Source organism: Bubalus kerabau, chromosome 7, assembly GCF_029407905.1.
Source record: "Bubalus kerabau isolate K-KA32 ecotype Philippines breed swamp buffalo chromosome 7, PCC_UOA_SB_1v2, whole genome shotgun sequence".
Classification (NCBI taxonomy): domain Eukaryota; kingdom Metazoa; phylum Chordata; class Mammalia; order Artiodactyla; family Bovidae; genus Bubalus; species Bubalus kerabau.
The window spans coordinates 23,559,035-23,703,213 of NC_073630.1; the positions used below are offsets into that span (position 1 = coordinate 23,559,035).

General features: G+C 38.3%; 1 protein-coding gene, 1 non-coding gene and 1 pseudogene across 2 annotated transcripts; all 3 read left to right on the plus strand.

Annotated features, from left to right (window-relative positions):
* Nucleotides 1-13,635: 13,635 nt before the first annotated feature.
* LOC129657390 (B-cell scaffold protein with ankyrin repeats-like) lies at nt 13,636-68,346 on the plus strand. The gene is made up of 11 exons (XM_055587564.1): nt 13,636-13,707; nt 16,247-16,322; nt 19,706-20,008; nt 24,250-24,552; nt 40,240-40,305; nt 55,108-55,286; nt 61,802-61,865; nt 65,376-65,405; nt 66,413-66,468; nt 67,689-67,753; nt 68,018-68,346. Exons 1-10 carry the CDS (start codon nt 13,636-13,638, stop codon nt 67,746-67,748), a joined length of 1,209 nt encoding a protein of 402 aa, XP_055443539.1. The 3' UTR covers nt 67,749-67,753; nt 68,018-68,346.
* Nucleotides 61,073-61,175, plus strand: LOC129658243 (U6 spliceosomal RNA). The gene has a single exon (XR_008717336.1). It is a non-coding gene; the product is annotated as a U6 spliceosomal RNA (small nuclear RNA).
* Nucleotides 68,347-126,301: 57,955 nt separating the features above from the next.
* On the plus strand, nt 126,302-131,554 carry LOC129657391 (ubiquitin-like-conjugating enzyme ATG10; annotated as a pseudogene).
* The last annotated feature ends 12,625 nt before the right edge of the window (nt 131,555-144,179 follow it).

A 144,179-nucleotide genomic window follows, 5' to 3' on the forward strand; every position in this document is an offset into this window, starting at 1 on the left:
TCTCTCAGTAACTTGGTTTTTTCCTCAATGAAAAAGGAGATAATAATAGTACCATACATAATAAATTGAACAGTTTTAAGAACACACGATGACATATGAAAAGCACATAATACAGTGCCTACCACATAAGATAGACCCCAAAATGTTAGCCTTTGTTATTACTGCTGTTACCTTTGCAATCTTGTGTGAATGACAATACAAATACGTGTTTTATTATGTATATGTTTATATACATACACATAAAGTGACTTTTAAAGGTTAAGTGACTGGTTCAAGGTTATACATCATTAACTTGTAGAGCTTCAGTACATGATTTTGACCTCAGGTTCAGTGCCTTTCTGGGCAAACCTGAATACAGCATTCAAAGAAATTTCAGGGAAAATATTCAGACTTCTCTCAGATTGAACCTGAGGGTGTAACACTACTGACGAGGGCCGTGCTCTTGCTTTTACTATCTACGGTGGACAGGTCACTGGACCCTTCTAGTTACTCCTCATATTTGCTATCTAATCCTTAAAGTTGAAAAGAGCACACTCAGTTGACCACTTATGCACATGTGTATGTGTTGTCCTGGCTATACATTATTGTGTAACAATCTACCCCAAAACCTAGTGGATTAGGATCATAATAAAGATTGATTTTGCTCATAAATCTGAAATTTGGGCAAGGCTCAGTAGGAGAACTTTGCTCCAAAAAGTTTGCTCATCTTTGCTCCAATAATTTCCGTTGGAATAGCTCAAAAGAGGACTGGAGAATACATGTTGAAAAATGGCTCAGTCCCATGGCTGGCAATTGGCGTTCTGAACTGAGAGCTCCACTGGGCTGGGCAGTGAGGTCTGTTCCTCTCCATATGGGTAAGGATCCCCATGTTTCACAGACTGCTTCACTGAGTTCAAGAGTGCGCATCCTGAGAGAAAGTCAGGCAAGAGCTGTGTCATTCTCATGGCTGACTTCAGAAGTCATACAGAGGATCTTCTGGCTACTCCTTACTCAAGGAGATCACAGAGGTCCACCCCCTTTTAAGAACAGAGAACACATGTACTTATGGTGATGGAGTGACAGGTCCAGCAAGGGCATGCATGTGGGATGGGAAATATATACGCACATTAATGTCTATGCTTCATACTCAAATAAGTATATATTGCATAGCTATATGTGTACAAATATGTGTGACCTATTTGAGCTATGTAAAATAAACAATCTCACTCTGATAGTATGTCCCTTTTTAAAAATAGTTGCTCAGTCGTGTCTGACTCTTTGTGACCCCATGGACTATAGCCTGCCAGGCTCCTCTGTCCATGGGATTTTCCAGGCAAGAATACTGGAGTGGCTTGCCATTTTCTTCTCCAGGGGATCTTCCTGACCCAGGGATAGAACCCAGATCTCCTGCATTGCAAGCAGATTACTGTTTGAGCTACAGGAAGACCTTTTTAAACATAATTATATGTTTACTAATTTATAGGGCTTCCCAAATTGCTCTAGTAATAAAGAATCTGTCTGCCAGTGCATGAGATGCAAGACATGTGGATTCGATCCCTGGGTTGGAAAGATCCCCTGGAGTAAGAAATGGCAACCCACTCCCATATTCTTGCCTGGAAAATCCCATGGACAGAGGAGCCTGGTGGGCTGTAGTCCATGGGGCACAAAGAGTCAGACACAACTGAGAGACTGAACAAACACACACAGGCAAACTAACACCTCAGAACAAACCCTCCTCCCCAACTACCCCAGTCTACACTAATTTATACGTAAAACACGGTGCAGGTTCTTATAAACAACATTTGTCTGTCCTCCACTAGAATGAAGTTCCACAGAGGCAGGAACTTTATAATATTTTATTTACTGCTATATTCTCATTATTCTGAACACTGCCTGGCCTGGCACATAGTAGGCACTCAGTTTGTTGAATGGATGAACACATGAATGGATCCTGCCTCCAGTGTGCAGGGCCATAAATTCGCCAGCATAGATAGTGGTTCTCAGGCTGGCCACTGAGGCACATCTGTTTAAAGAAAGGTTGGTGTTGGTCTCTTCCAGAGATAACACACTTGGCAAAGGACAAAGAAAGAACATTACTGAAGCTTCTGACACCTGCATTTGCAACCCCATGGAAAATATAACTCTGTAATCACTTTTTCTCTGCATTTCATTTCTCTTTCATAGACCAGCCATTGCCAGAAGCTTCAGCAGAGGGATTTTTTTGGATGGCAGCTGTGAAGTATTAAGAAAAAGGCAGTGACAGATATAAGGGTTTTATTTGCCTTCCACAAGATGCAATGTGTGAAGTCTCATAAAGTCATGGTTAATAAGTTGCCTGTGTTTGCCTGGAGGTGTTTTCAGTAGCTCATAATAGTATTTATTTCTGAAAGTATATCTTTTGGCACATTAAGGGTCAAGTAAAAATAAGGTGAAAAGACCTTCTTTGGCTTTTGAAAAATTAAAGCCCTCAAAGCATAGAAAGCAATAGAAGATTATTAATGTGCCTTTTGTCAGGTATGAGATACGTTATGATGAATTCCTTGTGACAAGTATCTCCCAGCTTTGGTTGTAAACACTACATCGGCTGCTAATTGTGATCTCCAGCTGGACCCTTGACACTCTGAGGTGCTTCCTCGATAGGCATTGTGGTTGTGATGAAACACTAATAGTTAGAGTTAGGGAACAAAGATTAAATTCATGAATTACATTATGTTTCTCTGGTACAGCATTTTTCTAAATCTTAAATTTTGATTTAAAGTGCCAAAAAGCACAAAATGCTAAAAATAGGATAGTCAACACTATCAGAGAATGTCAAATGCCTCTTTACTCAAGATCTCTACAGATGTCATTAAGATTTTTTTTTTGTTTAGCACTGCAGCGTAGCAGTAATTTATGAATTCTCTTATTCTTTTCTGTTAATATCAACATCAGTGTTATATAACCATGTGATATACAACCTAGACATTAATAAAATAAATGCATATGGAAAGAAAATACTACTTGTTAACCAGTATTAGAACATGATCTTTCAGACCATTTTCAAGAAGTGGTTATGGATTTGAATTATCACTTCCAAAAAAATCTGTGAACTGGTAAAGAAATGAGAATATCCTTTCAAGTTATCTTTGTAAACGTTATTCTCCAATGTAGTTCTAGTGGACATGGTGTGGGAGAACCGCTAAGGATGATGGAAAGATTTGGTGGGCAGCGTTAGATTTGGAAAATTAACACCTTTGGTTGAAACATCAGTAAAGGATTTCACTACTAACATCAGCAACATTATCATCAGCATGATGTGTGTTTTTGTTAGGTGCTCAGTCGTGTCCAACTCTTTGCAGCCCTATGGACTGTAGCCAACCAGGTCTCCTATATTACAGGCAGATTCTTTACCGTCTGAGCCACTGGGGAAGCCCCATCTATCTTGTGTATATTAATACATTTACTCATCACAATAATCCTCTGAGGCAGATAATGTTAGTAACCCAATTTACAAATGAGCGTATTGAGGGAGAGAAAAATTAAGTGTTTGACCAGTGTCACAGGGCTACAAGAAGATGTAGTCAAGATTTGAACCTAGCTGTTGTTTCCTGTGTCCATGCTCTTAACTACGTTGCTCTGCTGCTTCAGGAAAGCACAGCACTGCCTCTAAAGAAAATATAAAGTTCTAATTCAGCAGGTGATCTGATAATGGAAGTTTGGAATGCCATCAGGGATTGGGGTACAGGAACTGAACTGCAATTTGAGACTTGGCATGTGCATAGTAGTAATAGTATTTAATCTATGACAGGAAATAGCTCATCTAACCCTTAAAACAACCCAAAGTAGTAGGTACTTGATTTATAGATAAAAACTAGTTCTGAGAAAGATTCAATAACTTGTTCATAGTCAATAGTCAGGAGCCACTGTGAATTTAGGCTATCTCATTCTAAATCTGTGCTTGTATTCACTGTCCTCGTGGGTCTCCATGCTGAAAGCAGAGTAGAATCCTCAGCAGAGCCTTTCATGAATACTACAGCCTGGGTCCCATTTCTGATTATTCTAATTAGTTGGTCTTGGATGGGGCCAAGAAATAGGGAGTTTATGAAAGCTCCCCCTGGGAATTTAATGTGCATCGAGAGCCAAGATCACTACACTATTTGATATTGTTCCTCATCTTAGTTATCTTTCGTCTCAACCTCCTAAAATGCAATAATCTAGGTTTTCCTTTCCAGGATGGGGTAAGGTATGAAAAGAACACTTCCGTGGTTAAAAATCTCCAGTGCTTTCTTATATAGGTTTTACTGTATGAGACATGGACATTAGATGTGAAATGGAGTTCTTTACCCAGCCACATATAACAAGGTGTCTGAGTAGGATGTCATAATTTTAAATTCATTTTTTTCCTGATTTTCCTGACAGGTAATCTTCCCAGAACATATGATCTATTTAAATTGCCTTCTGAACTGTATTTTTATCTTTAGTACACCTGGCCCACACATCCTCTGATTCACAAAAGGATAATATAGGGGTCACCTGAAATCATGCTGCTTTACATTTGGTTAAAGAAAGTGTCTCACCAAACTAGAGTTTAGATAACAGTAGAGATTTGTTAACTCATTATATGAAAGCCTGTCATTCTGTGGTTTTATTTATTTCTTTTTAAAAGTCAAAGGAAAAGAAAAAGCATTGAGCTAATAGGCAAGTCTGAAAAGAATAAGAATGAAGAAATACAACCCCTAAAATATAAAACCTTACATCTGTTTATCATGTGTTAACTATTTGATGAAGTGGAAATGCATGTCTGGGCAGCTTATGTGACTGGATAAAAGTAATTAAAGAAACAAGCACAAATCCAACATCTCTGTTTTAGCAAATGACCTGTCTGTATAGGCTTTGCACTGGAAGGGTTGATAATAACGCTTACCGAGGCGGTCAAACAGAAGTTGGTACTGTGTTGCAGAGATAAACCAGTGTCCAGTGGCTAAGTGCTTTGGCTTATCTGTGAAATGTGGCTAAAGACTCAGGAAGTAAGAAAGAAAGCATGGATATAAAATCTGCTGTGGTAATGGGGCCAGGAAAGCAAGGTAATATGAAACCACAATTTTAAGTAAATTATAATCTTCCTATCACAAAATGTACTATCATAAAACAAATATAACTATAATGTGTGGAATTTTACTTTCATTTATCTTTTTATTACATCTATCAAAAGGCAGGTTAAGTCTACCTGATAAAAATGTTTCTCCACTGGAAAGAGTTACACTTTCTTGAAAATTCAATTGCTGGTAAATAAACAGTAAAATACAGACTTTTCTATCTTTAGGAATATATCAGAGTTATGTTTTAATGATTTTGAAGTCATAGAGGTCATCTTTCATCCTAAACTGTATAATAGAATTTAATTGATTACTAAGTTTTTTTTTTATTAACTCCATAATTTTCTCCTATTCACATTCTCTAGAAAATAAACTATTAGTCAAAGATAGAGCCTCTGAATTTCAGCTTCATTTTTACCACCAACATAAATTTTTAAACTTCACTATCATTTATAGAACTTTGATCTGCAGTCAGACATGATTTTTTCATTGAGTAAAGAGTTTCATTTCCAAAAATATATTATTTTCACTCCATCTCTTTTAATGTCATATTTACCTGGTACAAATAGTTTTAATAAAAAGCAACATATTCATAATATAAAGAACACTTGACAAGGATCCACAGGATATAAACCCCCCAGTTCCTGGGTTATCCTGGATTTGACTCTCTGCTTTATACACTGTACGCTGTGGACAAGCCACCATCTCTTCATCTGTCTTCACTTAAGTCTCCTTGTGCCTGACTTGCAGTGTTGATATGAAGATGGTGATATATGTGAAACTGCTTTGAAAATCATTAATTACTTTGTAAATGTAGACACTGTAATCAAAACCTTCCTAAATCATGACATCTGCATCTCATTCTTTGGCAGCAAGATAGAGGGAAGCGCTTCTAGTCATGTATCACGTGTCTCTCAGAGTTGTGGATGAAACCCTAATTAGAAGAAACTGGCTTCATCTAGTGCCCTTGAACAACCATTTAAAAACTTCTCTGCCTCTCTTATCCCATTTGTGATAACTGTATACATTCCCCGAGGTGGATTTAGAAGGAATAAGAGCCACACACTCTTTTGTTCTGTGCTACCAAGGAGACATACACCATTAAGTTATCAAACGATATCACCATGCAACCCATATGTTCTTACTTCTAACATTTTCATCTTACAACAGTTTTTTTTTTCTTCTGAAAGATTGGGCCTAAAGCAAGATTCTCTGATTAAAACATATCTCCATTCATCTCATTTTTTATTTCTCAGAACACAAGAAATGTTTATTAGATATTTTCACTGCATTTGTATCCAAGCCAAATGTGAAAACATAGCTGTCTCCTGCTTCTCAAAGGCAGGAGAGAAAATGAAAAGGGAAGCCTGGAAGTATCTTTGCTGGATTGCACGTGTTTTCTCCCCACCTCTATCCCTGACCCCACTGTCCCCATTAGCACTCTTCTAGCGGCATCTAAGGGCTTCCCAGGTGGTGCAGTGGTAAAAGAATCCGCCTGCCAATGCAGGAGATGCAAGAGAGGCAAATTGATTCTGGGGTTGGAAAGATCTCTTGGAGTAGGAAATGGCAACCTGTTCCAATATTCTTGCCTGGAAAATTCCATGGACAGAGAAGCCTGGCAGGCTACAGTCAGTGGACAACTCAGCATACACACACATATTGGCATCTATACAGCCGTGATATGGTTTAATGATGTCTGTGTGTGCTTTCAAAGGCCATTATTGCTGTTTTGACCGTCTCTTCCGTGGGGACTGAGAGCGGGCCTTCAGACAATAGCCAAGACAGTACTCAGCATATGCTTTACAGGCCAACTGGCCAGACAGCCTGGCTCGCCACTACCTGGCCTGAGGGCCAGAAATACTGAGGAGACAGAACTGGGCAACTAGGGATTCTGTACACCCTGTAAACAGAAATTTGTTGCTCTTACCTGCTAGTCAGGCAGGATGATCCAGTGTTTCCCAAACACAACCTGTGCTTTCCCAAGCCCACATTTAATTATGTTACTTTGCTCATGATGCCCAGCCCCCAGTTTTAAATATTTTAATCATCTTTCAAAGGTGTCTCCAATGCCAGCCACAGCCCTGAAATTTGTGCATTTCTTCCAAAATTTTGTCAGCTATCTGTCCTATGATGGGGCTTCCCTACTGGCTCAAAGAATCCATCTGCAATGCAGAGGACACAAGTCCAACCGCTGGATCAGGAAGAGCACCCGGAGTAGGAAATGGCAACTCACTCCAGTATTTTTGCCTGGAAAATCCCATGGACAGAGGAGCCTGGTTCACAGTCCATGAGATCACAAAAGAGTTGGACACGACTTAACAACTGAGCATGCATGCATCTGTTCTGTGAATCTCTATGATTCTTGATTCATTGCCATCTTAGGTGATGACACATTCTTTCTTGTAGACACTTATTTATTATTTTCCTATTGTTTGAGCCCTCTAATAAGAGGCATTAGCTGTTACTGAACCCCACTGTAAGTTTTTTTTGAGTCATTAAGTGAGGATTACAACAGTAAACCTATCTCATAAAATCGTTTTGAGGCTAAAATAAATTAACATAATACAGAACTTAGACGAGTGTCTGTGTGTGTATGTGTATGTGCTTAGTCACTCAGTCATGTCTGACTCTTTGTGACCCTTTTGGACTGTAGCCCACCAGACCAGTGCTAATACATTGTAAATATTATATGTTATTATTTTTAATAATAATGCCATTGTACCTATCATATGTATTATGAATATGTATGTGGATATTTTCTGTGTTTTTTTTTAAACTTAACTTATCCTTCATTATGCTCCCAGCCTAGCCTACTTTCTAATATTTAGTAAGTTCTGAATAAATGTTTTTAAATAAGTAAATAAAAAAATACAGCCCCATTGCCATTGCTGCAATTCTCTAGGGATAGAATTTTGCCTAAACTGAATTGACATTGCTTTAGTTTGATGAATTTGTAAGCTATTCAGTGGTTTAGTGAGGAATATATCTTATAAAACTTCCAAATGTCCTCAAATACAGGGTATATATAATATGTAATTTTTTATTCATTCACTTAGCTCAGCTGTTAATTTTTTATTCATTCGCTTAGTTCAGCTGTTCATAAATGCAAATCTCAGTTAAAGTACCTCAATCCTTATCTTACTATTTTAATTACATGATCCATAACAATGTAAAGTGATTCAAATATCTAAACAGAATATTTATAGTTAGAAAGCTAGTTGCCCTAGGGATTCAACCATTATATTAATATTTGTATGTGCTAACCCACTGTTGGTTTCTATAGAGTTTTATCCTGAACAGTTTCAGGAGCTCTTGCAGACAAAATTAATAACATTAAATCCACTATCTATTTGCATATGAATTTCTTTTAAATTTTTAACAGACTTGATTTGTAGACAAGTTTTAGATTTACAGCAAAACTGAGAGCAAGATACAGAAATTTCTCATATATCCCTGCTCCTACACAGACATACTCACCCCCATTATCAACATCACTCACCAGATTTGTCTTTTTTTTTTTTCAACCAAGGATGAATCTAATTTGATAACATTGTAACCACCCAGAGTCCATAGTTCACCTTATTATTCACTCTCGGGGTCATGCATTCTGTGTGTGTTTAGGCAAAAGTATAATAACCTATATCCAAGATTTTCATTGCCAAGTATTATTCACTGCCCTAAAAATCTGTGTTCTGAGCGTCCAGTTCAAAATGGTGGGGTAGGAGGATGTACCCTCATCTCCTCCTGCAAGAGCACCAAAATCACAGCTAGTTGTTAAGCAACCATCAACTGGAGAACAGTGGAACCCACTTTAAAAAGATACCCTATGTCCAAAGACAAAGAAGCCACAATAAGATGGTAGGAGGGGCACAAACATGATAAAATCAAATCCCATACCCGCCGGATGAGCAACCCGCAAACTGGAGAGCAATAATATCAAAATTTTCCCACTGCTGTGAAGGTTCTGGGCCCCATGTCAGGCTTATCAGTCTGGGGATCCAGCAAAGGGATTGGGAATCTCAGGGAATCTAACTATCTCATTGTTGTTTTAATTTGCATTTCCATAATACCATATGGGAAAGATGGGGATCAATTTTTCATATGCCTGTTTGCCACATGTGTATCTTCTTTGCTGTGGTGTCTGATAAGATCTTTGGCCCATTTCTTAATCAGTTTATTTTCTTGTTTAATTTTAAAGGTTCTTCATATACTTTGTTAACAGACCTTTATCAGAAGTATCTTTTGCAGATATTCTGTCTTAGGCTATGGCTTGTCTCCTGTTTGTCTTGAGTTTGTCTTTTACAAAGCAGAAGTTTTTATTTTTGATAATGTTCAGGTTATCAACTATTTCTTTCATGGATCTTGCTTTGGTGTTGTATCTAAAAAGACATCACCATAAACAAAATCATCTAAGTTTTTCCCATTATTGTCTGTGAGTCTTGTAATTTTGCTTTTAGGTCTGTGATCTATTTTGGGTTAACTTTTGTGAAGGGTATAAGGTCTGTGTCTAGACTGATGTTTCACATGTGGATGTCCACTTATTTCAACACCATTGGTTGAAGAGACCCTCTTGGTTCCATTGTATTGCCTTTGTTGTTCTGTCTAAGCTAAATTGACCATATGTATAGAGGAATTTCTTTTTAATTTAAGGAGCTATTTTAAACTTTATATATTCTATTGTGAAACCCTTCTTCAGGCAAATGCCATGGCCTGCTATTTGGAAATGAATAACTGTCTACATTAAGAACCAGAAAAATCTTTCTTAGAAGATATGTAAAGCTGAAGATAAATTTCATTAAACTAATTTATCTAAACTTCATGTAAGATTACACACTCATGAAGTTACTTCTAGATGAAAATGGATATCAGACACACCCTGATTTCCATTAGACTAGCCCTGGTTTCCTTTAGGCTATGAATATGAAGATTAGGAATTATTTCCACAAGCAACTGAAATCTGCCAAACAAATCCCTTGAAGCGTGAAAATGCTAAGCTACTGCCTTACAAGATGTTTGCACTTCTTAGTGGCAGAATGAAGTGGGATGAAGCTCTTTTTACAGTAATTTTAGAATAGAAACAGCAGCAGCTTTAGTGTTTTGGTTGGGGCCCCCACAAAATAAAATTTATTTCACTATTACAAGTTAAAAGCTTTCAGATTTCTGGACTAAAGAATATGATGTTTTTTTCCCAAAGTGAACTTACTAGTTTTATTGATTCTCTTCTATTTTGATTTTACATGCCAGAGTAGGGGAAATATGTTTCTTTAACATATAACAATGTTGTTTTTCCTACCACAAAAGTTTTCCATTTTATTTTTACCTTAAATGCACTGCATATTACTTTCAATAGGTTTGTTCTATTATTAAATTGTCAAATCTAGTAAAACTTTTGGTTGTTTTTGGTACATAAAAATATATATTCTTCTGTTTCTTAAATAGATCTATATTTAGGTAAGATCTAAGTATCTATCCTGCCAATGTACTTACTCATCAAAATTAAGTGGGAATGGTAAAGGTCTGATAACTTATTGGAATGGAAGCTAGTAAATTGAGATGGGGTGAAAATGACTTTTAATAAGCAAAATTATTTATTGAGGATACATATGTGTCTCACAGGTTTCTGTGATTAAGAGATACTGCTCTGCTACTAAATGATATTGATGGGGTTGCTAGTTCCATTCCACAATTTAAATGTAAAACTGTAAAATGGGAATACTTAAGAGTATTATGGTGTGTTGTCACATCAAAAAAATATAAATCTCTATATTTATAATTAGTAATAACAGCTTTGTCTCTAGTGACTTTTCCCCAAAAGAAAAGCCTCTTCTGAATTTTACCTGCCTTCAAACCGAAGGTTTGAGGCTAGAAATTTTATTTGCTCTTCTACCGTGTCTTCATTAATTTACGATTCATCTTTTCTGACTGTTGATCCTTCATATTTTAAATTCTCTGATCAATAGAATTGACTCTTCTAATTCTGTATGTCAAAGCTAAAAATTATTCCAGCCTTATTAACACCTCCGGGGAACAGATTCGCAACAGTATAAGTTTTAAGAACCTTTCTATTTAATTTGTTCAAAGAACACTTATTTTCTGATAATATAAACTTAGAGGTCTTTTGTCTCGTTTGTCAAATAATGCTTATTATCTAACAACTGAAGAGTATAATCTTTGGGGGAAATTGCTGGGTCTCTAAGTGGTGTTTTATGTTTGCTTCTGGCTTAGATTTCAGAAACCACTTGGTTTTCTGTTTTTAGATAAATGACATGTGCAACACTGTGATGATAACAATGCTAACCTTTTTTTACTCAGCTTGGATTTTTCCATTTGGTTCTCTTTGACCCTCACTCAAATTATCAAAAGCTCAGAAAAAAAGAAAAAAAAAAAAAAGATGGCTGTTAGCAATAGTCAACATAAATGTAAACCTGGCTACCTCTTCACTGACTCCAATCTGTCAACTTGGAAACATGTAAATGTATCCATTATTTAGCTTCTATTTAGTTTTACTCCAAATTAAAGCATGTTTTTAAAACATTTGATATAATTGGAGTACTCAAAACACCATAATGATTTATATTTCTGACATACTGGTATTTTGTGTTTCCTTTACAGAAGTTTACATTTTTTAAACTTAGGATTTTGAAACTAAAACTGATTTCAAGGTTTTATAATTGTCAGTAGCAAAGCTTTACATTTATGTCTGGTATATGCTTTTGTTCTTATTATAGGAATAGAAAAAAGACCTGCAGTAATGCACTCTTTCAGTAACATCTTTAACTCATTGTTTGAAAAACAAGTCTTAAGGAGTGTTGTCCTGTAACCCTTACTCACATCATAGATCCCAAAAGGAAACTCTATATATATAATGCCCTCCATTCTTCACTCCCATATTACTCCCCAAGATTCAATCCAGGATGAAATCACACAGTTCCATTGTAGTTCCTCTACTCAGGGTCACCAATGATCTTGATTTAAAATGTTTAGAAACTGTTTTCAGAATTTTCCTTTGTTACCCTTGGTGAAGCAAGGATTACTTGAAATTCTCTGTCTTTGGCCATTCAAGCTGCTCTAACAAAAATATCATAAGCTGGGTGGCTTATAAACAACAAACACATATTTCTCAAAGTTCAAGAGGCTGGGAAGTCCAAAATCATGGTGCCATCAGATCTTGTATCTGGCGAGGGCCCTCCTCCTGGTTCATGGATAGCTATCTTCTCACTGTGTCCTCATATGATGGAAGGGATAAGGAATCTTTGTGAGGTCTCTTTTATCAGGGCACTAATCCCATTCATCAGAGCCCCACCCTCATGATCTTATTACTTTCCAAAAACCTCCACCCCCAATACAATCACTTTGAGGGTTAGGATTTTGACATATGAATTTTGAAGGGACATAAATATTTAATCTAAAGTATAGTCTCTCCTGATTTTTCTTCCTCCCTCCAGATTTTTCCCTTTGCTTCTGTGAATAGTTATTCTAGTATCCTTTGCTGAATCCTAGAATCTAGACCCCAGAAAAATTTGGAGCAAATTACATGTCTAGGAATCATCATGATAGAGATATAAATTAAAGACACTGCAATGGATAAAATCTCCCAGACAGGATACATTCTGTAAGAATAGAAGAGGGACAAATGTAGAAACCAGGAAAAGCCAGTTTATAAAGAGGGCTGGGCAGTGCAGACCTTAGATTACATTTAATATTTTTTATTGAAGTATAGCTGATTTACAATGTTGTGCCAATCTCTGCTGTAAAGTCACTCAGTTATGCATAAATATACATTTTTTAATATTCTTTCCCATTATGGTTTTCACAGGATATTGAATATAGTTCCTTGTGCTATACAGTTGGACCTTGTTTATCCATCCTATATATAGTAGCTTGAATCTGCTAACCCCATACTCCCAGTCCTTCTCTCAGCCACCCTCCTCCCCCTTAGCAACCACAAGTCTGTTCTCTATGCATAGACCACATTTAAAAACAAACTTGGTTGGATAATATCCAAATTATTACAGTTTTATTATGACACATAGTTTCAGCATTGTATCAGTGTATGAACAAGAGAATAAACTAGTTGTTCAGCTTCCTTTCAGACTTTGGATTCCATAGTTGTAAATGACAATAACATTTTTACTTTTACAGCTACAACCTTAAGCAAGGAATGGATTTTAGTTGTATCATTCACATTTTAGTGAAAGATGGCTGAATTCAAACCATGCGTGAAGCGAAAGTCAAAGTGTTAGTAGCTCAGTTGTGTCTGACTCTTTGTGACCCCATGGACTGTAGCTCCCCAGGCTCCTCTGTCCATAGAGTTCTCCAGGCAAGAATACTGGAGTGGGTAGCCATTCCCTTCTCTAGGAGATCTTCGCAACCCAGGGATCAAATCCAGGTTTCCTGCATTGAAGGTGGATTCCTTACCTTCTGAGAAACCAAGGAAGCCCTGGTTCAGTAAAGGTGCTGGTACCTCACAAATGCAATCACAACTGTGATGGATTAGAAACAAGTATTATCATATAGGGCTGGAATGTAGCTAAAAGGGTCAGGTGGGCAAGCTTGAAATTTACAACTGTAGTTAGAACCGATGGATCTGAGACCAGAAGCTGCCAGCCCTGTGTGTCACCCCTTAGGGATACTGGCTGGAGTTGGCCTCAAGGTGTGAGGAAAGACTTCAAAATCCACTCTGTCCTCTGCACCACATAACAGTATCAAAGTGCTTAGACGTCTGAATGCCATCATACTTTTGAGCCATCCTTGATTTTACCGGTTATTAATATGTCATTAGATATAACACATTTTCCCAAAGTAAATATGATTGTAAGTGTAAAGAATTCTAGAAAGACACAATTTTTTTTCAGTGTAAATAAGTCTAGAGATCCTTTCATTCCTGAGAAAACAATTGCTTTCTATATAGCCTGATTATACAAAATACCAGTTTTACATAATAATTATGAAAGCGCTCAATCAAATTTGGCTATTTTTTGTATTTGGAAGCCATTTCCTTCAAGACATTTTTAGGCTTTTGTGTTTGTTTATATAAGTGCCATAAAGCTTAAGTTATAATGTAAAAATTATTCCATTAGGTTTTAACCTCAGTGTACACACATACACACACACACACACACACACACACCCCTACACAGTTGCCCACAGTCTCTTTATTAAGAGACTGATTTTGAGCTTGTGGTGTCTAGGTTTGTGAATAGGATAAAGGAAATTTTCACATAATTCCTGAAATCTTTGAAAAGCATTCCTGTTACTCAACTAGTAAAAACTCCCTTGGTGTAATTTTAATATTATAGATTTTTAAAAATATATTCTTGATCTACTTTGTGAAATATAGAGGTCAGGCTAACTGAAAACAAAAAATGGCCATATCAACAATGCTTTTAATACTGAGTATACAGACATCAACCAACTTGTCAATCTCTGTAGTAAAGTTACATGACTTTTCAGATTAGCATTTAATTGAGTCCACAAAGGAGAAAATATGATTTAAATAGAAAAGAATGTGAAACACATGTTACATGTATATGAAAAACAGAGTCACTTTTCTGTACACCAGGAACTAACTCAACATTGCAAATCAACTAATACTTCAATAAAAAAAGAAAATGAGCTTCTGCATCAAGCTCACTATAAAAACGTTAAAGAGATTTTTTAGTTTCAAGATTTCAATGGAAATCAAAGACTGTGCTGCTTCTGGCTTCCCCAGTGGCTCAGTGGTAAAGAATCTGCCTGAAATACAGGAGACTTGCAGAGCTGCTGGTTCCATCCCTGAGTTGGGAAGATCCCTGGAGTAGGAAATGGCAGCCCACTCTAGTATTTTTGTCTGGGAAATCCCATGTACAGAGGAACCTGGCAGGCTACAGTCCATGGGGTTGGCAAGAGTCGGACGCGACTGACTAAACAACAACAACAACAAATAAAATAAATTCCATTGAGCTCTCATTGGCCAAAGTGGGTAACAAATCAAATTGATGAAGTCATGATGCAAGTCAAATACCCTTGCACACCAAGTCTGTTATAAATTTAATAATGCTTTAATGTGAACACTTCTAAATTTTAAAAGGACATACCAAGTGTAGAACAATGGCCTAATCATTTCCATCAGTTTTATTAAGTAAAAAAGCATAAATTGTTTGAATAATCACTTGGAGTTCTTGGTAACAAAATGTCATCTATGCTAATGCAACCAAGCTCCATCTCTTTCTCAACATACTTTTGTCCAAATAAAACTGTCATTGGAATTACTTAGTTTTCTCTACAACCACCAATGTGTTCCAGTAATTTAGACTCCATGCCTCCTTCAGAGATTATAAGCAAAGGCTAGCAATTCCAGCTTTCCAGGTGGCTCAGTGGTAAAAGAATCTGCCTGCTAACACAGGAGATGCAGGAGACATGGGTTCGATCCCTGGGGCAGTAGGATCCCCTGGAGAAAGATATGGCAACTCACTGTATTCTTGCCTAGAAAATCCCACAGATAGAGGACCCTGGTGGGCTACAGTCCATAGGGCTACAAAGATTTGGACACAACTGAACAACTGAGCACAGCAATTCCAGAGAAAATAAAGCAGGTTCCTATGCTTTCTCAGCAATTCCCACTTCTAATTGTAGTGGAACTGATTTACAAAAGAGGAGCATAAATTCCTTTACTCAGTTTCCTTTTTCTTTTTAAAGAAACTTCTTTAAAATTTCTCTGTCTTTCACTGTATTTTAATCCTTGATGTAATTATTTTTTTTTATTTTATTTTATTTTTAAACTTTACATAATTGTAATTAATTATTTTTTGAACTGGTAAAAGATACAGAAATGTTCAAAGGAAGCAATGTTTATGGTTTCTAAGTGAAATAGTTCAATTCAGTTTTATTCAGGAGTTATCTTTTGTAAAAATTTCATAGTTATTGCTGTGGATCTTAAAAGTATTGCAAGAAGTTCCATTTAAAATATATTTATTGTTTATTATGAATGTTATATTGTTCTAGTTACACTTCTTTAATACTATGTTTCATTGAAAAAATTATAGATAGCCAAAATATAGTAGCTAAGATATATAATATAATCAAAGTATTTAAATTAGAATTTAAAAACTAATTCTTATTTTTGCATGTATCAGTTCTCCATTTGGTATATTAAAAATACAGGTTTATTAATATTAATGCATGTTATTGAAAGTTACACTCCTTTATTTCAGATCCAAGAAGTTAGAGATAATGAGCAAGAAAATCACTATGAAGAGGGTATTACTTCATTTTCTACATGTTCTCCTCGTAAGTGCTCCTCTATGTTACATATATACATAACACTTAAATTAAGGTATTTGTAACTGGTAAAGTCAAACTGAAGAGAGTGTGGAAAAACACAAAGATCATTGGAAGACATTTAATTAATGGTATGACTTTGAGCATATTATCTGGTAGAAATATTACTACATTATCTTGCTAATTTAAATAGTTCTAACAAGTTCAGTGTTTAATAATCAAACCAGCAGTTTTTCCTACCCAAAGAAACTACACTAGTCAGTTTGATATAAATGTTCTGTGATAACTGTATTTTTTCGATTTTTTTTAAACAAAGTCACATAATTTTCAGACCTTAGTTTTCTCAGATAAGAAATGAGTTTGCACTAGTTCTCTCTAAGATCCCCGCTAGCTGTAATAGAATGTAATTCTATATATAACAACTGAAGACGATCAGAATCTTCCTCCATGTCTATAATTCTACCCATCATGCCTGACTCCATTGGTTGACAACAGCTTGCTCACTGGGCTAGTCTGATGGGCATCTCCCACTCAACATTTCTAAATCTGAAAGCCCCCAATCATGCCCAAGTCCACTCTACCTGCTGATATTGCCATGTTAGAAAATGAAGACTTCTTCCTTGTTCAATTCAGTCCCAAAACTTGGAGTCACCCTTTTTTACTTTCTCTCCTATCCCACTTCCAATGTGTCAGATAGTACTGTGAACTCTGCCTTCACAATGCAGCCAGTATTTCCTTACCCTATCACTGTTATTTATCCACACTGTCCACTCTGGCATCAGCTCTCCCCTGGATTGTTGCAATAACACAGTGGCTCTTAATGGAGCACTATTTTCTACTCTCAACAGAGAATTCACGTCAGTGAATGGAGATTTTGTTGTGGTCATGAGTTGAGAAGGGAGTTTTGCTAAAAATTCTGCTAAATATTCTGCAATACACAGGACATGCCCCAGGAAACACAGGATTATCTTCTCAAAAATGCCAGTAGTACTCTGTTAAGAAACAGAGTGTTTGAAACCACTGCCTTCCCATTTGCCCCTAATATTCTGTACTTCATGAAGGAACTATTCACACTTCTGTTCCAAATTCCCCTGTTCTTACCTCAAGTCGTTTGCACTTTGAACAGTTCACAGTTGATGCTCCACAAAACTGCCTACCAGTTTTTCAACTGATGGGATGACTTGCAAATCAAATAATATTAAATGCAATTCCTTAACTAGCATACTTTGGCAAAATCAGTAAACTCTTCAAATACTAGGGCAGGACACAAAGTCATGCTAAATGATAATGTAATCAATTGATGCACTAAATTTTAAAGTTATACACTTTATTATCATTTTAATGATTTATTATCATTTTAGTGGTAATGAAAGTGATGTAAAGGCCATCATTGATAGTGACCATATATTTATTATGACATTTATTCTCAGAAGTACTACCTATAATAAGAAGACATTATTTCAGCTATTGGTACAGAACAACCTCAATTCTACAGACTGTTGGGACCTGAAACTGTCACCGATATGAAATTCTGTGCGATTGGACTCAGGCCTCTGACTCTTTCCTTAGAGAAGAGGTGAAACATAGAACGCCCTAAGTCAGCAAATTTCCATTGGTATCATTTCTGTGAAGTTTCCTAAAACCCACTGACCCACCACGTATGACTCTCTAGGGCTGTATTCCAAGTTTGGGCATATTTGACAAGGACTAAGGAGACCCTGTTGCTTAGACAGTGTTACATAATAGAATACATAAACTGAGCATGTTGACATAAAGGTAGCTGTAAGGAATTGCCTATAGCATGAATGTAATTCTAAGTTGATGATCGATTTGCCCAGACAGGAACAGTGAAGTCCTTTTGCTAGCCTGAGCAATGATTTCTTTTCAGCCACTCCATCATTTACTCCATCAGCATATCTAGAAACTCCTTTATTTCAGGCTGTGTTTGGGGTTAGAGGCAGAAAGATGAATGAGGTCTGTGCAGAGATCTGTGCAAGAACGAAACACCGTCTGCTCTGCCCCAGCTGATAGTTAAAGAATCTTGGTTGCAGTTCTAATACTGGCAGCTAGACCTTTCTTCTTTCCCACAAGAAAAATGAGAGAAATTAAAAATAAAATTCATGTAGAAATATGTAGTACCATCATGGACATGATTTTCCCACATGATTAATTTTTTTCTCCTGTTGCTAAAAAATGTCTACAGTGTAACTCTTCATATAAAAAAAATTCCTCTTTGTCTGTACTCTTCCATTTGTCTTCTTCAGCTGTGTTTTAGTTTAACAAAACTTTGAAACAACAGTTATTTGCTTTTCTATTGCACTCATGACAGCAATTCGCCTTTTCCCTCCAGTATAGTTTCCAAAGTTCATTTCAAATTTTTGTGAATACTTTATTTAGAGCAGAATTTCTATAAAGAAAATATAAATCACAAGTTTAAAGATTTAAAGTTATTGCATTATATATTATTCTATTTTCTTCCTGAGTGGCTAGAGGGCATTTACCGTGTACAGTGTAAACACAAATAATGGAATCATGATTCTTAGAGTAGAGGAAATTTTCCTGAATCATTTGGTTAAATTTTAAGATAGAATAGATTTTTTTGGTGAGAGAACTGAGCCTTAGCAATATTTACCTACTCAGCTCAGTGCTCTGTGATGACCTAGAAGGATGGGATAAGGGGGTGGGAAGGAGGCTCAAGAGTGAGGGGATATGTGTATATTTATAGCTTATTCAGAAACCAGCAGAATGTACAGCAGAAACTAGCACAACATTGTAAAGCATTATCCTCTAATTAAAATTTTTTAAAAAATTTTTTAAAGTAGAAAAAATATTTACCTATTGTTGGTAATTTAGATGCCTTCCCAATGGAAAAATATCAACACTTTATCAAATAGTATTTTTAAGAATTCAGATGTCATCTGGTGATAAATGTTAAATAATAACTAATTAAGAACTACAGACTCATTTGATCACAGTATTTATAAGCAAGATAAGATTTTTGTTCTTTGTCTTTACCTTTTCCATCACTTACTTATTAGTTATTATTGTTGTCTACTAAAAATATGGTATGCAGTCATATACTGAATCTGCTCAAACAATAACTTTAGAGAATTGGAATATTATTATATATGTAATATCAGAATATTACATATTATTATTGTGTATGAGAGTGTCATAAACTGAAGTAGCAGGATGTAATGGAGCTCTCTCGGTAAATATTTTAAAAGCTCTACAATGGCTATTCACCAAAACTACGCGTTTGTTAGCTTTCTCCTGTATCAGTTCATAAAAGTTTAATTAACATTACCACCACTTCTGTACCAAGTTACAAAACATTAACTGCATCCAGATGGAGTGTTTAAATGAAATCCTACAATCTTTATCATAAACAGCCGTACAGAGCCCAGATCTCCACCATAAAAGCTGGCCTTACAGGCAGAGGTCAGAAGAAGCCAAAGTGAATGAAACGGCAGAGGAAGAAGAAGAGCATGAATCAGGCGTGGAGGCAGAGCACAGCCCTCCAGAGGTGGACAGTGAGAGTGAGAACCAGTACGATGACTTGTATGTGTTCATTCCCGGAGACAACCCTGAAAATAATTCCCAAGAGCCCCTCGTGTGCCCCAGACCACCTCTCCCTCCACCACGACCTGTAACTACTGCCTTCCAAGTGGAAAAACCTCACTTCCCAGTACAAGGTAAGTTTAAGTTTAAAACAACTTTGAAACTTTGACACGCTTACATAGCATACAGTACAGCAGTGGTGAAGCTGTACAAAGATCACCATTTAAAGCCAAGAGGAACTTTCCTCCTGTTCTTTAATAACGAAACCTGAGAAATCAGCAAAGAGGTACCTGCCGCTAACTCCCTTCCTCCTTAGTCCTTCTCTCTCTACCTTTCCTTACCCCTCACTCCTCTTCTCTCTCCCTTTCTCTTTTTGCTTCCAGGAAAGAAGTCTCATTACAAAGCTTTCTGTAAGTAAAGCAAGAAAATTTGGAAGGAGTCTGTCACTCTTCACATAAAACGAACCTCAAGCATCATGTGGAAAAGTAAATGACAACTTTGGGTTTTAAAAATACTCTTAGTTTTCTGGCAAAAGAGAAAGGCTAATGTGTTACAGATTTGAAAATGAGCTTGGGCACAGTTACTCAGTCAGGAGCTGCAGGGGAAGCAAGTGGTAAAGGGTTTATCACACCGTGCATTGAGACCAAAGTCTAAAAGCACTCTGTCTCGCTAAAGTGGAAGAACAGTCAAATGACTGTGATAGCATTGTTCCCAGATGCAGGAATGAAGCTGTGTAGCAGCAGAGGTGGGAGTGGGAGTCGGGGTGAAGGGCAGGAAGCATCCCCGGGAGCTTCCACGGTAGGCTTATCTTCCTGGAATGTTCCACAGCCTGGCAGACTTTTCTGCTCACTCCTACAGTCACTAATTACCACCCACTTTACTGATCACTCTTTCATGTTTACTTTCCAAATTCATAAAATATTCTTACAAAGAAAATTTAATAAGGATGAAAGAAGCATCTATTATTAAAGCCCCGTTTGTCACTGTACTTGAGTTGTCAAGTCCTAGAAGGCTGTAAAGTCTTAAAGACTATTTTTAAAAAGTGAATTTTGCAACCATGAAATTCAGCATTTGTGTTCTTGAAGGCATTATCCCTATAAAGGTTCAAGTTGGTCAACATAAACCCTTACTAAGATTATGCACTTTATAAGAGATGGAAAGTACTTCTTAATGAAAAGTGCGGGAAACCTAGTGGGTACTTTCTCGATTCATTCACTCATTCAACAACACATATTGATTGCCTACTATGTGCTGAGCTCTTATAGACTGCTGAGATAGATCAAGGATGTAGGTATATCAATATTGGGAGTGGGGGGAGAGATGTAAATTAGTATCTGCTTGCTTGTGTGCATGCTCATTCACTCAGTCATGTCTGACTCTTTGCGACCCCACTGAATATAGCCCTGACAACAAAGTTTTGGTGTATTTTTCTCACTTTTATAGATGTGAATAATTTTATGTAGTTATTAAAATCAGTTATTAAGAAAACAAGGATGTCTTATATCAGGTTAAAGCTATTAAAGGAGTTAATTTTTAGCTACTTTTCAAAGGGAGCTAAATAGTTTAAATAAAATTTTAAATCCTGTTTTTTCTAATGTGAATTTCCATATATGGTATGTTGGTTAGGAGGTTAAAAATTATTCCACAGAGAGTAATTTTGACCAGATATCTAGGACCACAAGTATAATGTTGGCCTATATATCTTCTGAAAAGTACTAAATATAAAAAGCAACATCATACAAAAACTCACTCCTGTTATTTAAAAACCATATTATTACATTTTCAATGCAGTGTTACTTTTAATTACAGTAGGAAATGGGTACCCTTTCCAGTATTCATGCCTGGGAAATCCCATGGAGAGAGGAGCCTGGCAGGCTACATACAGTCCATGGGTTTGCAGAGTCGGACACAACAGAGTGACTGAGCACAATTTTAATATCATATTTTTTCATGGGGGTAATATTGGAAGTGAATTAAAAGTAAAATGCCAGTATTTTTTCTTAAAATTTTTTGATTGAGGTCTTTGAAAGTAAGACTAGAAGCTCCCACTTATTTTTCGCTGGAGACTGTATATGTTCTTTGACTTTAGCTAGTGATAGCTTCAGGAATTGTTCTGTACAAGTTTTTTCCTGCCTTCAAGTCACTGATAAAGAGATGCCACCTCATGAATGCTCTAAGCATCAAATTTCTTATGATGGATTCATGAACATATTCATTGGAGAAAACAGTCTCATAGAACACTTTTCAGTTTATAACTGACATCCTGTCTCTTTGGATCTTCACAAAAAACTTTCAAGGCAACTGTCATTATGATCCCCCTTTGATTTGGGCTTCCCTGGTAGCTCAGCTGGTAAAGAATCCACCTGCAATGCAGGAGACCCTGGCTTGATTCCTGGGTTGGGAAGATCTGCTGGAGGAGGGATAGTCTACCCACTCCAGTATTCTTGGGCTTCCCTGCTGGCTCAGCTGGTAAAAAATCTAACCGCAATGCGGGAGACCTGGTTTCAATCCCTGGGTTAGGAAGATCCCCCAAAGAAGGAAATATCTAACTGCTCCAGTATTCTGTCCTGGAGATTTCCATGCACTGTATAGTCCATAGGGTTGCAAAGAGTTGGACACAACTGAGTGATCACTTTGATTTAGATCCAAGACCCTAGAGCTTGTAATTAGAATGTGTCAAATTCTTCCATGGACAGGTTTCCTGGGCTTTTAGGATTCTTATCTTTGTTTTACATTCTTTCCCAATTATTTCAAAAATTGGATTATAGGAGTGATATATTTTAATCATTATTTACTAGTGTACAATCTGAATTGAGAAAACTCAGATCCAACTCCAACATGAAAAGTATAATCTAATACACTGGGAAATGAAAAGTGAAATGTTTTCTTTCTAGTGCAAGCCCAACTTTAGAAAGAGTTGAGAAATGAGGTAGGTGGAGAAACAAAGAGAGTTAACAGCTCTGGAAATCAGTTCATAAAAGTAAGATAGTTGACACATTCTGCTAAAAATGAAACACTGTACACGTGTTTCCCACACACTTAATCCGGTTTCACCTAGGATGCTGTCAGGGAAACAGAAGTCATGAAGTCAGAATCTCAAAACCATATTATTCACAAGAGAAAAGGAAAGTCTTGGACATTTTAAAGTTAATGCCAGGCATGTTAGCATTCATACTTCTTGGGTTAAACTAACTGAAATAAGCTAAGACTAGACAGGGAGGTGGTCTCGGGCTCTCCTTTGGTCTCTCCTCATAAGTGTACCCAAAACAGTTGCTGAATCTTCTTATAATAATACCTTTTTATTCTTCTTTTAACCATTTGTCTTTCTCCCTACCTCCTAAGTTTTCCCACTAAAATATCCATTATGTAAGCTAAAAATTTTTGATCAGATTCTTACTAAACAGAAAGGAGACTAGTTCTTCCTTAGTTCATGAGCATGAATCTCAGAACAACACAGATAATTAACTATTTTTCAGTCAATAACTGAAATAATTTCCATTTTTATTGTTTTTGTTAACACTTTAACACTTGTCAAAAGGACACATTTAAAAGATTTTTCTCATCGTCTGGCAGAGAGAGCCATCGAGATTCTCTTCAACTTATTAATTGATCACAGTATATAGTATCTTTGTCTTCCAAATTAACTGCTGCTAGAATATTTTAATATGATCTTATAAAAATATGTAAATATTTTGCTGAATATGAAAACCATAAAAGATTACTGAATAAAGACTATTTATTAACCATAAAAGATTAATTCTTGGAAAATTAATCTTCAAGCCATTAATTTTCTATGCCATCTTTTATATCATGAACCCTACTTTCAATATCCTTTATCAAGGAATGAAGTTCATGTTGGGCTATAGAAATCAAGAGAGCCGGATTGAGACTTAGTATAAGAAGCTAAACAATGGTACTTTTGGCTATTCTCCTCTGTCATTTTCAGAGAAATCGATTTTAGACAAAATACCTGGTTCAATCCCTATAAAAGGTAAAATGACTTCAAATTAAAAAAAAAAAATTTGAGAACACTAGGCTTGAAAAACACAAGCTTTCAAAGTATTTGATATTTGAGGCTTAGTTTTATGATTTGATTTCCTGATGTTAAATCATTCATAATCTATGCGGAAAGTAGTTATATGCCTATTTGTATGTTTTCAAAGAATGCCATGTCTTTAACAAACTTATTCTAAGAAGTTAACAATTACAGACTGAAGGAGACTATGTTAGTAGATTACATGATTCACTTTTCTCTTTTTGGAATTTATAGAGTAATATACAAATTATGTGGGGGGCGGAAATTCAAGCAACTGACAAATGTACACCAATAATATTGTATAAAATATAAATAATCATCATTCAAATATTTTATAAGCAGGGAAATTGTTGGAAGGCCAAATGGAGAGAAGTCAAAGTTGGTGTGATTTCAGTGCAAGATATGAAACAGGAAGTGATTCTGAAGAAGAAAAGAAAGAAGATGAAAAGGATCAGGAAGAGGAGGAAGACCCATACACTTTTGCTGAGATTGATGACAGTGAATATGACACAATACTGGCCAATAGGAGTATAAAGAAAAAAATTGGAAGTCGTTCATTCATTATGAACAGACCTCCTGCCCCCACACCACGACCCACAAATATCCCTCCAAAAGAGGAAACGACGCCTTACATAGAGCAAGGTAATTTGTTTTGTTATTGATGTTACTGTTTGTTTGTGTATGTGTTTTTGGAGGATGTCCTGTCTTTTGGTAGGATCTAAAGCCTCAAAGATTAAAAGTATGTTTTAGAGTCATAGTTAAGTTGTGTTGGCCCATTTTTAATTTAAACACACAATGGATAAAGAAAATAAGGACAATGTGTGGGGTTCTGGTTGGTAATTGTTCATTAAGAAGGATAGTTTTGACTATGAAACCATAGTGTGTGCAAAGAAATACTGTTTGGGGCTTCTTCCATAATTCTATAAGAGCAAGCTCAATTCCCATGAATAACATGCAACACAAGAAAAATGTAGGTACTTTACTTTTTGCCCGTCTTCCATTCACAATAACTTAAACAATCTAAACAGTTTTGAATACTAGAATCTTAGATATGCAACGCCAGATTCTTTGATAATTGTACTTCACCCCCAATGATCAAGATTCACTTCATCCATGATAGAATTTTTGCTCCATTTTAGATTTCAATTCTTTGTCATTCTCAGTTACATCTAAATATAAAAAACATAAAAAAAATCCTTAGAGCTTTCTTATATCTATAACCCCAGTAGAATGTGTTGACTTTGCTATTATTTCTAACATTCTTGTGTACTCTGGTTTGGTGCATTCCATGAGTCACTGGTGTCTAAGACATGACTTTTACTCATCAGTGTATCACAGACACATGCACTTAACCCCACTTTTGGGGTTAGATACCACCCTACTGCTGCTGCTGTTGCTAAGTCACTTCAGTCGTGTCTGACTCTGTGCAACCCCATAGACGGCAGCGCACCAGGCTCCCCTGTCCCTGGGATTCTCCAGGCAAGAACACTGGAGTGGGTTGCCATTTCCTTCTCCAATGCATGAAAGTGAAAAGTGAAAGTGAAGTCACTCAGTCGTGTCTGACCCTCAGTGACCCCATGGACTGCAGCCTACCAGGTTCCTCCGTCCATGGGATTTTCCAGGCAAGAGTACTGGAGTGGGGTGCCAGTGCCTTCTCCGAGATACCACCCTAGGGACTGAAAATGTGAAGTAAACCATTGTTTCCATCTTTGAGGTGTTCTAAGCAACAGCTATCCAAATAAATATATAGTACAATTTGACCTTTTATTAGAGATTTTTGAATAAAATATTTGGGATTAATCAAAATGTTTGGGTGACAACTAAAGATGAGAAGCAATCTATTATACATTCAAATAATCTAAACGAAGTACACAAGCAGAACATTTAAATACATACCACAGATTCACTCAAAAAGAACACAGTTATTCATCTGTGATAAATATGTGCAAAAAAAGCCATTCTATTGTGTAAACAGTATGTATTGAGAGATTTGTATAAGAAAATTGAGCAAGTTTTTCCACTAGAGTTTTACACCTACTTAACAGTGATATGCTGATAATGTTCAAGACACTATTAAAAAAATAGAAACCAATAACAAATTAATAAAGATTTCAGCTAAAATAAAATGTCAGCTGAAACAATTATTAGATTATTAAGGCAAGGGATAAGTTGTAATTAGAATTTTTCACATTGTCTAACATAGTGGCTCTAGGATATTACATACAGGCCTTCATATCAGCAGATTCCACATCTAAGGATTCAACCAACTGCACCTCAAAAATATTCAATAAGAGGAAATTCCAGAAAGTAGCACAAAGCAAAGCTTGAGTTTGCCTCCAGGGCAACAGCTTACATAGCATTTATATTGTATTTTCAGCTAATTATATAGCATTTACATTGTATTAGGTATTATAAGTAATCTAGAGGTGATTTGCAGTAGACAACAAAATGTACATAGGTTATAGACAAATACTGTACCACTTTATAAAAGAGACTTGAAAGTTAGTCTCTCAGTCATGTCCAACTGTTTCCAACCCTATGGACTGTTGCAACAGGCTCTTCTGTCCCTGGAATTCTCCAAGCAAGGATACTAGAGAGGGTAGCCATTCCCTTCTCCAGGGGACCTTCCCAAGCCAGGGATTCTGCATTGTAGAAAGACTCTACCATCTGAGCCACTATGCTATGCTATGCTAAGTCACTTCAGTCGTGTCCGACTCTGTGCGACCCCATAGACGGCAGCCCACCAGGCTCCCCCGTCCCTGGGATTCTCCAGGCAAGAACACTGGAGTGGGTTGCCATTTCCTTCTCCAATGCATGAAAGGGAAAAGTGAAAGTGAAGTTGCTCAGTCGTGTCCGACTCTTAGCGACCCCATGGACGGCAACCTAACAGGCTCCTCCATCCATGGGATTTTCCAAGCAAGAGTACTGGAGTGGGGTGCCATTGCCTTCTCCATCTGAGCCACTAGGGAAGCCCAAAGAGACTTGAGCATCTGCAGATTTTGGTATGGAAGAAGGAGGTCATGGAACTAATTCCCTGTAGAACCCAAGGGACAACTGTACTAGCTCTTTGACAAAGTTGTTAAATCCCAATAAATATTTTTTTAAAGAGAGAAGATAGACATATAATTTAATGAAAAATTCGGTTATATTCTAGAAATTTTTCAACAGGTACATCATCTTCTGCATCTCAATCTTTAGGGAGTTCTCAGGACCACAAAGACCATTGTGTTTCTCTACTTTTTGCTCTTTATCTTCTCACCCTTCTGTCAACTGTCATAGTCTTGTTTTCCATGAATTCATTCTTGTGTTCTATTTTTTCTGTATCATTCATTTCTCTTTGTTTACTGGTAGTGGGGGCAATGGAGTTTAATTTCTTTGTCATGGCTTTTGTCTCATTTTGCTTTGATTCTAATTTATAAATTTCTGTGATATTTATTTCTCTTTAGTTCTCATATCATCTGTATTATCTTTCCTTGTTGCTTGTCTGTTTGGTCTGGAACTCTTGATACCTCCATCAGATAGGTGGCTCTTCTTCACTATGCTTTCATGTTGAAGAATGAAACACCAAAACCTAAATGGAAACTTGCCCTGCTCACTTGTGGACTGCACTGCAGGGCAGTGGGTAACCAGCCTTTTCATTGATTTATCCCAAAGTGTAAGGTTTGGTAGATCTATTCTCCTGCTGTTTTTCAATATATCTAGAAGAAATTCCAACTAATTGTAACCTAATTTATATACCCAGTTGCCAGCACTCTGTGATCAGAGTCTGGGAAGAAGACTGGGAAATTTCACCACTCAGAATGCACTATTTAACTTGTTCTCCCTGTGTTCAGTCCAGTGCCTGAAACTCCTTTCACCCACTGTGCCTTGTGTGCCATGGTCCTTCTGTTCACTTTCTCCAAGAACAAACTGTTCATCGTAGATGATTGCCTTATTTCATTGGAGAATGAATTAGAAGCAATGCCTGCTTTAGACTGCCAACCAAGCTCCATGTTCTATAAGAGCATTGGGATGGTTCTCCTTCTCATTCATAGGTTTATTAATTATATGAAGTTTTATTAAGAACCACATGATAAATTCTTTCTGTTAATAATTCAGATCCCCTTATATAACCATGGTACAATTCGTCTTTTATACAGACACACAGGAACTTTAAAGAATCTTAAAAATCTTGAGTTTCTAAGAAATTTAAAGGCTATTTATCTCACCTACTCATCCCAAGTCCAACACCTATCAATATTTACAGGAAATCTTTCATTCAATACACAATCAAATTTGTTCTCACAGCATTTGTGTTATATGCAGACAGGGATCACTGTTATGTGATTTATTTTGTTTTTGTTTTGTGCTTAAGCAATGGCAACCCACTCCAGTACTCTTGCCTGGGAAATCCCATGGATGGAGGAGACTGGTAGGCTGCAGTCCATGGGGTTGCGAAGAGTCAGACACGACTGAGCAACTTCACTTTCACTTTTCACTTTCCTGCACTGGAGAAGGAAATGTCAACCCACTCCAGCATGCTTGCCTGGAGAATCCCTGGGACGGGAGGCTAGTGGGCTGCCGTCTATGAGGTCGCACAGAGTCAGACACGACTGACGTGACTTAGCAGCAGCATGATTATTTTGCCTATATTTCAAACCAGTAGCAAAAACTGAACTATAAATGAGGTCATCAAAGTCCCTTTCCATTATTTCTTCCATTTCTCTTTTACTGGGATATCCTTGCTGGCTTCTTTCTTTTATGCTATTGATTGTTGATTATATTGTTCTCACATTAGGAAAACATTACCTCAACAGCCAGTTCTTTTTTGATGTTCTTTGCATTTCATGGGATAAATGTCTTTCATCACGGCTTCCTTTTTTCTTTCCTAGCTCAGGCAACTCTATTAAATAGAATATCCACCATTTCCCAGAAAGCCATCCATTCAATTTGAAGAATATTAGTTTGCTCTAGTTCTTGCCAGAGCACAGAAGCAATAGCAGAATGTTGGCACATCCAGGGTATGTTAAAGTAGCCAAAAGAGAAGGGTGTGGAGTGGAGGATGGAAGAAGAATGCAGATACCCAACTTACTGTTTCAAAAACTCAAGAAAGTAATAGCAAAGTGACTAGGCAAATAAACCAGAGAGATACAGGAAAATCATGTTGGCTTTTGTGGGATAATAGAGTGTGTGTGTGTGTGTGTGTGTGTGTGTCTGTGTGTCTGTGTGTCTGTGTGTTTAGTTGCTTAGTCATGTCTGACTCTTTGCCCAGGAATTGAACTCACATCCCCTGCATCTCCTGCATTGCAGGCAGATTCTTTACCACTGAGCCACTGGGGAAGCCCCATCCAAGTGATTAGAAGCTTGACATTTTCACTCTCTAGAGAAGGGAGAAGGACTGAAAGTGCATTAAAGATCAGTCATGACTGTGTGGGGAAGCCTCCATTAAGTGCTGATATTATGGGTTTTCAGGAGCTTCCAGGTTGACAAACACATAGAAAGGGTGGCATGCCCCCAGATGCTATGGGGACAGACTCTCTTGTGCCAGAGACTTCCAGACTTTGCCCTATGTATCTCTTTATCTGGTGTTCATCTGTATCCTTTATCATATTCTTCAGTAAACTGGGAAATAAGTGTTTCCCTGAGTTCTGTGAGCTACTCCAGCATTTTAATAGAACACGAGGGAGGTTGTAAGAATCTCCAATCTGTAACCAAATCAGACAGAAGTTGAAGGAAACCTTGGCACTGGCACCTGCAGTAGAATGGAAGTAGGCTTATGGGCCTGAGCTCTTAATCTGTTGATCTGACACAATGTCCAGGTAGATACTCTCAGAATTGAATTAGAATGATGGAAATTGTGGTATATTCATACGGTGTTGTAGGACTTGGTTGGGGGGAAAGCCCACACATTTGGTGACCTAAAGTGTCTGAAATGAAGGGTGAGAGTGGTGTGAGATGGAGGAGACACACAGAAAAGAAAAGCCCAGGAGGAAAGGTTTTCCCAATACTGCTTTGAAGGTAGGATTCAGATTCAGCTGAAATTACCTAAGCAAAAAACTTCATATATTTGAGATTCAAATTCCTCATTGTAAGTTGGGAACAGAAATACTATGTACCTTAAGGATTGTTTGGACTTCCCAGGTGTCTCAAGTGGTAAAGAAGCCACCTGCCAATGCAGAGATGCAAGAGACATGGGTTCGATCTGTGGATCAGGAAGATCCCCAGGAGGACGGCTTGGAAACCTACTCTAGTAATTTTGCCTGGAGAATCCCATGGACAGAGGAGCCTGACAGACTGGGGTCACAAGGAGTCAGACACAACTTAAGTGACGGAGCACACAAGAAATAAATGACAAAAGGGACAAGAACCACATCAATGTGGGTAGAACAGGACACTTCACTAGCACTACAGAGGATGATCAGAAGAATATATCAATCTACTAATTTCTAAATTTCCCATTTTAAACTAAGTATTCTAAGTACTCCTAGTTTGAAGAGGGGAGCCCATACATAATGGGACAAACTTCTAGAATATTCACTTACAACTAAGCATTCTAACTTCTTTCATGCAGCATAACATATCAGACAGAAAATCTATTTCCACCATCATCACTATCCCCTGTCCACAGAAATGTAGCTTATTAATACAAAATTGAATCCATGGCTCGTTTTATCAAGAGATATGTTCCTGGGTTTTTAAAATTCTATTCTTATTATAGTAAACCTAATTTTATGTTAACAGCCAAAAAAGAATAACTCATTTTTCTTAATGAAAAGTTTTTGAAGTCTGCCTACTTCTAAATACCATATTCTCTCCATCTTTTGCTCCCTATAACATTGAAAAGGATCAGATTCATTAAGCTTCGAGAATATAGAGGAATTGACAAGGATTTACAATCCTGAGTGACAGAATTCTTGATTTAAGACTAATCAAGGAAACAAAGTGAGAACTTTTCATAGTATAGATAGATTGGTAATAAAACTATATCCATAAATCATGCATAGAGATGGCTGCCTATTATGGGAAATTTTTCAACGTCAATGAGCAATTTCCCATTTTCCCCTCACACAATTAATAAAACCAAGATCATTCTTCAGAGTCCATGTTGCTGATTTGGGGTAGAATATAATTTCCCTTTCAATTCTCAATTGCTACTGAGTTGCCCTTGGCATTTTACAGTGCAACAAAGTTGTATATGACCTTTTTGAGAGCTACTCAGCTACTGGGACCCTAAAATGTCAAGTACAACTCAGTTGCTCAGAAATTTTCCACTTGCAATTCACTTATACTTGAAATTGATCACGTCCAATGCAATTGAAATGCAAGCAGAGAAGAAGGAAAAAAAACAAGCCTTGTAGAATCACTTAGGAAAATTAATCTATATCATTGTAAATGTGACAGAATGGAATGGCTTCTATCTCATTGTTGTTATTCAGTCACTAAGTTATGTCCTGCTGTTTGAACCCCATGGACTGCAGCACACCAGGCTTCCCTATCCTTCACTAACTCGGAGCTTGCTCAAACTCCTGTCCATTGAGTCCGTGATGCCATCCAACCATCTCATCCTCTGCCACCCTCTTCTCCTCCTGCCCTCAATTCTTCCTGGCATGAGAGTATTTTCCAGTGAGTTGGTTCTTTGAATCAGGTGGCCAAAGTATCAGGAGCTTTGATACTTTGATACAAATCAGGAGCTTCAGCTTTAGCATTATTATCTATCCTCATTAGTGAAGAGATATGGGCACATCTATTAAAGTAAGCCTTAGATCAAGTGCCTTGCATTCTATTCTCTGGCCCAGTGACTTTGTCCAAAGCATTATCTTCAGGACTTAGTATATCACAGGTGTTCTCAAGATAGAAGGACATGTGTATCATCTATTTGTAAGATATGGATAGGGTACTGGTGCAGCTCTGCAAAGGAACAGTTCAAGTTGTGCTTACACTGGGAATTCTGGTCTTTACCCCTTAAAGTACAATACTCTTGTGTGCCTGATGAATCACTTTAGTCATGTCTGACTCTTTGCGCCCCTATGGACTATAGCCTGACAGGCTCCTCTGTCCATGGGATTCTCCAGGCAAGAATACTGGAGTGGGTTGCCATGCCCTCCCCCAGGTGATCTTCCCAACCCAGGGATCAAATCTGTGTCTCTTTACACTAGAAGCTCTGTTAAATTTGTATTTTAATAAGAAGCCTGGTTGACCTAGAGTAGTAGTTCTTAACTGGTGGTGATTTGACTTCCAGGAGACATTTGGACACATTTGGCAATATTTAGAGACATTTTTTATTGTCATGGCTAAGACATAGATGTTACTAGCATATATGCCAGGCCACAAAATGTGTCTCAACAAATTTAAGAGGATAGGAATTATATCGAACGTTTTTTCCAACCACAATGGTATGAAAATAGAAATCACTTACAGGGGAGAAATGGGAAAAACACAAACATATGGAGACTAAGCAACATAGTACTAAAAAAACGACAGGTTAATGAAGAAATCAAAGAGGAAGTCAGAAAATAAAATGCAATGAAAATAAAAACGCAACTGTCCAAAATCTATGGGACGCAGCAAATGCAGTTCTAAGAGGGAAGTTTATAGCAATACAGATCCACCATAAGAAACAAGAAAATCTCAAATAACCCTGTCCTTTTGAAATTTTCAATCTCCATTTTTGTAGTTTGAATCTTATTGGCAGAACTAGTATTTAATGTTTATTCAGAGTGAGAGTGACCCGGTCCTACTGGTTACTTATTAGTGTAGTGAAGTCGCTCAGGCGTGTCCGACTCTTTGAGACCCCATGGACTGTAGCCCACCAGGCTCCTTGGCCCATGGGATTTTCCAGGCATGAATACTGGAGTGGATTGCCATTTCCTTCTCCAGGGGATCTTCCCGACCCAGGGATCGAATCCAGGTCTCTTGCTTTGTAGGTAGACGCTTTACCATCTGAGCTACCAGGGAAGCCCTAGTTACTTATTAGGACAGCAATATTTCCTGATAGAAAGCAAAAAAACAAAACAAAAAAGAAGCCAGAGAACTGAAAGGTAAACTCATCACAGCTTCTAGAGGATAGCGGTAACTTCCTAACAACCCAAACCACTTCTCTTTGCTTTTCATTTTTTTCTTTTGGCCTTGCAACTTGTGGGATCTTAGTTCCTCAACCAGGGATAGAATCAATGTCCCTAACCACTGGACCATGAGGGAAGTCCCCAAACCACTTCCCTTTGAAACAAAAGAAAAATTACTAGGGAACATCACTAATGTCTACACTAATATCCTTTTTTATTGAATACAGATGTTCAAAAAGTAAAGTCAAACAGTAAGTCCACATGAAATCCTATGGGAAGAAATTAGTTCATATATATATATATAATTATATATATATATATATATATATATATATATATATATATATTAGTCCTAGTTCAGTGCTCTGTAAGCAGTAGGTATTCAACAAATGTTGCCTGCCTGGTTCAAGAGGAAGACAGGCCTGCCTGCCCAGTAGTGGAGTGAGACTTCGCTAAACACTCATTATAATGGACTCAAGCTCTAATGACACAGAATTCCATAAACCAACTGCTGTCATTCTCTGAATGTCCCAACTTCTTTAATAAGAAACATTTCAAGAACAGAAATGTTCTTATTTGCATCAAAAAGGATAAATATGCAAATCAAAGCAGTTTGTATTCTACTTAAATAAAAATTAAGTTCCACAGAAGTAGAAAAGGTAATTTATAGTGAGATTTCCTGGTTTGGGAGAAGATTTTTATGGGAACACATCTGTCAGACTTAAAAGTTTCCATTACAAACTGGAAAGAAAATTAATGTTTTCTCCTTAAGAAACCAAAGCATTCATTGATATTTCCACTGAATTAGAATTTCTGTACTATTTTCCTTCATGCAGATATGTACTTTCCAACTTCCCATCACCACCACTCTCCCAAGTATGCTGTAACCACCTCTGTGACTTCACGTGTGCTGGCTGACCATTTGTAGATCCTCACCATCCTCCTCTCCCCCCAGAATCCCACAACTCCTGGCTCTATGTCTGCCAGTCAGTAAACTGCTTTCAGATGAAAGGCCTTCATATCACATGGCTGATGTGACTATTTCTGTTTGTGACCATGCCACCCCTCACACACCTATTCAAATGTGGTGACCTGTGTTCAATAAATTTGTTGAAATTGGCAACCCACAACTATTGCCAACAGAATGAAATGGTGCTTTTAAGCTGACTGGAGTGCTCAGTCTATCTTGATGCATTTGCAAAGAGGCTGCATCTCTTCCCTGAGCTTCGATTTGATTAGTGAGCATGACTACTTAGAGGGTTAGAACGTTCTGTTCTCTACCTTTGCTGGCTAGACAGGAGCTGTTTGCATTGCTTGTCTTTACCTCACTCTGCCTTTTTGTCATTAGCATGCTCAGGGTATAGACTGGGGAACAAGGCAGGCAGTGTAGGGCTGTGGAGGTTGCATTATGGCCCCTGCCCTTCCTGCCTGTTTCTCATCTCTGTCCTCTCATCAGTAGACACTAATGACACATTTGACTCTTGCTTAAAATAAGACACCAAAAATGGAGGACAGAATGAAAGCTGACCGTGTCTTGTTTACCTTTGCATCCTTAGGACCTAGCACAGCACTTAGCTACATGGTTACCAATCTAATGAAGTTGGCTGAGTGATTAATAAATGCTACTATACTAAGGACCGGAAGCAAAATACCGATCTGTATATTTCATTTTATATCAAATCCCTGGTTTCAGGAACTATCAACAGTGATAGGTATACAGCTCCAAACAACATTTCATTTCACACTTCTAATGGGCATGAAACATCAAGGGCTTTGTGGTTTATAATTCATTTCTTTATGAATGCACTTGGCTATTGCACAGACTTTCCATTACCTTAGCCACTTATAAAATAATTCCAAATAAGCTTTATCAGATTTTCAAAGAAGGGCAGCCCTGGAAGAATCTGTTTGCTTGAAATAGACCACTAATGAGGTTGACATGAAGAATGTTCTTGCAGAAGCAACCTGCAAAGACAAATAGTGCAAGTGAATTCGTTATATTTCACCTTCTCCTCCTCCTCTGCTCTTCTGATAGTTCTGCTTTGCTTAACATTTTGAATATTTAATACTATGCAAATTTTTCCCATTCAGTATCATTTCTATTCTAGAGAAAATTTTATAGAAGTCATTCTACCAACATTTAAAATAAATGGGTTGGTATTGGGGGCATTTGCATTGTTTGAGATTATTTTGAGCCTCAAAAATTGTTTTTCTTCCTTTATGGACTTTTTTAATGTTTAAAGGTAGTGAAAGGTACTAATAATGCATTCATTATTCTTTCTCCTTAAATTCCAATTTTAGGTAGGAAGAGAAAAACAAGGTTTCACTCGGTCAGAGAATCATCAAAATTGACGTTATGTCATAATTGCCTTGACAGCATCATTTGAACGTTGATGCAATAAAATACTGTCAAGAATAATATTCTCCAAGATCTCAAACACATGGGAACAGGACCACCTCCATATATTACAAAAAATTAACATTAGTCTGTGACTTAACTTTCTATTGTTTCTGTTCGTCTAAACCTCCACTAAAAAGAATTGCTCCCTCAAAACCATGCATTTTATTTAAATGCATGTGCATTTAAGAATTTATCCAGGAACTGTTTGGCCTGGGCGGGCTTGGGAAAAAAGAATTGGTAGCATTTTAGCATGTCAGAACTGAGTAAGACCCTAGAGATCATCTCATCTTAGCCTTAACTTCATTGGCAAAGGAAATAAAGGCCTGAGGGAAAAAGTCATTTTCCCATGTCATGCATGTTGTTAATATTAAGATAAAACTACACTCCTTCCACTGTCCCAAGTTGATTACCATTCTGGTATTTAGATTTTTTTCAGTTACTGTATGTTTAGAACAGACTCTCATCTTACCACAAATCCTATTGTACAAAAATAATACTTTCAAATCTAAACCTGAGTGATCCATACTCAATGTTTGGTTCTCCCTATAACATGGGTTTTCTAGTTGTCTCCTATAAACGTTATGCATTTTATGCTTAAAATGCATAAAGCTTTCTAGGACCAAGATTTTGCTGGCAGACACAATTTAAATGTTTCAGCTAATGTTTACTGTAAAAAGAAACATTAACAAATTCTGGAATTTATATCTTTTCTTAAGGCTAATAGATGGGCTTCCCTGGTGGCTCAGATGGTAAAGCGTCTGCCTGCAGTGCGGGAGACCCGGGTTCAATCCCTGGGTTGGGAAGATCTCCTGGAGAAGGAAACGGCACCCCACTCCAGTACTCTTGCCTGGAAAATTCCATGGACTGAGGAGCCTGGTAGGCTACAGTCCATGGGGTCGCAAAGAGTCGGACACGACTGAGCGACTTCACTTTCTTTCAAGGCTAGTAGAGCATGTGTCCTTGGTATGCGTGTTTGTACTGGTCATCCTTTGGCTGAGTTGGCTCTTTCTTCAGGAAACAAGTTAATATAAGTATCTTCCCAAGATAAAGTCATATTCGAAAACACCTCCTAACTTTCATAGCAATGAGAAATGGTGTGTTTGGAAATATGTTAATTGCTAATTGAGCTCTTGTAAGGAAATGAGGTTTGTCTCTAGGTGGAAGGAGGGAAACAGTTGTAGTGGATGGAGCCAGAGATGAGTTAGGAGGGAATTTTAAGGCAGATTAGACAGATAGAGGGGCTTTGCAGTGGCTCAGTGGTAAAGAATCTGCCTGCCAACATAGATGTGGATTCATTCGATCCCTGAATCGGGAGGATCTCCTGGAGAAGGGAACGGCTACACGTTCCAGTAGTCTTGCCTGGAAAATCCCATGGACAGAGGAGCCTAGCAGGCTACGGTCCGTGGGGTCACAGACAGTCAAACACAACTTAGCAACTAATCAACAACAATACTATGGAGCATGATTTAGTGCCTATCTTTCTCTTAAAGAGTTCTGTGATCAGCACTTTGATCATCATCCTACTCAGAGCATCCTATCCCCCACCCCAATCCTACACCCCATTTCACGATGTTATAGCTACAATAGCTGCTTAAATATCAACATTAAATACACTGCTGTAACTTCTCAATCTAGAAACTGAGACTGTTTACCTGTTTAACATTTCCTATGTTTCACAAAGTCTGAATATTTATTGTCAGCAAAATGTATTTCAACAAAATATAAGGTGATTTTTAACAAATTAATGCCAAAAGCTGGAAAAAGTAATTCTATTTACCAGTATTCTATCATAGCTTCACAATTTATCAGAGTTCTTAAGCTTATCAGTAAATGCGCATTTTATTGGACAAATTTGTTTTCTGACTTTATCTTTGGATTCAGATGTTTATTCATTTTAATGATTCCATATTACAGCTTTTTTTTGTCTGAGACAGTCTCAGTTTCTATCTTAACAATATTGGTGAAAAAACCCAGAGTGTCTGCATGTTATTAAAATTTCAAAAGTGTTTTATTTTTTCAAGACTTTTAGAACTGGCCAATGAAAAAAATCAAGTACTGCTCATAAAAATACTTTTATTATCCTAAAATATATTCATATACCATATATCCACCAGTATATTTTACTTGAGAAAAAAATGTAAGCCACAATCCCAGAACTTGCCAGTAAGTTATATTTAGCATGTTTTCCAAATACTGACTTGAAGCAGAAAATTGATTTTCAACCAAAAATGTTATTTCATGTGTGTAATTTCTCTTAAACACATCATACACTTAAAGTATATTTGCTTCTCCTATTTGAAGGAAGACAGTAGAGCAGGGTCGGAGAAGGCAATGGCACCCCACTCCAGTACTCTTGCCTGGAAAATCCCATGGATGGAGGAGCCTGGTGGGCTACTGTCCATGGGGTTGCTAGGAGTCGGACACAACTGAGTGACTTCACTTTCACTTTTCACTTTCATGCATTAGAGAAGGAAATGGCAACCCACTCCAGTGTTCTTGCCTGGAGAATCCCAGGGATGGGGGAGCCTGGTGGGCTGCCGTCTATGGGGTCGCACAGAGTCGGACACGACTGAAGCGACTTAGCAGCAGCAGCAGTAGAGCAGGGTACCCTTTCTATTGACAACAGCTTGCAAAGTATATATGCATAATAAATAATAGTTGATTTGATATGGTTTAGGGAATATTCTTGGGGCTTCCCAGGTGGCACTAGTGGTAAAGAACCCACCTGCCAATGCAGGAGACATAGGAAATGTGGGTTCAGTCCCTGGGTCAGGAAGATCCCCTGGAGGATTCAAGTATTCTTACCCGGAGAATCCTCATGGACAGAGCAGCCTGGTGGGCTACAGTCCATAGGGTCGCAAAGAGTCAGACACGTCGCAAAGAATCAGACACGACTCAAGTGACTTAGCATGCACACACAAAGGGAACTTCCTTAAATTTCAAAAAGTGCTATCTGAATTCATCACAGATATGACCTTGATATTAGATCAGTTTAAAGAATAAAATCAAAGAAGCCAAAATACTGCTGGGATGCATCTCCCAGGCAGAGTGGTCAAGCACCATCCATCCAGTTGGAACACTCCCACTCCTGTGTGCCTCAGTCAGGTTACCCCAGGGACTCCCATGCAGCTGTTCAGGGGAGCAGAGACACAAGCATGTGGGAAATGCCCTAAGGTTCTTTCTTTTTTTGGCCACACCACGTGGCATGTGGGATCTTAGTTCCCTGACCAGGAACTGAAGTGAGTTAAGTGGTTAAGTGAAGTCTTAACCACTGGACCACAGGAAAGTCCAACCCTGCTGCTGCTGCTGCTAAGTCGCTTCAGTCGTGTCCGACTCTGTGCGACCCCACAGACGGCAGCCCACCAGGCTCCCCCGTCCCTGGGATTCTCCAGGCAAGAACACTGGAGTGGGTTGCCATTTCCTTCTCCAATGCATGACAGTGAAAAGTGAAAGTGAGGTTGCTCAGTCGTGTGCGACTCTTAGCAACCCCATGGACCGCAGCCCACCAGGCTCCTCCGTCCATGGGATTTTCCAGGCAAGAGTACTGGAGCGGGGTGCCATTGCCTTCTCCGAGTCCAACCCTAAGGTTCTTTTTAATCCTCTCTCTAGGGCTCCTTCTTTGCTGTTTTTCTTTTGACAGAACATACTTATTTTACAGTTTCTTTCACAGTGTTTCATTACATTTAGTTCTTGATATGCTGTTTTGCTGACTTTGTCTCACTGTGGTTTGTTTCCTTGTGTGATTTCTAATTCTTTTTCTTTATTGGAGAATAATTGACCTGCAGTGTTCTGCAAGTTACAGATGTACAATATAGTGATTCACAGTTTTTAAAGATTAGACCCCATTGATAGGTAATAAAATATCAGTTATATTCCCTGAACAGTATGTCCTCAGTTATGGATTATGGAAGATGAGAGGCAGCAATGCTGTGAAGAACCGCGCAATAGACTGAAGTGCAAGGCTTGAGAGTCCAACTCACATCTCCACCAGCAACAGTTCTGGGATTGTTTCGATATTATGTAGCCCTTTTAAATGTTAGTTATTTCCACCTTCCTCATCTGTAAACATATGACATTGGATCAGTCCTCCAAGGCCTCTTGCAGTTCCCAAACTCTGTAGTTTAGCCTACCCATTAAAAATAAATGGAACTCTGGAATGTTCAGTTTCTAGAGCCAAGCTCTAAAGGCTATAGACTTTTCCATTAAATAATGCCAGAAGGTATACAGAACTTTGTGGGTACTCAATAAATATTAAACAATCAATCTTATCTTTCATCTGCAAAATGGGGTGAGCAAAATGCTGACTTGTCTCACAGAATTCTGTGTGAGAAATAATAAATGAGAACAAAGCACTTTTCAGATAATGAAGTAATTCGAATAAGCTGCTTTAATAGGTCTGAGGTCTAGCTAGATGATGCAAGAATAAAGTGTCTTTTTTATTATTACATCTGTGAAATACAGCAGTCTTTTCATCTGTTTAAGAAGAAACAGTCTATTATCCTTGCTTATCACCAAAAAGTCAGCATGAGTAATTTCTATACAAATGGAATTTTTCATGTGATTTTACCGTTAATCACTTTCAACAAAATGCAGCTTTTATCTTTACCTGATATCAAAATGGAATCATATCTTGATTTAAACAGTTTAATGAGGCATTCCATCAGTATTATACTACTCTGAGCAAAGAAGAGGCTTTTTGAAATGACTGATAAGCTGCACAAATGAGAAGATTGTAAATCTAATAATCCTCCTACTAAAAAAATAATACAATTCAGGAATTGTTACTAAGGAAAATGAAGTATTGCATTCTAGTTTCCTAGAGTCTTCTACAGGATGTTCTTTTTAATGTTTCTATTCAATAAATAATATGTGTTCTATTTTTTACAGTGTTTCAACAAAAGGCTGCCAGAAGACAATCTGATGGTGACAAGTTGCATGGTCCTAAGAAACAAGGTATTGATATGAACTTCAGCTTTTTAAATAATCTTTAAGAGTTAAAGAAGTTTTATGAATACTGACTAAAGTCTCCTGAGATAGAAGTAAATAGCTGTGTACTTGATTAATTTTACTCTTAAGTCACTATCTTACCCAAAGTAACTTTTCCATAAAAAGATGATTGCAAGAAAATTCTTTTAGTTAATAAAAGCAAATTATTTTAATTAACAAAAGGAAAGAAATTAACAAAGGCCTTACGAGGATATTTGTGGTGATGTTGATGATGTTGTTTGTTATCACAGCTCTAGGAGGATCAAGTAAGACAAATTCTCTAACACACCTCAGAGACCTTTAGAGAGAAATCTCTAGAACTTAACTTGGTAGGAGAGGCAAATGACTGATTCCCCAGAGGAGACCAGCATGGGTTTTCTGTGCTCTGCATTGAACTCCATGCAAAGATTGTACCCTTTTCTCACGGTTCTCTTGCCTTAGGCACTGGATCCAACGTTTTTTGTTTTTCTTTTAAATAATTATTTCTAATGCAGAAAAGAAATAAACATTGTAGCTACAGAGGCATCTCACACAGGAGGAATGTTTTCCTCTGGTTCCATAGGAGATGGCTGCTTCCAGTCTTCTCTGATACACTTGGTTCCTATTGAAAAGAGAGACTCTAGCAGGTGATTTATAATAATATTTTTCTGATAATAAGGCCTTGGTTAAGATTCAGAAATGCAGAACATAAAAGGTGGCAAAAATGGAGGTACTGCTGGATGCTTTGATAATCAAAGAACACGTACTGATGCTTTTAACCTCAACCCACTTCTGAAATAACGTCACTCCAAAGTCAGTTCAGTACAGTCGCTCAGTCGTGTCCAACTCTTTGTGACCCCATGGACTGCAGCATGCCAGGCTTCCCTGTCCATCACCAACTCCCAGAGCTTATTCACACTCGTCCATTGAGTAGGTGATGCCATCCAACCATCTCATCCTCTGTCGTCCCCTTCTCCTCCTGCCTTCAATCTTTCCCAGCATCAGGTTCTTTTCCAATGAGTCTGTTCTTAGCATCAGGTGGCCTAAGTATTGGAGCTTCAGCTTCAGCATCAGTCCTTCCAATGAATATTCAGGACTGATTTCCTTTAGGATTGAATGGTTGGATCTCTTTGAAGTCCAAGGGACTCTCAAGAGTCTTCTCCAACACCACAGCTCAAAAGCATCAATTCTTCGGCACTCAGCTTTCTTTATAGTCCAACTCTCACATCCATACATGACTACTGAAAAAACCATAGCTTTGGCTAGATGGACCTTTGTTGGCAAAATAATGTCTCTCCTTTTTAATATACTGTCTAGGTTGGTCATAGCTTTTCTTCCAAGGAGCAAGCATCTTTTAATTTTATAGCTGCAGTCACTATCTGCAGTGATTTTGGAGCCCAAGAAAATAAAGTCTGTCACTGTTTCCATGGTTTCCCCATCTATTTGCCATGAAGTGATGGGACCAGATGCCATGATCTTAGTTTTCTGAATTTGAGCTTTAAGCCAACTTTTTCACTCTCCTATTTCACTTTCATCAAGAGGCTCTTCAGTTCCTCTTTGCTTTCTGCCATAAGGGTGGTGTCATCTGCATATCTGAGGTTATTGATATTTCTCCTGGCAATCTTGATTCCAACTTGTGCTTCATCCACCCTGGCATTTCTGTACTCTGCATAGAAGTTCAATAAGCAATATACAGCCTTGATGCACTCCTTTCCCGATTTGGAACCAGTCTGTTGTTCCATGCCCAGTTCTTACTGTTGCTTCTTGACCTGAGTACAGATTTCTCAGGAGGCAGGTCAGGTGGTCTGGTATTCCCATCTCTTTCAGAATTTTCCAGTTTATTGTGATCCACACAGTCAAAGGCTTTGGCATAGTCAACAAAGCAGAAATAGATGTTTTTCTGGAACTCTCTTGCTTTTTCGATGATCCAACGTATATTGGCAATTTGATCTCTGGTTCCTCTACCTTTTCTAAATCCAGCTTGAACATCTGGAAGTTCACGGTTCATGTACTGTTGAAGCCTGGCTTGGTGGATTTTGAGCATCACTTTGCTAGCATGTGAGATGAGTGCAATTATGCAGTAGTTTGAACATTCTTTGGCATTGCCTTTCTTTGGGATTGGAATGAAAACTGACCTTTTCCAGTCCTGTGGCCACTGCTGAGTTTTCCAAATTTGCTGACATATTGAGTGCAGCACTTTCACAGCAGCATCTTTTAGGATTTGAAATAGCTCAACTGGAATTCCATCACCTCCACTAGCTTTGTTCACAGTGATGCTTCCTAAGGCCCACTTGACTTCACACTCTAGGATGTCTGGCTCTAGGTGAGTGATCACACTATTGTGGTTATCTGGGTCATGAAGATCTTTTTTGTTTAGTTCTTCTATGTATCCTTGCCACCTCTTCTTAATATCTTCTGCTTCTATTAGGTCCATACCATTTCTGTCCCTTATTGAGCCCATCTTTGCATGAAATGTTCCCTTGGTATCTCTGATTTTCTTGAAGACATCTCTCATCTTTCCCATTCTATTGTTTTCCTCTATTTCTTTGCATTGATCACTGAGGAAGGCTTTCTTATCTCTCCTTGCTATTCTTTGGAACTCTGCATTCAAATGGATATATCTTTCCTTTTCTCTTTTGCCTTTAGCTTCTCTTCTTTTCTCAGCTATTTGTAAGGCCTCCAAGTAATATTACCTTAAAATTGTTACCTGTAAATCACTGAGAGAGACATTAAAATAAAGCTGGAAGTTATTTTACCAGCAGCCACTAACCACTTCCATAGTCTCTTTTTGTTCCATTATGTAAATGGCGAGGTACTGGTTGCACCAACTTCTAACACCTGTTGACCTGTTGAATACATAACCTCAGTGGGATGCCCTGGGATGCCCTGGATCATCCTCCAAAGAAAGGTGTGTCCTTAAATGAATAATCTTCACCCATCACGTCAAGTGGCTTTTCTCATGACAGCGACATTGTGCTTATGTCATTCTTCCAACAAATACGTGGTATTTGAATGCAGCACATGATAAGCCTGAACTTCCAGTCTCCCACAAATCACTTGGATATACTGCTCATAAATTCATATGCAAAAAACTCCCTACTGGGCAGTTTTTTATATCTAATGATTTCTTATTTTGAAGGGAAATAAATATCTTTTTAAGTCTACTGTTATCCTCCCACTGTGCCTTTAGCTCTCTTAAGAAATAGTTGCAGAAATCCATGTGAGACCATTGTACAGCTTGGATCAAACAGTTATTGAAGAATTAAAGTAGAGAAGATTATTCCTATCTGGACTGCTCCACACATCTCATAGAACTCTGGAAAGAATAAAGAGAGGGGATGCTTTAAGCTCTTTGGGAGAAAGTTCCCATGAAGCATTTTTAGCAAATTGTTCAATTATCATACTTTAATTAAATCATGTTAGAATTAAGGGGATGATGTGAAGAAGGCCACAGGAGATGGAAGAAGGTAACAAGTGGCAAGTGTAATGAAGGGATCTCAGAATGCCTGATGTATTATCCTCTGGTTGTCCCACAGAGAGCAATATAAGGAAAGGCTGCTGATGTTTTGGAAGCCTGTATGAAATCTATTATTATTCTACCATAAGTATAGAAGAGTAATCCCTTGTTTACTCAGAAGAAAAGGGGCAGAGGGAATGATGAAAGGAAACAAGAACCTAAATTATAAAATATTTTATTGGATTAACATCTGTCCATATCTTGTTACTTAATTTGCTTCCTCAAGATCAATGATAACTTGATTTATTTTTTAATTCTTGGGGATTAGGATACTGAAAATTTTAATTGAATTTTTGTGTGAACTTTTCTGTCTAGATATTTCAATCCAATTATTGATGATATTTTTGATTAGTCAATTTAAAGCAGTTCATTTCTCTGTTCCTTTAACTGTGGACATCCGTAATTCAGCAGAATGGAAAAGAATATTGTTCTGTTTTCAAGGATAGAGGAACATTAAATCTCACAAAATGTAAAGAAAAAAAGCAAAGCCTTCCTGATGACTGCAATCTGAAATCAGAATCTAGAGAAAAAAACAATAATAATTGGGAAGGGGGACTTCCCTGGCAGTCCAGTGGTTGAGACTTCATCTTTAATGTAGGGGGTGCAAGTTTGATCCCTGGGGGGAAGCTAGGATTGCACATGCCTCTCCACCAAGAAACAAAAACATAAAACAGACACAGTATCGTAACAAATTAAATAAAGATTTTTTTAAAAAAAGAACAATTGGAAAGAAAATTTAAAAAAAATCAAATACCTAATGGACTTACTCTGTCCAACCATTCTTCTCTAAACCTTTTCAGATATTTATGACCATCCAGACCCTAGGACATACTTAGCAATCAAAACAGCTTATGCCTAAATTAATTAATACTCTTCAAATATCCTGGGATTTCATGGTATAATAGGAAAAGTAATACATACTTCACCAATGATAAACTATTTGGTAGAGAACAACAAAAACAAAAAGACCCTTGTGTGAAGTGTTTGTCAGAGTCAAGATTTTTTAAAGGGACTGGACAGGTTCTCAAAAGGTTAAGGAAATTATTCAATTATTTCAGTATATATTATTTTTTTGCTGAAAGGAAAGGAATTATGACAGCCAACTATTTTTCCATTGTAAGTACAGACATTTCAGATGCCCTGTGTGGAAGAATGCCAAGGGATTGCCAGGGAGTTTCGTTGTTGCTAAGTCAAGGAATTTTCCTGAGGAAAAGGAAAAAAATTAATTGGCACCATTTCCATGGAAACTAAACAGATTTCTTCAACTCAGTTTTCACATTTTGAAAAAAAAAAATAAGAAAAATGCTGAGGACTTTGGACCACAGATTAGAAGTTTCCATCAAAATTCAGTTTTAAAGTCAGTTTTTCCAAATTACTTTTAAAATTAGAAAAATTTTAAATCAATACCAGAGCGTTGTCCCCAGAATATGCTGCTACCACCCACTTCCCAAAATTGAGCACCACAGAGTGATCAAGAGTTTGTTCCTCAACGTGGCTAACCAGAGAACTGAATTTTGGCAGTGAGTTTGGAATCAATCACAATTTTGATGTCTGAGTCTTATTAACTAAGCTCATGGAGGACTGACTTCTAACCCTCAACTCCAATCTATTAAATCTATAATATGGGAAGACTCCTTCCAAGTGACAAGAATGCTTGCATTCATTAGACACTTGCCAAATAATGAAGTTTCTATAAAACGTAATTAGTGATTAGGAGACTAGCAGGTGAACTTGATCAAGTCAGAGGGTGCTGGAGGAACATAAGAGCTTCAGGGACATGGAAATATCTGGTTTATTTTTCCTGCCTCACAAAATAATATAATAGTCTGGGGTAAAGATTGTTCATGTCTCCCAGACCTGTTACAACTTTTTTCCCCATTATATATTTTTTCATGGGCTGTACCAAGGGGCCTTTTTCTATCTTCACCAGAATCATCCCATTTTATTAGCATAGTCAGACCTCAAAGATGATGCCTGGCAATTGAGGAGATTTAGCGTTCTTAGCATCCTTAACTGCCCCTCTGGTCATGGCCACAGATATGTACAGTCACACAGTGAAATAGTAATAATCTCCTCAAGCGTGTGTTGTTGCTGTCGTGCTTGGAAGGCAAACTGTATTTTTGAGGGATTGGGGTGGTAGGTAGGAGGGAGGAGGGTCACATCCACCCTAACCAGCTGCCTATCCAAGTAACTCTCAGTCCTAGGTGAGCATATGAATTATTTGTAGGGCTTCTAGAAATTGATTGCCTATGTCCTACTTTAGACGTGGACAGCAAGTGGGACACATGAGAACAGCCATGTGCTATAATAATCACCTCACACCAACACACAAAAAAACAAAATCTAACCAAAAGGAACTATTTCTCAGGCCATATTGTGGTCAAACCTGGCCTCTAAATGTATTATATTTAAAAAATAATGTGCACAATGTAATTTCAACTTTTTTTCATGTTTAAACCTTTCAATTTTTGCCATGTTTAAACCATGTTTTAATCTGTCTCATGTGAAAATTCAAATCTCCAGCCACTCCCTATTGTATTACTATATCGTTTGCCACAAATGACTTTTGATATTCTCATTTGTCATCATGCTTTCCATATTGTTTTCTTATACTTGAGACACATTTCTCTAAACTCATAATTGTGTCAGAACTGGGAAAATAAAGATCTATCACTAGAATCATGCTATCAACAAAAACCTAAAAGAAAAAATATTGATAATGAAGACTATTCTGATGTGTTTAACAAGCAGGCACTAAATCTTCTCTGCTCAATAATTCTATCTGGCACCTGTAAGCTTTGGAGTTTGCAACTTGTAATATAATCTCTACCCACTAATTCTTCAACGCAGACTGAAAAATCGTTATTGGCTGGTCTTTTCATGGAGTGTGCATGCTCTTGGGAAAGATGTAGTCAGGGAATGCATCTTATATGAGCTCTCTAAGTTCCCAGTGCCATACCAGTTTGATGAATGTTAAATAATAGAATTTTCTGTGAGTAGGAGACCTAGGGAAATGCAGATGGTATTACCCGTATGTGGGAAAAAGAGAATACTGGTCCTTGAGGTATTTTCATCAGGTTGCTTTTGCCAATACTTGATATATTAAAAAGAAAAGGGGAAATTATCAAAATGTGGTTATGTGTACTCTACAGAAGAATAATGGCTTCAATTCTCTTTTTCAGTATAATGAACATTTCTATTTGTCATATTGTTTATGGAAGATTTGTTTTGGTTAAAGTCATACCTGGAAAAACTTGTGTAATAGCTGCGGTCTTATCTAAAATGGTGACGTGTCAACAGCCCACAGTGGCCTTTCAGAAATGCTTCTGAAGGAAAGGCATCAAAATGATGGAATTTTTAATAACAATAGAAACAAAGACTTAAAAAAAGCTAATAGTGACAAATGCTAATAGTAAAAAAAAAAATGATACTAATTCCAATTAATTTTAAGGTTGAACAAAGGAGATTGAAACAAATAAAATGAGTAGTTCACCTGCTGACCCCCAGTTATCACTCTTTGTTGTTGTTGTTCAGTCACGAAGTCGTGTCTCTTTGTGAGTCCACGTGCAGCCCATGGACTGCAGCATGTCAGGCTCACCTGTCCTTCACGATCTGAAATTTGCTCAAATTCATGTCCACTGAGTCAGTGATACTATCTAATCATCTCATCCTCTGTCACCCCCTTTCCCTTTTGCCTTCAATCTTTCCTGGTATTACAAGTGCTAGTTTTTGAAAGTTCTCCCCCACTCCAGCTCTGGTCTTTCCATACACATATGGAAAAAGTAGTTCTCTTAAGTAGAAAGCAGCCTGAGATCCTGCAATAAAGAAAGCTGTGTGATGGAAAGATGGGATGGGCAAGAACTACTGTTTGTTCAGGAAGTCAATTGCTTGTAGACCTATCAGAACATAGTGCCAAAGAATCACGCTCCCCCTGTACGTAACAAAGTTACCGTAGACAAAACCACTAAGCCCTGGAATTTTGAGTTGTGAATTGCACCTGCCAAAGTCCTATGTAGTCCTGAAGCAGAAAACAAAATTTGATCTGAACACAAGGAATGGAAACAAAGGATAAACAACGACCAAGTCTCTTGTTGAACAAGATTTTATAGATGTGTCCTTTTTTAAGAAGATTGAAGAAGAGGATATATAAATAATATAATAACTTCAAAACCCATGTCAAAGGAAAGAAAGAATTCATCATGAAAACTCAGGTTAATTATACTTTGATAAATGATTTATTTAATGAGTGAGGTTGTATCTTCCCAAGAACCATCAAGCTATCAGAAGAAAAATAATGTGAAATATTCATGCATGCCCCCCACACACAAAATGAGATCACCTCAACTAATGACTGGTAATTGTCTAAGTCTGAAACATTTTACAAATATTCTAATTTTTTAGAAGATTACTGAAAAGAAGTATGAGTTATTTTGAATTTCCATTTATTAAATTAAGCTAACTATTCAGCTTTCAGTATCACTGCTAGATTGTTGTTGTTGTTCAGCCACTAAGACGTGTCCGACTCGTTACAATCCCATGAACTGCAGCACACCAGGCTTTCCTGTCCTTCACTATGTCACAGAATTTGCTCAAACTCATGTCCATTGAGTCAGTGATGCCATCTACCCATCTCATCATCTGCCGCTCTCTTCTCCTCCTGTCCAGAATCAGGGTCTTTTCCAATGAGTTGGCTCTTCCCATCAGGTGGCCAAAGAATTTTAGCTTCATCATCAGTCCTTCCAGTGAATACTCAGGGTTGATTTCCTTTAGAATTGACTGGTTTGATCTCCTTGAAGTCCAAGGGACTCTAGAGTCTTCTCAAATACCACAATTAAAAAGCATCAATTCTTCAGCAGTCAGGTACTCAGCCTTCTTTGTGGTCCAACTGTCAATGGGAAAACCATAGCTTTGACTGTACAGATGAAAAAACAATCCCAAAATAATGGTGAAATATCTTAACTTAGATTTTCTGTTTTAAAAATAAAAGTCAGTTTTAAAACTTAAAGAATGGTGTAACAAGAATTTGACATAATGGACTACATGATTTATTGGGAAAAGATCACAACCTAAGAAGTTTATATTTAGCTTGCTAATTAGTTTGTTAGCTTGCTGATTAGATTTGTAGTTTGCTAATGAGATTGTTAGTTGTTTAGTTTGTTAATATAAGAAGAAAATAAATATATTTTTTGGATATCCAAGATTTTTTAAAAAGCAACAGCATCCCACTCCAGTACTCTTGCCTGGAAAATCCCATGGACGGAGGAGCCTGGTGGGCTGCAGTCCATGGGGTCGCTAAGAGTCCGACACGACTGAGTGACTTCACTTTCACTTTTCACTTTCCTGCATTGGAGAAGGCAATGGCAACCCACTCCAGTGTTCTTGTCTGGAGAATCCCAGGGACGGGGGAGCCTGGTGGGCTGCCGTCTATGGGGTCGCACAGAGTCGGACATGACTGAAGTGACTTAGCAGCAGTAGCAGCAGCATTTCTATGTCATCATCAAAGTATTCCCCAAAATATCTTCTAAGTAAAGGAATGACAGTAAAATTAAAAGCTCGAATAAAAGTTATAGTGTTAAAGAATTTGTGGTGAATAATGAATTCAATAAAACATGGAATTAAGTGTAAATAATTATTAACCTTTGCAACAACCCTAGAACAATATTAGACAAACTGAAGTTTATAGGGGTGGGGTAAGACAGAGCTGAGATTTGTACCTGTGCTTGCTTGGTTCTAAATGCCATGCTATGTATTTTCTTTTATAACAGATGTTGGTTCAAATTTGGATAAAAGACAAAATCAAACTACATCTTGCTTTAAAATATGTACTGCATAAATATACTAAAGAAAACAAAAGTTGAAAATTTATGGTCAGTAATGACTGTTTACAGAAACAGAAACAAAGGTATTATTTTCAATCTTTAGAAAAAATATAATTCAAGGCAAAAGTATTAGACAAAGAAAATGACTTCATTTATTTAAATTCTGAAATCCAAATAAAAGCATGTCATCCAAATAAAAGCATTCTTTCATGAGGCAAATATTAAAACATTATAATATTTAAATAAAATGTGGTAGAATAAAAGAACCTGACAAAACCCACAATAGTAGTGACATGTTAGAAATACTTTGAATCTTTGATAAAATAGTAAAAATGCAAAAAAAAATAGAATAGAAAAAATTAAGATAATGTCAGTTGGTGCTTAATGAAATATATGCTTTTCAGGATCCTTAATTGATAATATGCTATATGAGTTTTTTAAAATTCATTAAAAATATGACCTATTCAACCCACTTTCTGATCTCAATATGTTAAGCAGAGGCAACGTCATAGCCCTAAATCTTTAGTGAGTAACAATTAAAGGAAAGCAAAGGAAGCAGACACTAAAAAAACTGGAATAAAACCAATGAAATGAATCTAGTAAAAGTTGAAAATTAATAGAACTTGAGGAATTCACAGATACAAAATGTTGACTAAATCTAAAAGTTTATTTTTAAAAGGAGTAAATTAGCAAATTCTCTGGCAAATCTAGCCAAGAGAAAACACCAATAAGAAAACCAGTCATGAGAAAATGTCAGTATATAGAATCAGAGGAAATGTTTATTTTATTTTCTTGTATCTAAAAATATATGACTTTTCAAAGAGAAATGCTAATTAACAGAATTATGTCAGATGATAATGATGTGTCAGTATAGGTTATCAGTGGCAACAAATATCCCACTCTGATGGGTGATGTTGATAATGGCAGAGGCTACACATACGTGGGACTGGAGGTAGGTGTCGATCTCTGATCCTTCTACTCAATTTGACTGTGAACCTAAAATTACTCTAAATAATAGAGTATATTACTAGAACAAAGTCAACTCAATAAAAAAATTATGTAAAGTGATGAATGGAATTTTTTAAATACTACACAACTAATAGCTAAGGAATGTTTGTATAACTTTTAACTCAAAAGATTACCCAGGACAAGTTTTGTCACTGCGTTATTTCAAACTCAAGTGAAACAGAATTTTCATATTTTATGAATCATCCCATCATCACTGACTTGGTGGACATGAGTTTGCACAAACTCTATGAGATAGTGAAGGACAGGGAGCCTGGCCTGCTGCAATCCATGGGGTCACAAAGAGTTAGACACAACTTAGCAACTGAACGATAGCAACAATATTACTTTGCAGACATCATAAAAGAAAAAAAAATATTCACTATAAAACAAAAAGTTCCTGCTAAATAGGGCCAGGATACCATTTTCTCACATGTGTAGATTAAATAGACTAAATTGTTCCTAAAATAATTTATAAATTTAAGGAAATCCCAGTCATTTTGAAAGGACTTTTTTTCCTTTGCGGAGAGACACAACAGTTTGGAATAATGCATTTAAATTTATAAAGCTGATAAATAAATAAGAGCTGAAATGAGGTAACCATTTAGAAAAAAAAGAGATCTGGGCATCACCATTTCCCATGTGTGTTGTCTACTACTTATGCAATGCAAAGCTATAGTATCTAGTGTTACATTGGCATGAATCCCCTAACTGTGAAAGAATGGTTTAGATTAATTGCTAGAAGTTTTTGTTCTTTTTTTTTACTGACATATGTACAACATTGATATGGTTAACACTTTACCATATATACAATTTTGCATCCTGCTTTTGTACTTGTCCTTATATAATAAGCACACTCTTTGTTGCACGTGGTCTTTTAAAGTATTGATATTATTTTAATGACTACCTAATACTTATTAAGTAAATACTTCACATTTTAAATTCTTTGGCATTGACCAGTCAAGTTGTTTGCTTTCAATTTTTCAGGAAAAAATGTTCTTCTAGCCAGTCCCTTGGTAATAGAAAGAATTTTTATGAAAAGTTTAATTTGTTTTCTTACCTAATCTCTAGGTTTATATGTCCATCAGATGAATTCCTTGATGTTTATTTGACCAAAACTTGATCAGATGGAAAATCTTGTAAAGATAAATTGATCTGAAAGGAACAAAACTTTAGAAACTGTAGTTTGTCTTGAAGCTTTAACAGTAAGAGAATAGGAGTCTGTCTATATGTACAAATAGTCTGACAAATGCTTTTCAATGAAAATTATGTTACACTCATACTGTTACGTTATTATTTCATACTAACTCTTATGAAAATGAACTAATAATAAATATAAATTTGAGGAGGAAGGAAAAACCTTTACATCCCCATAAAACAATAAACTAAATGCAATAAAGCAATCTATCAAAAATTATAGGTTGCATGTTTTGGTTTGATTAGTTTGCCCTTAGGAAGAAAGGTGGTAAAATACCTAATCATTTTTCTTTGCAACTTCGTCATACCTAACAGTCATTTATCATGACAATTGTTTTTAATATTTTTAGTGTGAAAAAAAAAGAGGAAGAAGCAGATGTATGTAAAATTAGTCTAGTTGTACAGCTCACTTTCAGGACTCAATCTGTCTAGAATTTTGTCACTCCTAAATTGTGTTCTTTTGTTCTGTCTGCACAACCATGCAAAACTGAACCCTGCCTCCTCAAAAAAAAGTCATCTTGCTTATATTTTAGTAGCTAACATTTGAAATATGAAAGGATAATTGAAATGAATGTTAATAAAAGAATTCAATATTTTGGATTCAGTTAAACCCGCATGTATAGCGAAACTGAAGCTGGGACCATTTTCTGGGAAGACTTGGCTTGAGATAACTTCTATAAAAGCAGAAAATCCAGCTGCACGGGTTTTTGAGATAAAAATGGATTCACACTTAGGCAAAGGGATGACAGAAGCGAGGTGCTAGTTAAATGGCATAACTGTTAAATGACGAAGCTAAACCTCCGCACTCTGGCAGGAACGGCACATAGAATTCTACTGCAGAGGGCATCTCACGAATTGAATTGGAGCGTGGAGGCCTATAAAAAGCAAGTGGTATAAGAAGCAAGAGCTCAATTCTTATGTGTGCTTTTGGCTGCTAGCTGACTTTTGCTTCTCCAGTTCCCCTGAGATTGCAGGCTCCACCATCCCTGAAGGAAAAACTTTACAGTATGGAATCTGTTGGTACCTCGTTAGTCCTGGGGAAATAGGACTTCTGAAGACAGAAGATAACTCAAGAAAGCTCCTGTGGGAATCAGAATGATTGGCCATGGAGCAGTTTTAGGTGCTTGTGAATCTTTACAGAAAGGAACCCTCTCTGTGGCCCCCTTTCCAAGAGTCACTGCTGGGATCTCAAAACTGACAGAGACATGAGAGGCCATTCCAAGACTGCCTCACGGCTCAACTTCCCATCAAATACTTAAAACTGCTATCGAGTACTTGAACTTCTCATTTCTAGACTAACCCACCCTATCAATGAATCTTTAATACTATAGAATTTGAAATAATGCCCTCCCTGTTTCCCAAATATTCATCGATCTGGTCTGGATACAATCTAAATGATCTACTTCTTTATTTATTTTTTTTAATTTGCCACTCTCTTTTATGAAAGACCAAGGTATATTAGCAGGGGAGAGCTGTGTACACAGAGAGAGCACCAAGTTACAGGTTCCAGTCCTTAATCAGCAGCAGGAAGTTACTCTCACCAGCCCTAATAGTTTCAGCAGAATTACTGTTACTTCCTTAGAGTGATAATCTCAGAGAATATCTATTTTACTATAAATAGTTCATAATTTTTTTAATTTATTTTATTTGTAGTATAGTGATCTACTTCTTTCTTGAAAACGAGTTCCCAGTAATGAGCAGTTTGTCCAGGGACATACCCACCTTACACACCACCAACCTGCCTGCAGCTTGGTGGGACTACCTCTTCTCTCCTTCTAGACTCTGGGCATATTTGGATTTGATAGCACATAAGATGTGTGCTGCCGTGTCTTATGCAGTAAGTATGGACACAATAGAAATATGTAAATGAGAAAGTACAAAACTCAAATGAGTTCTGCAGCCAGGCAGGGAATACAAGGGTGATGTCATCCAAAGACTTAGAGGGAGTAACAGAGATGAGGAGAGGAGAGCATCCCTACAAGCATGCGCTTCACTTATGGCTTGAAGCACTATGTGGAATAAATAGAATGCTGACTTCACCTGTGGTCTGCAGTTTGCTCTCAGTGTGCCTCAGGCCGGTGTCCTATGTGGTATTTGTAGCCACATGTGAAACATCAGGCCACCTACTGTTCTCATTGTGCCAGACAACTAATACATTTGTTGTTGTTATTGTCGTTGGGTTCAGTCACTTAGCCTTGTCTGACTATTTACAACCTGTTGGACAGCTCCCCTGTCCTCCACTATTTCCTGGAGTTTGCTCATGTCCATCGAGTCAGTGATGCCATCCAACCATCTCATCCCCTGTCATCCCCTTCTCCTGCTCTCAATCTTTCCCAGCATCAGGAGCTTTTCCAATGAGTTGGCTCTTCAAAGTATTAGAACTTCAGCCTCAGCACCAATCCTTCCAATGAATATTCAGGTTTGATTTCCTTTAACTAGTAGATGGCATGCTTCAAAATAAACACTTTTGAAAAGGAAGCAGTTCACTACTACAAAACAACCAGAAATTATTTATTTAAAATCTTTCAGGAATAAATTTTCAAATGATCCTAAACCTCTTGCGACATTTGGATGTTGGTTGAGATCTCTTTTCTCAAAGCTGGAGAGATTATGTTTATTCCATAAGTATTTATTACTAATAATAATATTACCTTTTATTTAGCTTTCTATGTGGCAAGCCCAATGCTAAGTATTTTGTGCACATGTGTGCTGTGAGCTGTGCTGTGCTTAGTCACCCAGTCGTGTCCAGCTCTTTGCGACCCCATGGACTGTAGCCCACCAGGACCCTCTGCTCATGGAATTCTCCAGGCAAGAATACTGGAGTAGGTTGCCATTCCCTTCTCCAGGGGATCTTCCTGATCCAGGAATCAAACCAGGGTCTCCTGCACTGAGGGCAGACTCTTTACCAGCTGAGCTACCAGGGAAGCATAATTAAAAGTAATTCTCCCAAAGGAACATGAAATTGGCACTGCCCACAACCAGTGCAGTGCAAAACTTTTGTTGTTGCTCTTTCTCTCTTCATCCTTTTATGTTTTCAGTGATGAGACACGTTCTTTTCACCTGTAACTCTAGGTCTGAGGCATGACAATTTTTAGAAATGCATTAAAAAATTTGTTCTGATTTGTTCTGTAACTGCCTGTAGACTAGCTGGAACGAGAAACTCAAACTGCTTATTTTTTTAAAGTGTTTTTTTTTTCTTTCTAGTTGTCATTAAAACACTTCTCATGAAAACACCCTTCTCTCATATTGTAGACAGAGGTCGGATGGAGAGTCAGACCTTCTCCTCCATAAGGGACTCCCTCGCTGCAGGGCAGGAGGAACTCATCCTGCTGCAGGAGAAAGTCAAGAATGGGAAACTCTCTATGGACGAAGCCCTGGAGAAGTTTAAACACTGGCAGATGGGAAAGACTGGCCTGGAGATAATTCAGCAGGTAATACAGACCCCATTCTACTGTGGAACATTCCCTCCCGTGCAGAGTCCTAGCCTCTTTGTAAATATTTAGTCTTAACAAAAAATACAGGTAATTGTTCTTTCTTTCATTTTTAACTAACCACAAAAAGAGGCTTTAAATTACCGATTAAAAGTTTAGCAATATCCAGGTTTCATGTTTACAAACAACTGATGAACTCAGTGCTAAGACCAAGTGTATCATAGCTAATATCTAATCAACGTATAAGGCTGTCCTTAGTAGAGTGAATGTTTTATGAATCTCATTGCTGAAATTAAGGTGAAGCATCTTTATACTAACATGCTTAGAATTCTGAAGAATGTATTATTTAGACCAGACTTAAAGGGAACACGAAAATGATTACAATCATATCAGACAACAATCCTGAATAAATTTAATGTTTTATATTCCCCTTTACCTTTGGAAAAATAAATAGATATGTATCAGAATTTGCATATGTATAAATATATACATATATAAATATATATCATGATTTGCATATAGATCAGTCAAGATTTACAGGGAAATTATGCCAAGAGTATTAAATTTAGATAAGCCTGTCTTCTATAAAAATAATTTACATCCTGAAAGGGGACTGGAGTAGGTGGTTCCAAGAGGAGAATGAAAAAAATATATACTATACATGTAATATAATATACAGCCTGTGACAGTCCTCAGTGAGGGCATTCAAGACTGTATTCTATCTATCCAACAGGCCGTACCACTCAAAATATTTCACCACTTTTTATCTTCTCCTCATATAAAGCCCCAGTACCCAGCCAGTTCTCAGGCAGCCATTTCATTAGCTACGTTAGGCCCAAATATCAATAATTATTAATAGCCTAATATGCTACCTGGAGAAGGCAATGGCACCCCACTCCAGTACTCTTGCCTGAAAAATCCCATGGATGGAGGAGCCTAGTAGGCTGCAGTCCATGGGGTTGCTAAGAGTCAGACACAACTGAGCGACTTCACTTTCACTTTTCACTTTCATGCATTGGAGAAGGAAATGGCAACCCACTCCAGTGTTCTTGCCTGGAGAATCCCAGGGATGGGGGAGCCTGGTGGGCTGCCATCTATAGGGTCACACAGAGTCAGACACGACTGAAGTGACTTAGCAGCAATATGCTACCTTTTCCAAGGGATCATTTTTCCTTTAAAAGAGTGCTTAAGAAGACATTTTTTAAACAACAGAGAAATGAATCAGAATAGTGATTCAAGTGATATGGCATACAGACAGGAGATTGTTTAGGTAAGGGGACTTCCCCAATACATGCATGGTCACACACCTTGTTAGAAGTCACCCATCTTGCAGGATAGCTCTTGGTGCGGTTTGGTGGCTGGACCTGGTCAAGCTTTTGCAGTGTGAAGCAAGGGCAGTTGTTTTGCCAAACAAATGTTAAGAATGCTAATTGTGGAGTTCTATAATGATGGTCGTTCATGGTCAGAACTACAGCATTGCTTCCCAGTCCACACTGTTTGCCATTACCATCAAGCATCGCTCATCCTGAAGTGGGTAAAGTGTGCCCAAGCACCGAACTGCAGATCACTCTCCTGGCAATGCTAGAAAATAAGTTTATATAAGTTTGGTTGAGATAAGTCAATTGTACTTTATCCTCCTTAGACCTTTCTGTAATAAAGTTTGCAATTTAAAATGATCCAATCTAAATACCTTCTTGTTAGTGATTTCACTAGTTGCTTTATCAAACCCTCAGTTGTTTATATTTTATTTGTGTATTTATATTCAGTTGTTATTGTTGTTCAGTCACTCAGTTGTGTCCAATTCTTTGCGACCTCATGGACTGCAGCATGCCAGGCTTCCTTGTCCTTCACCATCTCCTAGAGCTTGCTCAAACTCATGTTCATTGAGTTGGTGATGCCATCCAACCATCTCATCCTCTGTCGTCCCCTTCTCCTCCTTCTTTCCCAGCATCAGGGTCTTTTCCAATGAGTCGACTCTTTACATCAGGTGGCCAAAGTATTGGAGCTTAAGCTTCAGCATCAGTCCTTCCAATTAATATTTAGGGTTGATTTCCTTTAGGATTGACTGGTTTGACTTCCTTGCAATCCAAGGGACTCTCAAGAGTCTTCTCCAATACCACAGTCCAAAAGCATCAATTCTTTGGTGCTCAGCCTCTTTTAAGGCCCAGCTCTCACATCCATATAAGACTACTAGAAAAATCATAGCTTTGACTATCTGGGCCTTTGTCTGCAAAGTAATGTTCTGCTTATTAATACACTATCTAGGTTTGTCACAGCTTTTCATCCAAGGATCAAGTGTTTTTTAATTTCATGGCAGCCATCACCATCCTCAGTGATTTTGGAGCCAAAGAAAATAAAGCTTTCACTGTTTCCATCGTTTCCCTATCTATATGCCATGAAGTGATGGGACCAGATGCCATGATCTTAGTTTTTTGAATGTTCAGTCTTAAACCAGCTTTTTCACTCCCCTCTTTCACCTTCATCAAGAGGCTTTTTAGTTCCTCTTCGCTTTCTGCCATAAGGGTGGTGTCATCTGCATATCTGAGGTTACTGATATTTCTCCTGGCAATCTTGATTCCAGCTTGGACTTCATCCAGCCTGGCATTTCATATGATGTACTCTGCATATAAGTTAAATAAACAGGGTGACAGTATACAGCCTTGATGTACTCCTTTCCCAATTTTGAACCAATCTGTTGTTTCATGTTTGATTTTAACTGTCGCTTCTTGACCTGCATACAGATTTCTCAGGATGTAGGGAAGGTGGTCTGGTATTCCCATTGCTTTAAGAATTGTCCACAGTTTTTTGTGATTCACACAGTTAAAGGCTTTAGCCTAGTCTGTAAAGCAGAAGTAGATGTTTTCCTGGAACTCTCTTAATTTTTCTATGATCCAGTGGATGTTGGCAATTTGATCTCTGGTTCCTCTGCCCTTTCTAAATCCAGCCTGTACATCTGGAAGTTCCTGGTTCATGTACTGTTGAAGCATAGCTTGGAGGATTTTGAGCATGACCTTACTAGCATGTGAAATGAGTGTAATTGTGCAGTAGTCTGAACATTCTTTGGCATTGCCTTTCTTTGGGATTGGAATGAACACTGACCTTTTCCAGTCCTGTGGCCTCTGCTGAGTTTTCCAGATTTGCTGGCATATTGAGTGTAGCACTTTAACAGTGTCATCTTTTAGGATTTTAAATAGCTCAGCTGGAATACTATCACCTCCACTAGCTTTGTTCATAGTGATGCTTTCTAAGGCCTATTTGACTTCACATTCCAGGATGTCTGGCTCTAGGTAAGTGATCACACCATCATGGTTATCTGAATCATTAAGATCTTTTTTTGTATATTTATTTTCAGTATAGTTTTAGAAAGAATTAACGGTGGTCTAAGGGGCTTTCCATGTGACTCAGTGGTAAAGAATCCTCCTGCCAATGCAAGAGAACTGGGTTCAATCCCTGGGTCAGAAGGATCCCCTGGAGAAGGAAATGGCAACCCACTCCTTGCCTGGGAAAGTATTCTTGCCTGGGAAATCCCATGGATAGAAGAGCGTAATGTGCTACAGTCCAGGGAGTTGCAAAGAGTTAGACATGACTTAGGGACTAAACACAACAATACTCAATTACTTCAAGACTGATGTGGCTTATCTAATACATAGGAACAATGGAATAATGAATACAGTAAGCACTTATGCAAAACAAAACCAAAAAGTAACCTGTAGATGAAAGAACAAACCCTAAAACTACTTTCCATAAAAGCCCAAAGTTTGTGACTCTGACTGAGTACGAGGATTTATTCTTTTCCCTTTCCTTCCCAACCTTCCTGATATAACTGACTTAGAACATTGTCTAAATGTAAAGTTTACAGTGGATTGATTTTACATACCACAAAATGATGACCACCATAGCATTAGCTAACGTCTCCATCATGTCACAAAATTAACATTTTTGTGTGACAAGAACATACAATATTAACTCTTTTAGCGACTTTCAAATTTCTATATATAATATATATGTAATACAGTACTGTTAAATAGTCATCTTGCTGTACATTGGATTCCCAGAACTTTTTCATCTTGTAACTGGAAGTTTCTACCCTTTGACCAACATCAGCATCTCTGAATTTCTTCCACTCCTCAGTCCCCAATAACCACCATTCAATTCTGCTTCTATGAATTGGCTTTTTTAAGAGTTCACATATAAGTATGATCACACAGTATTTGTCTTTGCCTATCTGACTTATTTCACTTGGCATAATGCGCTCAGAGTCTATCCATGTTGCCAAAAATGGTAGGATTTCCTTCTTTCTCATGGGTGAATAGTATTACATCATGTGTATATATATATATACAGACATATATATCACATGTTCTTTATCCACTCCTAGACACTTAGGTGGTTTCCATATCTTGGCTAATGCAACAAACGTGGAAGTGCAGCTGTTTCGTTGAGATCATGATTTCATTTCCTTTGGATAAATACCCAGAAATAGGAATGCTGAATCATGTGGTGGTACTATTTTTAATGTTTTGAGGAAGCTCCATAATGATTTCCATAATGGCTACACCGATTCACATTTCCACCAACTCTGCACAAGGCTTCTTTCTTCTCCATAACCTCATCTCTTACCTGTTGTCCTTTGATGATAATCATTCTAACAGTTCTGAGGTAAAATCCTATTGTGGGTTTGATTTGCATTTCCCTGAAGATTAGTGATGTTGAGAATTTTTTCATTTATCTGTTGGCCATTTTTATGTCTTCTTTGAGAAATGTCTGTTCAGTTCTTCTGACCATTTTTTAATCAGATTATTTGGGACATTTTTGCCATTAAGTTCTGTGAGTTCTTTATCTATTTCAAATATCAACTCCTTATCATATATATGATTTGCAAATATTTTCCCTCAGTCCACAGGGTGACTTCATTTTGTGGTTGTCCCTTTTGTTATGCAAAAGCTTTTTAGTCTGATGCAGTCCCAGTTGTTTATTTTTGCTTTTGTTGCTTGTGCTTTTTCAGTCATATCCAAAGTATCATTGCCAATATGAATGTGAGAGAGATTTCTCCCTGTGTTTTTTCAATCAGCCCTTAACTTAAGGACCTGACCAAGAGTCGTGTCTGCTTAGTCACTCAGTCATGTCTGACTCTTTGCAACCCTATGGACTGTAGTCCACCAGGCTCCTCTGTCTGTGGAATTCTCCAGGCAAGAATACTGGAGTGGGTTGCCATTTCTTCCTCCAGGGGATCTTCCAGATCCAGGGATCGAACCCCTGTCTCCTGAATTGCAGGCAGATTCTTTGCCCACTGAGCCATTGGGGCCAAAAGTCAGAACATCAAAAAATGAATGTTCTCCCTATTTTCCAATACACACTGCCCATATACTTTTCAATCTTACTCTTGTAGTTTACAAAAAATATTAATTTTAATCCCGAAGATGAATCTATGAGGCGGCTGTGAAATTATATTCTTATTGACAGAGAGGTATTATCCCAGGAAAATAAGAAGGAAAATGGCACAAGCATAGAGTTAGTAGTAGAAGAGTTTCTAGAATAATGAAGACCCCAATAGAATCCCTGGAGTTGAAGGTGAGATGATTGAAAAAAACCTTGCCTTTAGCTCCCCTCTCTCCTGCTCACAATCACTGAGTCCTTAAAGAAGAATATTTGCTCCACTCATAGGAGAGGATCTTTAAGGCAATGAACACAACTCTATTTTAGGAAAAGTTGTTTCTAGGTTTGCAGGGCAGCCCTTAAGAAAAGTGCTACTCTTAAATTCTCTTCTAAAAGTACATTTATTGGTGCTCCCTTTGGCGGGACATACACTAAAATTAGAACAATACAGAGAAGATTAGTATGGCCCCTGTGCAAGATGACATGCAAATTCATGAAGCATTCCATATTTTTTAAAAAATAAATAAAAGCAGATGTATTGAGCATTAGCTTGTTTTACCTTTGAGTGAAAAAGGTATAGATGTTCAGTATAGAACATTTGGAAAGCAAAGAAAGATCACAAATGAGTTAAAAATGAAAATCCAGTTATGTATCACTTGCTCCTGCGTCCCTGGTTCTTAGAAGGAACTGTTAGGAAAGCATGTACCCTGCAGAGGCTGGAGATGGGCTCAGGCAGCAGCTAACCATTGTTATGCTGGCCTCCTGCTTTGAGGCACCGATAGCCAGTGTAGATGCCCCAGGTGTTCGTTTGGCAAAGAAGCTCCCAGAAGAATTGGGCTCTGGGTTCCCACCCTGACTGTACAACCTCTGTGTGATTTAGGAAAGTTACTTAATCTTCTGTAACTCAGCTTCCATATTGGTAAAAGGAGATGATGATATTTTTCATCCACCTCGTGAAGTTGTGAGGATTAAGTAAAACAATGCTGTGACGTAGCAAGAATGGTGGCTGGAACACTGCAAGCACCACGTTGGCACTAAGTTGTAGTGGTCTTACTGGCCATAGAAGTTAAAGTTTCCATCTCAATTCATGACAAATTCGTGAACCTTGACTTCTCCTTCCTGGTTGTCTCCTCATTAAGGAAAAACTACGCCAACTACGAGATTGCATTGTTGGGAAAAGGCCAGAAGAAGAAAATGTCTACAGTAAGTAAAATTTGTCTGCTCTTCAAAAATAATAATGAAGTGGAAACAACAAGAATGGTGAAATAAAACAGGCCTGAGTTCAAATTTATATCCAGTCACTTCCCAGCTGCTTAAATTGGAGAGTGTCTTACTCCTTGGTACTCAGGGTCCTTGTCTGCAAAACAAGAATAATCAGACATATACCTGGAAGTGGTTGTACAAGTTAACACATAAAATACTTTTCACCTTATCTGGCCCATAATGTAAATGCTAGTTACTTCCTTTCCTTTGATTTCCATATAAGTTGCAAATAAGATAATTCTGCTTTAGTTTTGTGTGTGTGTGTATAAGTCTCAATACAGGGTATTAAATTGTTAAAGAGTCACACTTTTTTTTAATAAGGTAGAATATTCTCAATATAGTCAATTCTCACAGTTGTCCACATGTGGATCATTTTAAATTATAAATCTCACGTTGCCTTCCCCTGAAGCTAGCATGCTTCTTCTCAACACAGATTCCCCTTGCTAATAATTAGCAGTTGCTCCCAGGGGGAAAAAACACTCATTTTAATGTTAACACAAACCAGACATTATTAAGATGGTAAATCTTCTCCAAAGATAAACAACGCATTCCAAAATTGAAAATAAATTATGTTGTCATTCTCTGACCACCCTATCCCCAAGTCCCTACCCCTGCACAGATAATTAAAAACTGACAACTACCAGTAAGGTTTGAAAGCCTCTCTTCAATTCTCAATAATACTGCATAACTTTTAGATAGTACTTCATGCTGAAATGCACTATGCTAAAATTCATTTTATTTTTATATTATTGGATTGTTATCCATTTCTTCATAGAGAATTCTTTAAGCTCTCTTAGAAATGTTTTCTAAAACATAAATATGCTTTCTAAAATATTTAAGGTCTTAAACACAAAACTAATTTACAAACAACTGAGTTCTACAAACCTACATTCTAATGTGGAATAAGAGTAAAAATTTTTTAATGTATAAAATTATAAAATATATAAATAATTTCACTAAGGAACATTATATAGTAGCAGTAGCTAATGTTTATTGTCTTATCTACTATGCACAAAATCATCCCATTAAAAACCCTTTGAGATAGGCATTAGTCCCAATTTATAATAAGGAAACTGAGAATCTGAGAAACTAAGAAGCCTCTAAACACACAGATTAGAGATAATAGTCTATGTCTATCGGAATCCAAAGTTAACACTCTTAATCGTTGGTGTCTTAATTAGGAATCAAAATTAGTTCTTCTTTCAGCTAAAATGGAATAAGCAGTACCAGACAAACCCTCCCACTGTAAGGATACAAATAATAGGCAAAAAAATATGAAGCAACTGATTTCAGGGAGTAAATGATAGGCAGACTAAGACTGTAATCCCAGAGAAAAACAAAATATATGCGATGTCTCTCACCATTACCCACAAGATGGTTTTCTGACTACAGTCTGTGCAAAGCAGTCAAACTGAGGTGGCAAAGATAAGAGTTCAGGGCAGCCAGAGCTGCTGGAATGTGTGTGATGAGTCGCTGAAGAAGAGGTAGCCACCAAGAGAGGTAGCCTCAGAGGGAGGGAGGGACTCCACAAGTCTGGCTGAGAGATGAGCTGGACATGTGCAGACAAGACCAGTCAAAGCATGTAAGATAGCAGCTTTTAGTGCTGTGAAGGCAGAACAGAGACATTGAAGGTTGGGCAAAGCCAGGGAAAAGCCAAACTGGGGATGTTTCTTTGAGTTCTGCCCTGCCAGAGAGGAAAGGTCTCTTAACACTTTGTTAAAATGCCTGGCGTCCTGCTGTGACACCCAAGAGATGTAAAGAGTAAGGACCATGACTTAGAGTAAGACCTACTCTAGACTTGCCCCAGCAAAGCCTAGAACCAAACCCCTACAAGAGCCTGGTGGAAAATGGAATTTGTAGGCTTAGTCCTGCTGTTGTTAGCAAGAATACTGGAGTGAGTTGCCATTTCCTTCCCTAGGGGATCTTCCCAACCCAGGAATCGAATCCACATCTCCTGCATTGCAGGCAGATTTTTTTTACTGCTGAGTCATCAGGGAAGTTCTACTAAGAGTCTTAGCAAACATCTTGAGCTTTGTATAGGTTGACACTGAAAAAAAGCAGGAAACCAAGCCTACCACAGGTTCATGACAGTAATCAAACTGCCTGGTAAAACAAGAACCTATATTCATCAAAGGAATATAGAATATGAATATGAATATAGAATCCAGAATATGCTACAGATTATCTTTAAAATCCAGTATTCAGGGTTTTTTTTTTTTTAATGAGGTACAAATAAAAAGAAAATGTGATTCTCAGAAAAGAAAAAAGAAAGCATCAATAAAAACTGAACCTGAGATAGTCCTATTGTTGACCTTAACAAAATTAATGAAAAATATGGTTTTAAAGAGTGAATAAATATGAAATTTAAACAGGATAATTGAAACTATATAGAAGAACCAGATGGAAATTTATAGAAATTAAAATTACAATAAAAGAAATGAAAAATTTATCAGAAGAACTTATCAGCAGATTGAATATAGCAAAAGTTAGAGTTAATCAACTTAAAGACAGATCAATAGAAATTATCCAATATGATGAAAAAGGAGATAAAAAAACTTAGAAATGAATGGAGCCTCAGAGACACGCAGGACATAACACAGTCCAGCATGCACGTAATCAGGGGCCCAGAGGAAAAACTAGTGAGTTTGGGCAAAACATTTTAAAATAAATAATGGTCAGATATTTTCCAAATTGAATGTAAATTACCTCCATACTGTTCCAAGAACTTAAAAAAAAACTCCAGTTAGCCTGTTAAGCCAAACTATATTTGAGCACTTGTAGTCAAGCTACTTCAAGTCAAGGTAAATTCTTGATAGCAGCCAGAGAAAAAGACATATATCAAGAGAAAAGCATAAATGTATTCCATATTCACTAATTTCTTGTCAGAAACGTGGAGGACTAAAGACGGTGCAATAATATCTTTGAAAGTGCTAAAATAAAAACAAATGACCACTTAGAATTGTATATCCAGGAAGAATAACCTTAAAAAATTTGTTGAAATTGAGACATTTTCAGATAATTGAAATCAGAGAATTCATAGACAGGAAAATTGCAATGTAAGAAATGCTAAAGAATGCCATACAAGGTGTATGAACTGTACTGTATGTAATTATTTCTGAATAAGGTTATTTTTTAAAAATACTTGAATAGCTCAGGCTAAAAGAATATCAAGGCTGAGTAGGAAGCTATTATTAAGCATCAAATATATCTAAAATCGTGATAATGTGGGACAAACATCAGAAGGAAAAAAAGACATAGTTTCACACTTAGTGATAAAAGTAATAAAAGACATAGTTCCACACTTAGTGGCCCGAGGTATTTTTTTAAATCTGACTGTGAAACTTCATAGTCATCTCAAGACAAGAAGTAGTCAAATGATAAGAAGATATGACCCTAAAATAAATATGGAGCAAAACTCAGTAGAATGTGCTTTTTCTTTTTGTCTTGTAGATAAGCTCACCATTGTGCACCATCCAAATGGTAAGTGGTGTTTATTGAAGAATTTAGAACTAAAACAAAGCCCAGAACAAACCAACTTTTATATTAATGTAAACCTAATGTGATTAGGCTGGTCAGTATAAAAATTCACAGAGATTTTATATTTATATGTAAAACAATTTGATATCCAAAATAAATGTGAGTTGATTCTAGAATAGCAATGCTAGAGGCATTGTGATATGGTAAAAGAAGCATGCACTTTGAACTCTGACTTGGCTCTTCAAACTTAACTAGCTGTGACCTTTGACAAGTCACTTAAACTCTTTACTCCTCAGTTCCCTCATACGTAAAATATAGATAAGAATTCTATCATGGGGAATTGCTATAATGACTGATGATGATTGATGTAAATGGCGCTAACTTGGTAAGTGGGAAACGTTGATAGAGCAAATGAACTTCAAATAAAACTTAACAGTTGGAAGGGTTCACGTTAGTGGAATGAGAGAGAAATGTGTGCAGAAAGTGGGGAGGGCAGAGAGGAGCTGCAGGCCAGCTGGGGGGTTGTCTAAAGAGCTGTGAGCTCTGCCTCCAGCCTGAAGCACGGCACTGACTGTGGGAATTGCAGAATCAGGAGAACAGAAGTGTGTGGCTGGACGGAAAGTCAGAAACTCATGATAGAAGCAGGAAGTGGCATGGGCCACGGTGCAGTGGTAGGAGCAAACTTATAAAAAAGTGTGCTTTGCAGTTACCTGATAAGTGGGCAAGAGAAGAAGGCAAAAATCAAGTGGAGGTTGTTATTCATGGTGTTAGATAGTTTCTGAGCTCATGAACTCCTCAGTATGTGGGTATGATAAATTAATGCATACATATTAATACAAATTAATACATAATTGCCAAGGATGCCTTTTCAACATGCACATTTTATCTCTTTAGTGTTTTTTATCTTTACCCATCTCCTACTCTTTGCATGTATATTTTTTAAATACTGAATAAAGGAATTATTAATTTGTGAATGAGTAAAGAATTAGTAACAGAGTTTGTATTTCTAGGTAACGAAAGTGCTCACAGTGAAAGTATGTTACATAACATACCCTTTGGCAGTAAGGTGGGTTGTGTTTATCTTCATTTTTATAAAATACAAACAAAGAACTTATTTGTTGAGAAAGAACATGAAAGCCTTCCATTCTGACTATGCTTTGAAACATTCCAACAGATATGAACTAAATAGGTTACATAAGCATTTGTGTGCAAAATACACGAGCAGTAATTTTAAAAACATAACTCTTTGGAAAAAAGCAAAGAAAGAACTTAAAGAGAAAGGCACTGAAGCTAACATGTGCACAAACATATACAGACCAAATAAATTGTAGAGGAGTTATAAACACATCTTCTTTAGCAAAAGGAATATGATGAGTCCATTTGAACCACAGTTTATATAATCCTTGAAATCTAGTTTTAGGAAAAAATATAATGTGAAAATATTGTTCATATAAATATGTGTTGCTTCACATTGTAGTGTTAACTGAAAGTAAATTGCTGATGAGAAGCTAAAAATAACCATAAAGAAAGAGGATGCAAATGGAAAAGCCAAGACCAGTTCAAGACAATATCCTTGATGTCCTGACCACACACTTTTCTTCATAAAAAATTGTACTATTCCAACTGTCTACATATGTGATGTAGGAAATTTGCACTATTACCCAAGAACGTGTGGCAGCTGGATTTCTTGCTAAAATCCTGAATTAGGGCCCATAACAAACTAGTTTTTGTTTACCAAATTTTGATAACCCTTAAGTTCTCCCATCCTTCAATGCATCATAACATAAAAGTTATGTTATGTTAAATACATAAACATAAAAGTCATTCACTCTTAAGAACTGCTTGAAGTATTTGCATTTCTGGACCATTCTGTGGCCCACCGGTGAGCTGTAGACCTAACGGGTCTGTAGCGCATAGACTCATGAGACCCATTTGACTGTCGCAGAATTGTGAGGTACCATCTAGCTTTAGGAAAATGTCTTTGTCAAGCAAGGTTCCTTCTACACGATCTGAAGGACTATTTTAAGAGCAAGCTTTTAGGTAAGAGGAAAATAATATACATTCCCAACACTTATTCTCCCTCAAAAAGGAAATAAAATTTGAACTCAAGGGCATTGACATGGTTGAACTTGACAGTGATTCTTTCCTTTTAAGATGGGGGCTGTCTTGCCAGTTGCCTCTACAAAGCTGTTCTCCTGTGACTGCAAAAGGCAGCTATGACTTTGTCTTGTTTCTTTGTTCAGCCTTAAAATGGAGAAATGCTAACTCTGTGTATTTTTTCCTTAGCTTCCTGCTCGACCCCAGGTGGAAAAAGATTTTGGTTTCTGTTGCAGGAAAGATCACTAAAGATGGTAAAATATCAGCTATATATCAACCATATTTTTTAGAAAACCTAAAGCAGGCTTAATAGGAACTTGAAAGATCATTTGTCTAACAAATGGAATACCTTAAATATTTCATTGTCTTCTCCTGAAAGGATAAACATATGTATTTTTCAAGCTAAAGGTGATTGTTCCTTAGAAAGATTTATGTGTAGGGGTGATTTTATGCTAGCTAATCAATTTCAGTTGATGATCCATTATTCACTAATACATTTCCTGCGATCTTATTTTCAGGTTATTATAATGAAACTCAAGAATCTGCAGACACTTTCTGGTTAAGCAAGCTTGCATTTGGATTGCCTGCTGTCTTAGGACAAATCTATGCTATGAAAACAGAAGCAAGTTTTGAATTTCAGAATGTTATTGCCACAATTTATTGGCATTGTGCCTGCTTCAAATGAGTATATCAAGATTAAGTTTGAATGCTATACAGCAGTTGCATTCTTTGAAAATTCTTGCATTTTACCAGGCACTTTGCCTGTGAAGCAGGTATTTCCCATTTTTAAAATTAAAAACAAGAGCACAGAAGTTAAATGCTCTGTAGCAAAGTTATTGGGCCTATTTAAGGGGCTAACCTTATAGTTTACTCCTCCTACACTGAGAATAAACATAAAAAAATACAAATTTGTTTTATACATATTGGCTTTTCCAATGTATAATCTATTTTCTGAATTTCTCATGTTCAAAACTCTAATTGTTATTATCAGATCATGCTTACAGCAACCTTCCATTTTTCAGAGCCTGTTTGCATATAACCTTGAGAATACTATTTTTTTAACTTTCTATATCTCAAATTAATATACATTTTCACAACCTATATTGTCTATTAAAAGGCCTACAATTTCATCAACCAAATTCTTAGAAGCAATTTATGAGCTTAAAATAGAATGCAGTTTTACCATTCTATGATTTCTGCCCACGGTTGCTACAAATAAAATGAATGTTTAAAGCTGTTGTCTGACTTTTCAAAACAAATGTATGAAATTAACCTCTGAAGTCTTTTGCTTACTAATTTACAGAGAGAAGTCCACCAAGTTTTTTTTAATAATTTCACTGAGTAGGGTTCATAAACACACAAATTATTTTTTTCTAGCTTCTAAACAGTGAGTGATAGGAATATCCAATATTGTAAAATAATTAGCTTCCAATTAAAATAAATTAATTAATTTAAAAATACACTCATACTATATATACTTAATACATACAATAATGGAAAATTTAAATACATGTAACCACCATTCCTAATGTGATTTATAAGGGGAAAAAAATGAAATTCAATAAACAATTTAGGATTTAAAAAAATAGCAATAAAGTGATTCTGCAAAACACTACCCGTAAGTTTCTCATAACCATTAACACTCTCAAACTCAAGTTTTAAAAAATAATATAGTTGTTTGATCAGTCCCTAATAGAAGATGATTTTTGATTATGACATTTGGAAATTCGGTCCATGGTTTCACATTTAAGTTTTCAAGAAATGGAATGCTCCCATTTGGTGCCTCAGGTGGTAAAGAATCCGCCTGCAATGCAGGAGACCTGGGTTCTATCCATAGGTTGGGAAGATCCCCTGGAGAAGAGAACGGCTATCCACTCCAGTATTCTGGCCTGGAGAATTCCATGGACAGAGGAGCCTGGCAGGCTGCAGTCCATGTGTTCACAGTGAGCTGGACACAACTGAGTGACTTTCATTTTCATTTCTGTGGACTGTCCCACCCAAAGATTCAGGAAAAGCAATAGGAAAATTGACTACTTTTCTGTAATTTTCTAAATCTGTAAAATTTAAGTGTGTCTATTATCTCTATTGGGCTTCCCCGATAGCTCAGCAGGTGAAAAATCCTCCTGCAATGCTGGAGACACAGGCTCAATCCCTGGATTGGAGAGATCCCCTGGAGGAGGAAATGGCAACCCACTCCAGTATTCTTGCCTGGGAAATTCCATGGACAGAGGAGCCTGGTGGGCTACAGTCCATGGGATCACAAAAAGTTGGACACAACTGAGTTCTAACATGCTATGTAACTCTAAAGAGAGAATTTCCATACAGGCCTGTGACTACTGTGTACAGTTCTACTGTCAACTTTATTCTTATTGAAAATGTGAAATCCAGTAACAGGTAAAATGGCAGCTCTTCTAATTACAGACGGATTAGATCATTTCTTACCTGAGACTCTATTAAGGGTGGAAGTGGGAGTTAAAGCATGAATGTTATTCAGTCCTTTAACATAGAAAGAAATCTAAAGTCAGGACCTGTAAGTCTGCCTTCTGAACTGGGCTAATTTAGAATAAAACGATAGGAAAAATACCTTTAATCATCTCTTCCCTAGAGTTCTGGCCCTTGACGTTTTTTGACTTTGTCATCACGAAGAAAGGGAGAAAAAGAAACCTAAAAATAACTGAGGTCCCCACTATGCCTCGTAAGCCATGGCTCCTCCCCTGCTTGACCTACTGGGGTTTCCCAAGTGGCATTCATGGTAAAGAATCCACCTACCAATGCAGAAGACACAAGAGACTCGGCTTTGATCCCTAGGTTGGGAAGATCCCCTGGAGGAGGAAGTGGCCACAACTCCAGTATTCCTGCCTGGAAAATTCTATGGACAGAGGAGCCTGGTGGGCTGCAGTCCATGGGATCGCAAAGTTGCACACAGCTGAGCAACTCAGCACAGAGGGCAGAAGAGAGTTTAGAATCAGGGGATCAGAAAGGAGTTCACAACATGCCTGTTGTATGGAAGGAAGAGATGAAAAGTGGAAAAATGCCAAAGCAGAGGAAGGGTAATCCAAATTTAGGAATGATCCCAACTGAATATGTCCAGAAGGAGGCTTCTTTTTTTCTTTTTGGCTGCACAGGCTCTTCACTGGCACATGGTTTTCCCTGGTTGTGACACGCGGCCTTAGTAGCCCTGAAGCATATGTGATATTAGTTCCTTACCCAGGAATCTAACCCACATCCCCTGCTTTGGAAGGTGGATTCTTAACCACTGGATCACCAGGGAAGTTCCAGGGGCTATATTTTTAATTTCTGGGCTTTATCCCTAACATACAGAATACTCTCCATCAAATCTGAGCCACGTTACAGAAGCCTTTTTTAGTGGTAGAAGAGATCTGGACTAGTAGACTAGGAAGGTATGAACTTTCCTTGGCGATTTCAGGCATTTGTTTAAGAGCCCCAGTCACTACCAGGAAGGGAAGATCTGCATGGGAAATCTGATGATTTTGTGCCATTTCTGGAACCCTGAGAAACCAATAGGTAATATACCCTAGCTTTCCCATCATCCCTTCCTCAGTGTGGATTCATTCCTAAGCCGTTGCTCTTAACATACACAAGAACTAGCCCCTTCCTCAAGTTTTTAAATTTATTCGACTCCAACTTCTAGAGAAATTTGGATTGGAATTGAATGTTATCATAAGAATTTTACATTTAATATTCACTTTTTTCTACTTAGTTTTCTAGTTTAAAAAAGCATCATCTAGACAAGGGCTTCTCACCTGGGGCATTTGGCAATATCTGGAGACATTTTCATTGCTGCGACTGTGGAGAAGGTGCTCTTGGCATCTCGAGTGTTGAGACAATGAACCCTAATAAATATGCTATAATCCACAAGACAAAGAATTATCTCATCCAGAATATCAACAGTGCGAGACTGGGAAACTCTGATCTACACTATAAAGTAAAATGGGAATAACACTTAAAAAGAATGTTGTTAAAAGTAAAAACAGTTAATTTTATATGGAATTTTCTGGAAGTGGAACCCCCATGATAGTATAAATCAATGTTTCTATTTTTAAGTACATATGGCTTAATTTAAATGGACCATTAAAAACTCAAAAAAATGGATGACTCTAATACATTTTCATAAATCAGATTATTCTACCAGTGGAGACTCCAGTTTTTAGAAAATAAGACTGTTCTCAGTACTGTTCTAATGAAAATGACCTTGTAACTGGAGTCACGATTATATCCTATTCATGCTCTTAAGTATTTGCTTACCTGAGTTCCTTCTTATAATGCTCAGGAGGTCTGATTTTAATAACTTGGACTTCCCTGAATTTTTATGCATAGAAAAACATATTGCTTTTCTAAATTGGTAAATATTTAGGAAAGTGGTCTGCTCCTGAACGTGACCTAGTAGCTCTCAGCCAATTAACACAGGTCTGGTATGAGACCCCACTTGCCGTCTTTCTGTAACCGCATCTGCCAACCATACTTGTTGGCCTGCCTTGTTTTGTGGGGCTGACATTTAAGGCAAGGACCGCCACACAAAAGACAGCACAAGCAAGATTCTAAATACAATAGACTTGAAACTTTGGTGGTCCAATTGTTAGGACTCCCCACTTCCACTGCTCAGAGCACGGGTTCAATCCCTGGTCATGGAGATCCTGGAGATCTCACAAGCTGCACAGTAGGGCCAATAAATAAACAGGCCTCAAATTTATAAATTACAGCATATGATTTCCTCAATATTCTCATCTTCAAAATGTAGATTCTTACATAATTTCACAGGTATTAAATGACTTCCTGTACTTACATGCATTCAAAAGTGTGAGCTTTAGGACTGATCTAGTTTGAATATAGCCTCAGCTATATCCCAGCTATCTAAACAATGCCAGTTTTTCAGTTTCAGGGCCCTATTTAATCATTAGTAAAGTGGGGTTATCGATACCAACATCAGCACAGGTGGTTTGAGAATTAAAAGTAAAAAATAAAAATTTATCATCCAAAGAAGATACTTTTAATGGTAAAATGAAGTATTGCTAATGATTATGATTTTTAAAAAAGCAGGCATAAACTTGGACTACCTTCAGCATAAGCTGAGATATATCATCACTCTTCTTAAATGAGATGTAGATGCTTAGTACATTTTTGGTTCCAAATGAATGCTCAGTGAAGATAGTTGGCAAAAGATAATCCTCTTTGAAATGTGAATACAGTGTGATACACTAGGCTAACTTGTCTGACTGGCTCTTGGGCACAGGGATATAGCATATGACTCAAATCCATATCATTATTTAGAAAACCAATGATTAAAAAAATGTTGACTGACCATCTGGATTACCCATAACCATCAGCAGCCTCAAGTAGAAAATCCACCAGTGGTACAGTACCATATTTTCCAAACTGTGTTATAAGGAACTCATGAATATTCAATTAAAAAGGGTTTCTGGGATCCAGTGAGGTGGGAAAGTGCTCTGTATTTTAGTCTCTTTTAGAAGAGCATATTAGACATCCAAGTATTGAAGACTAATCCTGCAATAAAGAAATGATACAATTTGAAAAACACTGGCTTACATTTTATGTATACATAAGCCGGTCTCATTTTCCACTTAATGGGAGAAGGAAAACTGGCTGAAAGACACTTGCTGTAATATGTTGAGATGGAGTCTGAAACCAGGGTTCAATGGGAAACTGAAGATCAGTGATTATCAAGATCAATCAGCGATGTTTGTCACGGAGAATGGTGGGGGATGGTAAGGGTTGTGATATATGCATGAGACTTATTTGGCACACACTATTTGCACTTGGTAAGCAAAACGCTGCTTCCTTGGTGGCTCAGGTGGTAAAGAATCTGCCTGCAATGCAGGAGACCTGGGTTAGGAAGATCCCCTGGAGAAGGAGTGGCTGCCCACTCCTGGAGTATTTTTGCCTGGAGAATTCCATGGAAAGGAGCCTGGCAGGCTACAATCCATGGGGTTGCGAAGAGTCAGACGCAACTGAGTGCCTAAAGCTTTCACAGCACCAGCATACAGCGAAAGATTAAGGCCTGAATTTTGCAAATGATAAAAGTTGGCTTCAGTCAGAATAAAGATCACTTATCTTCAAACAAATGAATTAGTGAACAGATTTCTGAATACAGCACAATAGTTCCTGTTGTATGATTCTTGGCATATCTTCAAATCAACATTAAATTTTGTTCTAGTCAGAACTAAGGTAAGACCAGTCAGAGATGTTATGCAGTGAAGTGTATCAAACAGTAAAGCAATTTCTGAGTCCATGGAAATGAGTGGGATAATTTTGCTCAGTTTGCTTTCTGTTGCAATAGGTGATCCTTGGAGAGAGAAATTATCCTTAGCAAATTAACCAACAATGTCCAATGGATTATTTCTTTATTTCTCAAGGTAGGGATGGACATGTTATGTCAACTATGATAAAAAAAATGCTTCAGTTTTGCCTCTAGTACTTTCTCTTTTCTTCGCTTGAGAAAAAGTAAAACAAGGGATGTGGGAAAGTGTAAGCTGAGGCTGTGTTCATGCCTGGTACTCAGTGAAAACATCTGCAGTCACGAAGGAGCCTTAGGCATCCTTGCAGGACACTGACATTTGTTGTAATGTTGCAAAATGAGATGTTTTGTAACTCAGACATGGCAAGTCCTGCCCAGTACCTCCCAGATATTCTGCATTAGCAGACATGCAGAATCCCAGCAGAAGACTTGTTACTAAGATTGACATTGAAGGGCATAAGAACCTTACTTATGATCACCATATGTTTTCTTCACCTTGACTTCCATATTTTATAGTACTGTGACTATATTTTATTTTGTAAGAACACTTATATAAGATCTACCCTTTTAACAAATTCTTAAGTGTATAATACATCGTTATTAACTAGGTAGAATGTTGTACAGAAGATCTCTAGAGCTCATTTTTAGTGAAATGTTTATACACCTTTGCAACTGGATTTTGGTCTCAGGTTATCTTTCAGGGTTTAACAAAACAACTCATCTATATCCATAAGCACTATTTGCTTCATCACCTTCTTGAAAAGCATAATAGAGAAGCAAGCATTATGCTTTCCTGTAGAATAAGCTAGTTCTTCAGCCAGAAAAGCAAATGTTCATTAAGGTTGTGCTTATGTTTCAGCCTCTGAAATGGAAATGAAACAGCAGAATTCTTTGGAATGTGGCAGAAAAATATTTCCTGAAAACATCTTTTAAAACGGCAATAGAGAAGCAATAGTTTAAGAACAGAGAGAAGAGAAAGTCTAAAAGCCCTGTGGCATGAGGGAACAAAGAGCATCTGAGAAGCTAAAACCCTCAGGATGCCCAGAGCACAGCAAAGGGAACACAGACTATGGTAAGAATAGATCGTGCAGGGCAATAGGAAGGATTCTGCTTTTTCCAGAAAACAATGGAAATCATTACTGAGTGTTCAGCAAAGAAGATGAGACATTTGCATTTTGAAATGAACACTTCAGCCACACTAGGGACAACAAACTGGAGAGAATATAACAAACCAGATAGAAATGAATTGTTCAAGAACAAAGCCTCCTATTTGTTGCTAGTGTTGAAGCTACGTGTGTTCTATGCTATACAAAGAATTGCCAAAAATTTAGTAGCTTAAAAGAAACCATTTGTGATGTTACAGTTTTGATGGGTTGTGAACCTGGCCATAGCTTAGTGGGGCCCTCTGTTTAGAACCTCACAGGGATACAAAGGAGAGGTAAATGAGGCTGAATTTTCATCTGGAGGCTCAAATGGGAAATAATCTGCTTTCAGGTTGTTAACAGAGCACATTTCCTTGTGGCCGATTGACCGAGGGCACCTGATTGTTCTGGCTGGAGGCCACCCTCATGTCCTAGAGACCTCATGCAAGTACTTGACACATGCTGTTGTTTTTCAGTTGCTCAGTCCTGTCCAGCTCTTTGTGACCCCCTGGACTGCAGCACACCAGGCTTCCCTGTCCTTCACTATCTCCTGGAGTTTGCTCAAACTTATGTCCATTCAGTCAGTGATGCCATCCAACTAACACATCCTCTGTCACCGGCTTCTTCTGCTGCCTCCAATCTTTCCCAGAATCAGGAAGTTTTCCAATGAGTCAGTAGTTTGCATCAGGAGGCCAAAGTACTGGAGCTTCAGCTTCAGCATCAGTCCTTCCAATGAATATTCAGGGTTGATTTCCTTTAGGATTGACTGGTTTGATTTTCTTGCAGTCCAAGGGACTCTCAAGACTCTTCTTGCGCATGGATGTCATCAATGTGACTGCTTACTCCATCAAGCCCACAAGAGCCTCTCATTTCAGGAGGGCACAGCCCCTCATTTACAGCTTTTACCTGAGAGAGACAGACTCACCCCAGATATGTATTTTTATTATCTGAAGTTGAACTGATTTGGGACCTTTAATTACATCTGAAAAACCTTTCACGTTCCCATATTCTGCCATGTCAAAATTCCTACCTACACACATTGGGGAAAATAGTTAACACCAAGTGTGGCCACCAGGGGGCAGGAATCACAGTGCTGCCTTAGAATTAATGTTCACCACCAAATGCTTATATTTAATATAACAAACTATTGAAAGCTAGTTCCAGGTACCAGTGGGACCTTCCCACACAGACCTGATCTTTGCATGTTAATAAGAACAGTACTGAGAGAAGACTCCTTTCCTTGAGATATCCATAATGCTTCTCCATAAATGTGTGTTAGTCGCTTGTGTCCAACTCTTTGTAACCCCGTGGACTGTAGCCCGCCAGGCTCCCCTGGCCATGGAATTCTCCAGGGAAGAATACTTGAGTGGATAGTCATTCCCTTCTACAGGGGATCTGCCCAACCCAGGGATCAAACCCAGGTCTCCTGCATTGCAGGCAGATTACCATCTGAGCCACCAAGGAAGCCCAATGCTTCTCCATACTACAGATTTATTCCATTTTTTATATCATCCACCAAGAAATGACTGCTCTGTGTTCCTTTGATATGTTTCAGGAAATTGTAATATCTCCCTTAGTATTTTCTGGTTCTTTGCCAACTGCATCTGCTTTTACATTTGTGTTAGCTAAGTGTTTTTCCCCAACATCACAGTCCCTTAGTATAGCTATACATTCGGCATTGAAAACCAAGACAGTGGACCCAAAAGAGTGGTGTGAATAATATTCTATCAGTATGACTTTCTTGAACTCTGTAAGTTTCCAATATATTTGCCTGTGTGGGATTCCTCTGAATTATGCTGACCCAACATGTCAGTATCCAACACTGTTCACAATGATACTCGAAACAACCAAAAATTTCAGAAAACTAAAATTTCATCTTCTAATTTTTAAATCACTCATTACTTTCCTGATAATCAAAGTAGCATTTTTAAACCCTATTTAAAGTGCTCCGTACAATTTTTTAGAGTAGCAGTGAAAAGCCATTGGAATATTTTAAGCAGAAAAGTTCATTGTGACTGCAGAACAAAGAACGGATTATAGAGAGGCAAGAGCAGAGCGTCATGGGGCTAGTGTGGTATTCACAAAGTAATGGTGACTTGGATTAGGGTGATAATTCAGGAGATAAAAAGGTTTATTTTTATACATATTTTGGTAGTAGTTTCAACAGTGTTTGATATGGAAGTAAGAAAAAGAGAATATGAGTAAGTGTAGAAATTTTTAACTTGAAGTTTGGGGATGTTGGAGAAGGCAGATGAGGGGAAGGTTTGGTGGATTACATGACATTGGTCAAGTCAATTCGTCTAATTCTGGAGACTTCCTTGGCGGTCCAGTAGTTAAGACTGCATGCTTCCCATGCAGAGGGCAAGGGTTTGCTCCCTAGTCAGGGAAATTTGATCCCACAGGCCACAAGGCACGGTCAAAAAAGAAAAATCCAATTCTCAGTTTCCTTGTGAAATGGAACCAACAGAAGTAGCATCTCATTGGGTAGTTTTGAAGATTAAATAAGTAATACTTGTGAAACACTGAAACTTGGTAAATGCTCAACAAGCCTTGAATTATCATCACTTTTAGTCAGTACTTATCTTGAAATACAATAAATAAGTAAAGCTGAATTCAGTATCATTAGGGACATTACAGTTGAGGTGATAATAGTTCTCTTTGTGACAAATATGGAAGTTAAAATTTTATTTTAAAATAATTTTTGGATTATGTGTCTAAAGTCCTTTAATCCATAGGGATCTGTATCACATTTTGACAGTTAAGCTTTCGACACTTATTAAGTTACCTGTGAATTTAGAATAGTTCGAGAAAAGGTTCCTGATATTTTTGTTCATCTCGTAAAAAAAAACAAAAAAACAAAAAAAAAAACCTACTGAATGCTAGTCCAAGTCTTCAAAATAGACTAAGGGTGTAGGATAGGGATTCAGCATCCATTTTCATCCCTTTCTAAGAAGACGCTGTATTTAAGGTCCCGGGAGGCTGTGGCGTACATTTGTCAGGCTCTCCAACAGGAAAAAGCTCCGTGTGATATATGTTCCACCGGTGAGATAGTCTCAGGGGAGATATGGAAGATGCAGAAGAGAGAGCCTCTCCCTCTCCAGCTGTGGAGGCTGGCCAAGAAGTCGGACCCCTGGTGTCGGTGTTGGTGGCCAATGGGATCTGTATTCGAGGGTCTGGTCACCAGCTTCGAGACTGAGGCACTAGTATGGCGTCAGTGATGGTAACAAGCACAGCTTCCTGACTTCTGGATCCTAGTGACAGGAGTGTGAACCTAAGCCAACTTTAGCTCTTTGAAAGGCGTTATAATATATTCATTCCTTGTCTTAAATTCCTTTTTGATTTAAATATCTAGAATGGTTTCTGTTCCCTAAATGGAACTCTGACTGGAACACTGAGTCACATTGAGTCAAATTTAACTCTGTTTTTCACTAGTTTTTATCTGATAACATTTTTCATGACTACAGTTTCCAATTTATTGACCCTGTCGCCCAATTTTCATTTCAGTCACTCAATCCACATTTTAGGCTCTTATTTGGTGTTCATTAAATAAATGTTATGAGGTCATCATCTGGGTTATCTGATTCATAAAATAATAACTAATTCCTCCTCCAACTGTCAAATCAATCTAATACAATATTATCAAATTACTCAGAAATATATAATCAATATAAAATCCTTTGAACTTTATATAATCTAAGCTTATCTATAATACCTTACAGCATAATTTTAGTAAATTTGATTGCCAATATTACTACAGGTGCAACCAAATCTTTATTCATTGACTACCTAGTTATGGAATTTATATTTCTCTTTATTTCTTAAGAATATTTAGTTAAATCAAATGACCTTTATTGAACTCATTTTTCATCAAAATCTAAAAATACCAAGTTACAAATTCAGGAAGAATTTCACTTACATCTACAATCAAGGCATCAGCATTAAATGATTCACTGGTTAGTTCTTGTTTTGTTAGTTCTCTTTACATAAAAATTTTAGATTGTGTTGAATATGATTATTTCCTCTTCAAATATGTTCAAACCCTCATTATTCATAACCTTATAATCTGACTTTAACCATACTTTGAAGGTCCAGATTGCAGAAAAACAAACTTTAGAAAGCCTGGCACCAAATGAAACATTTATTAGATCTGTGGCTGGATCTGATTTAAAAAATAGTGGATACACAAAGGTAAAAATAAAAGATTTTTAAAAGTCAATGATTTAAATACTAATAGGTGTCCCAGATTAGTTCGAGTCTCAATATCATCTGCTCAGATCTATTTTGCTTCCCAGGCCGTGAGACTGAGCGAGTAAAGTGATCCTGACAGCAGCACTTAAAGGAGAGCCCTATCCATCACACGCAGTGGTCCACAGAGGAAACTCGGGATAGCCTTTTGATCCATTTCGTTTACCTTGGAACTAAATACCAGGATTTTCTTGAGATCAATGGCCATTATAGATTTGCTAAAGACACAATAGAAAGCTGGGAATAAGCTCTTCTTGAAACGATGACAGTCACCCAACAGTCCCTGAGCACCTTGGTTTGATGTCCTTGGAGGAAAGGGCATGACCTTATCAGTGTTACCAGAAAAATATGACTCTGATCTTTTGGCACAACATTTTACATCTTTGTTCTCCACAGAGAGGGGATAGTGCCAGACTGGGCACTGTGTTCATCATCTCTTACTGAAAATGCATTTAACTTTTGCCTTTAAGCTGTCTGTATTCTTCTTTAACCAGCAAAATCCCCTCTCTCACACAGATTTACTACATGAAGAATCCTTTGATCTTCACTAAATCTGTCCATTATGGGAGGGTTTTTTTGGATTGTTCTCAACTGTACCCATACAAATTTACCCACCCAGTGCATGCTAGGCATGGTGGTACAATGGAATATTAGTATTTGACCAATATTAGCATTTGATTTTTAACATATTTTTGAAAACAGTCTCCTTCCACTAGTATCAGCCACCAACACAAGGCACAGATAACACAGTCAGAGTTGGTAATTTTTAAATGGCACTTTATCAATTGCCTATTCTCCATTAAAAAAAAAGACTGCATAGAAAACAACCATAAAGCCCCCTTATCATTCACTGTGAACCTTACTTAACTCAAAAGTATGTAGGTGGCTCTGCTGATCTCTACAGGGTTCGCTCACATATCTGGGGGTCAGCTGCCTGCTCTAATCTGGGATGGCCTGGGCTAGCACTTCACAACGTGGCTCCTCCCTGAGTGCTGTCTACCTGCAGCATAGCCCCAGCACAGTCTTAGAGCAACTGCAGGCGACAGGAGAGAGATGACAATTGCATGAGTACTTTTCCTGTTGTTTCAAGCTTCTGTTGTTGCCACTTTTACAGCATATCACTGCCCAGAGTAAGTCACATGGTGGACCCAAAGTCAATACAGGAGAGAATAAAAAATTGTATGGTAAAGGACAAAGAAAGAAGATGAAAACACTAATTCAAAAGGATACACGCACCCCAATATTCAGTGCAGCATTATTTACAATAGCCAAGATGCAGAAGCAAACCAAATGTCCATTGACAGAGAAATGGATGAAGAAGATGTGGTACATATATACAATGGAATATTAGCCATCAAAAATGAAATTTTGCCATTTGCAATAATGTGGATGGACCTAGATGATATTATGCTCAGTGAAGTGAGTCAGACAGAGATAGACAAATATTATATTCTATCACTTACACATGGAATCTAAAAAATAAAACAAATGAATAAAATAAAACAGAAACATAGTCACAGATAGAGAGAACAAACTAATGGTTCCCGGTGAGCAGAGGGAATGGGAGAGGGACAAGATAGGTGTAGGGCATTAAGAGGTACGAACTATTATGTTTAAAAACAAATTAACTACCAGAATACATTGTATAGCTCAGCAAATATAGCTAATATTTTATAATAACCTTAAATGGATAATAATCTATAAAACTATCAAGTCACTATGTTACATACTTGAAACTAATATTGTAAATCAAATATAATTTTTGAAAAGAGGTGGATATATGGAGGGGTGAAAAAAATCAGGCTTCTTAATACAATAAGTCTACCAGAGATACTTCTTAACATCAGTTTATCGCATGAAAATCTACACAAAACCAAAAAGAAAAGTTATATTATTAAAGTAGCAAAACCCAAACTAAAATGAGAAGGACACATTGGGAGCAACACTGATACTTGTATCTCTAATGTTAAACACATTCAAATCTATAGGAAAGCACCAAAATTCCAATGGTAAGTTCTCAAAGGACAGCAACACAGAGGTCATGTAAGTAATGCAAGTAGGGAAGAAATACAGAGAACTAATGTGTATCCTCATTTGTGATCAAAGACATCAATTAATCACACTAGGACCACAGCCTTGTCTAACTCAATGAAACTAAGCCATGCCCGTGGGGCAACCCAAGACGGGCAGGTCATGGTGGAGAGATCTGACAGAATGTGGTCCACTGGAGAAGGGAATGGCAAACCACTTCAGTATTCTTGCCTTGAGAACCCCATGAACAGTATAAAAAGGCAAAATGATAGGATACTGAAAGAGAAACTCCCCAGGTCAGTAGGTGCCCAATATGCTACTGGAGATCAGTGGAGAAATAACTCCAGAAAGAATGAAGGGATGGAGCCAAAGCAAAAAGAATACCCAGCTGTGGATGTGACTGGTGATAGAAGCAAAGGTCTGATGCTGTAAAGAGCAATATTGCATAGGAACCTGGAATGTCAGGTCCATGAAGCAAGGCAAATTGGAAGTGGTCAAACAAGAGATGGCAAAAGTGAATGTCAACATTCTAGGAATCAGCGAACTGAAATGGACTGGAATGGGTGGATTTAACTCAGATGACCATTATATCTACTACTGCAGGCAGGAATCCCTCAAAAGAAATGGAGTGGCCATCATGGTCAACAAAAGAGTCCAAAACGCAGTACTTGGATGTAATCTCAAAAATGACAGAATGATCTCTGTTCGTTTCCAAGGCAAACCATTCAATATCACAGTAATCCAAGTCTATGCCCCAACCAGTAATGCTGAAGAAGCTGAAGTTGAATGGTTCTATGAAGACCTACAAGACCTTTTAGAACCAACACCCCATAAAAATGTCCTTTTCATTATAGGGGACTGGAATGCAAAAGTAGGAAGTCAAGATACATCTGGAGTAACAGGCAAATTTGGCCTTGGAATATGGAATGAAGCAGGGCAAAGACTAATAGAGTTTTGCCAAGAAAATGCACTGGTCATAACAAACACCCTCTTCCAACAACACAAGACAAGACTCTATACATGGACATCACCAGATGGTCAACACTGAAATCAGATTGATTATTTTCTTTGCAGCCAAAGATGGAGAAGCTCTATACAGTTAGCAAAAACAAGACCAGGAGCTGACTGTGGCTCAGATCATGAACTCCTTATTGCCAAATTCAGACTTAAATTGAAGAAAGTAGGGAAAACCACTAGACCATTCAGGTATGACCTAAATCAAATCCCTTATGATTATACAGTGGAAGTGAGAAATAGATTTAAGGGCCTAGATCTGATAGATAGAGTGCCTGATGAACTATGGAATGAGGTTCGTGACATGGTGCAGGAGACAAGGATCAAGACCATCCCCATGGAAAAGAAATGCAAAAAAGCAAAATGGCTCTCTGGGGAGGCCTTACAAAGAGCTGTGAAAAGAAGAGAAGCGAAAAGCAAAGGAGAAAAGGAAAGATATAAACATCTGAATGCAGAATTCCAAAGAATAGCAAGAAGAGATAAGAAAGCCTTCTTCAGTGATCAGTGCAAAGAAATAGAGGAAAACCACAGAATGGGAAAGACTAGAGATCTCTTCAAGAAAATTAGAGATACCAAGGGAACATTTCATGCAAAGATGGGCTCGATAAAGGACAGAAATTGTATGGACCTAACAGAAGCAGTGGATATTAAGAAGAGGTGGCAAGAATACACAGAAGAACTGTACAAAAAAGATCTTCACGACCCAGATAATTACGATGGTGTGATCACTCACCTAGAGCCAGACATCCTGGAATGTGAAGTCAAGTGGGCCTTAGAAAGCATCACTACAAACAAAGCTAGTGGAGGTAATGGAATTCCAGTTGAGCTATTCCAAATCCTGAAAGATGATGCTGTGAAAGTGCTGCCCTCAATATGCCAGCAAATTTGGAAAACTCAGCAGTGGGCACAGGACTGGAAAAGGTCAGTTTTCATTCCAATCCCAAAGAAAGGCAATGCCAAAGAATGCTCAAACTACCACACAATTGCACTCATCTCACACTCTAGTAAAGTAATGCTCAAAATTCTCCAAGCCAGGCTTCAGCAATATGTGAACCGTGAACTTCCTGATGTTCAAGCTGGTTTTAGAAAAGGCAGAGGAACCAGAGATCAAATTGCCAACATCCCCTGGATCATCGAAAAAGCAAGAGAGTTCCAGAAAAAGATCTATTTCTGCTTTATTGACTATGCCAAAGCCTTTGACTGTGTGGATCACAATAAACTGTGGAAAATTCTGAAAGAGATGGGAATACCAGACCACCTGACCTGCCTCTTGAGAAATTTGTATGCAGGTCAGGAAGCAACAGTTAGAACTGGACATGGAACAACAGACTGGTTCCAAATAGGAAAAGGAGTTCGTCAAGGCTGTATATTGTCACCCTGTTTATTTAACTTCTATGCAGAGTACATCATGAGAAATGCTGGGCTGGATGAAGCACAAACTGGAATCAAGATTTCCGGGACAAATATCAATAACCTCAGATATGCAGATGACACCACCCTTATGGCAGAAAGTGAAGAGGAACTCAAAAGCCTCTTGATGAAAGTGAAAGTGGAGAGTGAAAAAGTTGGCTTAAAGCTCAACATTCAGAAAACGAAGATCATGGCATCCGGTCCCACCACTTCATGGCAAATAGATGGGGAAACAGTGGAAACAGTGTCAGACTTTATTTTGGGGGGCTCCAAAATCACTGCAGATGGTGACTGCAGCCATGAAATTAAAAGAGGCTTACTCCTTGGAAGGAAAGTTATGACCAACCTAGATAGCATATTCAAAAGCAGAGACATTACTTTGCCAACAAAGGTTCGTCTAGTCAAGGTTATGGTTTTTCCTGTGGTCATGTATGGATATGAGATTTGGACTGTGAAGAAGGCTGAGCGCCGAAGAATTGATGCCTTTGAACTGTGGTGTTGGAGAAGACTCTTGAGAGTCCCTTGGACTGCAAGGAGATCCAACCAGTCCATTCTGAAGGAGATCAGCCCTGGGTGTTCTTTGGAAGGAATGATGCTAAGGCTGAAACTCCAGCACTTTGGCCACCTCATGGGAAGAGTTGACTCATTGGAAAAGACTCTGATGCTGGGAGGGATTGGGGGCAAGAGGAGAAGGGGACGACAGAGGATGAGATGGCTTGATGGCATCACTGACTCCATGGACATGAGTCTCAGTGAACTCCGGGATTTGGTGATGGATAGGGAGGCCTGGCGTGCTGCAATTCATGGGGTCACAAAGAGTCGGACACGACTGAGCGACTGACCTGATCTGATCTGATCTGAAGGTAGAATTTACAATTAGTATATTGCCCCCCCCAATAAAAAGCCTAATCTTTCTTATTTATGAACTTCAGGATCTTTCTAATCCCTAAGAAATGGAGCATTTTAATATGGTGCCATAGATCTTTCCTCCCATGAGCAAACATTTGTTCTGTTGGGCTCTCCAATATCTGAAATTCCCACCCCTCTTCCTATTAGACTGCCATCATTCTTTTTAGAAAACTTCCCAATTGACTATATTTTTCACAAGAAAATTCCAGTTTTCTCACTCCCACTGCAGCCTCCCACTTCATAAGCTAAGTGTGGTAGACTCATCCTCAATTTTCCCTTGGCACAGTTCCTACATTCTCTCCATCACTCATCCTGGGCTGCAGATTCAGCAGCTGAGGTCAAAGTAATTCTCATACACGATAGAGGTCAAACTGTTCTTATGGCATGACCTTGGCTGCAATTCTGCCTGCCCATCCCTCAGAGGACCCCTACTTCCTGTCCTTTCTCCTAGTTCAGTCCTCTAGGGTCCCATTTATTATGTCATTTCCCAACCTCTGAGATGGAGATAAATACCCATAATAAATATCCATTTGCTCAGATGGCCGGGGTTGTTTTTGTGCTCATAACCAACACTCTAGTCTGGAGAAATTGAAATACAGAGATTTCAGTTGGATATATCCCCCTAAAAGATACAGTGTTCCATCTCCAGGGCCTGTGAGTGGGACCTGATTTGGAAAGAGTCTTTGCAGAAGCTATAAATATAAGATGAGGTCCTACTGGCATAGGGTGGGCCCTTAATCCAAGAAGATTGATGTCCTTTTAGAAAGAGGAGAGACACTCCTCTGCCACAGGGAGAGAACACTCTGTGAAGACACATGCAATCGAGGGAAGAGCATATCATGCTGCAGCTCCAAGCCCAGAGCTTCTGAGGATCACTGCCAAACCACCAAAGACAGGAGGAGCCAAGGAAACATCTCTGAGAGGTTTCCAAGGGAACATGGCCCCAGCAACATCTTCGTCTCAAGCTTCTGACCTTCAGAATTCTAAGACAATGCTTTTCTGTTGATTTAAGTCCCCAGTCTGTGGTACTGTGTTACAGCATCACTGGGAAATATATGATTTAACCTATTACCTTCTCCGATTTAACTTATTACCAATGATAATTATGAACCACTTATCATGGAAACATATATTACCATATGGAAAATAGACAGCCAATGGGAATTTTCTGTATGACTCAGGAAACACAAACCAGGGTTGGGGAACAACCTAGAGGGGTGGGGTGGGGAGGGAGGTGGGAGAGAAGTTCAAGTGGGAGAGGACATGGGTCAACCTATGACAGATTCATGATGATGTTTGGTAGAAACCAATGCAATACTGTAAAGCAATCATCCTTCAATTAAAAATGACCAAATTTTTAAAAATTATGAACCACTTATCATGTAAGAAGCTCATTATATATCTGTAACATATATCTTTTCCTAGATAACTGCTTGTATGATGTTTTTCATCCACCAAACCCAAACTTTTGTATATACTAAACATATAAATAAGAACCCAATTAGTAGACAGGACCACACAAATGAACAGGAACCACAAGACAGAGTGAGATTACCCTAAGAAACTAAGTAGTTTCTACATTATCCTCTTCTCCCCAATACTTTACTTACCTTGTTACCAACTAATGAGTAAAATGTCCCTCCGATCATCAATCAGGTGACTTTTTGAATATGTTCACTCACTAAGTTGTGTCGAACTCTTTGCAACCCCGTGGACTGCAGCACTCCAGGCTTCCCTGTCCTTCACTATCTTCTGAAGTTTGCTCAAATTCATGTCCATTGAGTTGGTGATGCTATCAAACTTTTTGAATACCATATAAATATTTACCAAAATAAATTGAGTGTTTGACAGACCAAGAATCATGTACTATGTAGTAACACAAGAGTTCTAGGAGATCTGGATTTTCACCAAACCAAAGCATCATATCATTTCATCATAACCAAAGCATCACCAACCCTGAAATGTATATGAATAGGAAAACTAGGTATGACATGTCTTCAGTTATATTCATGGTCAATATCCTATAAAATGATTAAGATAAGTAAGATGGAAGGACATTAAAACAGAATGGACATGGAGATATTCACTGAGTATGTCCAGAAGATCTTAAACACTGACTGTGTTACCGGTTGGATAGACAACAGTCAGGGTAATTAAAGTGAGCAATGGTAAGATTTTTAAATTTTCTTAAAGTTTTATTATATTTGACAAAGTTCAATTTGCCTGCAGTTTACTGGGCAAACACAGATGTGTGTTATAGGTATTACACTGGTTTTTTTATTTTCTGCTGAGATTTTCATTATACATTAGCTTCTCAGTCATTTCAAAATTCCTCGAATTTCTTTCTGATGCTGTCATTTCATTTAGCAACTGGATAGAAGCAGATGAAAGTATTTCTTGGTCTTAAATTAGAGTTGGCCATGACAAATGTTCCTGCAAAAATATAGGATGAATCCCACACATTTATCACGGCATCTGGGCCATGTTTGTTTCTGTAGGACAGAGGAGAGGGTAGAAAGGATTCTTATGTTGGTAAACTTAAAGTCTAAGAATTACACTTGCCATCTGGGATTGCTTTGACGAAGATACTGGCCTGTTCTTCCCACTTAATTGCCAGAATGAAGTATCATCCTGCAAAGACAATGATTTTCATGATCAAGACTTAAGGAAAGCCAATAAGAAAAAAACACTTTGATTTAAAGGTGGTTGGATTTTTTACTGTGACATTCAACAAGCTTCTCAAGTTTTGAGCAAAAATTTCATGCACACATTTAGCCTATACAAACAAGAAGAAGTTACATAAACCCCACATAATTAAAGCAATTTATATAGGGCATAAACTTCATGATGTTTTACAGTCAACTTGTAAGTAAAGAAGTCAACTAACAGAAATAACTTCTCTCAGCAAAAACACTTATGTGGTTTGCAGAGTTCCAAAATACCAGTCTTTAAATATGTACTATTCCACCAAGTGCCGAAAGAACAGCAAACTAAATACAGTAAAAGATGGCCTCAATTTAGAGATTTTGGTAAGGAAGGAAAATGAAGACCTATTTTTATATGTGCTATCGTAAAGAATCAACTTAATTTCTCCAGCACTGTAATTTCATTAACTCCATTAGGGAATACAATTTCGAATGAAAAGCTTAGGTTCACCTAAAACTACTGAACAATTAACTCAATGCTAATACTTCTGGTAATAAATCTATTGCATTCCAGATATACTCAAACTTTTCCACTGCAGGATCTTCCTTGTTTTATAATAGAAATTGTGTACTTTTCAGGCCAGATGGGCAACTAAGAAGCATGCTAAGTGGCTGCCTGAGGTCATAATTGGAATAAGGACTCGGAAATGCTGCCCCTTATGGAAATAACACTAAATCGGGTTCCTTCCTATTAGCTGTGTATCTGAGTAAACCTTAGCAGTAGACCCACATTAGAGCCCTTTATTGAGCTGATGTCCACCAGCAATATTTCAGGGAACATGCTGTCAATCCCCAAGATTGCTTTGACAGAATTATTACAACAGTGAACATTTGCCCTGAGCACCAACTTGACACAATCCTTTGACAAGCAGTTTCACTCATGCAGTGAAGAGAACAGATATATATGATTCTCGCCTAATTGACTTAGTGGTAGCTTGATTTAGAAATGATATGGATAGGAGGGAGGAGCCAAGATGGCGGAGGAGTAGGACGGGGAGAACACTTTCTCCCCCACAAATTCATCAAAAGAGCATTTAAACATCGAGTAAATTCCACAAAACAACTTCCGAATGCCGGCAGAGGACATCAGGCACCCAGAAAAGCAGCCCAACTCTTCGAAAGGAGGTAGGAAAAAATATAAAAGACAAAAAAAGAGACAAAAGAGGGAGGGACGGAGTTCCGTCCCGGGAAGGGAGTCTTAAAAAGAGAGAAGTTTCCAAACACCAGGAAACCCTCTCACTGCCGAATCTGTGCCGAGCTTTGGAAGCACAGAGGGCAACATAAAAGGGAGGGGAAAAAAAAAAATAAACAATTAAAAATCGCGGATTGTGAGCCCTACGGGAACTCCCCCAGCGGAGAAGCAGCGCAGACGCCTGCACACGGCATTAGCAAGCGGGGGCTGGGCAGGGAAGTGCGGCACGGGCTGTGTCCCTTAGAGTAAGAATCGGGCCGAATGTCCTGAGCGCTATCTGAGCGAAATAATTTGGGCTAGCAAACCAGACTGTGGGATATCTACCACGCGAAAAGCCAGCCCTAACCTAAGACACCGCCAGGCCCGCGCACAGAACAAAGGACTGAACAGAGATAGCCGGCTGCAGACCTCCCCCTCCGGTGACAGGCAACCAGAGCCGGAAGGGGGCAATCGCAGCCCCAGAGAGACACTATCTATAAAACTGTAAGCAGGCTTCTTTGCTAACTAAAACTTCTTGGGGGTCTGGACGGTCAACATCTGCCTGAGAAGGTGCGCCGGTTTTACACCCAGATAACCGAGTGGCGGGGAGGCGATAAGTCGCAGCATTGGCGCCCGCCAAGCACCTCATCGCCTGAGCTGCTCGACCTGGGAAGAACACAAAACGCAGGCCCAACCGAGTCTGCGCCTCTGAGGACTACCCGAGTGCCTGAACCTGAGCGGCTTGGACCTGGGAGCTCAGTCCAGGGCCGGCCTCTGATTGTTCCCGGCAGAACAACCTAGAGCCCAAGCAGTGTGGGCAGGGAGGTTACACGCGCCGTGAGCGGGGGCAGACCCAGTGTGGCCGAGGCACTTCGAGCGCACGCCAGTGTTATCTGTTTGCAGCATCCCTCCCTCCCTCCACACAGCGCGGCTGAACAAGTGAGCCTAAATTAAAAAAAAAAAAAAAAAAAAAAAAAAAAATAGGGTCCTCCACCGTCCCCTTTGTGTCAGGGCGGGAACCAGACACTGAAGAGACCAGCAAACAGAAGAAGCTCTAACAGAGGGAAACGCCTTGGAAGCTACAGGCCATAGATTAAAACCCTGTGGTTACTACGGATTACATAGGAAGGGGCCTATAGATCTTGAGAAATATAAGTCGGACTAAGGAACTGCCAAAAATGAACTGAACCCACAATACTCACAACAAAACCAGAGAAAGACCTAGATATATTTTTACTATTTTTACGATCAATCTTTCTTTCTTTCTTTTTTTTTTTTTAATTAAAAAAAAAATTTTTTTAAGTCCTCTATTGTCCTTTAATTTTCACTTTTATAACTATTACTTTGCAAAAAAAAAAAAAAGACCCTATTTTTTTTTTTTTTTTTTTTTTTTTCTTCTTCAGCAAACCTCATATATATATTTTATAATTTTTTGACCGTGGTTTTTTTTTTTTTTTTCTTTTTTTCTTTTTTCTTTTTCTTCTTTTCTTTAACATTGCATTTTTGAAATTCCAAACTCTACTCTAGATTTTTAATTTTAGCCTTTTGATATATGTTATCAATTTTGTACCTATAGTTTTTTTCATAATTGCTGTGACTTTTTTTTTTTTTTTCCTCTGTTTCTTTCTCTTCTTCTTTTATATAACATCGTATATCTGCAATTCCAAACTCTACTCAAGATTTTTAATTTATGCTTTTTGGTATTTGATATCAATTTTGTACCTGTATTTTCTTTATAATTTTTGCGACATTGTTTTTGTTGGTTTGTTTGTTTTCTCTCTTTATTTTTCTTCTTCTTCTTTTTTTTTTTTTTTTTTTTTTTTCTTAACGTTGTATTTTTGAAATTCCAAACTCTACTCTGGATTTTTAATTTTTGCTGTTTGGTATTAGTTATCAATTTTGTACCTGTAGTTTCTTTATTACTTTCACGACCTTGTTTGTTTTTCTTTGTTCGTTTTTTCTCTCATTCTTTTCCTTCTCCTTTTCATTAACATCGCATTTTTGAAATTCCAAACTCTACTCTAATTTCTAATTTTTGTTTTTATGTATTTGTTACCAATTTTGTACCTTTAAGAACCCAATCTTCAGGACCCATTTTTCACTAGTGTACGAGATTACTGGCTTGACTGCTCTCTCTCCCTTTGGACTCTCCATTTTCTCCACCAGGTCACCTGTATCTCCTCCCTAACCCCTCTCTACTCTACCCAACTCTGTGAATTTCTGTGTGTTCCAGACGGTGGAGAACACTTAAGGAACTGATTACTGGCTGGATCTGTCTCCCGCCTTTTCATTTCCCCCTTTTATCCTTCTGGCCACCTCTGTCTCCTGCCTCCTTCTTCTCTTCCCTGTATAACTCCGTGAACATCTCTGAGTGGTCCAGTTGTGGAGTGCACATAAGGAAGTGACTACTGGCTAGCCCACTCTCTCCACTATTGATTCCACCTCATCTCATTTGGGTCACCTCTAACTCCCTCCTCCCTCTTCTCTTCTCCATGTAACGCTGTGAACCTCTCTGAGTGACCCTCACAGTAGAGAAACTTTTCATCTTTAACGTAGATGTTTTATCAGTGGTGCTGGATAGAAGGAGAAGTTTTGAAACTACTGTAAAATTAAGACCGATAACTGGAAGTAGGAGGCTTAAGTCCAATCCCTGACTCCAGGGAACTCCTGACTCCAAGGAACATTAATTGACAGGAGCTCATCAAACGCCTCCATACCGACACTGAAACCAAGCACCACACAAGGGCCAACAAGTTCCAGGGAAAGACATAACAAGCAAATTCTCCAGCAACAAAGGAACACAGCCCTGAGCTTCAAGATACAGGCTGCCCAAAGTCACCCCAAAACCATAGACATCTCATAACTCATTACTGGACATTTCATTACACTCCAGAGAGAAGAAATACAGCTCCATCCACCAGAACATCGACACAAGCTTCCCTAACCAGGAAACCTTGACAAGCCACCTGTACAAACCCACACACAGCGAGGAAACGCCACAATAAAGAGAACTCCACAAACTGCCAGAATACAGAAAGGACACCCCAAACTCAGCAATTTAAACAAGATGAAGAGACAGAGGAATAGCCAGCAGATAAAGGAACAGGATAAATGCCCACCAAACCAAACCAAAGAGGAAGAGATAGGGAATCTACCTGATAAAGAATTCCGAATAATGATAGTGAAATTGATCCAAAATCTTGAAATTAAAATGGAATCACAGATAAATAGCCTGGAGGCAAGGATTGAGAAGATGCAAGAAAGGTTTAACAAGGACTTAGAAGAAATAAAAAAGAGTCAATATATAATGAATAATGCAATAAGTGAAATTAAAAACACTCTGGAGGCAACAAATAGTAGAATAACAGAGGCAGAAGATAGGATTAGTGAATTAGAAGATAGAATGGTAGAAATAAATGAATCAGAGAGGATAAAAGAAAAACGAATTAAAAGAAATGAGGACAATCTCAGAGACCTCCAGGACAATATTAAACGCTACAACATTCGAATCATAGGGGTCCCAGAAGAAGAAGACAAAAAGAAAGACCATGAGAAAATACTTGAGGAGATAATAGTTGAAAACTTCCCTAAAATGGGGAAGGAAATAATCACCCAAGTCCAAGAAACCCAGAGAGTCCCAAATAGGATAAACCCAAGGCGAAACACCCCAAGACACATAGTAATCAAATTAACAAAGATCAAACACAAAGAACAAATATTAAAAGCAGCAAGGGAAAAACAACAAATAACACACAAGGGAATTCCCATAAGGATAACAGCTGATCTTTCAATAGAAACTCTTCAAGCCAGGAGGGAATGGCAAGACATACTTAAAATGATGAAAGAAAATAATCTACAGCCCAGATTATTGTACCCAGCAAGGATCTCATTCAAGTATGAAGGAGAAATCAAAAGCTTTTCAGACAAGCAAAAGCTGAGAGAATTCTGCACCACCAAACCAGCTCTCCAACAAATACTAAAGGATATTCTCTAGACAGGAAACACAAAAATTGTGTATAAATTCGAACCCAAAACAATAAAGTAAATAGCAACGGGGTCATACTTATCAGTAATTACCTTAAACGTAAATGGGTTGAATGCCCCAACCAAAAGACAAAGACTGGCTGAATGGATACAAAAACAAGACCCCTGCATATGTTGTCTACAAGAGACCCACCTCAAAACAGGGGACACATACAGACTGAAAGTGAAGGGCTGGAAAAAGATTTTCCATGCGAATAGGGACCAAAAGAAAGCAGGAGTAGCAATACTCATATCAGATAAAATAGACTTTAAAACAAAGACTGTGAAAAGAGACAAAGATGGTCACTACATAATGATCAAAGGATCAATCCAAGAAGAAGATATAACAATTATAAATATATATGCACCCAACACGGGAGCACCGCAGTATGTAAGACAAATGCTAACAAGTATGAAAGAAGAAATTAACAATAACACAATAATAGTGGGAGACTTTAATACCCCACTCACACCTATGGATAGATCAACTAAACAGAAAATTAACAAGGAAACACAAACTTTAAACGATACAATAGACCAGTTAGACCTAATTGATATCTATAGGACATTTCATCCCAAAACAATGAATTTCACCTTCTTCTCAAGCGCACATGGAACCTTCTCCAGGATAGATCACATCCTGGGCCATAAAGCTAGCCTTGGTAAATTCAAAAAAATAGAAATCATTCCAAGCATCTTTTCTGACCACAATGCAGTAAGATTAGATCTCAATTACAGGAGAAAAACTATTAAAAAATCCAACATATGGAGGCTGAACAACACGCTGCTGAATAACCAACAAATCACAGAAGAAATCAAAAAAGAAATCAAAATTTGCATAGAAACGAATGAAAATGAAAACACAACAACCCAAAACCTGTGGGACACGGTAAAAGCAGTCCTAAGGGGAAAGTTCATAGCAATACAGGCACACCTCAAGAAACAAGAAAAAAGTCAAATAAATAACCTAACTCTACACCTAAAGCAACTAGAAAAGGAAGAAATGAAGAACCCCAGGGTTAGCAGAAGGAAAGAAATCTTAAAAATTAGAGCAGAAATAAATGCAAAAGAAACAAAAGAGACCATAGCAAAAATCAACAAAACCAAAAGCTGGTTCTTTGAAAGGATAAATAAAATTGACAAACCATTAGCCAGACTCATCAAGAAACAAAGGGAGAAAAATCAAATCAATAAAATTAGAAATGAAAATGGAGAGATCACAACAGACAACACAGAAATACAAAGGATCATAAGAGACTACTATCAACAATTATATGCCAATAAAATGGACAACGTGGAAGAAATGGACAAATTCTTAGAAAAGTACAACTTTCCAAAACTCGATCAGGAAGAAATAGAAAATCTTAACAGACCCATCACAAGCACGGAAATTGAAACTGTAATCAAAAATCTTCCAGCAAACAAAAGCCCAGGTCCAGACGGCTTCACAGCTGAATTCTACCAAAAATCTAGAGAAGAGCTAACACCTATCCTGCTCAAACTCTTCCAGAAAATTGCAGAGGATGGTAAACTTCCAAACTCATTCTATGAGGCCACCATCACCCTAATACCAAAACCTGACAAAGATCCCACAAAAAAAGAAAACTACAGGCCAATATCACTGATGAACATAGATGCAAAAATCCTTAACAAAATTCTAGCAATCAGAATCCAACAACACATTAAAAAGATCATACACCATGACCAAGTGGGCTTTATCCCAGGGATGCAAGGATTCTTCAATATCCGCAAATCAATCAATGTAATACACCACATTAACAAATTGAAAAATAAAAACCATATGATTATCTCAATAGATGCAGAGAAAGCCTTTGACAAAATTCAACATCCATTTATGATCAAAACTCTCCAGAAAGCAGGAATAGAAGGAACCTACCTCAACATAATCAAAGCTATATATGACAAACCCACAGCAAACATTATCCTCAATGGTGAAAAATTGAAAGCATTTCCTCTAAAGTCAGGAACAAGACAAGGGTGCCCACTTTCACCATTACTATTCAACATAGTTTTGGAAGTTTTGGCCACAGCAATCAGAGCAGAAAAAGAAATAAAAGGAATCCAAATTGGAAAAGAAGAAGTAAAGCTCTCACTGTTTGCAGATGACATGATCCTCTACATAGAAAACCCTAAAGACTCCACCAGAAAATTACTAGAACTAATCAATGACTATAGTAAAGTTGCAGGATATAAAATCAACACACAGAAATCCCTTGCATTCCTATACACTAATAATGAGAAAACAGAAAGAGAAATTAAGGAAACAATTCCATTTACCATTGCAACGGAAAGAATAAAATACTTAGGAATATATCTACCTAAAGAATCTAAAGACCTATATATAGAAAACTATAAAACACTGGTGAAAGAAATCAAAGAGGACACTAACAGATGGAGAAATATACCATGTTCATGGATTGGAAGAATCAATGTAGTGAAAATGAGTATACTACCCAAAGCAATCTATAGATTCAATGCAATCCCTATCAAGCTACCAACAGCATTCTTCACAGAGCTAGAACAAATAATTTCACAATTTGTATGGAAAAACAAAAAACCTCGAATAGCCAAAGCGATCTTGAGAAAGAAGAATGGAACTGGAGGAATCAACCTACCTGACTTCAGGCTCTACTACAAAGCCACAGTTATCAAGACAGTATGGTACTGGCACAAAGACAGAAATATAGATCAATGGAACAAAATAGAAAGCCCAGAGATAAATCCACGCACATATGGACACCTTATCTTCGACAAAGGAGGCAAGAATATACAATGGATTAAAGACAATCTCTTTAACAAGTGGTGCTGGGAACTCTGGTCAACCACTTGTAAAAGAATGAAACTAGAACACTTTCTAACACCATACACAAAAATAAACTCAAAATGGATTAAAGATCTAAACGTAAGACCAGAAACTATAAAACTCCTAGAGGAGAACATAGGCAAAACACTCTCTGACATACATCACAGCAGGATCCTCTATGACCCACCTCCCAGAATATTGGAAATAAAAGCAAAAATAAACAAATGGGACCTAATTAACCTTAAAAGCTTCTGCACATCAAAGGAAACTATTAGCAAGGTGAAAAGACAGCCTTCAGAATGGGAGAAGATAATAGCAAATGAAGCAACTGACAAACAACTAATCTCGAGAATATACAAGCAACTCCTACAGCTCAACTCCAGAAAAATAAATGACCCAATCAAAAAATGGGCCAAAGAACTAAATAGACATTTCTCCAAAGAAGACATAAAGATGGCTAACAAACACATGAAAAGATGCTCAACATCACTCATTATCAGAGAAATGCAAATCAAAACCACTATGAGGTACCATTTCACACCAGTCAGAATGGCTGCGATCCAAAAGTCTACAAGTAATAAATGCTGGAGAGGGTGTGGAGAAAAGGGAACCCTCTTACACTGTTGGTGGGAATGCAAACTAGTGCAGCCACTATGGAGAACAGTGTGGAGATTCCTTAAAAAACTGGAAATAGACATGCCTTATGATCCAGCAATCCCACTGCTGGGCATACACACTGAGAAAACCAGAAGGGAAAGAGACACGAGTACCCCAATGTTCATCGCAGCACTGTTTATAATAGCCAGGACATGGAAGCAACCTAGATGTCCATCAGCAGATGAATGGATAAGAAAGCTGTGGTACATATACACAATGGAGTATTATTCAGCCATTAAAAAGAATACATTTGAATCAGTTCTAATGAGGTGGATGAAACTGGAGCCTATTATACGGAGTGAAGTAAGCCAGAAAGAAAAACACCAATACAGTATACTAACGCATATATATGGAATTTAGAAAGAGGGTAACAATAACCCTGTGTACGAGACAGCAAAAGAGACACTGATGTATAGAACAGTCTTATGGACTCTGTGGGAGAGGGAGAGGGTGGGAAGATTTGGGAGAATGGCATTGAAACATGTAAATATCATGTATGAAATGAGTTGCCAGTCCAGGTTCGATGCACGATACTGGATGCTTGGGGCTGGTGCACTGGGATGACCCAGAGGGATGGAATGGGGAGGGAGGAGGGAGGAGGGTTCAGGATGGGGAACACATGTATACCTGTGGCGGATTCATTTTGATATTTGGCAAATCTAATACAGTTATGTAAAGTTTAAAAATAAAATAAAATTAAAAAAAAAAAAAAAAAAAAAAGAAAGTAATAAAATGGGTTTTTAGAATTTATGGCCTGGTTTTCTCCACAATAAATATCAATACATTCAATTCCAAAAAAAAAAAAAAAAAAAAAAAAGAAATGATATGGATAAAAGGTAGTAGTAGTATCAATAAATTTTCTGATTCTGCATCTCAGAACAGAACAACCAATTGCTTTTCAAAATCAAGTCTCATTTTTTAAAATTAACTGTACTTTTTCGATACCAATTGTGAGGACACTGATCATCTTATGGCTCACAATACTTTATTTTAAACCAAGAATTTTCATCTTTGGAAAGTATCCTTAACTCTTCATAGGAGAGTGGCCAAGTTATTTGGAAGAAATCCTGGATCTACACAACTGAGGCTTCCCCATGGCTCTGCGGGTAAAAAATCAATCTGCAGTGCAGGAGCCACGGAAGACTCAGGTTCGATCCCTGCATCAGGAAGATCCTCTGGAGGAGGAAATGGCAACCCACTCCAGTATTCTTGCCTGGAGAATTCCATGGAAAGAGGGGCCTGGCAGGCTATAGGCCATAAGATTGAAGAGAGTTGGACACAACTCAGCATGTCAACAACAACAATGTGACTATGTGCTAGCAAAAAAAAAATATATCAGAAATAGCATATATTTTACAGTTATGGCATGCAGAGTAGTTACGACTCTCTGGCAAATTTTCTTTAAGTCATACACCTCATGGAAGCAAAACAGCCCAAATGAGCAGAGCCATTTGGGTACATAAGCCAATTGCAGAATAATAAATGGAGGAGGCATACTGAAACATTTGCTAAAACTCTCAGGCCTCAACATAGGAATGGAAAGTCTGAAACTAGCAAAAATGCATGAGAAAAAAATATAAAATTGCTAGGTTTTAATAAAGAGTCAAGCCTATAATTACAGTGTGTTAGCCATGGGTGGGGGGGAGGGGCTAACGCTGAGGTCCGCCTTCAAGAGAGAACCTGGTGCAAAGAGCATGGGGTGCTGAGAGCTCAGACTCCCAGCTAGGGCATTCACACTGAGGCCATCCTGCCTGGACCACTCCCACCCTCTGCCCCCACCACCATTCCAGGCTGCTCCGAGCTGACAGGTGGGGAACTGCAAGCCACCACATGTAACCAGCGCAGGAATACTTAAACAAACAACTTTGGCTTTGGATGGCCCAGCATCCTCACCGAGACTTTCTGGGAGTAGCACGGCAGCCTTCCTCTCTTTCAACCTAATGATCCTCCTTGTTTTATCACAGTTGTTGGGCATGCAGTGCAGTCTCCATCCTCTCCTCACCTCACTTCTCCCCTTTATTTTTCACAGGCAATCCCTTCCCCTCCCCACCCACCACCCCCACCCCCCACACCCCACTGTAAATCGCTTGCATTTCTGATTCCATCACTGTGTCCACTTACTGGAGGATCTGAACTGATGCCAACAAACATATAAATTAATGTTTGTTCTGGCTTATCTTGCTGAGAGACAGAACAATAGCTGAAAATTTTTATTGAATTGTAACCATGGAGAAAAAATACCAAGAGCTCTCCCCTTTACTGAAGCATATACCATTTCCAAAGTCTTGTTTCTTTTTTAATCGGTTGCTTCCCCTTAACCCTTTCGAATAGAACCTTCCCTTTTCTTTTCCTTCCTACTGTACCCATTACTGTATCTCTCTGTCTAGCTCAGAGTAAAATACATTCTGTTGATATTGACGTAGAAGTTATATGGATGAGGAGAAAATAGACTTTTTCTAATAGACTTAAGCAATTAATACTTAAGAATAACTTCACACTAGATACACACTAGATTCTAAACTGCCATGCTTTCGTGTTTTGTGCTTTTCAGTACCGGGAGAAAGAGGTAAGTATACATTTAGAAGTGAATTTAACCTCAATATAGGAACATAAAGTCTGAAATTAGCAAATAACCTTGGCTTCAGTGGTGGTTAATGCCCCAAAGCTAAGTCATCTGATCACAACCATCAAATAAAGTCTGCATTAGGACTCATTCAGGACTGTAAATTTGCTTTTGGAAAGGACATTTGGAGGCAGTTCAATACTTCTTCAGCAATTATTTTTCAAGCTTCCATTCATTCCAGGTTTGTCTACACCATCAACCTCCCTTTCCCACACGGTTCCTGACTCTAAATTATCCATTTGCATCACTTCCATATAAACTCTTATTTTCTTTGTAAACAGAATGGAACCCGTAGGCTAATCAGACCCCCCATGATGCTGTAGACATGGAGGATGAATTTTTATTAGAAGGTTGAGTGGGAGAATAGCGAACAAGTGCCTGCTCCATCCCCTGAGTGCCATCTGCGTTCAGGCGCACAAAAAGTGCTCACCCAGGGAGCTCTCCTGCCACAGAGAAGCCCACACACTGCACCACTGACAGCTATGTGAGGAAGAGACACTAAAGCTGAGCAAAACACAGGAACTGCACATATCGGTCATCAGAAGATGCTGAGTAAGCCCCCAAGGAGCCAAAATATGAGGCTCATTTTAAGTTTTAAAATCAGCTAACTCCTCTGGCAAAAATGAGTTTTTCTTTTTTAAAGCCTACAGAATCTCTAATTCCCAATCTGTTCAGAGACTTACCTCCCTTTACAAACTAACAAAAATAGATATGCAACCAACCTCTGAAACTCAGAAGAAGAAATAGAAATTGCTGCTTTAGAGTTTCTTTGCAACTCAACATCTTGAATTATATATGAGGAAGCAAGTCACCTTTTCTATACTTTGAGAAACGCAGAGAAACAAGGTGGTCTCTGGAGTTGATCTGAGTGAGAAATCCCACCTTTCCTGACTCTAAAACAGGAAGGGTGTCCCTGACAGATAAGTGAAAAGCCTGAAGGAAATTGACTGGAGAAGTGTGTGAGCATCAGGGATGGGGCCGGGGTGGAGGCGGGTGGTGGTGGAGGGACAAAAACGAAAGAAAAAAAAAATAGGAATGGGAAATGAATGCGTTAAATCCATGCTTTTCTATACTTTGAGAAACGCAGAGAAACAAGGTGGTCTTGACATAAAAACACATTTTTTTGTTTGTTGTTGAGTCCCTCAGTCGTGTCCAATTCTTTTCGACCCCATGGACTGTAGCAATCAGGCTCTTCTGTCCATTGGATTTCCTAGGCAAGAATGATGAAGTGGGTTGCCATTTCCTACTCCAGAGTATCTTCCTTACCCAGGGATCAAAACTGCATCTCCTGCAAGTCCTCTGCATTGCAGGATTCTTTACCACTGAACCACCAAGGAAGCGTAAAAACATGTTTCAGTTCAGTCGCTTCGTCGTGATCAACTCTTTGTGACCTCACAGAGTGCAGCGCACCAGACTGTCCATCATCAACTCCCCGAGCCTACTCAAACTCATGTACATCGAATTGGTGATGCCTTCCAACCATCTCATCCTCTGTCATCCTCTTCTCCTCCTGCTTTCAATCTTTCCCAGCATCAGGAAAAAACACATTTAGATCATGCTAAAAAAAAAAAAAACTTTCACTTATAACCATCTTACTTATAAAATGATTCCAACATTCTAATAAATGTTAGTAGATTTATCTGTGACTTCAAATTTTAGACTATTCTTGTTTTAATCATTATATTGTCTAGTGTTTATTTCTTCAGAAGATTGCTGAAATACATACCAGAAAAATATTATCTTACTTTTTTTGGGGGGGGGAGGGGAATGGTCCAGAAATAAAGTCAGTGTTCAACTCCTTATTCAGTATCAACAGCAGATCTGCAATTAGAGCTCAGAACCCCTTTTTGGATTCAGATATAGTCATACGATAACTGAATAGAAAACCAAACATTAGTGACAATCATGAGCTACTTGGTTAATAGAGCAATTTCGCCCTGTGTGTGGCCTCAGTCTCTCATGCAAATTGACTGCTGGTGGCTGCTCCTCCTATTTACTGCCTCTGTCTGGCCATCAGCAGTGAAGACAGTTGGTCCCCAGCTAAGATCTCTGCAACCTAAGGCAGTACAGAGATGAATACTGATGCAAAGCTGAAAGCTTTATAGAAATTATCATTGCCAGTATTCAGTTGTTCTTTTTTTCCCCTAAATTGTTAACATATCAGAACTGAAAACTATCCTTTCCACTAAATTTGAATCTATGCTAGATGACAGTGAATTGCTTTCTGAAAAATCATACTTGGTAAGATGGTGAACAATCATTTTCTATTTGGGGGAATAAGAGCAATAGTTCAGTCTCTCATATGGTTTCTTCCCACCTGCTTCATAAGTCCAAACTCTTCTTATCACCTACAGCCTGGCCAATTCTCCATATAAGTTTATGATTACATCCTTAATAAGATCTGCATTGCTAGTACCACAAGAGTCACTATAAAGCATTCCATAAATAATTTTGAGTACAAATAGATAATCAGAAGCCTGGGAGAACCCACATATGTTAACTGGATACCAGACTTCAGACCCTTTCTCATTAGCTCAGTAGCAAAAATTGATTTATCCAAGCAATTATTAATATCTAAAATATCTGAACAACTACAAATTAGTGATTATTTGAATTATTTGAAGATTATTATGAATGTTGTTGTAATTTATCGTCATCAATTCTATAGATTCTAAAAGAAAGAGGTTCCAGTAGAAACACATCACGAAGGATGGGGATGTGAATGATATAGAAGCCATAAACTTTGAGAAACAAACCATCAGAAACAGGACATATGATGTAAGAAAGAAACATCAGCATCGGGAGGATTTTAAAGACAAGTCACATCCATTTCACATGTCCAGCTAACTCTCGTTATTGCTAATCTTCTGTGCTCATCGCCAGTTTTAAGGTCAAGTGCTTTAAGTGTATTTTCCTGAGATGGGCTGATATAAAACCACTTTGCAAAAAATAAATAAATAAATAAAACCACTTTGCATTCTTTGTCTTTGTTTTAAAGAGACTCTAGGTTGAAAAGTAAAAAGTCTTTATCCTTTATTTTAAATGGATTATTGAATTGTATGTGAGAATAGAGTGTCCTGTTTCCTCCTCCTATGTTTTCATAATTGGTGACCCAAAATCAAAATAGAAATGGTGACACGTTCATAGGACAAGTTGATATATTATGTTCAGAATTCTTGCTATAACACAAAGTGACAGATGACAAAAAAATAATATTGACAGATTTGTTAAATAGAAACCTAACATTAGGAAGTCATTAAATTATTCTACTCAACTCATCAATTAATGCAATTGAAATTCACTCCTAGTCTAATATTCTACATTTGTGAATAAAATGTGTTACTCAGGTGATATCTTATACTACCTACTGCAAATTTAATGCATGTCCTGAAGTAATTGTAAAATCTATTTATACTTTTATTTTGCCTGTTTATTTCCTCAACACACATTTATTGAGAACTTACTTTGTTCCAGGATTGGGTATACAGTAATGGACCAAACTGACAAATTCTTCACCCTTAGAGATCCTTACCTGGGAGAGAGACAATTTTAAAAAATAATCTATAATAACTTTAAGCTAAGTGGAGATAAGAACTATGAAGAAACACAAATCAGGGGAAGGAAACTGAAATGACAAATTGCCATTTTATATATTGTGGGCAGGGGAGGAAAGATGATCAAAGACGGAATAGCATAAAGGGCCAAGCCCTCTACTGATACAGATAAAGAACCTTCCAGACCCAGGAAATTGCATGTCCAAAGGTTTAAATTTGGGAATATGCTTAAATGTTAATGAAAATCAGGTGTGCTTAAAGTAGAATGTGTGAGGGGGAGATTATAGAAATGTCAAAGAAATATTTGAAGGAGAAATCACTGAGAGCCTGAAAAGTCATGATAGGGACTTCCCTGGCAGTTCAGTGATGAAAAATTTACACTTCTTCTGCAGGGTGCATGGGTTCGATCCCTGGTCAGGGAACTAAGATTCCGTATGCTGTGCAGTATGGTGAAAGAAAAAGAAAAAAAAAAAGTCATGATATACGGAATGCTGCTGCTGCTGCTGCTAAGTCGCTTCAGTCATGTCCGACTCTGTGCGACCCCAGAGACAACAGCCTACCAAGCTCCCCCATGCCTGGGATTCTACAGGCAAGAACACTGGAGTGGGTTGCCATTTCCTTCTCTGATATAAGGAATACAATAGTAATTAAGGTTTATATGTTTTAGAAGACATATAGAGCAAATTTCGATGAGGACTTTGAGCTGCTGCAGTGATCAATGGTCTTTGCACTTTAAGAGGTGACATTTGGCTCTTAACATTGCAATGAGCTATAGCAGAAAGAGAGGGGAGTAGAATGGAAAAGTTAGGAAGGGAGAAAATGTTTGGATTCATGGTAGAATATAGGCTTCCCTGGTGGCTCAGATGGTAAAGAATCCGCCTGCAATGTGGGAGACCTGGGTTTGATCCCTGGATTGGGAAGATCCCATGGAGAAGGGAACGGCTACCCACTCCAGTATTCTTGCCTAGAGAATCCATGGACAGAGGAGCCTGGCGGGCTAGAGTCCATGGGTTCGCAAAGAGTCAGATGGGACTGGGCAACTAAACACACACATGGTAGAATACACTTCCCTCACCGTTGTGCAGAGTAACCCACCTCATTATTAGGAAAGGTGTCCATATGACAGATTTTCTCCACATGCTAGAATCTGGTCTTACTGAGTTCAGGTTCTAGGGACTTTTTCTACTAAGAAATAGAGTTTTACAATCTAGTCAGTATAGATTAAGAACATCAGTTGTACACATAATATCTATACATTATAGGCAATCATGTCTTAATGATGCCAGGAATTATAACATTGGTTAAAGTAGAAAGTGAATTGAAACCTCCTTCTTAGATGATGAATTAAGATGATGAACAAAGAAGAAGAAAATGTGTTTTCCTATTCTACAATATTTTTCAGGTTCTGGTCACTTCTGTAAGTGACCCCTGCTTCTTAATCCAATTTGGATGGTCCAATCATTTTTCCTCATGAATCTATTGTGGAGAGCTTCAGTAACAATATTAAATGTACATGCACCAAACTCTTTACCAGTACTGAGAAATCTTGCTTACAGACTACTTAAGATATAGGCTTTTGCTTATGGAAAATAAGAATCTGTCTCATATATGATCCAATTTATACATTGATCACTTCATGGGAATAGATGGGGAAACAGTGGAAACAGTGTCAGACTTTATTTTTGGGGGCTCCAAAATCACTGCAGATGGTGACTGCAGCCATGAAATTAAAAGACACTTACTCCTTGGAAGGAAAGTTATGACCAACCTAGATAGCATATTCAAGAGCAGAGACATTACTTTGCCAACAAAGGTCCATCTAGTCAAGGCTATGGTTTTTCCTGTGGTCATGTATGGATGTGAGAGTTGGACTGTGAAGAAAGCTGAGCGCTGAAGAATTGATGCTTTTTAACTGTGGTGTTGCAGAAGACTCTTGAGAGTCCCTTGGACTGCAAGGAGATCCAATCAGTCCATTCTAAAGGAGATTGGTCTTGGGTGTTCTTTGGAAGGAATGATGCTAAAACTGAAACTCCAATACTTTGGCCACTCATGCGAAGAGTTGACTCATTGGAAAAGACTATGATGCTGGGAGGGATTGGGGGCAGGAGGAGAAGGGGATGACAGAGGATGAGATGGCAGGATGGCATCACCAACTTGATGGACATGAGTTTGAGTGAACTCCGGGAGTTGGTGATGGACAGGGAGACCTGGGGTGCTGCAATTCATGGGGTCGCAAAGAGTCAGACACGACTGAGTGACTAAACTAAACTGAACTGATACATTTAAATTGAGAGAGAAGCCTGAGACCAATAGTTTGAGCATCTGATTTGGAAAGAGAGCCCATCAGTTAAAACCAAACTTCATCTGCCAGTAACAAGGTGTTTGCCAGTTATCAAGTATAAATATCTAATCAACGTAACAATGTGCTTTCTTTGGACAATGCTCTCTCTCAACCAAATTCCAAATGGACAGTCAGTTGCGAGATCTAATGAAGCTACAGTCCTGAGGACAAGCTAAGTTTGGAGATATTAATTTCAGAGTGAATGGGCCCGAGGCACCCTCTCCGAGCAACAAAGTCAGCTTTCCACACATCTTAGGGGGTGCCACGCATTTCCACTCTGGCCATACCTTTCCACATTTCCTCTAAATGTTGTTCTCCCACAGATGGAGTTTGCACTGCATAACCCTGCCCCATCCCTGGCTACAATTTATTGGACCAAATTACCACCTTGTCATAATAAGAGAGACAACTTATTGACTCAACAGAAGGCCATTAGGATGTCTTCAGACTTTTGAACAGAGACACAAAGATGGAATGTGATTCCAGCGCTAAAATGAAAGTCCAAGAGCCTCCTAGAACTACCCTGAATTCTTCCTATGGCCTTATGCTTCAATATTTCCTTGAATTTCACAAGCTACTATAGGATTCTTGCTTTAATTTGTTTAATTCTGAGAGGAATTGCTGTGGTTTGAAGCCAGAAAGCTTTGATGGACAATTTCACCATGGAAAAACTATGGACATCTTTGGTCGTATCATTCATTGATTCAGTGGTGTAAACCTAGCACCTACTGTGTGCCAAGCACTGTTCCATGTGTTCATGATGCAGAGGAAAACCAGACAGATCAATCAATCACTTTCACAGAGCTTATGTTCTGGAATTCTTGCACAGTGGTTCTCTTCTTGACATTTTGTCCAGATGACTACATAAAAGCCTGATTCTTGTTTCCATGGTGTTAATGCCTAAATATCAACAATTCAAGGATGACAGAATATCATTAAGCAGATGTGTTTGTCTTCCTCAATATTCTCCATAATACCTAGCAGGGGACTCACTAATTTAGCAGTCTGCTTATAAGCATGTGTTTTGATGTCAAACTAGACTCAACTTCATGTCGTAGCTCAATATTTACAAACAATGTGACCTGTGTTTGAAACCAACTTTCAAACATATACGCAAATGGAGCTCATGACAGCATCAATTCATCCTGTAAGAGTGAAATAAATTAACCTCTATAAAGCACTTATCACACGTTTGACACAAATTAAAGAATCAGTGATTTGTAGCTAATACAAGTAGAAAGAACAGCATAAATGATTCTTGAAGTGAAAGGAGGCCCATCAGTCCTGCTGAGAGAGTATGGTTCTTTTTGAGCACATCCCCCAGGGTTGAAATGTTCCAGACAAGAAGGCAAGACTCAGGGAGAAAGTCTTCCCGGGGAGCTGGTTTTCTGAGTGCTCACTTCTCCTGCCAGCTGAGTTTCTGCAGCCCCCTGGTGCCTTTACACTCTTGTTTCCATGTGAATGTGTCATCTGGGCAGAGGAACTGACCACATGGTCCGCCATCATCTCACAGTGGAACACAGGTTTCTCCTCTTCAGTACTATTGACATTTTAAGCCAGGTGATGTGATGAGGGCTGTCCTGTGCATGTCAGGATATTCAGCAACGTCTGACTGGCCTCTACTGGCTAGATGCCCATAGCACCCCAATTCTAATAACCAAAAATTGCTTCTGGACATTACCCAATGTCCCCTTGGAGGATAAAATCACCCCCAGATGAGAATAACTGGGTAGCCAGATCATCAGGGTGAAGGGTCATCTCAGCAGCCAATCACTTGGAGTCTGAACATAATGTGGATGCTTCAGAGTTGAGAAATGTAGCTTCTTTCAAGGCTGGATTAGGGAAAGTGGTTCACTTATATGGCTGGTTCTAGAACCAATTGGAAATGAGACCCAAAGGTACCACAAATTTTAACATTCTTCTGCATATATAGACAATTGTCAAGACCAAAGAGACGGGTTCAGAGTGCATGGATGCCCAAACAGACACACATACTGCTCATAACTGCGCTGAGGGAGGAAACCTTTCAGCTGTTGACACAGCTCTGCAAGTATTCCTCCAAAGGGATGCACCGTTTTTGGTTTTGTCTATTTGCATTTTTTTTCAAAACAGTTTTAGCACCCTATGGAGAACACCAAATTAAGCAAGATGCCTGGATAACATTTTAGTGATTGAAGAAGTGATTTGCTTTCACCCCCAGAGGCTTACAGCAGCTTGCAAGGTTGACTGTAGATCAAGTCTTAGAGGTTTAGAGGCCTGCGCTCTCTGCCACAGCTGATTCGATACCTCAAGGCTGCTGTAACTGACCTGACATCCTCAGGCTTCTTTTCACACACACCTTGAACACTCCTGCTGTCAGAACATATAGGTGTAGATATTAGAGGAAACTCATCACAAAACTAAATTAAAAGTGGTCCATCAGTGGCTCTCTGGCTTAAAATGGGGTTATTAGTGCTTTTCAGAGAGTGCCAAGTATCCCTTCACACCTGTCAGGACAAGCAAATTACCTGCTCTAGAAAGGCACTTATCTGAGTGTGACTATAAAGTCTTATACAATCCCTCTCCCCAGGTCTCCATGGCTGTGATGGAGTCTGATGTATTCCAACCATGTCACAAACACATTACTGTCCCTTCTGAATCAGAACTTCCTGGCTAAGTTTTCTGGAGCTGCCTGCCAGAGTCCATCTCAGCTAACATCCTCAGGACACACTTGGATCTCTTAATGATATAGTCTCCGTAAGGATAGAGTGTATCAAATGCTGCCAGGAAGTGAAGGAGAGAAACTGTTCTCTTGCCCATCCCTGACATACCTAGTCAGGAAAGCGGCCAAAGCTTGCTTAAAGTGAGTCCAATAACCTAGTGTTATTCTTCAGATTTTTTTATAGCTCAGAAGCTTGATGTATTTTCCCCAACTCCTAGCTTAATATCTGTTTTCTATTAAAACAAAGGGAAATATATCTTTTGATTTTACAAGTTCCCAACAGTGCTAACTTTGAATATTTCCTACTATGTGTGGGATGGCAGGACAAGCTGTGTTCCAGTTCTTTATTATTCCTGACTTCCAAGGAGCTGAAATTGGTTTGCAGTCTCTTTTTTTAATATGACTGGCAAGTGAGGTAAGGTTGCAAGGAGAAACCTTATTTGTTATAGAAAAGAAACAGAAAATGTATGTAAAGGAGTAAGTGCAAAATTGTACAATAAGCACTTTATCATTATCCTAATGTATCTAATCATGTGGGCAGTCAAGTATACATGAAGTGCCTACATATGAATGAGTTCCGTTCCATGAGCAGGTTCATAAATCCAATTTGTTCCTAACTCCAATAAAGTTAGCTCAGGTACTCAATGGGTTTCCCTCATAGCTCTGTCGGTAAAGAATCTGCCTGCAATGCAGGAGATCTGGGTTGGATCCCTAGGTTGGGAAGAGCCCCTGGAGAAGGAAATGGCACCCCACTCCAGTATTCTTGCCTGGAGAACCCCATGGACAGAGGAGCCTGGCGGGCTGCAGCCTATGGGGCTGCAAGAGTCGGACACGACTGAGCGGCTCAGCCACCACCAGGGCCTCGACTAACACAGCGGGCTATGTACTACTGTAATAGGCTTATAATACTTTTCACACAAATTATAAATAAAAAACAAACAGAAAATGAAGAAAAAAATTTCAGTCTTACACTAAGTGCCTTGAAAAGTGCAGTAAATTTGGTACACAGGGGCTGGCATTGAGTGAACAGGCAAGAAGAGTTACTTACTGAAAGAGGGAGAGAAGTTGAGAGATGGCAGAGCTGAAGTTGTGTCCCACTCTTTGCAACCCCATGGACTGTAGCCCACCAGGCTCCTCTGTCTATGGGATTCTCTAGGCAAGAATACTGGTGTGGGGTGCCATTACCTACTCCAGGAGGATCTTCCTGACCCAGGGATCGAACCTATGTCTCTTTTTTCCTCCTGCACTGACAGGCAGATTCTAGCACCAACTGGCAAGCCCAGGGCTGAAGGATCTTCAGCAATAGAAGATGGAGGGCAAGCTGCAATTTCACTCATGCCTGATGTTGATAGAACACACCTTTGCATCTTTCAGAGTTGAAGGTTCTTATGTAGGAGACTCACTGTACTTCCTTCCAATCAGTTTGACAGTAAACAGTGCCAATGGTATGAAAAGATTTACTTTTCCCTGAAATTTCTCAAAACTATAGAGTATTTGACTTCCCTGGTGGCTCAGACAGTAAAGCATCTGCCTACAATGCGGGAGACCCGGGTTCAATCGCTGGGTAGGAAAGATCTCCTGGAGAAGGGAATGGTAACCCACTCCAGTATTCTTGCCCTCCCCCAAAAAGGGCTCAAAGAAATATTTGGACTTCCCTGGTGGCTCAGACGGTAAAGCGTCTTGCTTACAATGCGGGAGACCTGGATTCGATCCCTGGGTTGGGAAGATCCTCTAGAGAAGGAAATGGCAACCCACTCCAGTACTCTTGCCTGAAAAATCCCAGAGGAGCGTGGTGGGCTACAGTCCACGGGGTCACAAAAAGTCGGACACGACTGAGTGACTTCACTTTACTTTATAGAGTATTTAGAGGAAAAGATGAGGTACTTAGATATTTAGATTTAAAAAAAAAAAAAACTATAACCAGAAACTATTTCTAAAAGAATTGGCAGATTAATTTCCTTGAGTTTTCCATCTCTCTTCTTTAGCACTACATTTGAGGGAACAGAATTTCAGGCAACCTGGAGCCAATGCAGTCTCAGACTCTACATCTAACTTCAGGACCATAGCAAAATAATATTGCTTTGTTCTCATCTCAGGATACCCACCTTGGCCACACTCACAGGAAAAGTTGTAAAATCAAAGCCTAAAGAACATGACTTTGATTACCTATTCTTCTCAGTTGTTGAGAGCATCCAGTTAAGGAAATCAAAATTAGGAGTCAAATCTAACCCATATTGAGATCAGATGTCCCCATTCTGTACTACAGCTATAGGTCAATAAATCAAAAACACTTGTCCAGGTAAAAGGAGATCAGATGAAAAGATGTGAGTGGTTGCATAAAAATCCTCCATTGTTGGTGAAAAAAACAACCCCAGGGCATGTCCACAGACAGAGATCAGCAGGTCCAGCTCCTGGCAAAGAGAAAAGTGTGCTGAGACACCTTGAAATGACTTAGCCACTGAGAATAATACAATCCATAGAACACAAGTATCACTTATGGTGTGAGGTGATTGTTTTTCTAAGTGACTATATGAAACATTGCCTGTCAAAAGACACTTGGTGAATCAGAGGCAAGAGAAATGTCAGCTGAATCCCAGGTTCAACTCTCTTCTATGGCACCAAATGGAATCTTCTGACTCCATACCCCAGACCTCACTAGTTGTGCCAACAACCAAAAAAATCATTTGTTCTGCTATTGCAACCACAATTGTAACTCATTCTCTTTATTTACATGTAACACATTTGCTAAATATGCAATATATGAAAATATATATGAAAATATATATATTTTATATATATATATTTCATATATATATATGAAAATAAAGACACAACAGCACCATATTTTGCTGTAATCTAAAGCATTGCTCTTTTAGAGGCTTAAAGATTCCTGGCTTTCACATAACCTAAATGACAAAAGCTTCTGTAAATGACATTCCAATCACTTCTCCAAACTTATTCCTGACTTAGTTCTAGAAGAGGAAATAAATTAAAATACTTTGAATAAAAAAAGTTATTTTCCTTTTTGAGTCTCCTTCAACTGGAAGAAGTAAAATGTTCTTCCATCACTTTACAGCCACCCCATCCATTTCAGACTCAACTGGGCTTGATGATATATTAAACTCGGGCCTTTTTCTTTTCTGATGACATGTGGCATTAGGCTTTGAAATCTGGACAATTGTTATCTCTTCTACATTGAAACACTCCTTGATCAACTATTCCATTTTGAAGGTTGACATATTTCAGGTAGAAAAAATGACTATTTTATTTATACTCCCCAAGTAGTCACTCTATTCTATAATCTCCAAGAATTCTCCTGTATTCAACTTATTTTCATGATCTCATTCACAGAGCATTGAACATATATTTACTGAACCCCTGGGAGTCAGTTGCTCTTACCTAACAGGGATACCATACACACAAGACCAAATACCTTCTTCCCAACAGCTATCTAGGAAGACAAATAAAGCAGAGGGAACTGCAATGCATCATGACCCATTATATTCTATAACTCAGTGATGCTGATCAGCACGGTCTGTGAAGTAATTATACTTGGCTTCATTTCTGTCTTCTTTCCAGTTTAGCACTGTCCAATAGAGATGTCTGCAATGATGGAATTGTTCTATAGCTTCATTGTCCAGTACAGTAGCCACTAGCCACATGGGACTATAAAGCACTTGAAATGTAATTAGTGTGACAGAGAAATTGGTTTTTAATTTTATTTCATTTTAACTGATTTAAAACAGCCTGCTATGGCAAGTGACTACCATGTTCGACAGTGTATGAATAGACAGAGATCCATGGTGTTAAATACAAACCATATTATCTGATTTAGCTATAAATTAGTCTTTGAGCTATAGAGATCCCAGGGAACTATTCATTACAAGCACTGTGTAGTAATGGGGGAAAATGCATCAAATGGTTCAGTCAGATCAAAGGCAGCTTCCTCGCGGGATCAAATCTATAGATGTGGTGGTTGTATAGGATCAAAGGCATAATTATTTTATTAGATTAGAAATGTTAAAGAAAGAGAATCTAGAAAATACAAAAAGTAAATGAATAGTCTTGCGTTATGTTTGCTCATGATTCCTGCCCTTCCACCTCCAGCCCAATGGTCAACTGATGCAAGTCTGAATTCACTCAAAATTATTGAGCAAGGAAATGTTTGATTTAGAGAACTGTTAAATGTGCTCTGAAAATAAAAACACAGATTTTGGCACTGGATTTCAGTGTTTAAACTCCTCATAGCCAAGGTGCTGACCGACATGGTACCAAGGAATAAAGACTATAAAGGCAATGAATCAGCACAGGAAAGACAGGTGACGTTGCATTAGACTGCGGGGGAGGTAACGAGAGGCATTTAAGGTAGGTCTCAATATGAATCCTAGCTCTGATGTTTATAGCTGGGTGCCCTTGGGATATTTCCTTCAGTGTGCTCATCTGTAAAGTGAGGGTAATAATATCTGCCTCACAGATTGTTGAGAGTACCATAAATAATGTGCTCCAAATTCCTGATGCATCTCAAGAACCGGCAGTTATTATTATGATGACAGGTACATAACTCTAAGAGTTACAGTCACAACAGCAAGTACCAATTGAATGCCATCAAGCCACTATTAAGTTTAGGACACAAAAGCCTCTTTTTTTATAAGTGAACAACTATAAATAAAATGGAGTTCTGTCCCAAACCAACAGGAGATTTCACACATGTACAGTTAAAAGGATACCAAAGAAACAGATCTCTCATCCATAAGTTTTACCTGTTATGGTCAAAATTCCTTTTCCCTGCAGTAATACTCTCTCAGGTTCAATGCAGAATGTGTAAGATGTTCAAGAAAGAAATGGCAAAACGTGAATGGCTAATCAAAGAACTGAAACAGTACTTTTTTACTTGAAACTCAAATCGTATGTATTATTAATATTTGGAGAGTATAATGTAACCTCAGAAAAAATTATCTAGGAAGAGAGTTGTTCTAGAATCAGCACTTGAACTCTTCCCACTTCTGCCCCAGCATCTTACCCATTTGATTCTGCTACTATAGGCTGCCTTTCTAGCCTGTTATCAGACAATGAGTAGCGATATTAGAAAAGCAGTTAACAGGACAAATGGATGATAAGTGCAAACTTCTATTGACAAAAACAGAGAGGCTTAGAGCACTGCCCACAGCTCTGTTAGCAATCCTTCTTCTTTCAAATGTGGCTTTTACACTTATTGTACTAATAGTGAGATTATTTCAGTAGTAACTACGAGATGGCAATTTGCAGGGGGAAAATAATGAGCAAATAGTGCCTCTAAACCATGTCCTTTGTACAGCCATTCTGCACTCTAACACACAGCAATTAACATCACAGTTGTGCCAAATTATTAAATTAATCTCAAAGCAATTTGTATTTAAGCTCTTCCTCTCTCTCCCCCTGCCTTCTCTCTACTTATGCACGTATAAATACAAGTAATTAGGCAAGTTTTTGAAAGTCATAGGTAAATAAAATTCCATCTTAAAAAAAATAAATTTTGAAACTAAAGGCTATATTTGTAATGCTTCCTCAGACAGCAGCCATTTTGCCTTTTTGCATTTCTTTTCCATAGGGATGGTCTTGATCCCTGTCTCCTATATAATGTCATGAACCTCCGTCCATAGTTCATCAGGCATTCTGTCTATCAGATCTAGGACCTTAAATCTATTTCTCACTTCCACTGTATAATCATAAGGGATTTCATTTAGGTCATACCTAAATGTCTAGTGGTTTTCCCCATTTTCTTCAATTTAAGTCTGAATTTGGCAAAGGAGTTCATGATCTGAGCCACAGTCAGCTCCTGGTCTTGTTTTTTGCTGACTGTATAGAGCTTCTCCATCTTTGGCTGCAAAGAATATAATCAATCTGATTTCGGTGTTGACCATCTGGTGATGTCCATGTGTAGAGTCTTCTCTTGCGTTGTTGGAAGAGGGTGTTTGTTATGTCCAGTGCGTTCTCTTGGCAAAACTCTATTAGCCTTTGCCCTGCTTCATTCCGTATTCCAAGGCCAAATTTGCTTGTTACCCCAGGTGTTTCTTGACTTCTTACTTTTGTATTCCAGTCCCCTATAATGAAAAGGACATCTTTTTTGGGTGTTAGTTCTAAAAGGTCTTGTAGGTTTTCATAGAACCATTCAACTTCAGCTTCTTCAACATTACTGGTTGGGGCATAGGCTTGGATTACCATGATATTGAATGGTTTGCCTTGGAAACAAACAGAGGTCATTCTGTCGTTTTTGAGATTCCATCCAAGTACTGCATTTTGGACTCTTTTGTTGACCATGATGGCTATTCCATTTCTTCTAAGGGATTCCTGCCCACAATAGTAGATATAATGGTCATCTGAGTTAAATTCACCCATTCCAGTCCATTTTAGTTCACTGATTCCTAGAATGTCGACGTTCACTCTTGCCATCTCCTGTTTGACCAAGTCCAATTTGCCTTGATTCATGGCCCTGACATTCCAGGTTCCTATGCAACTCTTCACATGAGGTGGCCAAAGTATTGGAGTTTCAGCATTAACATCAGTCCTTCCAATGAACACCCAGGACTGATCTCTTTTAGGATGGACTGGTTGGATCTCCTTGCAGTCTGAGGGACTCTCAAGAGTCTTCTCCAACATCACAGTTCAAAAGCATCAATTCTTAGTGCTCAGCTTTCTTCACAGTCCAACTCTCACATCCATACATGACCACTGGAAAAACCATAGCCTTGACTAGATGGACCTTTGTTGGCAAAGTAATGTCTCTGCTTTTGACTATGCTATCTAGGTTGGTCATAATTTTCATTCCAAGGAGTAAGCATCTTTTAATTTCATGGCTGCAGTCACCATCTGCAGTGATTCATGAGCCCCCAAAAATAAAATTTGACACTGTTTACACTGTTTCCCCATCTATTTGCCATGAAGTGATGGGACTAGAGGCCATGATCTTAGTTTTCTGAATGTTGAGCTTTAAGCCAACTTTTTCACTCTCCTCTTTCACTTTCATCAAGAGGCTCTTTAGTTCCTCTTCACTTTCTGCCATAAGGGTGGTGTCATCTGCATATCCGAGGTTATTGATATTTCTTCCGGCAATCTTGATTCCAGCTTGTGCTTCTTCCAACCCAGCGTTTCTCATGATAAACTCTGCATAGAAGTTAAATAAGCAGGGTGACAATACACAGCCTTGACGTACTCCTTTTCCTATTTGGAACCAGACTGTTGTTCCATGTCCAGCTCTAACTGTTGCTTCCTGACCTGCATATAGGTTTCTCAAGAGGCAGATCAGGTGGTCTGGTATTTCCATGTCTTTCAGAATTTTCCACAGTTTATTATGATCCACACAGTCAAAGGCTTTGGCATAGTCAATAAAGCAGAAATAGATGTTTTTCTGGGACTCTCTTGCTTTTTCTATGATCCAGTGGATGTTGGCAATTTGATCTTTGGTTCCTCTGCCTTTTCTAAAACCAGCTTGAACATCAGGAAGTTCATGGTTCACATATTGCTGAAGCCTGGCTTGGAGAATTTTGAGCATTACTTTACTAGTGTGTGAGATGAATGCAGTTGTGCAGTAGTTTGAGCATTCTTTGGCATTGCCTTTCTTTGGGATTGGAATGAAAACTGACCTTTTCCAGTCCTGTGGCCACTGCTGAGTTTTCCAAATTTGTTGGCATATTGAATGCAGCACTTTCACAGCATCATCTTTCAGGATTTGAAATAGCTCCACTGGAATTCCATCACCTCCACTAGCTTTGTTTATAGTGATGTTTTCTAAGGCCCACTTGACTGTCTAGTCAAGGCTATGGCTTTTCCAGTGATCATGTATGGATGTGAGAGTTGGACTGTGAAGAAAGCTGAGCCCCGAAGAATTGATGCTTTTGAACTGTGGTGTTGGAGAAGACTCTTGATAGTCCCTTGGACTGCAAGGAGATCCAACCTGTCCATCCTAAAGGAGATCAGTCCTGGGTGTTCATTGGAAGGACTGATGCTAAAGCTGAAACTCCAATACTTTGGCCACCTCATACGAAGAGTTGACTCATTGGAAAAGACTCTGATGCTGGGAGGGATTGGGGGCAGGAGGAGAAGGGGACAACAGATAATGAGATGACTGGATGGCAACACAGCCTCAATGGACATGAGTTTGAGTGAACTCCGGGAGTTGGTTATGGACAGGGAGGCCTGGTGTGCTGTGATTCATGGGGTCACAAGGAGTCAGACACGACTGAGTGACTGAACTGAACTGAACTGAAAGGAAGGCTATATATTGAAAGTACTAATCAGTTAAGTAGGAAATTTTCTCATAATATCTATATAGATAAAAGTACAGAGGAACACAGTGTTTTAAGAAAGATCTTGAGTTAAACAACCTGGAATTAGATCCTGCCTTACCTTCACTATTTCTTAGCTAAGCTATCTTGGACAAGTTATAAAAGTGTTTTAAACTTCAAATTCCTCATCTTATAAAAAAGGAAATTATATTAGCAGCTATTTCATGAAGTTATTGTCATGGTTATAAAACCATGTATGTAACTATTATGTATAGAATATGTTAACAAGATCCTCCCATATAGTACAGGGAACTTTATTCAATATCCTGTGATAAACCATGATAGAACAGAATATGAAAAAGAATATGCAACTGAATACTTTGCTGTACTGCAGAAATTGACACCACATTGTAAATCAACTATACTTGAAAATAACAAATTAAAAAAAAAAAACCATAAAACTCTTTTTACAGAGTCTAACATAATAAGGATCAACAAATGGATAGGTATCATTGTTAAATATATATAATCATTGTTTCTCAGGTGGCTTTAAGCAAATAATGAAAAATCATTCATGCAGGTTAATATGTTTGGCATTATGTTTATGCAGCCAGTCACATCTTCTTTTATTGTTCAACATATAAAATAGTGTCAAACAGAATCAACAATTTTTAAAAATCCACATCTAAATACATTATCATAATTTATAAGAACATCAGAAACAAAGGGAAAATTATATAAACTGTACCCTAGAAAGAAAGAACAGATAACCATAAAGAGAACAATAAAAATTGCTGTCACGTGTCCAGGACATTGGAAGAAAGGAGACAATGAAGTGACATTTTTACACTGTAAAAAACTTAATATTTGAACTTAGGATATATTCTGCTAAAATATTAATTTCAAAATGAGAGTGAAGTAAAGATATGTTCAGACATAGAATTCAGAAGATTTACTACATAAAAAAAAACAGTTTTAAAATATTCTCGAAGAAAGTACTCATGTAAAAAAGAGAAAGCAATGTAGAAGTACTTTCACAAGAAATGAGAAACAAGTGTGAATAAGGAAATTAAGACCTTTTTGAGGTGTAATATAAATAAGCAATTACCAAATGAGAGGCAGAAGACCAATTATACATCAATTGAAAGAAATACCAAAGCACAGCCAAAAAGAAGAAATATTCATAAAAACCAGAAAATCAATGTCTAAATGGAGAATTCTGTGGTGGTACAATGGTTAAGCCTTGGTGCCTTCACTGCTAGGGGCCTGAGTTCGATCCCTGGCCAGGGAGATAAGATCCCACAAACAGCACAGCATAGCCAAAAAAAAAAAAAAAGTCTAAATGATACCAACATAAAAAAAAACTAAGAAAACCTGAGCATGGAAACAGAACAAAGGCAATGATACCATTCCAAGGACATGCCTCCTTTAGGGGAAAAAATGAATAGTGCATTGACCTTTAAATCTTAGGAAAAAACACTCAAAGAATAAACAGAATATATAACTTTCAACTTCGACCAAGAAAAATTCACCTGTTCAATGAAGTGTAGGGATAAAAAATGATAAATACACAAGTTAAACTTGCAAATTAAATTAGAAACACAGATTATAAAATAAGAAACGTAACGTTATCTGTAATACAAAATTTTAAAGAAAAAGAATATTAAAAGGTTTAAAATAAAGAAGCACGGAAGCAATACAGAAGACAGACACCACCAGAAGGACCATTACATGCCTGAGGAAGTAAGAGTAAACCTAAATATGATCATATGTTCTATATAGTATATACTTATATATATTAATAATATCTTATAAACTATATAGTATAATATATAACATATAATGTGGCTTCCCAGGTGGCACTAGTGATAAAGAACTCACTTGCCAATACAGGAGACAGAGATGCAGGTTTGATCCCTGGGTCGGGTCAGGAAGATCCCCTGGAGGAAGACATGGCACCCCACTCCAGTATTCTTCCCTGAAAAATCCCTTGGACAGAAGAGTCTGGTGGGCTACAGTCCATGGAGTTGCAGAATTGGACATGACTGAAGTGACTGACCATGCACACATAATTTATAATATTACTGTATATTACATATAAGTATATTTATCCATATCTATGCCTGGAAAATCCCATGGATGGAGGAGCCTGGTGGGCTGCAGTCCATGGGGTCGCTGAGAGTCGGACACGACTGAACGACTTCTCTTTCACTTTTCACTTCCATGCATTGGAGAAGGAAATGGCATCCTACTCCAGTGTTCTTGCCTGGAGAATCCCAGGGACGGGGAGCCTGGTGGGCTGCTGTCTATGGGGTCGCACAGAATCGGACACGACTGAAGCGACTTAGCAGCAGCAGCAGCATACACTCAGTGGAGTCATCACATCTCCAAAAGGAGAAAAATCACATATAACTTAATTGGTCAGAATTTTTCTATGATCTAAAAAGAAAACAAAAATATAAAGCTAAGATTTCATCCTTGATTATTCCTGTCCGCAAACATTATGCAAATATCTCCTTGATATTTATTTCCTTTCAGAGGAGGAAACAAGAATGCTCACTGTCCCCTCCACCATTCAACACTGGTCTGGAGAATAAGTAAAAAGAAGTGTTAGAATTAGAAAAGAAGAGATAAAACTGGAATTAGTTGCCAATGATATGATCATTGTAAAGACAAGCAAACAAAAGTCCAGAAACTACTAGACATAGTTAAGGCTGACAAAAAAGGTTTTTGGTACAAGATCAGCTTAGAAAATAATTCTCTTTACACCAGAAATAACAAAACATTTAAATAGAGACAGAGATTATAAAATAAGAAGAAATTTATAAGAAGAGATTATAAAATAAGAAGAAACCTAATAAAGGTAGACAGCTTTGATGAAGAAACAGCAAATATCTTTAAGAAGCAATATAAAAGAGCATCTGAGTAAATGGAGAAACATTCCATTGGTCTTGGTTGAAACAAGTTGTTATTAAGATATTTTATTTCCCTCAATTAATCTTTAAATATGTTGCACTGAAAATAAAATTCCAGCAAGCTATTTGTAAAATTTGACAAATTGAGTCTAAAATTTACTGGGAAGAACAAAGGCCCATGAACAGGTAAACAATTTTGTAAAGGAAGCACAAGAGAAGAAGGACTCATTAGTGACAAACGATAGAATTTTGAGACCTGGTGTCTTTTTGGTTATGTCTCCAAGCGAATTGCTCAGCTTCCTAAGCCTTGGTTTTCTCATATATATGATGAGCGTAATAATACAGCCTTTCTCAGTGGACTAATGTAAGGATTAAATGAAATAATGTAGGTAAAGTTCCTGAAATGTAGTAAGCATTCAATAAATTTAAGCCACTGTTAATATTATATTGATACATAGTTATTTTTGTGTCTTACCTTCCTTGCAACACCAGAATTGTTTAGGTATGAGCATTGGGAACTATGTATTTTTTTTTCTGGAGTAAATAGCCCTTACATATAGAGGCTCTTTTTGTAATTTACAAAAGGAGAAAAGACTGCTTCTTCTTTACTTAAGGTAAGAAAATGAAAGTCAGGGACATTCTCTTCTTTTCTAGCCTTTAGAATATAATCTCAAAAAGACAAAAACCTAAGAACACAAAGCATGCAAGTAGAGACTTTACTGGGACTGGGTGATGTATGGCAGAAATATTGAACCCAAACTCTAACTAGACTGCTCCTCTTAGAACCTGGTATACTGATTTAGAAAGAGACAGCACAACTCAGTCAATAGGAAAACTCAATAAGCTTAATAACAAATTGGAAATTTTAAGGCCTAATAACTTACTAAAATATTCATAACAAGTCATTTCCCTTTTGTCTCTCACTTTCTTTATCTGTAAAATGGGAATAACAAAAAGTTCTTGCTTCCCAGCACAAACTCCTAAAAAGATTAATGAAGATGACAGGGCTGTACAAATGCTTGCTTTAAAACAGAGATAAGTGGTGGTGGAACAAAAGTCTGGCAGAATTCCCAGGGCTCTCAGGGGTCAAATGGATTGCATATTGAAAAATTATCATCAGTGTTTCCAAAAAGGAGCACCACCAGCAATTAACATCAAAATAGCACAGATTTTTATTCTCCCCTCATTGGTCAACTGACTCATTCCTACCCATTGGCAAAAACTGCTTATGTCTTGAATGATAACTTTTTCCTACGTACAGATTGATCCAGGAGAAAAGAGTATGCCCTTGAAAAATAAAAATCATATTGAAACAAGTGGATCCCATCTGCTAAAAAATAAATATCATGGAAAAAAGAAAAAAGAAACTCTACTCATTTAAATAACCACCAGGCATCATGAAAATTAAGCAACATAATCCAGCTTGATCTTTTCAGTGATTTCTTTGACAGCCTGCATTTCATGCTGTTTGCAGAGTTTTATAAGATGTATATTTGGAGTGATGACCTAGGGGGTAGAATCAGGCACTGAACATGTGCAGGGCAGTGCCAAGATTTCACAACCTGAACACTGGCAGTGACACTGAAGAACCACTACTGATGGCATTCAGGGTTCTCGGCCAGGTGTTCCCATTTGTACTCCTGTGAATAAGGTGATAACCGAGGGAAGCACACAGGTCCAGAGCAGAGCAAGCAAAAGCGGGTACAGTTCAGGGGTAGAGCATTTAATTGTAGAGTAGAGCAAATGAGAAGCAGAATTAAAGGCTTTTGGTGAAGGATGGAGCATTAGCCTGGACAATTCTAATCTTGAGGAGGGTGAGGAAATCCAGGGATGTAAATGAGTTTATGAATTGCAGCCACAAGGACTGTCTTATAACAAGAGAATCCTTCTTAGAGATCAAAGTGGTCTTGGCTCCTTCAGTTCAGTTCAGTTCATTCACTCAGTCATGTCCGAATCTTTGCAACCCCAGGGACTGTAGCACGCCATGCTTCCCTGTCCATCACCAACTCCTGGAGCTTGCTCAAACTCATGTCCATCAAGTCAATGATGCCATCCAACCATCTCATCCTCTGTCATCCCCTCCTCCTCCTGCCTTCAATCTTTCCAGCATCAGGGTCTTTTCCAAGGGGTCAGTTCTTCCCATTAGGTGGCCAAAGTATTGGAACTTCGGCTTCAGCATGAGTCCTTCCAATGAATATTCAGGACTGATTTCCTTTAGAATTGACTGATTGTATCTCCTTGCAGTCCAAAGGACTCTTAAAAGTCTTCTTCAACACCACTGTTCAAAAGCATCAATTCTTCAGCGCTCAGCTTCCTTTATGGTCCAACTCTCACATCCATACATGACCACTGGAAAAACCATAGCTTTCACTAGACGGATCTTTGTTGGCAAAGTCATGTCTCTGCTTTTGAATATGCTGTCTAGGTTGGTCATAACTTTTCTTCCAAGTAGCAAGCGTCTTTTGATTTCATGGCTGCAGTCACCATCTGCAGTGATTTTGGAGCCCCCCAAAATAAAGTCCATCACTGTTTCCATTGTTTCCCATCTACTTGCTGTGAAGTGATGGAACCAGATACCATGATCTTAGCTTTTTGAAAGCTGAGTTTTACACCAGTTTTTTCACTCTCTTCTTTCACTTTCATCAAGAGGCTTTTCAGTTCCTCTTCGCTTTCTGCCATAAGGGTGGTGTCATCTGCATATTTAAGGTTACTGATGTTTCTCCCAGCAATCTTGATTCCAGCTTGTGCTTCTTCCAGCCCAGCATTTCTCATGATGTACTCTCCATACAAGTTAAATAAGCAGGGTGACAATATACAGCCTTGACGTACTCCTTTTCCTATTTGGAACCAGTCTGTTGTTCCATCTGGTTCTAACTATTGCTTCTCGACCTGCATATGCATTTCTCAGGAGGCAGGTAAGGTGGTCTGGTGTTCCCATATCTATAAGAATTTTCTACAGTTTATTGTGATCTACATAGTCAAAGGCTTTGGCATAGTCAATAAAGCAGAAGTAGATGGTTTTCTGGAACTCTCTTGCTTTTTTATGATCCAACGGATGTTGGCAATTTGATCTCTGGTTCCTCTGCCTTTTCTAAATCCAGCTTGAATATCTGGAAGTTCTTGGTTCACATACTGTTGAAGCCTCGCTTGGAGAATTTTGAGCATTACTTTGCTAGCGTGTGAGATGAGTACAATTGTGCAGTAGTTTGAACATCCTTTGGCATTGCCTTTCTTTGGGGTTGGAATGAAAACTGACTTTTCCATTCCTGTGGCCACTGCTGAGTTTTCCAAATTTGCTGGCATATTAGGTGCAGCACTTTCACAGCGTCATCTTTTAGAACTTAAAAGAGCTCAGCTGGAATTCTATCACCTCCACTAGCTTTGTTTGTAGTGATGCTTCCTAAGGCTCACCTGACTTCAGACTCCAGGATGTCTAGCTCTCGGTGAGTGATCACACCATCATGGTTATCTGGGTCATGAAGATCTTTATCGTATAGTTCTTCTGTGTATTCTTGCCACTTCTTAATATCTTCTGTTTCTATTAGGTTCATACCGTTTCTGTCCTTTATCGAGCCCATCTTTGCATGAAATGTTCCCTTGGTATCTCTAATTTTCTTGAAGAGATCTCTGGTCTTTCCCATTTTATTGTTTTCCTCTATTTCTTTGCATTGATCACTGAATCTGAGATCTTTGGAACTCTGCATTCAGATCTGTATATCTTTCTTTTTCTTCTTGCCTTTAGCTTCTCTTCTTTTCTCAGCTATTTGTAAGGCCTCCTCAGGCAACCATTTTGCCTTTTTGCATTTCTTTTTCTTAGGGATGGTCTTGATCACTGCCTCCTGTACAATGTCATGAGCCTCCATCCATAGTTCTTGGCTCCTTAGCAGAACGTGTACAATTTCTCTGATCTTCTCCAGCTCCAGCCTGAACACTAGGCCTGGCCCTAAGGTGGTGGTTGTTGTTTTTTAGTCACTAAATCCAGTGTGACTCTCTGTGACCAATGAACTGTAGCCTACCAGGTTCCTCTGTCCATGGAATTCTTCAGGCAAGAATACTGGAGTGGGTTGCTATTTCCTTCTCAGGGGGATCTTCCCAACTTTGTATAGTTTCTCTAATCCTTTCCAGCTCCAGCCCAAACCACAGCCTGAAAGACAGCCCAGGCCCTAAGGAGCAACCTCTTATTCTATGAACAGGCTCTTTCTAAGGTCTGGGTCTCTGTGCCTGCTCTTACTTCTGCTTAGAATTGCCCCAACCCTTCCATCTCTGACCAGCTTCTACTAAACACTAGTTTCCAGGCTGCTGCCATGCCCCCTGCTCATCCCTCATGAGCAGAGCCTTTCTATCTACTTCCATAATGCCACGTGTTACTTACACATCATGTATTCCTCACTCTTTATTACCTATGCATGTGGTTTCCCCCAGATGATCTGCATGGTCTAAGAGCTTAAAGGTCAAGCTGCTCTTCCCAAAGTATTAATAGTATCTCACACATATAAATGCTTAATAAATAACTTCTGAGCTTGTTTGGGGGTGCCAGCAGAAGCTCAAGAAAAAAAAAAAAAGAGGGAGATAGAGAGTAGGGCTGCATGCCTGAGAGAGACAGAGAGAAGATAATTTGAATCAGAAGAAAATCTAGTATGGAAAAACAAAAAACCTCGAATAGCCAAAGCGATCTTGAGAAAGAAGAATGGAACTGGAGGAATCAACCTACCTGACTTCAGGCTCTACTACAAAGCCACAGTTATCAAGACAGTATGGTACTGGCACAAAGACAGAAATATAGATCAATGGAACAAAATAGAAAGCCCAGAGATAAATCCACGCACATATGGACACCTTATCTTCGACAAAGGAGGCAAGAATATACAATGGATTAAAGACAATCTCTTTAACAAGTGGTGCTGGGAACTCTGGTCAACCACTTGTAAAAGAATGAAACTAGAACACTTTCTAACACCATACACAAAAATAAACTCAAAATGGATTAAAGATCTAAACGTAAGACCAGAAACTATAAAACTCCTAGAGGAGAACATAGGCAAAACACTCTCTGACATACATCACAGCAGGATCCTCTATGACCCACCTCCCAGAATATTGGAAATAAAAGCAAAAATAAACAAATGGGACCTAATTAACCTTAAAAGCTTCTGCACATCAAAGGAAACTATTAGCAAGGTGAAAAGACAGCCTTCAGAATGGGAGAAGAGAATAGCAAATGAAGCAACTGACAAACAACTAATCTCGAGAATATACAAGCAACTCCTACAGCTCAACTCCAGAAAAATAAATGACCCAATCAAAAAATGGGCCAAAGAACTAAATAGACATTTCTCCAAAGAAGACATACAGATGGCTAACAAACACATGAAAAGATGCTCAACATCACTCATTATCAGAGAAATGCAAATCAAAACCACTATGAGGTACCATTTCACACCAGTCAGAATGGCTGCGATCCAAAAGTCTACAAGTAATAAATGCTGGAGAGGGTGTGGAGAAAAGGGAACCCTCTTCCACTGTTGGTGGGAATGCAAACTAGTACAGCCACTATGGAGAACAGTGTGGAGATTCCTTCAAAAACTGGAAATAGACCTGCCTTATGATCCAGCAATCCCACTGCTGGGCATACACACTGAGGAAACCAGAAGGGAAAGAGACACGTGTACCCCAATGTTCATCGCAGCACTGTTTATAATAGCCAGGACATGGAAGCAACCTAGATGTCCATCAGCAGATGAATGGATAAGAAAGCTGTGGTACATATACACAATGGAGTATTATTCAGCCATTAAAAAGAATACATTTGAATCAGTTCTAATGAGGTGGATGAAACTGGAGCCTACTATACAGAGTGAAGTAAGCCAGAAAGAAAAACACCAATAGAGTATACTAACGCATATATATGGAATTTAGAAAGATGGTAACAATAACCCTGTGTACGAGACAGCAAAAGAGACACTGATGTATAGAACAGTCTTATGGAGTCTGTGGGAGAGGGAGAGGGTGGGAAGATTTTGGAGAATGGCATTGAAACATGTAAAATATCATGTATGAAATGAGATGCCAGTCCAGGTTCGATGCACGATACTGGATGCTTGGGGCTGGTGCACTGGGACGACCCAGAGGGATGGAATGGGGAGGGAGGAGGGAGGAGGGTTCAGGATGGGGAACACATGTATACCTGTGGTGGATTCATTTTGATATTTGGCAAATCTAATACAGTTATGTAAAGTTTAAAAATAAAATAAAATTAAAAAAAAAAAAAAAGAAGAAAATCTAGAAAGAAGTTAGTTATTCAGGATATGAGTACGTTTTGTTGTTGTTATTTCAAAAAGGTAAATGTTTCACACTTAAAAGTAAGTAAACAAATAAACTTATGAATATTCAATGTCAGTAAGACAAGAGGGTGTGTTCAAGTTCTGGACTGGATAAACGGTCTTTGAATGCTCCCTAGGACATGGAAAAGCTGTGTGTCCCCAATCAAGATAGTCTTCTTTCCTGTAAAAAGAAACACAGAGTTGTTGCACAGTTTATGGTGAGCATTAGTAGAAGGTAATCCATGGAAAATAATTAGTTTACACATAGTTAGCTGATACATGGCATAGTGCATGCGTGAGTGCTCAGTTGTGTTTGACTCTTTGTGACCCCATGGTCTGTAGCCCCCCAGGAACCTCTGCCCATGAAAATTTCCAGGCATGAATACTGGAACAGGTTGCCATTTCCTACTCCAGGGTATGTTCCTGACCCAAGGATTGACCCTGAGTCTCCTGCATTGGTAGGTGTATTCATTACCATTGAGCCACCTGGGAAACTCTGCATGGCATAGTACATGGGAGTTTTTTTGATAGTAATATTATTAGAGATAGCTAAAGTTGAATTTAAGCATATTTCTCTACAGGCAGTGTTCATTGAAGTCATAAAATATAATGGTTACCATAAATACATGGACCTGCTTTAAGTTTTCCTTAAGGGTGTTTATTCAGCAGGTTTAGGCTTTTTAATTTCATAACAATAATCTCTTCTCTGGTTTCAATCAACAACAACAAGCTACAATGAGTCTTGTTTAAAGCAAAAACATACAAAATAGGGCAAAAGGGTAAGGGTAAACAGAGGAACTGGATCCTCCATCGGGAGAGAAACCCAGAGAAATCTAGATTTTGAAGTGTATGTCCATGTTCACAGTACTCAGTGTCTTCAAACTCCTTTTTTAAGATTTAAAGACAAATTTTTTATCATGTGATAAAAGTGACAGTTTCTTAGCACAGAATTGAAGCTTAAATTTAGAAATGGGAAGAGGTGTGTAACAAAGACAGCAATTTAAAATGACAGCCTCAAGGAAGGTCAAAGTGGAATTCTCGTGGCATATTCTACCCAAGTTAGAACAACTACCACCTAACTTAAGAGCTCTTTTTTCTACCAGTATTCAAGGAAGGGGAATACACTTTCCAAGGACAAGTTTCCTGGCCGGTTTGTTTCAAAGTTTTATGTTGAATTTGCAGTTGAAGACAATTGAGATTTTTGCTTAAATTCACCTGGGCTTTTGTTATTGCTATTTTGATAATAACTATTGCTGCTTTGTTTTAGGAAAAGCTGCCCCTGACCTGTCTTGACAAATTATGTTCTATCAGAAAGTCTGGGAGACTTCCCTTTTGGTCCAGTAGCTAAGACTCCATGTTTCCAGTGTAAGGGCCCTGGGTTCAACCCCTGATCAGGGAACTAGATCCCATATTCCACAATTGAAGGACCCAGCACGCTGCCACTAAGGCCTGGCACGCCAAGAAAATACACAAATATTCTTTAAAAGAATGAAGAAAGTCTGCAATTATATCGAGAATACTATGTGGACCTCAGTGGCTGTTATATGAACAAATTATTACTTAACAGGTATGATTTTTCCATTACAACAATTGTAAATGATAGGCCAAAGAACAGAAATATAGACTATAAGCATTTATAAGATTTGCCATCAACTGAGCTGGGTGGCAGGTTCTCATTTAGTATGGAAGAAGATGAGTTCTTTGAAGACAAAACATTCTAGCATTATTGTGCAGAATTCATTAAACCTTCACAAAAGATAGGTGATGATTGGGAATGGAGAGCTTCAAAGGACTGTTCTACTGGCTACATATGCAAAACACATTTTCAAGTTAAAAATGGAACTGCAATGTCACATCAAGGAACATCAGTCCATGTACAGACATGTCTTCCTGTGGAGGAGGCTTTAGATTCCCGCTCCCACCCCGCTCCACCCCCGGATGATTTTGATGTAACTGAGACCACCACAGCAGCCAAAGTGATTAAATATGAATATCATGTCGTATATTCCTACAGCTGCCAAGTGCCTGTGCTTTTCTTTAGGGCAAGCTTTTTAGATGGAAGACCTTTAGCTCTGAAGGACATCTGGGAAGGAGTTCATGAGTGCTAAAAGATGCGGCTGCTGCAGGGACCATGGGACACCATTACCCAATAGGAATATCTGATACTTGGACCAAATGCAATCTACAGATTCAATGCAATCCCTATCAAATTACCAATTACATTTTTCACAGAACTAGAACAAAAAATTTCACAATTCATCAGTTCAGTTCAGTCGCTCAGTTGTGTCCGCTCTTTGTGACCCCATGAATCGCAGCACGCCAGGCCTCCCTGTTCATCACTAACTCCCGGAGTTCACTCAAACTCGTGTCCATCAAGTGAATGATGCCATCCAGCCATCTCATCCTCTGTCATCCCCTTCTCCTCCTGCCCTAATCCCTCCCAGGATCAGAGTTTTTTCCAATGAGTCAACTCTTCACATAAGGTGGCCAAAGTATTGGAGTTTCAGCTTTAGCATCAGTCCTTCCAGTGAACACTGAGGACTGATTTCCTTTAGAATGGGCTGGTTGGATCATATGGAAACCCAAAAGACCCCGCAGCAAAAGCAGTCTTGAGAAAGAAGAATGAAGCTGAAAGGATCAACCTTCCTGACTTTAGATTATACTGCAAAGCTACAGTCATCAAGACAGTATGGTACTGGCACAAAAACAGAAATATAGACCAATGGAACGAGATAGAAAGCTCAAAAATAAACTCATGCACCTATGGGTACCTTATCTTTGACAAAGGAGGCAAGAATATGCAATGGGACAAAGACAGCCTCTTCAATAAATGGTGCTGGGAAAACTGGATAGCTACATGTAAAAGAATTAAATTAGAACACTTCCTAACACCATACACAAAGATAAACTCAAAATGGATTAAAGACCTAAATGTAAGACCAGAAACTATAAAACAGAGAAAAACATAGGCAGAATACTCAATGGCATAAATCAAAGCAAAATCCTCTATGACCCACCTCCTAGAGTAATGGAAATAAAAACAAAAGTAAACAAGTGGGACTTGATTAAACTTAAAATCTTTGCACAGCAAAGGAAACTATAGGCAAAGGGAAAAGACAACCCTCAAAATGGAGAAAACAATAGCAAATGAAACAACTAACAAAGTATTAATTTCCAGAATATACAAGCTACTGCTCATATAACTCAATACCAGAAAAACAAACAACCCAATCAAAAAGTGGGAAAAAGACCTAAACAGACATTTCTCCAAAGAAGACATACAGATGGCTATCAAACATATAAAAAGATGCCCAACATCGCTCATTATTCAGATCAGATCAGTCGCTTAGTCGTGTCCGACTCTTTGCGACCCCATGAATCCCAGCACGCCAGGCCTCCCTATCCATCACCAACTCCCAGAGTTCACTCAGACTCACGTCCATCGAGTCAGTGATGCCATCCAGCCATCTCATCCTCTGTCGTCCCCTTCTCCTCTTTCCCCCAATCCCTCCCAGCATCAGAGTCTTTTCCAATGAGTCAACTTTGCATGAGGTGGCCAAAGTACTGGAGTTTCAGCTTTAGCATCATTCCTTCCAAAGAAATCCTAGGGCTGATCTCCTTCAGAATGGACTGGTTGGATCTCCTTGCAGTCCAAGGGACTCTCAAGAGTCTTCTCCAACACCACAGTTCAAAAGCATCGATTCTTCGGTGCTCAGCCTTCTTCACAGTCCAACTCTCACATCCATACATGACCACAGGAAAAACCATAGCCTTGACTAGATGGACCTTTGTTGGCAAAGTAATGTCTCTGTTTTTGAATATGTTATCTAGGTTGGTCATAACTTTCCTTCCAAGGAGTAAGCGTCTTTTAATTTCATGGCTGCAGTCACCATCTGTAGTGATTTTGGAGCCCAGAAAAATAAAGTCTGACACTGTTTCCCCATCTATTTCCCATGAAGTGGTGGGACCAGATGTCATGATCTTCGTTTTATGAATGTTGAGCTTTAAGCCAACTTTTTCACTCTCCACTTTCACTTTCATCAAGAGACTTTTGAGTTCCTCTTCACTTTCTTCCATAAGGGTTATGTCATCTGCATATCTGAGGTGATTGATATTTCTCCCGGCAATCTTGATTCCAGCTTGTGTTTCTTCCAGTCCAGCGTTTCTCATGATGTACTCTGCATATAAGTTAAATATGCAGGGTGACAATATACAGCCTTGATGAACTCCTTTTCCTTTTTGGAACCAGTCTGTTGTTCCATGTCCAGTTCTAGCTGTTGCTTCCTGACCTGCACACAAATTTCTCAAGAGGCAGATCAGGTGGTCTGGTATTGCCATCTCTTTCAGAATTTTCCACAGTTTATTGTGATCCACACAGTCAAAGGCTTTGGCATAGTCAATAAAGCAGAAATAGATCTTTTTCTGGGACTCTCTTGCTTTTTCCATAATCCAGCGGATGTTGACAATTTGATCTCTGGTTCCTCTGCCTTTTCTAAAACCAGCTTGAACATCAGGAAGTTCACGGTTCACATATTGCTGAAGCCTGGCTTGGAGAATTTTGAGCATTACTTTACTAGCATGTGAGATGAGTGCAATTGTGTGGTAGTTTGAGCATTCTTTGGCATTGCTGTTCTTTGGGATTGGAATGAAAACTGACCTTTTCCAGTCCTGTGGCCACTGCTGAGTTTTCCAAATTTAGATGCAAATAAAAACTACAACAAGATACACCTCATGCAGGTCAGAATGGCCATCATCAAAAAGTCTACAAACAATAAATGCTGGAGAGAGTGTGGAGAAAAGGAAACACTCTTGCACTGTTGGTGGGAATGTAAATTGATACAGCTACTATGGCAGACGGTATGGTGATTCCTTAAAAAACTAGGACAAAAAACCACCATATGACCCAGCAATCCCACTCCTAGGATATGCCCTAAGGAAACCAAAATTGAAAAAGCACATGTATCCCATTGTTCATTGCAGCACTATTTACAATAGCTAGAACATGGAAGCAACCTAGATGTCCATCAACAGATAAATGGCTAAAGAAGTTGTGGTATATATACACAATAGAATATACCTATTACTCAGCCATAAAAAGGAACGCCTTTGAGTCAGTTCTAATGAGGTGGATGAACCTAGAACCTATTTTACAGAGTGAAGTAAGTCAGAAAGAGAAAAATAAACATCATATTCTAACGCATATATACAGAATATAGAAAAGTGGTCCTGAAGAATTTACTTACAGGGCAGCAGTGGAGAAATAGACATAGAGAATAGACTTATGGACGTGGGGAGAGGGTGAGAAGTTGGGAAGAGTAACATGGAAACTTACATTACCATATGTAAAATAGACAGCAAACGGGAATTTGCTGCATGGTTAAGAAATTCAAACAGGGGCTCTGTATCAACCTAGAGGGGTGGGATGGGAAGGGAGATGGGAGGGAAGTTCAAAAGGGAGGGGATATATGTATACCTATGGCTGACTAAGACTGAGGTTTGACAGAAAACAAAAAATTCTGTAAAGCAACTATCCTTCAATAAAAAAAAAATAAATTAAAAAAAAAAAAGATTTGTCATCATGATTAGAGGCACTCAGCACACAGGGGTGCCTAACCATCCTGGCTCATTAGATCTGCAAGACCAAGTGTGTCTTCTGCCCTGTGGAATCCCCACTCACTACTCTGTGCCCAGCACAGTGTTTATGCTCAATGAACATTAATGGAATTGATCAAATGAGTTCTGTTGAGTTGGCTCTAAATCTGGCTTTACAGCTTGCTAAAAGTTCTTGTCCAAGTTATTCAACTCCTCTGACCTTCGGTTTCTTTATGGGCAAAGTTAAAATAAGACCATCTATTCTATATCATCTTAGTGAAATTTAAGGTGGCACATAAAGCAGTTAGTGCAATGTCTGGTATCACAGGTATTCAATAATTGATGCTATTCTCATTTTCATTCTTCCAGTTATCAAGAATTGATCAGGAAACATTTTGGAGCTTGTTTTCAAGTCATCACAATAGGCAAATGAAATGTACTGACAGTTATAGACATGCAATTATAACCACCTCAATAAGCTGAAATGGATAATCCTGGAATAAAATAAGAAGTGCAATAGTCAACCCCTGTTGTATTTGATGGCTGGAGGAGCTTTCTGAGGCTTGAATAGAAATGGACTCTAACCACAATCCTAAGTCTTCCTTAACACATTTTCAGCAGTCATCTCACAGTTTTGATAAAGCTGCCTAATACCATTGATAAAGTCTGCTTTTTGTGGTAATACCTGTTAGAAAAAAGAAAAACTACAATAAAAAACACCTCATGCATAATATTAATAGAATGAGATTATGAATCTTTTATGAACACAGACCACTGTTCCACTCCTAGCTCCATTATGGGGTACTATTAGACAAGTTAGGGTTTCCCAGGTGGTGCAAGCAGTAAAGAACCCACCTGCCAACACAGGAGATGTAAGAGACACGGGTTCTATCACTGGGTTGGGAAGATCCCCTGGAGGAGGGCATGGCAACCCACTCCAGTATTCTTGCCTGGAGAATCCCATTGACAGAGAAGCCTGGCAGGTTACAGTCCATAGGGTAGCAAAAAGTCAGACATGACCAAAGTGATTTAGCACGCACACACACATTAGGCAAGTTAATCTTTCTAAACCACAAGTTTCCCACCTTTAAATTGAGAGTGATTGTTACCCCGGATTGTTGTGAGCAGTTTGGATGAAATAATGTATGTAATACATGTACATATTAAGTGTCTCTGTGCCTGTCAGATAGTAAGTGCAAAATATTCTCCATCATCATCATCAAGATTGGGGAAATGTGAGTAGCTTTTTGTTAGCAAGACACTTTGATGTTACTTGTTTTTAGCTGAATCTAGACTGTTTAAAAATACTCACATTCATTGATCCTGTAGAAATAGTAGCATAAACCTAGTTCTAGACACTCACACTTTCTTCTTGCCTCCTTTAAGAAGAAAGTGTGAGTGTAAAGTGTGAGTGTCTAGAACTAGGTTTATGCTACTTAGTTTTGTTTGGAAACTTAACCTTTATAATCCAAAAATGGGAAAGAGTTTACCAGTTTGGCTGTCCTAGAAGTCCAGTATTGTCCAGAAACGTCCAAGGAGCAAGAACAAAGCTCACTCTTAGACATACTAGTTTACATGTACATGAGAGCTAATCCCAGCACATTACGCATTTTTTCATACACAAAGTGTTTTTCCATTATAAAATACTCACAAAATCAAAACATTACCACCTCAAAACTGAAATGGTAAAGCAAATGGAAAAGGAAACCACCAGCAACAATAAACTAACCCCTTTGTACCCCACCATCTATTTCCACAGAATGAATCTCTTGACCCCACAGCTCTTCTCTGCCAACTCTCCAGGACCCACCCCACCACCCCCCAATCCTGCTTCTCCCAAGTCTGTTCAATCAGCCTTTCCTCCTCCCTCCATCCCTACCCACTCCTTTTCACTGTCAGCCTGCCTACCGATATGAGTGAGGAATTACACGGTAACTCTCTTTTGAGATTTATCTTGATATTCAAGAAAGAAAAAAGGAAAGAAAAAAAACCCAGAAGCACAGAGAAAAGATAATGGTGGAAATGGTAGCCAAGTTGCTGACAATATCACTGAGATTCAGGACCTGATTGGACAAGAATGAAGGAAACTGAAGGTCCTTAGAGGAGTGAACTTTCAGTTCTAGAAAGAATTTTGGTTTAATCAACTCTGGAGAAGGAAGGCCATATAGTATATATGGGGCAAAAGTTCATAGTCATATGTTATCATCTGAAAAGGGATATCACAGGGGAAATTCTTGGCAGTTCACTTTATGTTTGGCTGGAAAAGTTCAAAGCCATTTGTTGCTTTCATAGCTGTATTTTTCCAAAGTCATTTCCTATTGATTCAACACACCAGGAAACCATGGCTGGGTTCGCCTTGCCAAATATGAGTTTCTACTTTGCTGACTGGACAGCATCCAAGAGCCACATTATATTGGAGACAATAAGCACCTTACCTTTGAAAGGAAACATTTGTGTAGGCCAGTAGGGAATGTCTCACAAATTTCTTATCAATTCTGGGATTGAATTATCACCTTCCATCCTACTCTGCAATTTAGGCTGTTGGTTGCCCCGGCATGGAGACAAGTTCTCTGTTCTGGGATGAAATGACCCAGTCCTGGTTACTTTGGGGGTCTTCCCAACAGATTCCCCTAAGGGATCCAGGATATTGGAAAACAAGTGTGTCAAAAACTATATACTTTAGAAACAGACCCTGGATGAGAGAATAACACAGAAGCCACTGATGCAATATTCAGACATACCTTTTGTAGTTTAGGATGCTTGATAGCATGGTATGGCAGGAGATTAATATAATAGAGGAACTGAATATGACCTTTAAAAGATTTCTGAGTTTGGGGATATTTATTTGTTACATGAGGATAATAATGCTTGTCCTTTTTACAGTGTTGTTGTGAAGAAAAAAGAAAAATGTGTACAAAATCACTATGCAAAATAGACAAATGGAGATTATTTTGTTAGCCTGGAAAAAAATTGCACAGTTTGATTTAGCCAACAGGAAATTTGTCCTTTAGAGACTGAGTATTAGAGAATAAATGGCTTGTTCAAATGCATTTCCCAAGCTTGCTGCTTTTACAGGTAGGAAAGGAATGGCATGACTGTTTTTATTTTACTTTTATAAAACCAGGTAGATGGAGCTGAATGGACACTTAAATCTCCCATTGGGAAGTACAGCAGAGCCCAATCAATCATTTGGAGGCTGTTAAATGACAAGGCCAGACTAATGACTCAACTTATTTGACAACTGGCAAATGACAGACTGGCCAAAACCAAGACTTTGAAACATCGGAGAGGATCCAAAATAAATCTTTGAGATAGCTCCAAATCCAATCCCATCCATTACCAACCACACCTGCCTGCAGCTAGGGTATCTGCCTTATGCCAATGGTGTTGCCAGGAGTTCTATGCTTGGAAAATAAGAACAGAGTATACAGAAAACATTACTGGAATGATGCAGAATGGTTGATGTTTTCCAAGGCAAGTTGATGAGCAATTACAGAATTCAGCTCTAAAATAGCCCTCACAATGCCACTTCACTCATGTCTCTAGAAAAACACTTGCATTTTCACGCAGAGTTGAGAATGAAGTACATAATTTCCATCCATGAACTTTACTGAGAAGAACTATGTACAGAACCTCACTTGGTGCTAGGGTTACAAGGATGACTTTGCATCCTAATGATGGAGATAGACTCTTCTTTTTTGACCACAAGATACCAGCATTATGGGAAAGGTGCTATAGGAACCAAAACTGTAGAATTTTATTTCTCCCAGGATGTGAAAGGAAGGACAGGAGAGGCTTTGTAAAGAAAGTGCCATGAGCTGAGTCTTGAAAGATGAGCAGAAGTTAGCTAACAAACTAAGGGGAAATGAATTGTAGAGATATGGACCATGCAGAGGCAGGAGAGAGTAGCTATAGCCGAGAACTGAAGGTGGTGAGTGTCGTGTGCAAAGGCTAGTGTAGCCCTATATTTTCAGTCATGCCTCCCATGTTTCTCAGGAAGGAAAATTATTTTCTGAAATGCTGGGAGTGGTTGTGGTGGGAGTTGGGGTGAGGCAGTGAATGATTGATAGGAGTAGGTCAGACCTGAAGAATAATCAAACTAGGTTTTTCTGAAAGTGAAGTTTCTAAATACTAGTGTGTCTGTGGTGACTGTTAGCAAGTGCAGGGCTATTAGAAATGCCCCTGAGTTGGGGAGGACAAGACAGGTCTTGTGCTTGGAATAAGATGCTTAATCCTTTGAAACTTGCATAAAATATGTCTCTCTTATGACATTCCTTGTATCTCGGCTTCTACCTGTGTCTGCTCCTGCATTTGGATTGGGCCTCCCATTATATTTGTGTTCATCCTCTGGTCAACACCACCTAAATCATTGTCGAAAATGAAAGCAAGTGATCCATCCAAGCATTGAGGCCATCCAAGTTGAGGGACTTCTAGGACTATGAATGATCTCTGTTTGTTTGATGGCAATAACAATCTGTCCTTTTTATTCAAGTTGTCTATGGGCCATTGACACAGCAGTGATATTAGACTTAGAACTATATCCTAGAAAAGTGGTAAGAATAAAATTTAAAAAATTTAAATACTGTTTAGTTGTTGTATATAACCTTTGTTTCACCAAGATTGGGTAAAAATAATGAAATGCATTATAAAGCAGAAATGAATTACTTCACAGAGGCCTCTAGAGCTATCTAATCTAGATTTCAAAAACATAAAATTATTAACATGGTAGCAAAATAACTTATTTCTAAATGATTTGCACCAGATTCTATGGGCTCCACCATATGTGATATTTATTCAGTGATATCCACACTGAATAAAAAGATAGAGATCAACCTAATATAACTAGTTAAAAACTAGCATCAGCATAAATGAGGGATTTTTTATTTTATTTCTCAGAAAAAAGGGATAGTTTTAGTTTTTTACATCAAAGAACATAAAGATATAATGAGTTAAATTGCCTAAATCATTCTTTGTACATGTACAAAACCTTTAAAATTTTCCCAAGGAAAATAAATTTGAAGTTCAAAGAGACAATCTTTGGAATTTGAAAGAAAATAAGGCTGCTTCCATGTTCAGAAAGAACTGAGCTAATTATTGCTCCTAAAGGTGACATCATCCAATCTTGACAAGCAAATCTGACCACACTGTTTTATATCCAACTAAACCTGCCTGACAACTTGGAATGCCAAAATGATCATTGTAGATTAGTGGAGAATTATATTGAAAAGAATTATAAAGCTGTATGTGGGCCCAGCAATGATTGTCACGGGCTGGGCAAAGGGCTACAGGCATATATTTGTCATCCCTAAGCTGGCCCTAAGCTAGGCCATCCTGAGCTGACATTTCCCCTTGCCCACCTGTCTTTCAGTTAACTCATTCTTTGGTTTTCTTTCTGAATTTGTCTGCTCATCAAAAGCTAAGTCAGCACTGTTCAATTTCAGGCAAGTCCCCAAATGAAGCAAAATCTCTGGAGGATACAGAAGCTGAGGACATTTCAGAGCTTAATACAGTGTAGGCCGTTTTGTTGTTGTTGTTTATTCACTACGCTGTGTCCAAGTCTTTTGCAATCGCATAGACTGTAACCTGCTAGGTTCCTCTGTCATGGGATTTCCTATGCAAGAATACTGAAGTAGGTTGCCATTTGCTTCTCCAGGGGATGTTCTTGACCCAGGGAGTGGCCATTAAAAGAAAGTTTTGCCTTCTACCAAAGGTCAACCTTCCAACTCCGGAGTATCATAGTAAGTATGTTACTCGCTGTAACCTATCGCAAGTACGGTACAGACTGCAATGCACATGACAATAGCTTATGATATGGAAATGATGTTAACAAGAACCTGCACTAAAAGGACAATTAAATAATTTGGAAGTAACTTGGTAAAGATAAAAGAAATTGATGCTTGCTAAATACCCTCAGCATTTTCAAGTGCTGTGTCTTATTTAGCCCTTGCATCAGACCTCTGAGTAATAATAACAATCATTGCTGAGAACTTATTATATACCATATAGCTGTTTCAAGCCCTTTATTGTCATTAAGTCATTTAACTGTCACTTGGTTTTCACAACTCTATGCTATAGTTCTATTACTATCCCATTTTATAGCCGACAAAACAGTCACAAAAAATCTAAATGATTTGCCCAAGATTGTTCAACTAAGTGACGAAACTGGGATATGAATGCAGGCAATCCTTTGAACTGTGGTGCTGGAGAAGATTCCTGAGAGTCCCTTGGACAGCAAGGAGATTGAATCAGTCAGTCTTGAGGGAAATCAACCCCAAATACTCATTGGAAGGACCCATGCTGAAGCTGAAACTCCAGTATTTCGGACATCCGATGCAAATAGCCGACTCATTGGAAAAGGCCCTGATACTGGGAGAGATTGAGGGCAGAAGGAGAAGAGTGTGTCAGAGGATGAGATGGCTGAATGGCATCACCGGTGCAATGGACATGAACTTGGGCAAACTTTGGGAGATGGTGACTGACAGGGAGGCCTAGCGTGATGCAGTCCATAGGGTCACAAAGAGCCAGACATGACGGGGCAACTCAACAGCAACAATAATCCGAGGCCAGAGCCCACACTCTTAAGCAGCCACGGAGTTTATTTTTCCAGTGAAGATACTGAGGCTTAGAACAGTGAAGGAACTTGGAGAGCTAGTGAGAAGACTAAGAATTAAAACTCAGATCTGCCTAACTCCAGCCTCCACATTCAATGGACCACTCCACGCTGCTAAGCACAGAAATACAATTTGTTTGAGTATTTAAATGACAAGATGCTTAAAGAAGGTGCAAACATCAATCTCTTCTGTTAATTTTTTTTCTTATTAAGCTTAATTCTGCAACTAATCAGATATAAAACAAGTGAGGAAACTCCCTTCTAGTTCACTAGACAATAGGCTTTTACTGGCTAGAAGCCAAGCCCTGAGTGGATTTCTCTATTACCTGAGTCAATTAAGTGTGCTTCAGACAATAAAATGTCTAAGAAGGAAAAAATAAATAAAAACCAGTTTCAAGAAAAATTAACACAATTGTTTTCCTAAAAAGAAGGGGATGCCCAGTAGAGGATGAAGGAACAGTGAAAGAGGCGCAGTGAAGCCCTTGGTGGCTCTACTCGTTCACCTTCCATAGAGGGGATGGAAATGATTGAGAACATTTCCCACTCAGTCTTTCGAACACAAAGAAATACCAACTAGAATCTGAAAATACACGGAGGCAACAAAACAAACTAGAAATAAGCAAGCAAAATGGGCAGAATTGGACAAAGGATTATTTAGGTAAACTGAATATGTTCCGATTCACATAATAGCATCCTGATGTATAATTTTCTTATTCAGAAGTGTTTTTACAGTAGCCAAAATATAAACGAAAGCATATTATTCTCTTAGTGAGGCCAAGTTTCTATCAAGTTAAATCCTTTCTCATTGTGTCTAGATTCTCAAGAATCCCAACGCAATGACATCTTCACATCCCTAAGCTATCATTTCTTTACTGTGTAATCAATCTGTAATTCTTCCAAATTTTTATCTTCATAAACAATCAATAAACAAACAACAACATAACTACCAGTAGTCGACTCTGAATTGCTGGCTATTGCAATGCTAGATTTTGTTAATCATATGTTGCGAGTGTAGAAATCAAGATTGAGTATTTCAGTAGTCCAGCTTTCTAAGTGGAGCCTGTCATGTTTCAAGACTCAAGAACTATTCACAAAAGCAGAAATGCCAGCACTGTCCAGGAAAGAAATGTGTGTAATGTCTCCCAGCGTTTTCACTGTCTATCAGGATTCAGAAGTGACCGTGACCAAACAATTATTTTAAAAATAAGAATGCCTCTCAATCAAAATCACTGAATGTAACTAATCATTCTCCCCATGCATTTTAAAATGAAGTTGTCATGAGGTCTGAGACATTGACTCTCATCTAAATAAGCTGTTGGGGAAAAATTCTCAGCTTTCCCTTCTGCCCTGGTCTCCTGTTGGCAGTCAGCTTTCTCGGCTCACTTATCTGTTGACTCCTGGATCATTTCAACATGCGGGCTTTATCATGGGCACACTGTGCTTTCAACTAAAGCAAACCCCCACGATCTTGGAGCCTCTGTCCATATCTCTTAGCTCAGATTCCTGAGTGATAGAAAATAATGGATTCAATACCTCCATCTCCAACCCTATAGGGGCTGGGTCTATGTCCTGCCTCTGGAGAAGCCAAAGATATAGCCTCTTTTTTCTAGGATAGTTTCATCCTTTCTTTCTTTACCACTGACATCATTAAGAACAGAAAAACAATACTTTATATTCCTGCCTTAGCTTCCATGAAACTCAGGGAGAAGTTAAAGACCTAGATTATGATCATAGGGAAACCATAGAAAATTCCTACATTAGAAGGTTTTTTCTCATACCAAGATATCTCATATTAAAGGTAATCCAATGCAGACTGTGATAATATGGTTAAAATGTTATTGCATGCTTCTTGGACTTAATAGTAAGTATATGTTTTCTAGATATTCAGACATGTGAGTTATTAAAAATGTGTTACTCATTTATTCATTCAGTGTTTTCATTCATTGATATTTATTAATACTTTCTAAGGTGTAGGGTTACACAATGGACAAAGCATATTCCTTGGCCTCATGAAACATGTTCTAATGGGAACAGAGGGTAGCAAGATAAATAAGCAAATGATATAGTATGCTAGGCTAATTTCCAAGAAAAGAAATAAAAGAGGGAAAGGGATATGAGTACTGGGGGAGGGGGAGTGATTTTAAATAGGAGTGTGCTTTCTTCTAAGCATTCCTTAATTATAGAAATTTATAGCATAATATTTATAAAAATAAATCCTCTAACAAACTGGCCATTTATTCTTTCTTTCTTCATGGCATATGCTGTGGGAAATTTTGAAATACCACAGAGATCAAAGGTGGAAAACAGTTCAAGTTGATAAAGTTTATAAGCAGAAAGTTGCATGTTCCATATTGCTAAAGAATTACGAAACCAAAAACTTTTTTTTTCACCCAGTTAATCCCTGGATTCTACTAGAAGATAGTCTGTTGAAGCAACATAAAATGTCAGTTTGCAAGGGATGAACAACTAAGCCTAACCTTTTAAAGAGCTTTCAAGCTTTTGGCTAAGTTTATCTGCTCATAGAATTTCACCGTTAAGTTCTAAACTCTCCTCTCCTTTGATAGCTAAAACTGCAATCTGAATCTCTCTCTATACGGACTGCAAAAAACTGAAGAAATTCCCTCTAAATGTAGCCAGATTCCTTAAATACAAGACTTGTAGCAAATTGATGGCTAGAACTTTCCCTTTTGTCCTTGAATCACAGCTAAGTCCTAGAACTGAAAATAAGGTGCTGCGTACCACATTTTCTAAAGAGAACTGCCAAAAACAGGGGCCATGGAGCCCCCCTCAGGATTTTCCAAGCCATCACAGAAGTGCTGAGTATAGTCACCCAAGGCTTCAACCATCTTCTCCCAAGTCTGTAAAATCAAAGAGCTGGGAAAGGAGATGAAATCAGGTATAATCTAACTCTCCACTCGTTACTTGATAATTCTAACTTCTGAGATGGGCGTCCCAGGTGGCTCACTGATAAAGAATCTGCCTGCTAATGAAGAAGATGCAAGTTCCATCCTTGGGTGGGGAAGATCCCCTGGAGAAGGAAAAGGCAACCCACTCCAGTATTTTTGCCTGGGAGATCCCATGGATAGAGAAACCTGGAGGGCTACAGCCCATGGAGTCAGTCATAACTCAGAGACCAAACAACAAATTCTGAGATGCGAAGATTGGATTGATTTGCCCAAGATTGCACAGCTGGACAGTGATAAAATTGGGACTAGATTGCAACTAGTCACCTCCTCATCTCACTGCTGCTGCTGCTGCTAAGTCGCTTCAGTCATGTCTGACTCTGTGCGACCCCAAAGACAGCAGCCCACCAGACTCCCCCGTCCCCGGGATTCTCCAGGCAAGAACACTGGAGTGGGTTGCCATTTCCTTCTCCAATGCATGAAAGTGAAAAGTGAAAGTGAAGTCGCTTAGTCCTATTTTCGCGACCCCATGGGCTGCAGCCTACCAGGCTCCTCCATCCATGGGATTTTCCAGGCAAGAGTACTGGAGCAGGTTGCCATTGCCTTCTTCCCATCTCTCTACTGCCTCCAAATCAGACCAGTCCTTTATGATACACTTAACCAAATTAGGGCTTCCCATGTGGTTCTTTGGTAAAGAATCTGCCTGCTAATGCAGGAGACCTGGGTTCAAACCCTGGTTCAGGAAGATCCCCTGGAGAAGGGAATGGCTACCTACTCCGGTATTCTTGCCTGGATAATCCCATGGACAGAGGAGCCTGACAGACTACAGTCCATGGAGTCACACAGAGTCAAACATCACTGAGCGACTAACACTTTCAACCAAAGTAAACCGGCTAAGTCAAACAGCTTATGCTAAAGTTAATAGATAAATTCCCATCCTTGAAACTCATTTACATTAGAAATCTTTACAGCTTTCCTCAAGAGATATTAATCACAGATGTTCATATAGATTGAATGGCATAAAAAAATTGCCATTTTTTCCAGTTTTTTCCAAAATAAATTATAAGTGCCTTGTAGACAACTATTTTGAAAAGACAACTCATTTGAAAAGACCCTGATGCTGGGAAAGATTGAAGGTGGGAGGAGAAGGGGACGACAGAGGATGAGATGGTTGGACGGCATCACCAGCTCAATGGGCATGAGTCTGAGTAAACTCCAGGAGTTGGTGATGGACAGGCAGGCCTGGCATGCTGCAGTCCATGCAGTCGCAAAGAGTCTGACACAACTGAGCAACTGAACTGAACTGAACTGAGACAACTATACTCATGCCTCTCTTCGGTTTTCACTCACTCCATAATCTAATATTCCAGGATGGAAAGTGCTCCTTAAAAGATTTAAATTGTTACCATTATTTTTCTTGACTGCAACAAAAACAAGTAATTGAGACAACTGTGCCCTTTCTTAAGTGTGCAAAGAGGGGTCAGGAAGTGAAGAGTTTTGAAAGCTACTTGTCATGCTCCCATTACTACACTGATTACTGGAACAAAAAAGGCCAGCATGGAGCCACTCTCTGGGTTCTCATACACAAAATCATCAGGTTCCTTTCACATTGTTTTTTTAAGGCTTTGAAACCAGATTTTGTCAAGCTCTGTGTCGTCTCAAATCCTTTACAGCGGGTACCAAAATAAATATATAAACTCCTGTAGATCCCCACAGCTAAAGAAGAGAAAGGTTTGAATTAGGGCTTTGCCTTAAATCAAAGGCTGCCTTGCTGCAATTACTGCCACAATCGAGATAAGAAAGTGCCTCAACAGTTCTGTTAATATAAGCTTTGTGCTTCCTCCGATTGCCAGCACCCCTGTCTAATTTCTCCTGAATCAAGGCTGTTTCAAATTTCTCTGCGACAGACTTGGAGTTACTATAGTTGCCATATACATAATAGTGCAGACTTCATTGACAGAAAGCCCCAATCAAATAGGAGCAGTGGAGGAAATTTTAGGCAGGAATATACAATTATAATTAATAAGTCAGAAATACACATAAGAATCCTTCAGAAGCAGCTTTGGCCACAGACAATGGCTTTGTAAAAGAAAGAACAGCTTAAGAAGCTCTAGTTGCTATAACATCAACTTAACAAGACTTATTTTTCTAATAAAGGGCCTCATAGTTTAATAAGCTCGAAAATTACTGTTACACCCTAAAGGTAAAAGTTAAGATCAGAAGAGTTTAAAAGTTAATAATGGTGAAGGCCTTAATAACAATTTACTCAGAAATGTTTTTGAGACTAAATTCAATACTGAAAATAACAACCAGTTAAGTGAGAAAAAAATGTTATCAAACAAGAATATGGGTTCACTTGGGAAAGCATAAACAAGCAGTCTGGAAGAGGTATTTCAATGCTCTGTAATCCATCCCAAGAAGGGCTTGTACAAACTGTAGAGGAAAGAGCAGATCATAGCAAATATAAGGTTGAAGCAAAATTCTAGAGCTGCAATGCTGCTGCTAAGTCGCTTCAGTCGTGTCCGACTCTGTGCAACCCCACAGACGGCAGCCCACCAGGCTCCCCCGTCCCTGGGATTCTCCAGGCAAGAACACTGGAGTGGGTTGCCATTTCCTTCTCCAATGCATGAAAGTGAAAAGTGAAAGGGAAGTCGCTCAGTCATGTCTGACTCTTAGCGACCCCATGGACTGCAGCCCACCAGGCTCCTCCGTCCATGCAATACCTGCAGTCTAATGTAAAGGTAAGGGTATAAAGACCATTATCATAGAATTCATGAATCAATTTAGAATTCAGTAAGCAGACAGAATTCCTGGAGGAGGGCACAGCAACACACTCCAGTATTCTTGCCTGGAGAATCCCATGGACAGGAGCCTGGTTGCAAAGTCAGACACAGCTTATGCAACTTGGCACACACACACAAGCAGAAATCATTAACAGCCTGTGATACAACACCATGGGATTCATTATGGAAAGACTATAGAATAATTTTTTAAAAGTTACTTGCCTAAGAGAAATTTCAGTTTATGAGGTGGGAAATAAGGGAAGAATAAATATAAAAATGAATGTAGGTATATAAGTACTGGAAACATGGAAACATATGTTCAATTACTCTCTAGGTTGATGACTACTAGAGAAATCACACAGGAGAAATTCTTTCTTTCTTACTCTTTCTGTCTTTCTTATTCTTTGTTCTATATAGCAAGATTTGCATAATTGAAGAGAAAGTGAGTGTCAGAGTGATGTGCTTGTATAACTTATTCTCCTTATGTATGACAAACTAAACTTATTAGCTTATCTTCAAAAACTGGAGCTCTCAAAGGACATATGGTTAAAGGGCACTCTCTTATTCCTACATCTCTTTAAAAATATCAACAAAAACCTAAGAACCTATGGAAACATGTTCCAAGACTCTCAGCTTTTTGACCCAGCAATAGGAGCTGAAAATGATGTCATTTTTTACTACATTTGGCCCACTGATAAGATACTGGTTTGGTAGAATTTGTTTCCAATTTTTGGAAAGACTTTTTTTCTTTTAGTTTTTTTAAAATGTTAAAGCCCTTAGGTGGAAAATGCTCTCTCCAGCTTGCTATAGACACTACCGCTCCCAATTATTTACAACTGGTCTAATTCTCTCATTTATTTTTCACCTGCCAGTCCTATGTCCATATATGAAATTATGATTCCTATCTTAGGGTTACCTCCTATGCTCCAAGTTTTTAACTCTATATACATATAAAAAGAACCTATTACACAGATCATACAAAAATTTAATCAGCTACCTTTCCTAGATCTTTCGTATGTACATACACACACATATGCACATACATATGAAAGATTTAGGAAAGGTAGCTGATTAAATTTTTGTATGATCTGTTTAATAGGTTCTTTTTTAAAAAAACCAATACAATCTCAAGTTGCATTGAGAAATGTCCAATAGCCACATTTCTAAACTTGAATGGACAATGAATTTAGATTTTGAATTCTGGATATTAAAAAAAGAGAACTTGGACAAATTAGAATATGACATGGATGTAAAAGATCTGTAAATCACATTTTAAGGGAACATTTGACCAAATTATGGATAGGTAACCTTCAGAAAAAAATGTAGGAAAAACTGCCAAAAATTGCCATGAGGAAGAATATACGGATTTGTTATGGATTTGTTTTGCCTTACTATATAGAAAGCAGAACTAGAACCAAATTTGGTTATGAGCATAGCAGGTTAAAGAATATTAAAATTGTATTTAATGTAACTATGATTTTTTGAGTATTATAGCCATTCAATAATAAAGCTGGTAATCCTAGAGATGATGCATTTTTCCCTATACAGATATTTTGATGAGTGGAGACACTGGGTGAGCGGTTACACTAATTCAGTACTTTACAGTTCTGTCCATCAGAATCACCTGAGAATCCTTTTTTTTTTTTTAATTTGATACTACTGGCCCCATTTC

Bases quoted from the DNA above. Each gene is read 5' to 3' on its own strand.
- LOC129657390 (XM_055587564.1), top strand. From the start codon at position 13,636: ATGGATCTGAGACCAGAAGCTGCCAGCCCTGTGTGTCACCCCTTAGGG. The intron at 13,708-16,246 runs GTGTGAGGAAAG...CCTTTATTTCAG, and splicing joins TGGCTGGAGTTGGCCTCAAG to ATCCAAGAAGTTAGAGATAA. The intron at 66,469-67,688 runs GTGGGTTGTGTT...TTTTTTCCTTAG, and splicing joins ACATACCCTTTGGCAGTAAG to CTTCCTGCTCGACCCCAGGT.